Source organism: Triticum aestivum, chromosome 3A (assembly GCF_018294505.1).
Source record: "Triticum aestivum cultivar Chinese Spring chromosome 3A, IWGSC CS RefSeq v2.1, whole genome shotgun sequence".
Lineage (NCBI taxonomy): Eukaryota > Viridiplantae > Streptophyta > Magnoliopsida > Poales > Poaceae > Triticum > Triticum aestivum.
Genome location: NC_057800.1, coordinates 489381251 through 489525429, shown reverse-complemented (window position 1 = coordinate 489525429; position 144179 = coordinate 489381251). Strand labels below are relative to the sequence as shown.

Sequence of the window (144179 nt, the reverse complement as noted above, 5' to 3'; positions counted from 1 at the left end):
GGGCGCGCAGCCTGCCCTAGCCGCCCCTCCTCTTCTCCATTTAGGGCCCATGAGGCCCATTAACCCCCCCCCCCCCCCGTACTCCGGTATATGCCCGAAACCACCCGAAACTATTCCGGTGTCCGAACATAGTCATCCAATATATCAATCTTTACGTCTCGACCATTTCGAGACTCCTCGTCATGTCCATGATCACATTTGGGACTCCGAACTACCTTCGGTACATCAAAACATATAAACTCATAATATAACTGTCATCTAACTTTAAGCGTGCGGACCCTACTGGTTCGAGAACTATGTAGACATGACCGAGACACGTCTCTGGTCAATAACCAATAGCGGAACCTGGATGCTCATATTGGCTCCTACATATTCTATGAAGATCTTTATCGGTCAGACCACATAACAATATATGTTGTTCCCTTTGTCATCGGTATGTTACTTGCCCAAGATTCGATCGTCGGTATCTCAATACCTAGTTCAATCTCGTTACCGGCAAGTCTCTTTACTCGTTATGTAATGCATCATCTCGCAACTAACTCATTAGCTACATTTCTTGCAAGGCTTATAGTGATGTACATTACCGAGAGGGCCCAGAGATACCTCTCCGACAATTGGAGTGACAAATCCTAATCTCGAAATACGCCAACTCAACATGTACCTTCGGAGACACCTGTAGAGCTCCTTTATAATCACCCAGTTACGTTGTGATGTTTGGTAGCACACGAAGTGTTCCTCCGGTAAACGGGAGTTGCATAATCTCATAGTTGTAGGAACATGTATAAGTCATGAAGAAAACAATAGCAACATATTAAACGATCAAGTGCTAAGCTAACGGAATGAGTCAAGTCAATCACACCATTCTCCTAATGATGTGATCCGATTAATCAAATGACAACTCATGTCTATGGTTAGGAAACACAACCATCTTTGATCAACGAGCTAGTCAAGTAGAGGCATACTAGTGACACTATGTTTGTCTATGTATTCACACATGTACTAAGTTTCCGGCTAATACACTTCTAGCATGAATAATAAACATTTATCATGATATAAGGAAATATAAATAACAACTTTATTATTGCCTCTAGGGCATATTTCCTTCAGTCTCCCACTTGCACTAGAGTCAATAATCTAGATTACACAGTAATGATTCTAACACCCATGGAGCCTTGGTGCTGATCATGTTTTGCTCGTGGAAGAGGCTTAGTCAAAGGGTCTGCAACATTCAGATCCATATGTATCTTGCAAATCTCTATGTCTCCCACCTGGACTTGGTCCCGGATGGAATTGAAGCGTCTCTTGATGTGCTTGGTTCTCTTGTGAAATCTGGATTCCTTTGCCAAGGCAATTGCACCAGTATTATCACAAAAGATTTTCATTGGACCCGGTGCACTAGGTATGACACCTAGATCGGATATGAACTCCTTCATCCAGACTCCTTCATTTGCTGCTTCCAAAGCAGCTATGTACTCCGCTTCACATGTAGATCCCGCCACGACGCTTTGTTTAGAACTGCACCAACTGACAGCTCCACCGTTCAATATAAACACGTATCCGGTTTGCGATTTAGAATCGTCCGGATCAGTGTCAAAGCTTGCATCGAGGTAACCATTTACGACTAGCTCATTGTCACCTCCATAAACGAGAAACATATCCTTAGTCCTTTTCAGGTATTTCAGGATATTCTTGACCGATGTCCAGTGATCCACTCCTGGATTACTTTGGTACATCCCTGCTAAACTTATTGCTAAGCATACATCAGGTCTGGTACACAGCATTGCATACATGATAGAGCCTATGGCTGAAGCATAGGGAACATCTTTCATTTTCTCTCTATCTTCTGCTGTGGTAGGGCATTGAGTCTGTCGGTGTACAAAAAGAGGGGTACACTTTTTATACCCCTATAACTGTGCACGGGCAGTCTGAGCCACGGGCACCACCACACCAAGCAAGGCAAGGGAGGTGAGCCAAGGTAAGACCGAAGCTCAAGAGAAGCAGAACGACGCCAAGGCCAAGACCACAAAGAGCAAAGGGGACGAAGCGGACTCCCCCGGCAAGATCCTTGCCGGGAAACAGTTCTAGCAACCCAGGCAAGACCCTTGCCGCGGCGACTCGCCCCACACCTACGGAGCAAATCACCCTTGAGTCCACTGCCCCCATGGGGCAAGGACTCGGGAGACATCCCTGTGGTAGCATGCAGATCTTTGTGAAGACATTCAATATCAGACACGCACTATAGAAGATGATGACCCTTGGCGGGATCCCAGCCAAGGAAGGCCACAAGGCCCCCAGCAAGCGCCTTGCCGGGGATGATAGCAGGCGCCTCGGCAAGACCCTTGCTGGGGCCCCGACAAGGCCCTTGCCGAGGACGTCTACAGGCCACCATCAGGCCCACGCCAACCAAACCTCCACCGCCGTTCGCATGCAGCTTCCGACCCAACCAGCTGGGCAGGCACCTGCGTAGCGGCATGCAGATCTTCGTGGAGACCCACCACTGCGCCACCTCAGCTTCCTACCTACCTACATGGCACCATGGGCATCGCTGGCCAGGGCGCTTGTCGACGCGAGGAGGGGCGGCGACGGATAGGACAGATCTCTCCCCCGTCCCCGATAAAGCAAGGACACCTAAGCAAGATGCATTAAATGCGCCTTGTCATGTAATGCGAGGGATAACCTCGCATCACTGTACCCTTTCCACCTCCTGTGTGCCACTGTGGCAACCCCTTTTTCTATAAAAGGAGGCCCGAGGCGACCAGGAGAAGGATTCAGCTCTTTTGGAGCTCTCCACGCCCCATAGCTAGCTCAAGAACATAGATATCGAATCCACCAAAGCAGGAGTAGGGTTTTATGCATCCTTGCGGCCCGAACCTAGATAAACGAACTGTGTGCTATCTGTTTGATCCGCTCTTCTCACGACCCCGCGCCCTGCAACCGTAGTAGGGATTCTTGTGATCCCATAGGTGTTGTTCCCACCGACATCTTTGGTGCGCCAGGTAGGGGGCACAGTTGTGAGAACGGCTCTGGCAGTTAGTTCGATGCCTCTTCATCATCATGGCGCCCAAGAAGAAGACGACGGTGGCGGTTGGCCAGTTGGAAGCCGGACAGCCCGTCCCGACGCGGGCGAGCAGCGGACCGGTCGCAGAAAGGACCCGGGGCGCTGCTCGCGAACACCAACACCATCTCAGCAGCCGGAGTTTGGGAGGCGGTGATGTTTGTGCGCCTGGTAACGGGCCACACATCGCGAAATCCAAAGGCGGAGCCAGGCCCTCCGCGGGTGGAGCGGGACCTTCCAAGGTCGCCACCGCCCCACCCGAAGGCGACGCAAGGGCCTCCAAGACTCCCACGCCGGCGCCAACAGCGCGCTCCTCCCAGGAAGCGCGCGACGAATGGCGTAATCACGCCGAAGATCCCGGGCGTCACCGCAGGAAGAGCCCCGAGCGCCACTCCCGGGATGTAGAAGCTACATTCCCGCTCGTCGAGGTGCCGGTGGAAACGACACGCGACCGCGGGGTTGTGATAGAGCTCCTTCTGACATGGTCAGAAGTCGAAGCGCGTTGTGATCCATGCAAGTTTCGCTGCCACCGACGCCACCAGAGGCCCTGGCGTGCGCGCAGTTACTCCTCGACTTTCCTCCCACTACGGGGAAACTCGACGAATGGAGAGCCACTATCCGAAGCCTTGTTGCGGTGGCCAACAAAGACGAACCGAGTCCGGTGGAGCCCCTGGGTCGACGCTCCTATGGAGTCCCGCGCACCAGTGGCGGGAGAGCCGGCGGCGCCGCGACCACGGTGGATTCGCCTCCTCCTCGCCCAGTGCCGCGGACGCCAGCTCGTCGCGATGTTACGGGCGACGACATCTCCATAGCATCGTCTGACCCACGGACACACTGTGATCAGCGCCAAGTTCTTCGGGAACGAGCCCATGAAGACGCTCGAACCACTATCGAGCGCCGGCGCGGAGCGCGCCACCGGTCAGATAGGCGAGCAGGGCCTGCTGTGAACCACCCGGCCCCGGAGAGCCCTGGAGGCCTACCTTACGAGGTAGGCTGTCCGGCTTTTACCCATGAGCTGCGGCAGTTCCAGTGGCCCACTCACCTCACCTTCAAACCCGACGTTGGCAAAAAGTACAACGGCAAGACCCACCCGTCTGAGTTCCTCAGCATCTACACCATCGCGATGCAAGCTGCCGGAGCCCGCGACGATAATGTGCTTGCGAATTACTTTCCGTTGGCTCTTAAACCCAACGCCATGTCATGGTTGATGCACTTGCCGGTAGACTCTATTTCTTCCTGGTCGGATTTGTGCCATGAGTTTGTTGGCGCCTTTACTGGAGGTCACCAAGCCCATGGCCAAGCAAGTGACTTGCATGTCATTCCCCAGAAGGGAGGCGAGAGTCTACGCAAGTATAAATAGAGGTTCAGCCGGGTACAGTACAATATCCCTGATGTTCACCCTGCCGCCATCATCAGCGCATTTCATCAGAACGTGCATAACCGCAAGATGCGCGAGGAGCTGGCAATGAACAAGGTGAAAGATGTGGCGGAACTCTATGTTCTTGCTGATAGATGTGCCCGAGCTGAAGAGGGAAGGAAGTACCCCGGCGAAGATGTCGGCGTGGAAACCGACTCCTCCGATCAGGATACTGCCGCCCCAGCGAAGAAAGGCCGGCGCCGCAATAGGAAGCGCAAAGGTAAAGCCGTGCTTGCCGTCGAGGGATCTGATGACACCGGCTCCGCCAAGAAAACCAAGGCAGATGACCCCGGCAAGGAAATTGCCGGATGTGTCACCTGCCGGGCCTTGGCGGCTGCCGCGAGGCCAGGGAACTCCGACAAGCAATACTGCAAGATCCATCGCACCAAAGGCCATGATCTCCAGAACTGCCGACAGGTTGAGCTCCTTGCTGAGAAGCAGAGAGCTGAATATGAGAGGCGGGACAAGGAGAAAGGCCAGGACGGTGCTGAGGGGTCCGGCAAGAAGCGTGACGGCCAGGCAGGCCGTCGCGGCAAAGATAAACAGCAGGAGAGGCCCGCCCGGGGCCGTGACAGAAAGCCAGAAGACGACGATCACGAAGAGGACGACGAGTCCGGCGACCAAGAGTTTCAGAAAGCTACGGAGGCCATGTGCGTCGATGGTGGCGCCTCGCTGCATACTTCTCACCGCCGGCTTAAATAGTGGGCGCGTGAGATTACAGCGGCGGAGCCGTCGTTTGGTGCCCAAAAGCCGCTGAAGTGGTCCAGCACGCCTATCATTTTTGACACTAAGGATCACCCCGATCGCACTACTACGGTCGGGTGCTTGCCGTTGTTGGTTTCACCAACAATACGCAACCTCAAGGTGACGAAGATGCTAGTCGATGGCGGGGCCGGTCTGAACTTAATCTCGCCTGCCGTGATCGAGAAACTGCAGATTCCTGACGAAGACCTCGAAGAGACGGGCACGTTTCAGGGGGTCAACCAGGGAAGAAGTCAACCAAAGGGGAAGGTCACGCTGCCCGTGACTTTTGGAAGTGACCTTAACTACAGGACAGAAAGGATCGTGTTCGATGTTGCCAAGATCCCCTTGCCCTACAATGGAATCCTTGGCCGCCCAGCGCTGGCCAGGTTCATGGCGACGTCACACTACACCTACAACACCCTGAAGATGCCAGGACCTATGACAATCATTACCATCCCCTCCAATAAGAAAGATGCGCTGATTTGCGCTGACCAACTCTACCAACAAGCAGTTGCAGCAGCTGCCGCCACGAGTGCACTTGCTCCTGCCGCTGGAGCCCCGGGAGGGAAGAAGAAGAAGAAGACCGGTGAGACCTCGGACACCCACTCCGGCAAGCGCACCTCTTCGGAGTGTAGTGCTCCCGTCGAGGATGTGCCAGAGAGCTCCACCGGCGCAAACAAGAAGTCCAGGGCCACACCACCGGGAACCAAGAAGGTTTCTGTCAAGGAGGACGGCACGGGAGGAGCTTTTACCATAAGCTCCACTGAGGGAGTCCTGGATTAGGGGGTGTCCGGGTAGCCGGACTATACCTTCAGCCGGACTCCAGGACTATGAAGATACAAGATTGAAGACTTCGTCCCGTGTCCGGATGGGACTTTCCTTGGCGTGGAAGGCAAGCTTGGCGATGCGGATATTCAGATCTCCTACCATTGTAACCGACTTTGTGTAACCCTAACCCTCTCCGGTGTCTATATAAACCGGAGGGTTTTAGTCCGTAGGACAACTCCAACATACAACAATCATACCATAGGCTAGCTTCTAGGGTTTAGCCTCCTTGATCTCGTGGTAGATCTACTCTTGTACTACCCATATCATCAATATTAATCAAGCAGGACGTAGGGTTTTACCTCCATCAAGAGGGCCCGAACCTGGGTAAAACATTGTGTCCCTTGTCTCCTGTTACCATCCGCCTAGACGCATAGTTCGGGACCCCATACCCGAGATCCGCCGGTTTTGACACCGACATTGGTGCTTTCTTTGAGAGTTCCTCTGTGCCGTCGCAATCAGGAAGGATGCCTCTTCCCGTCTTTAAAGACGACACCATTGCTAAGGGAGCTTTGGCTGTCGGCCAAACTCTCCGGCTAGGTGGTTTTCTTATGACCACCTGTTCGGTTGTTGCACCGACGATGACCTCTCGGGTCATCAAAAGCAATCTTCACGTCAGCTCGGAACTCGCTGAGCAGCTAGATCCAATGGAGCTCTCTTCCGTAAACGAGCTCTTGGATCGCATCGCCGTCCTGGGGGTCGCTACGGATTACAACCAGGTTGGGCTTAAACCCGATCTAAGAGAGATTAACTCTCCTCAAGTCACCCATCATGTTGCCGTGGTAGAGGCGCGGTGCGGCGACCCTTCGTCTATCTTAAGGACTAGCTACGTCTGGATTCCCGATCCCTCCAAGCCGGATACCCGCGGAGGGGAGGATGTAACTCAAGACCTGAACTTAGAATCAGGTAACGGGCTAGATTCATTGGACAACATCCAAGAATCCAAACTTCAGAGTTCGGAAACTCCTTGGCCTCTGAGTCTCAGATTGGGTGAGGTTTCGGATTTAATTCCACCCACCCACCCGAACATAAGCGATCTATCCCAAATCAGGCAAAAGCCCGAAGAAACAGTACATCATTACTGGGCCAGATTCCTCCTGGTTATGAACAGGATAAAGGACTGCCGCGAGGAAGACGCAATCTCAATCTTCTGCAATAATTGCACGGACAAGGGAATCCTCAACGCCATAAGTCGTCGTGATATTACACGCTTCGCTGACTTGGCGTCCATAGTACAAAAGTACTGTGCGATGGAAAGCGCCTGGAAAACCGAAATAAAATTTTGGGACAATCCGGCCCTGAATAGAAACCTCGTCCGAAATAAAAGGGTGCATCATCGTCAGACACCCGGGTTAAACACCAAAAAACCAAAACCCTCTACAGGGCATGGAACCGTACTGGAAGGATGGCTTAATGGACCCTGTAAAATTCATAGTACAGAGGACGCCACACCAACTCACAGCCTTAGAGCATGTTGGATACTCCGGCAGGTGGCCAAAATTGGCGAAGACCTCCTAATTCTGGAGGCCGCAGAAAGCCACCCCAGGGACACCAGTACAGTCTTCGAGACTTTCGCATCAAATAATATGCGAAAAAGAACACTCCGCAGTCTAGCCGAAGTTTATCAAGTAGCAACAATAAACCCATGGAGTGACACGGCTATTACTTTTAATGCTAGTGACGAACCTAAATTCCGAATAGCCCGAACACCAGTCGCATTGGTCCTCAGTCCAATAGTGGACGGCTTTCGCCTCACCAAGGTACTCATGGATGGAGGCAGCGGATTGAACCACGTTTATGAGGAAATCCTCCAAAAAATGGAAATAGACTGGAACCGCATCGAGCGAAGCAACACAACCTTTAGAGGAATAATCCCCAGTCGGGAAGCGCACTGTACAGGAAAAATCACACTAGATATGGTGTTCGGCATGCCAGATAATTACAGGTCCGAAGAGGTCACGTTCCAGGTGGCCCCGTTCAGTAGCAGATACCACGCTCTACTAGGGCGGGAAGCGTTTACAATCTTCCAAGCAATACCCCATTATGGGTACATGAAGCTCAAGATGCTCGGGCCGAACGGAATTATCACTCTCGCTAGTGATCCGGACATAGCGCTCCGCGCCGAAAACAAGACAGCCGCATTGGCCCTTAAGGCACTATCCGAAGCCCTAGCGGCTGAGGAACTGACTACGCTACGCTCCATGGTAAACAGGGACGATGTGATACTCGACAAAAGATCCAAGTCCACCTCCTTTAAACCAGCGGACGAAATAGTCAAATTCCAGGTCCATCCAACGGACCCTAATAAAACAGCTTCCATCGGAGCACAATTAAACCCTGATGTAGACGCTGCACTACGAGAATTCCTACGTGAAAATTGGGACATCTTCGCCTGGCACCCTTCAGACATGCCAGGAATCCCACGCAGGCTGGCCGAACACAGCTTAAATATCCTAAAAGGATTCAAACCTGTCAAACAAGATCTGCGGCGTTTTTCCGAACCCAAGAGACAGGCCATGGGAGAGGAGCTAGCCAAGCTATTGGAGGCCCGATTCATCAGAGATATAAAACATCTGGACTGGCTAGCAAACCTGGTGATGGTACCAAAGAAGGACAAATCCTGGCGCCTGTGCGTTGATTTTAAAGACCTTAACAAGGCTTGCCCAAAGGATCCCTTCCCCCTCCCCCGCATCGATCAAATTATCGACGCCACCGCAGGACACGATTCGTTGTGTTTCCTTGACGCATACTCCAGCTACCATCAAATCAAGATGGCAGAGTCAGACCAAGCCGCAACGGCATTCATCACACCATACGGCCCATTCTGCTTCAACACAATGCCCTTCGGGCTCAAAAACGCCGGCGCAACATATCAGCGCATGATTCAGACATGTCTGGCAAACCAGATCGGCAAAACAGTGGAGGCATACGTGGATGATGTGGTCGTCAAAACAAGACATGTCGAATCTCTAGTATACGACTTGAGGCTTACATTTGATAACCTCCGAACATATGACATCAAGCTCAACCCGGAAAAATGCGTTTTCGGCGTTCCAGCCGGAAAGCTCTTAGGCTTCATTGTATCCGGTAGAGGAATCGAAGCAAATCCAGCCAAGATCTGAGCTCTGTCACAATTGGATATCCCAAAGGACCTCAAACAAATACAAAAATTAACCGGATGCGTGGCGGCTCTAAGCCGCTTCATCTCCCGTTTGGGAGAAAAGGCACTACCCCTCTATCGCCTCCTTCGGCGCACCGAACACTTCGAGTGGACGGATGCTGCCACGGCCGAACTCGACGAAATAAAAGCCATATTGGCAACAAACCCAGTCCTGGCCGCGCCAAACATCGGCGAACCAATGCTATTGTACATTGCAGCAACCCATCAGGTTGTAAGCGCAGTGCTCGTGGTCGAGCGGGAAACGGACGGACACAAATTCCCCCTTCAAAAGCCGGTCTACTATGTGTCCACTGTCCTCACTCCATGCAAATCATGGTAACCGCGTTATCAAAAGACTGCATACACGGTATTCATGGCATCCCGGAAGCTACGACACTACTTTCAAGAGTGTTCGATAACAGTAGCCTCGGAAGTACCACTCAACGATATTATAAACAACCGCGACGCAACGGGCCGGATTGCAAAATGGGCCATCGAGCTCCTCCCGTTCGACATAACTTATAAGCCACGGCGAGCTATTAAGTCGCAAGTTTTGGCCGACTTCATCACAGAATGGACGGAGGCCGAACTCCCTAAAGAGTACGGCACATACTCAAACTGGATCATGCATTTCGACGGCTCCAAAATGTTGGCCGGACTAGGGGCTGGCGTCGTCTTGACGTCCCCCACAGGAGACACAGTTCAATATGTACTCCAATTATGTACACAGACTCCAACAATGCAGCCGAATATGAGGCCCTTTTACATGGTCTCTGGATGGCAGTATCCATGGGCATTCAACGCCTAGAGGTGCGCGGGGATTCGAATCTTGCGATATCCCAAATAAATGGAGATTTCATGCCAAGGATCCAAAAATGGCAGCTTACCGCAACGCCGTCTTAAAAATGTCAGCTCGGTTCGAAGGGCTGGAGTTTCACCATATAGCCCGAGAAAACAATCAGGCGGCGGATGTCCTGGCACGCATCGGTGCAAAACACGATGCAGTCCCCCCCAACATCTTCTTGGAAAGGCTGTTCAAGCCATTCGTAGTATGGGAAGGGGAACCCGTAAATAACAGCCCGGACCCAACCGCACTGCTCGACGCCGAACAATCTGACATAATTGGAGGCTCTGCCAATGAAATTACACCTTCAGCCCACGTAATAATGGCCGACATCGCCCCATGGATAGAACCATTCCTAGCCTACCTTACTAGGCAGGAACTCCCAGAGGACCAAAACGAGGCACGCTGCATAGTGCGGCGATCTAAAGCCTATAAAGTCCATGAGGGAGAGCTTTATAAGAAAAGCACTACCGGAGTCCTTCAAAGGTGCATCTCCGAAGAGGAAGGGCGGAACCTTGCTGGCTGAAATTCATGCCGGACTCGGTGGTCATCACGCTGCAGCTCGGTCCCTTGTAAGCAAGGCTTTCCGTACAGGCTTTTATTGGCCGACGGCCCGGGCAGACGCTCAGGACTTAGTCCAACGATGCGTCGGTTGCCAGCTTTTGCAAACCAAAGCCATATGCCACCCACCGCCCTCCAAACTATCCCCATCACTTGGCCTTTCGCGGTCTGGGGGCTTGACATGGTTGGACCCCTTAAAGGCGGAACCCACAAGAAAAAATACTTACTGGTCATGGTGGATAAGTTCACCAAATGGATAGAAGCCAAGCCTGTTAAGACGGCCGAATCCGGACCGGTGATAGACTTCATATCCGGGGTCGTACACCGTTATGGCGTCCCCCACAGCATCATCACTGATAACGGCACGAACTTCACGACCGATGAGGTAAAAATCTGGTGCAAAAACATGGGCATCAAGCTCGATTATGCTTCCGTCTATCACCCACAAACTAACGGTCAGGTTGAACGTGCAAATGGTCTTATCATGAGCGGCATCAAACCCAGATTAGTGCGGTCCCTTAAGGAATCTAATACGCACTGGGTAGAGGAGCTATACTCCGTACTCTAGGGGTTGCAGACCATGCCGAATCGCACCACCGGATACACACCATTTTTCATGGTGTACGGCGCAGAGGCAGTTTTGCCCTGCGACATAATTCATGACTCACCTCGAGTGCGCATGTACGAAGAAAGAGAAGCCGAACTCGATCGGCAGGACAGTCTGGACGCCTTGGAGGAGGAGCGTGACGTGGCAAAAGCCCGTTCCGCATTCTATCAACAGCAGGCTCGAAGATATCAAAGCAGAGAAGTGCGGGCCAAAAATTACAACGTTGGCGAACTAGTTCTACGCCTGCCGAACAAGAAGAAGGACAAACTGAAGCCCAAGTGGGAAGTTCCCTTCATAATCGACCAAGTCCTGACTGGTGGAGCGTACCGCCTGCGAGATGCCTCGGATAACCGACTCGAGCCGAACCCATGGAACGCAGCCCGTCTCCGAAGATTCTATGCCTAGCGCCGGACTCTGTGTTCGTCTCCTTCCTCTGTCCATTTTTTACATTTTCTGTCTTACATTTCTCTCCTTCCCCTCTTTTCTCTTATAGCCCTTAAAGGCTCATCAAGTGACGCGCTACCCGCGCTCACTAAACCTGGGGGCTTCTTTAAACAGAAGCTTATTTATACGGGCTTCATGCCCAACACATGTGTCAAACTTCCGCATGTACCTTTTATTCACCATTATATGCATCGATATGACTTAAGTTTTGGCCAAGCTGGGTTGCCTGGCTCCTGTGCTTACCCCTACGTTCCCGATTGTTCGGCTAGGTGGTAAAGGGAGCACCTCTGCGATTGTTACTGCCGGGTCAGCCGGATGTGTACCTCAGACTGGGTGAAGCCGAAAGCTAGCGTTCTTAAGGGAATATTCGGTCGGTGAACTAAAGATGACCTTTTTTACTTATTTATTTATGTGCCCCCAGATGCTTTTTCTGCATTCGTAGTCCGGACATGCTCTTTAGGGCATGCCTCCCAGAGAAAGGAACCCCTAACGGAACTATTCTCTCTGGAAGATGTTTCTTACTAACCATGTAATATAACATAACTAGTTGGGCACTTGTCTGATAAAGCACTAATGACCCCTACGCCTGGTCTCCATGCATACCCCGGTTCTTATATAACTGCAAGGGTATTCGGACACACTCCGGACCGTCAGGTCCCGAGGTCGAAGCGAAAAGGTCGGCAACGACAAACGATCTACAATCCGGCTAGAAGGCATTACACATATCAATTGAAATTACATAGTCATTATGACTGATTGTATTCCTCTTCAATACCATCCAACAGGCTGTCTAACTTACAGTCCTGCTGGGAATACTTTGCGGCCAATTCTACTTGGTCGTACACTAAGCTTACAGGGATCTCCTTCCCATCAGGCCCCACAGGTCCGACCTCGGCCATGTGGTTTGGGTCAGACTTTGTGTACCGCGTCTTCACCATGGCCTAGGCCTCCCTAGCGCCTTGACGGCAGGCCGATATCTTCCACAACCGGAAGCGCCGCCGAGCTCCCTTCAGCTTATCTTCAAGCACTCCAAGGCCCTCGGGCATGGAGTGGGAAGGCCATAAGGCTTGGGCAACGCCTCGCATCGCCTGCCGAACTCGCTCGTGCAGTTGCGAGAGCTCGGGAAGAAGGTCACCCGTAGAACCGGGCATCTCCTCTGCAGGACGACCTGTTAGCATACCTATAGACATAACTCTGTTAGTCGACTTCCTTGCTGAACTCCTTTTTCAGAGTTCGTTTAAGCACTTACTAAATATGCCGCGTCGAAGCCGCTGATTCTCCTTAGTGGAGTCCGACAGCTGGGCACGAACATCTTTAGTTCAACATCCAGCTTGGTGTTGGCATCTTGGAGGTCATTCTTCTCCTGCCTCACCTTTGTGAGCACGCTCTCACTAGCCTTTAACTGGCGTAGGAGTTGTTACTTTTCCGGATCTACTCCGGCGCCATCTACAATTTCATTTGTCAGATTTGCACATACGCCGCATAATACTAATCTTTTTGAAGCATATATTACCAGAGGGGGTCTCCTTGGGCTCCCCTGTCGCGGTTAGTGCGGCCTCAAGTTGGGCTTTGCACTCTTTTAGCTCCTGGGACAGTTGGGTATTCTTCTTTGAAAGAACCTGCGAATCATATGATCCTTAAATCAGTTATGCTAACTATTTCAAGTCTCGGGGGCTACTGATATATATATAACCATCAAATTTTCTCACATGTATGTCTTTTACATATTGCTCCATGGCTCTGGCTAGACCATCTTGAGCGGCACGGAGATACGCATCTCCCGAATTGAAGGCGTCCAATGCCTCTCGGGAGAAACAAGCGTCGCGAAGAACTGTCCGGCGACGCCTGTGGTTCATGGCACTCTCCACCTCGGAATTTGTGATGGACAGCCTGTCCGCATCCTATGTCGGAGGAGCGTCCGGCGCGCGCCCCGTGTTAGCCTCCGCCTCTGGACCAGGCCCTGGAGCCTGGCTGGTGGAGGCGCGATTGGCAGCCTCTCCGGATATAGTCCGGCGGGGTCTTTTTGTCCTGACAAGAGCACGAATGTTAATATGCCCTGAGGGGATAACACCGGGAATAAGAAGGCGCACTATACCTTTGCGTCGGCGCCTCAGTCCGGACAGCACTTCTTTTCGTCCCGCTGGGCCCTGCAGCCCCTCGTTGGCTAGCCGCTGCAGGCTCGGCCTCCCGTCTCAAGAACCTCCCCTGCAAAATATGGTTGTTGTCAGGAAACTGAAAACACGTGCGGGTGGATCCCTTTTCAAGGTACAGGGACTCCGGTCTCAGTTACCTGGGAGGCTAGGATTAACCCTGGGTAATCGGCCGTAATGGCCACCAAGGCATCATCCTTACTCAGTTGATGGAACACCCCATCAATCAGCTCCACAGATAATTCCGGATCCTCTTCGGAGGCCGGATCGAGGGACCGTTCTGGATCCTCGGGCTGCGGAGGCGGGCTGTTTATGTCCTTTACTTCCTGACGCAGTTCCTGCATCGAAGTCGTTAGACTACATATTTAATTAGGGGAATATAAAACGGATGGGCAAGTGAAATTGTCCGCTTACCCAACTTGGAGGATTGTACATAGTAAATCCACCCTGTGGGTTGACGCGGAGGAATTCCTCCTCTTCTCCCTTGTACAAAGTGGACAAGATCTTTACTAGAGCGGCAGCCAAGCCCGGCCCCTTACGGCCGTAACGGGTGGCGTCGTCCTCCCCGTTAAAGTCCCACATGGGGTGACCTCTATACTATAGCGGTTGCACCCCCCGCATGATGCATGCGGCCATGACTCCAATCATGGTTAGTCCGGAATGAGCTAATAATCTTATCCGGCCCATCAGGTAAAGGACGTCCCTATCACCTTCTCTTTGAGAGCTCCGTGGACGCCAGCTTAGGCACTTCTTCAGGGGAGCACTGCTGAACTCAGGAAGGCCGGTCCGGACAGGATCCGGCAGCGGGATATCCTCTATATAGAACCATTCCGAAGGCCAGTCCTCGGACGCCTTCTTTGGGGTTCCGGATAGATATCCGGTCCCGGCGATGCGCCACACTTCGGCTCCGCCCACTTGATATATTGACCCCTCCTGAGAACGGGGCACCAGGCAGAATAGCCTCTTCCACAGCGCGAAATGAGCTTCAACGCCCAAGAACAGTTCGCAAAGGGCAACGAAGCCCGCGATATGCAATATAGAGGCAGGCGTCAGGTTGTGCAGCTGGAGGCCATAGAACTCCAGAAGCCCTCGGAGAAACGGATGGATTGGAAATCCCAGTCCTCTTATTAGATAAGGGACAAGGCATACCCGCTCTCCTTTGGAGGGATTGGGGGCGCTCTCCGCTTGCTCTCCGCCATTATAGGTGGCGAGTCCGGCTTGAACTGGGACCATATAGGCCGGAGGGAGGAATCCCTTGGTCTGAAGCGATACTAGCTCGCTATGCGGGATGGAGCACCTCTCCCAATATCCAGGCTTAGGACTGGAAGGGCGAGAGGAGGAGTTGTGGCGGCTGGCCATGGTGGAATGGACCTTTGCTGGATGCGCTCTGATGACTACTCGCGGAGGGGAGGAGGTGTTGTTTGGATCTAAATCCCCATCCCTTTAAATAGGCGGCTCATTTACGCGGCTAGGGGTGTGAATGTAAAAACACCCAGACTTTTCGTATTCGTTTGACACGTGGAAGACGGCCATTATTGGGCGTAGAAGCCAAGGAGCGCTACATTACAAAAACCGGACATTATTCAACAGGTACACGGAATTTGGAGAAGAACCCGCCTTGCAATGCTGAAGACAATTTGTGTGCCGGACTCGTCGTCATTGAAGCCTGGTTCGGGGGCTACTGAGGGAGTCCTGGATTAGGGGGTGTCCGGGTAGCCGGACTATACCTTCAGCCGGACTCCAGGACTATGAAGATACAAGATTGAAGACTTCGTCCCGTGTCCAGATGGGACTTTCCTTGGCGTGGAAGACAAGCTTGGCGATGCGGATATTCAGATCTCCTACCATTGTAACCGACTTTATGTAACCCTAACCCTCTCCGGTGTCTATATAAACCGGAGGGTTTTAGTCCGTAGGACAACTCCAACATACAACAATCATACCATAGGCTAGCTTCTAGGGTTTAGCCTCCTTGATCTCGTGGTAGATCTACTCTTGTACTACCCATATCATCAATATTAATCAAGCAGGACGTAGGGTTTTACCTCCATCAAGAGGGCCCGAACCTGGGTAAAACATTGTGTCCCTCGTCTCCTGTTACCATCTGCCTAGACGCACAGTTCGGGACCCCCTACCCGAGATCCGCCGGTTTTGACACCGACATCCACCCTTGACGACAAATAGGAAGACGCGCTCGTCACCTTCCTGCGGGCGAATGTCGATGTGTTTGCATGGCAAGCATCCGACATCCCCGGTGTTCCCAGGGAGGTGATTGAGCACCACCTTGCTGTCTGTCCTCGCGTGCGGCCCGTCAAGAAGAAGGTCAGAAAGCAAGCTTTGGAACCGCAAGAGTTCATCACAGAGGAGATCCAGAAACTGGAAGCAGCGGGTTTGGTAAGAGGAGTGCTCCATCCAACGTGGTTGGCCAATCCGGTGGTGGTGCGCAAGGCAAATGGGAAGTGGAGGCTGTGTATTGATTACACAGATATCAATAAGGCTTGTCCCAAAGACCCCTTCCCATTGCCACTCATCGACCAGATTGTTGACTCCACAGCTGGATGTGATCTGCTGTCATTCCTCGATGCCTACTCCGGCTACCACCAGATCTTCATGACAAGAGAAGACGAAGAGAAAACGGCATTCATCACCCCATGTGGTACGTATTGTTTCATATGAATGCCTTTCGGGTTGAAGAGTGTTGGTTCGATGTTTGCAAGGGCGGTCCAGATTGGTTTTGAACTCCAGCTCCATAGAAATATGGAAGCTTATATGGATGATATAGTGGTCAAAACCAGGAACAGGGCAACCCTTATACCAGATTTACAAGAAACATTTGCAAACCTACACAAGATCAATCTCAAGCTGAACCCTGAGAAGTGTGTCTTCGGCGTCCCGTCCGGCAAGCTTCTCGGGTTCTTTGTGTCACAGCGTGGGATAGAGGCCAATCCGGACAAGATCAAAGCTATAGAGCAGATTGAAGCACCCAAGCGAGTCAAGGATGTGCGTCGGCTTGCTGGTTGCGTTGCCGCCATGAGCAGGTTCATTTCCAAGTCCGCCGAGCGCGCCCTTCCCTTTTTCAAGATTTTGAAAAAGGCAGGCCCGATGGTGTGGACGCCAGAAGCCGAAGCCGCATTGCAAGATTTGAAGAGGTACCTCTCCTCCGCGCCAATACTAGTTGCGCCTAGGCCACAGGAAATGTTGCTGCTATACCTGGCGGCAACAAACCAGGTGGCCAGTGCCGCGCTAGTGGCGCAGAAAGAAGTTGATGACGAGGTAATAGCAGCGACGGAGCCCGATGCCACGGATACAGAGACGACACAGCCGGTTGGAGTGCCGAAGAAGAAGAGAATGATGCAGCACCCGGTCTACTTTGTCAGTTCCCTCCTGCAGGGGGCTAGATCAAGGTACTCCGGTGTGCATAAACTGCTCTTCGGCCTTCTTATGGCCTCGAGGAAGCTGCGTCACTACTTCCAGGCGCACGAAATCACTGTCGTCACTCGCCTCCCTCTGCAACGGATATTGCACAATCCAGACGCAACGGGAAGGATCGTAGAGTGGGCACTGGAGCTGTCCAGCTTTGGCCTCAAGTTTGAAAGTACCTCGACGATTCAAAGCCGAGTCCTGGCGGAGTTCGTTACAGAATGGACCGTGACGCCTGATGAAGAAGCCCAAGAGACTGCTCTCCCCGGCAAGTAGGCAAGTTGCGACTGGATCATGTACTTTGATGGAGCTTTCTCCTTACAGGGTGCCGGGGCTGGAGTACTGCTTGTCGCGCCCACCAGAGAGCACCTCAAGTACGTGATCCAAATGCACTTCCCCAAGGAGGTGTCAACAAACAATACGGCTGAGTACAAAGGACTGCTTTCCGGTCTTAGGATCACGGCAGACCTCGGAATCAAGAAACTCGTCGTCAGGGGCGACTCGCAACTGGTCGTCAAGCAAGTCAACAAGGATTACCAGAGCCCGTTGATGAAGGCCTACGTCGATGAAGTGAGAAAGCTGGAAGAGCGTTTTGACGGTATACAGGCAGAATACGTTCCCCGAGCGGAGAACGACATCGCCGATTACCTGTCAAAGCGCGCTGCCCTCAAGCTACCTGTGGAACCAGGTACCTTTGTGCTTCAGCTAACTCAGCCATCCGTTGATCCATCAACAGAGCAAAACAAGAGGAGGAAATCAGGGCCCGGCAAGTACTTTCCCACCGAGCTCCCCGGAGCCGCTGGCAAGTATGTTGCCGGGGACACTAAGCCCGCCACGGGACGGCTAGCTCCGGCGGGGCGTCAAGCTCTTGCCGTCGAGACAGCCGCTCCTGTCACGGAGGAAATGCCTTTAGTCCTCGCCGTCGAGCCCCAGGCTCCAGCGTGGGCACAGCATACCGTCCGCCTCCAAACTACGGAACTTCCTGAGGAGCAGGAAGAAGCGGAAAAAGTAGCCCGTCGATCTGCTATGTACCAGTTTGTCGATGACGTCCTGTACAGAAAGAGACCGAACGGCGTGAAATTGAAGTGTATCCCTCGAGAGGAAGGACTGGGGCTGTTGGCAGAGATACATGGAGGCATATGTGGATCCCACATAGGGTCAAGAGCCCTTGCCGGCAAGGCATTTCGGCAAGGCTTCTTCTAGCCCACTGCCCTCCAGGATGCGACGAAACTAGTCACCAGGTGTGAAGCGTGCCAGTTCCATTCAAAGAAGCTTCATCAGCCAGCTCAAGCCCTTCAAACCATTCCTCTCTCCTGGCCCTTCTCGGTCTGGGGGCTCGACATGCTGGGCCCCTTCCCCCGCGCTGTCGGGGGCTTTGAGTACTTATACGTCGCGATCGACAAGTTCACAAAGTGGCCAGAGGTGGAGGCACTAAGGAAGGTCACAGCTCAGTCAGCCGTCAAATTCTTCAAGGGACTAGTGTGCCATTTTGGTGTACCCAACAGGATCATCACCGACAACGGCACACAGTTCGCAAGCCGCACCTTCATGCAATATACCCAAGACCTCGGCAGCAAAGTCTGTTTCGCTTCCGTTGCTCACCCACGAAGCAATGGTCAAGCTGAGAGAGCAAACGCTAAAGTACTACGAGGCTTAAGGACAAAGACCTTTGACAGGCTGCGCGAGAGTGGAAGGCGCTGGGTTGATGAGTTGCCGACGGCTCTTTGGTCGATCAGAACAACGCCAAATCGAGCCACCGGCCAGACACCCTTTGCCCTAGTATACGGGGCAGAAGCAGTTCTCCCCACTGAACTCATATACGGGTCACCTCGAGTGCTCGCTTATAATGAGCTTGAGCAAGAGCAACTGCGCCAAGATGACGCAACGCTCCTTGAGGAAGACCATCTTCGGGCAGCTGTGAGAGCAGCGCGCTACCAGCAAGCCTTGCGCCGCTACCATAGCCGCAAGGTTCATGCCCGAAGCCTTGAGGAAGATTCGGACAAACTTAAGCATCACTGCGGGTGACAAAGTCTCATCGTAGTTAACCCCTTGAACTTGTCGAAAACCTTTTGCAACAAGTCGAGCTTTGTAGACAGTAACATTACCATCAGCGTCAGTCTTCTTCTTGAAGATCCATTTATTCTCGATGGCTTGCCGATCATTGGGAAAGTTAACCAAAGTCCATACTTTGTTCTCATACATGGACCCCATCTCAGATTTCATGGCCTCAAGCCATTTTGCGGAATCTGGGCTGATCATCGCTTCCTCATAGTTCGTAGGTTCGCCATGGTCAAGTAACATGACCTCCAGAATAGGATTACCATACCACTGTCGTGTGGATCTTACTCTGGTTGACCTACGAGGTTCGGTAGTAACTTGATCTGAAGTTTCATGATCATTATCATTAGCTTCCTCACTAACTGGTGTAGTCGTCACAGGAACCGGTTTCTGTGATGAACTACTTTCCAATAAGGGAGCAGGTACAGTTACCTCATCAAGTTCTACTTTCCTCCCACTCACTTCTTTCGAGAGAAACTCCTTCTTTAGAAAGGATGCAAATTTAGCAACAAAAATATTGCCTTCAGATCTGTGATAGAAGGTGTACCCAATAGTCTCCTTTGGGTATCCTATGAAGACACATTTCTCCGATTTGGGTTCAAGCTTATCAGGTTGAAGTTTTTTCACATAAGCATCGCAACCCCAAACTTTAAGAAACGACAACTTTGGTTTCTTGCCAAACCACAGTTCACAAGGCGTCGTCTCAACGGATTTTGATGGTGCCCTATTTAACGTGAATGCGGACGTCTCTAAAGCATAACTCCAAAATGATAGCGGTAAATCAGTAAGAGACATCATAGATCGCACCATATCTAGTAAAGTTCAATTAGGACGTTCGGACACACCATTACGTTGTGGTGTTCCGGGTGGCGTGAGTTGCGAAACTATTCCGCATTGTTTCAAATGTAAACCGAACTCATAACTCAATATTCTCCTCCACGATCAGATCGTAGAAACTTTATTTTCTTGTTACGATGATTTTCTACTTCACTCTGAAATTCTTTGAACTTTTCAACTATTCCATACTTATGTTTCATTAAGTAGATATACCCATATCTGCCCAAATCATCTGTGAAGGTGAGAAAACAACGATACCCGCCGCGAGCCTCAATGTTCATTGGACCACATACATCAGTATGTATGATTTCCAACAAATCTTTTGCTCGCTCCATAGTTCCGGAGAATGGCGTTTTAGTCATCTTGCCCATGAGGCATGGTTCGTAAGTACCAAGTGATTCATAATTAAGTGATTCTAGAAGTCCATCAGTATGGAGTTTTTTCATGCGCTTTACACCAATATGACCCAAACGACAGTGCCACAAATAAGTTGCGCTATCATTATCAACTCTGCATGTTTTGGCTTCAACATTATGAATATGTGTATCACTACTATCGAAATTCAATAAAAATAGACCACTCTTCAAGGGTGCATGACCATAAAAGATATTACTCATATAAATAGAACAATCATTATTCTCTGATTTAAATGAATAACCGTCTCGCATCAAAAAAGGTCCGGATATAATGTTCATGCTTAAGCTGGCACCAAATAACAATTATTCAGGTCTAAAACTAATCCCGAAGGTAGATGTAGAGGTAGCATGCCGACCGCGATCACATCGACTTTGGAATCATTTCCCACGCGCATTGTCACCTCATCCTTAGCCAATCTTCGCTTAATCTGTAGTCGCTATTTCGAGTTGCAAATATTAGCAACAGAACCAGTATCAAATACCCAGGTGCTACTGCGAGCATTAGTAAGGTACACATCAATAACATGTATATCACATGTACCTTTGTTCACCTTGCCATCCTTCTTATCCGCCAAATACTTGGGGCAGTTCCGCTTCCAGTGACCAGTCTGCTTCAGTAGAAGCACTCAGTCTCAGGCTTAGGTCCAGACTTGGGTTTCTTCTCTTGAGCAGCAACTTGTTTGCCGTTCTTCTTGAAGTTCCCCTTCTTCTTCCCTTTACCTTTTTTCTGGAAACTGGTGGTCTTGTTGACCATCAACACTTCATGCTCCTTTTTGATTTCTACCTCCGCAGCTTTTAGCATTGCGAAGAGCTCAGGAATAGTCTTGTTCATCCCTTGCATATTATAGTTCATCACGAAGCTCTTGTAGCTTGGTGGCAGTGATTGAAGAATTCTTTCAATGACACTATTGATACGTCTCCAACGTATCTATAATTTTTGATTGTTCAATGCTATTATATTACCTGTTTTGGATGTTTATGGGCTTTACTTTACACTTTTATATCATTTTTGGGACTAACCTACTAACCGGAGGCCCAGCCCGTATTGCTGTTTTTTTCTTCCTATTTTAGTGTTTCGAAGAAAAGGAATATCAAACGGAGTCCAAACAGAATGAAACCTTCGGGAGCGATCTTTTTGGAACAAACGTGATCCAGAGGACTTGGAGTGCAAGTCAAGAAGCAATCGAGGAAGCCACGAGGGTGGAGGGCGCCCCCCCCCCCTACTGGGCGCCCCCTATCTCGTGGGTCCCTCTCGGGCGTCCACCGACGTACTTCTTCTTCCTATATATACCCATGTACCCCGAAACCATCAGGGGAGCCACCGAAAAACAATTTCCACCACCGTAACCTTCTGTATCCGCGAGATCCCATCTTGGAGTCGTTGCCGGCGTTCTGCCGGAGGGGGAATCCACCATGGAGGGCCTCTACACATCAACTCCAAGGCCTCTCTGATGAGTTGTGAGTAGTTTACCACAGACCTTCGGGTCCATAGTTATTAGCTAGATGGCTTCTTCTCTCTCTTTGAATCTCAATACCATGTTCTCCTTCCTCTTCTTGGAGATTTATTCGATGTAACTCTTTTTGCGGTGTGTTTGTCGAGATCCGATGAATTGTGGGTTTATGATCAAGTTTATCTATGAGAAATATTTGAATCTCCTCTGAATTCTTTTATGTATGATTGAGTTATCTTTGCAAGTCTCTTCGAATTGTCGGTTTGGTTTGACCTACTAGATTGATCTTTCTTGCCATGGGAGAAGTGCTTAGCTTTGGATTCAATCTTGTGGTGTCCTTTCCCAGTGACAGCAGGGGCAGCAAGGCACGTATTGTATTGTTGCCATCGAGGATAAAAATATAGGGTTTATATCATATTGCTTGAGTTTATCCCTCTACATCATGTCATCTTTCTTAAAGCGTTACTCTGTTCTTATGAACTTCATACTCTAGATGCATGCTGGATAGCGGTCGATGTGTGGCATAATAGTAGTAGATGCAGGCAGGAGTCGGTCTACTTGTCACAGACGTGATGCCTATATACATGATCATGCCTAGATAATCTCATAATTATTCGCTTTTTTATCAATTGCTCGACAGTAATTTGTTCACCCACCGTAATACTTATGCTATCTTGAGAGAAGCCTCTAAATAAACCTATGGCCCCCAGGTCTATCTTTTATCATATAAGCTTTCAATCTACTTTTATTTGCATCTTTACTTTTCCAATCTATATCATAAAATACCAAAAAAATATTTATCTTATCATAATATCTCTATCAGATCTCACTTTCGCAAGCGGCCGTGAAGGGATTGACAACCCCTTTATCGCGTTTGTTGCGAGTTCTTTGTTTGTTTGTGTAGGTGCGTGGGACTTTTGAGGAGCCTCCTACTGGATTGATACCTTGGTTCTCAAAAACTGAGGGAAATACTTACGCTACTGTGCTGCATCACCCTGTCCTCTTCAAGGAAAACCAACGCAAGCTCAAGACGTAGCAAGAAGGATTTCTGGCGCCGTTGCCTGGGAGGTCTTCGCTCATGTCAAGACATACCAAGTACCCATCACAAACTCATCTCCCTCGCATTTACATTATTTGCCATTTGCCTCTCGTTTTCGTCTCCACCACTTCACCCTTGCCGTTTTATTCGCCCTCTCTTTCCCAATCTCCTCTCTTTTCCGCTTGCCTTCTTCTTCCTCTCTCTTTCGCTTGCCCTTTTTCTGTTTGCTTGTGTGTTGGATTACTTGTCGCCATGGCACAAGATAATACCAAATTGTGTGATTTCTCCAATACCAATAATAATGATTTCCTTAGTACTCCAATTGCTCCTCTTAATGATGTTGAGTCTTGTGAAATCAATGCCGCTTTGCTGAATCTTGTTATGAAATATCAATTCTCCGGCCTTCCTAGTGAAGATGTCGCTACCCATCTAAACAACTTTGTTGATTTGTGTGAGATGCAAAAGAAAAAAGATACGGATAATGATATTGTTAAATTGAAGTTATTCTCGTTTTCACTTAGAGATCATGCTAAAGTTTGGTTTTCATTTTTGCCTAAAAATAGTATTAATTCTTGGAACAAGTGCAAAGATGCTTTTATCTCTAAGTATTTTCCTCCCGCTAAGATCATCTCCCTTAGGAACGATATTATGAATTTTAAACAACTTGATCATGAGCATGTTGCCCAATCTTGGGAAAGAATGAAACCGATGATTCGCAATTGCCCTACTCATGGTTTGAATTTATGGATGATCATACAAAATTTTATGCCGGATTGAATTTTGCTTCTAGAAATCTTTTAGATTCGGCCGCCGGAGGCACGTTTATGGAAATCACCTTAGGAGAAGCTACAAAACTCCTTGATAATATCATGGCTAATTATTCTCAATGGCACACCGAACGATCTACTAGTAAAAAAGTGCATGCTATAGAAGAAATTAATGTTTTGAGTGGAAAGGTGGATGAACTTATGAGATTGTTTGCTACTAAGAGTGCTTCTATTGATCCCAATGATATGCCTTTGTCTACTTTGATTGAGAATAATAATGAATCTATGGATGTAAATTTTGTTGGTAGGAATAATTTTGGCAACAATGCTTATAGAGGAAACTTTAATCCTAGACCGTTCCCTAGTAATTCCTCTAATAATTATGGATATTCTTACAATAATTCTTATGGTAATTTTAATAAGATGTCCTCTGATTTTGAAAATAGTGTGAAATAATTTATGATCTCTCAAAAGAACTTTAATGCTTTGCTTGAAGAAAAATTGCTTAAAGTTGATGATTTGGCTAGGAACGTTGATAGACTTTCATTTGATGTTGATTCTTTGAAACTTAGATCTACTCCTCCTAAGCATGATATCAATGAGTCTTTGAAAGCTATGAGAAGTTCCATTAACGAGTGCAAAGAAAGAACCGCTAGATTGCGTGCTAAGAAAGATTGCTTTGTTAAAGCGTGTTCTTCTAGTTTCCATGAAAATAATGATGAAGATCTTAAAGTTATTGATGAAGGAAATATGCCCTAGAGGCAATAATAAAGTTATTATTTATTTCCTTATATCATGATAAATGTTTATTATTCATGCTAGAATTGTATTAACTGGAAACATAATACATGTGTGAATACATAGACAAACAGAGTGTCACTAGTATGCCTCTACTTGACTAGCTTATTGATCAAAGATGGTTATGTTTCCTAGCCATAGACATGAGTTGTCATTTGATTAACAAGATCACATCATTAGGAGAATGATGTGATTGACATGACCCATTCTGTTAGCTTAGCACCCGATCGTTTAGTATGTTGCTATTGCTTTCTTCATGACTTATACATGTTCCTATGACTATGAGATTATGCAACTCCCGTTTGCTGAAGGAACACTTTGTGTGCTACCAAACGTCACAACATAACTGGGTGATTATAAAGGAGCTCTATAGGTGTCTCCAAAGGTACATGTTGGGTTGGCATATTTCGAGATTAGGATTTGTCACTCCGATTGCCGGAGAGGTATCTCTGGGCCCTCTCGGTAATGCACATCACTTAAGCCTTGCAAGCATTGCAACTAATGAGTTAGTTGCAGGATGATGTATTATGGAACGAGTAAAGAGCTTGTCGATAACGAGATTGAACTAGGTATTGAGATACCGACGATCGAATCTCGGGCAAGTAACATACCGATGACAAAGGGAACAACGTATGTTGTTATGCGGTCTGACCGATAAAGATCTTCGTAGAATATGTAGGAGCCAATATGGGCATCCAGGTCCCGCTATTGGTTATTGACAAGAGAGGTGTCTCGGTCATGTCTACATAGTTCTCGAACCCGTAGGGTCCGCACGCTTAACGTTCGTTGACGATATAGTACTATGAGTTATGTATGTTGGTGACCAAATGTTGTTCAGAGTTTTGGATGAGATCACGGATATGACGAGGAACTCTGGAATGGTCCGGAAGTAAACATTAATATGTGGCTAGTAGTGTTTGATCTCCGAAAAGGTTCCGGAATCCATCGGAAGGGGTTCCGGATGTTTCCCGAAATGTTTGGGCACGAGAACACTTTATCTGGGCCAAAGGGGAAAGCCCACGAGTTTTTGGAAAGTTCAAAAGGAAGTTTTGCAGAGTCCAGGGGCCAGACGCCAGGGTCCATGGCATCTGGGTCCAGACGCCGGGAACCCTGGCGTCTGGCCCTGGAGTCCGAGAAGGACTCTTGCCTTTCGGGTGAAACCGACTTTGTGGAGGCTTTTACTCCAAGTTTCGACCCTAAGGCTCAACATATAAATAGAGGGGTAGGGCTAGCACCCAAGAGAGATCAAGAAACACCAAGCCGTGTGCCGGCAACCCCGTTTCCTCTAGTTTATCCTCCATCATAGTTTTCGTAGTGCTTAGGCGAAGCCCTGCGAAGATTGTTCTTCACCAACACCGTCACCACGCTGTCGTGCTGCCGGAACTCATCTACTACTTCACCCCTCTTGCTGGATCGAGAAGGCGAGGACATCACCGAGCCGTACGTGTGCAGAACTCGTAGGTGCCGTGCTTTCGGTGCTTGGATCGGTCGGATCGTGAAGACGTACGACTACATCAACCGCGTTGATATAACGCTTCCGCTTTCGGTCTACGAGGGTACGTGGACAACACTCTCCCCTCTCGTTGCTATGTATCACCATGATCTTGCGTGTGCATAGGAATTTTTTTGAACGTTCCCCAACAATTGATGTGTCCCCTATTAAATCTTTGTTTTGCAATATGAATCTTGATAATGATGGGACTTGAAGTGAATCAACTTTGACTAAAAAGCGTTTCGATAAATTGGAGTTTTTAGATCTTGATGCTAAATTTGGTAAAAGTGAGATTGGAGAGGTCAAGACTTTAAATAGCATTGAACTCACTATCTTGGATTTCAAGGATTTTAATTATGATAATTGCTCTTTAGTTGATTGTATTTCCTTGTTGCAATCCGTATTGAATTCTCCTCATGCTTATAGTCAAAATAAAGCCTTTACTAAACATATTGTTAATGCCTTGATGCAATCTTTTGATGAAAAACTCAATTTGGAAGTTTCTATACCTAGAAAACTTAATGATGAGTGGGAACCTACTATGAAGATTAAAGATTATGAGTGTTTTGCTTTATGTGATTTGGGTGCTAGTGTTTCCACAATTCCGAAAACTTTATGTGATATTCTAGGTTTCCATGATCTTGATGATTGCTCTTTAAATTTGCACCTTGCGGATTCCACCATTAAAAAGCCAATGGGAAGAATCAATGATGTCCTCATTGTTGCAAATAGAAATTTGGTGCCCATGGATTTTATCGTTCTTGATATAGATTGCAATCTTTCTTGTCCTATTATTCTTGGTAGACCTTTCCTTAGAATTATTGGCGCGATTATTGATATGAAGGAAGGGAATATTAGATTCTAATTTCCATTGAAGAAAGGCATGGAGCACTTTCCAAAAAAAAAATTACCTTATGAATCTATCGTGTGAGCTACTTATGAATCAAGTGTCAAAGATGGCACAACTTAGATCTATCTTCACTTTTATGCCTAGCTAGGGGCGTTAAACGATAGCGCTAGTTGGGAGGCAACCCAATTTTCTTTGTGTTTTTTTGTTTTTGTTCCTGTTTAGTAATAAAAGTTGCATCTAATTTCTTGTAGCGACCCGACCCGAATGGATCAAATCTCTGTGCTTAAGTGTCATCCCTGGATCGGCATGCTGACACACACAGTACTCGAAGGATTTATAACAGAGGTAAATCACATGTATAAAGTAACGTAAATACTATTACCTCAATCCATATAGCGGAAGTAACAAGGTTGTGGATTCCCATCAACACCAACGGCAAAGTTGAGTGTAGAAATCGTAACCCTAACGTATCACTTACTCGTTGTAAGATAATCCTGCAACATGAGACGTTGCAGCCACAAAGGGTCAGTACATTGAATGTACTGGCAAATTCACACTGTGGAGCAATGCTGAAATATGGCTATCAGTACATGCATATTTGGCTGGTGGAAAAGCTCTATGGTTACAGTTTTGCGTAAAGCCAATTTTTCCCTACTGCAAAGAAATAAATTTTATTTAACTATCATGGTGGTTGTTAAACATTGAGAATGGTTGACAGCATTCTCAATCCCAATTAAGCATCATCATTAAAACCCAACAATTATTTAAGTAACGTGATGAGATCAACAGGATAATCCAAGAACTAGATACTCAAGACGTCCATAACCGGGGACACCGCTAATCATGATTATTTTGTACACTCTGCAGAGGTTTGCGCACTTTTCCCCACAAGACTCGATCGCCTCCGTTGGATTTCTCGCACTACCAGGTGTTTGAGAAACGGATGACCGAGACATAGTCTTTCAGAAGCGCTAGCACCTTACGATGTGATAGACCGTACCAACCTACATCCCCTACATCTGCTAGTCTAACACTGTAAGAGTTCGCACGACTTAGTCAACTATGCCAGAGCCCATAATGGCTTGTGGCTGCACACGGAAGTTTCTAGCATGAAAAATCTCATGATTCCTTTGAGCCTGGGTGGCGGTCCATAAAAAAACAGGCAATCCTAGTCTACTCAGGTGCCTAGACAGGCAATCCTGGAATACCCAGGTGCCTCAATCCACCCAGATGTGTGTTTAAGTTGCCACCTTAAGTAAACCGTTAATTAACAATCTCACATCTGTCATGGATACTCTCAAAACCCAATCCACGTCTACGAGCATAGCATGGCAAAGTAAGCATAATGTAATAGTAACTCTCAAGGGTTTGATAATAAACAGGTAATTGGTACTACCTCAACTACTTCCCATCCCACAATTTAATTAGATCCTAATCATAAAATGTTTGAGGATTGATCTAATGCAATAAAAACTGGGTATGAAAGAGGTATGATCAAAGTGTGAACTTGCCTGCAATGTTGATGAAGATGATTCGCACTCATAACTCTTGATAGTTCTACTCGTCACACTCCGTTCAATCTATCGTGAGCAAGCAATATTAACCACACATAAGCAATCACTCAGAAGAACGGGAAGAACGAAGAAGACAGTTCAGAAAACATCAAAACCAAGCAAATAACTCTTGCAACATAAAACAATTTCTAACAGTACCAAAATTATGTGAATTTGGCCTTATCAGAAAGTTTAGGTCAAGAGTTTTAATTTGCAAAAAGAATCAACTCAAACGGAACTACGAAACTCAAGTTACGATCAAATGAAGTTCAAATACAAATCTGTTTGAATTCAAATTTTAAAAACTTTCAAAAACATATTTAAGTTGTTTTACTGGATAGATGGGATCATAACGAAGAAGTGGGCGTTGGTTTCATCTAATTTGAATGAACGAGTAAAAAGTTATAGCTATTTGAAAAATCAGAGTCAAGCTGTTTTACGGAAGAAAAATAGCTACGGCTAAAAAAAATTTAGGTCTAATGTATAAATACAGGGAGTAATTGGTAATCTAATTATTGTAACGTACGAGTCTAGAAAATAATAAACTACGGAGGTATAAAAAAACGAAGAAAGATACCTTTATAAGGCAGAGAAAAGATGACTTTGGAAAGGGAGACAATTTTCAAAAGTCGCGCCGGAGAGAAGAAAAATATTTTTCTTAAATGAATATAGTCAAACCAAAATATTGATTTAATCCGAATCAGATGATTCTGGAGGCTCTATAGGTCTATAGGTGGAAAAAAGGTTTAAGGGTCAAAAGCTAAGCAATATAGAACTAAACATAGACGTAATTTAACGAAACAGAGGAGAAAAAGGCTAACGCCTCGTACGGGCCCTAAAGGCCTCGGCCGGCCGCGCGCGTACACGGAAGTTTTTCTTTTAAACAAAAATCGGCCTAAGTAAAAAAAATGAAAAAGGCTGGCTGGGCCTGGCCCATTTAAGAGAGAAAAAAACAATGGGGCGCCAAAAGCTACTGTACTGCGCATGTAGGCGATAAATAAATATAGGCTGCACATACAGTTTTTTTTAAATAGAAACAGAAGGAAAACCGAAATAACGAAAATAAACGTAAACTTAATAGGCATATTATATATCAAAATTTTCAGAAAAAGATTTTCCACAAGCTGAACATTTTCCTAGCATTAAATAAAATTTACACAAATTCAAATAATTCAAAGAGTGCTACTGGTCTAATAAAATCCAATAAAAATCATTATAAAAATACCAAAATTAATTCAAATTTATTTCTCTCCAATTTAATGATGTAGGGAATCATGTTACCCTATTTTCCATATATTTTATTTTTGGAGAAAAATAATTTGAAAAAACCCAAATAACTCCAAATTGAAAATAATTTCAAAATGATTTTAAATTTTGATCCTTTGAAACTCCCAACTCATATTTCATATAATTTGAAGAAGTCATTTTATCTTCTCTCATAAAAATCATTGAGATGCATGAAGTTTATGAATTGAAATATTTCCAAATGAAATTCAAATATTTTCAAATACCCTTTCATTTAATTAAATGGAAGAAGTCATATCATCTTCGCTCAAGGGTTTTGTATTTGAAAAGAATTTGAATTCATGGTGATCAGAATGCAAAAATGAAAGTTTGGGAAAGTCCTTTTATTGCCTCTCATTTAAGTTTCAAGAAGTTTCGAATTTCACTCAATTTCACTCAATCAATCAAAAGTCAAACAAATCGATCTATTTAATATAACATTCCAAAATTTAGAATTTTGGGATGTTACAAACCTACCACCCTTAAAATGAATCTCGTCCTCGAGATTCGGAGAGGCTAGAAAGAAAATAGGTTAGGTTTGGGGTTCTCAAAATCCATCGATCATCCCAAGGGGTGTGGGGTGCTACCACCCTTAGAAACATGGTTACGGTTCCATCAAAACTCATATACTCCATCCTTCTTGTTGACAGGGTCGGTCTTCTCAGATTCTCGGGAAAATTCCGTCTCTGGGCTCTTCCGGTAGTGGCATAAACTTTTCCTCAATTCCCATGTCCTTTCTTCTTGGTAAGGTTCTTCCATTACTGGGTCTTCTTAGCTGACGGGTCTGGCGCCAATGCTAAACCACTATCGATATCTCATGGCGGTCATCCAATTATGGTTTCTCCTGCAGGAAATGGGTTTGGGTTGAACCTCACTGTATGTCCTACGGTTGGCAACAACTGCCTTGTACAAGGGAAAATACATATACCATTCTACGGTTTAAGCAAGGTTTAATATCGTCGTCTCTCTACTATAGGTAAGTCACTCATATTTACCATCCCAAATAGCAAGGAGAATAATAAGAGTAAGTCGGTATGGTGATCAATCCATCCCGCACCCAAATCATTACCTTGTATACGGTTTAGCGAATCTCGCATTCTAACACTCGGTCATCCTCACAAGCATTGCAGAATTTCTCTTGTCGGCGAACCAAGTTCGGATAAATCCATGGATTCTGCAAGCCAGACAAACATCTATCGTTCCTTCACAACTCTCAGGTTTTGCGTTACACCTATAAAATCGTCTGTCGGTAAAATCGTAACTTCTTCCAGGGTTTTTCCTTCAGCAAGAGTGTGCTTGCTTCTTGGCAGGTCCTGGGGCCTGTGGGTTATGGCCCATCTCATCACTTGTAAACCTTGAACTCATCCTCGGGGCAACTGATCGATATTCTAACATCCAACCTCCAACTTCCTAGCATACTTAAAATCCATCCAATTGTATTGTCCTTCTTTCTTCTATTGGCACCAAACTAGGACATGCTTACTCAGACTCATCATGGAATTTCCATTTATCCATATTTCCAACATCATACCTCCTTTATATCCAATAGTACTTCATCCCTTCATATTCTTGGGGTATCCCACATACCGAGATAAAATTTTATACTTATGAAGTCCATACTCCACTTCATGGAACATCATTATCCTTTCCAGGGTCAAGCATCCTTACAGGGGAATGTTGGCCATCCCTGCATGGCACTTCTTCAACTGGGAAACATGAAACACATCATGAACTCCTGACAGTCCTTCGGGTAACTCGAACTTGTAGGCCACTTCTCCCATACGCTCCAAAACTCGGTATGGTCCTATAAATCTCGGGGATAACTTTCCCTTAACTACAATTGTTTAACTCCTCGTAGAGGGGACACACGAAGACATGCTCTATCTCCAATTTCATAGGCTACCTCCTTGCGTTTTTGAGTATGCATAGCTCTTCTACCTGGACTGAGCTACCTTCAGTCTATCTTGAATCAACTTAACATTCTCTTCTGACTCCTTGATCACATTTGGTCCAAACAACTGACGCTCTCCAACTTCATCCCACATCAACGGTGTCTGGCTCCTTCTCCCATACAAAGCTTCAAAAGGGGCCATCTTCAAACTGGCTTGGTAACTGTTGTTGTATGAGAACTCCGCGCAAGGAAGATTATCATCCCTACTAGATCCATAGTCTAGCGCACACGCTCTCAACATGTCCTCTAGAATCTGATTGACTCTCTCGGTCTATCCATCTGTCTGCGGATAAAAGGTTGTACTGAACTCTAGCCTAGTACCCAAAGTCTGGTGCAGCTGATTCCAAAACTTTGAGGTAAACTGTGTTCCTCTATCTGATATGATTGTCCTCGGAACTCCATGCAGACATACGATCCTGGTCAAATATATCTTGGCCAACTTCGCACTTGTATAGGTGGTTTTCACTTGGATAAAGTGAGCCACTTTGGTCAAGCGAATCAACTACTACCCAGATAGAATCATATCCCGTTCAGTTTTGGGAAATCCGGTAATGAAATCCATGCCAAGCTTATCCCACTTCCATTCGGATATCGGCATAGGCTGTAGTAATCATGTTGGCCTCTGATGCTCTGCTTTTACTCTCTCTGGCATACATCACCTACGACTACATACTCTGCAATATCCTTCTTCATACTAGTCCACCAGAAACGCTCCTTCAAATCCAAATACATCTTGGTGTTTCCAGGGCGAATCGAGTATGGTGAGTCATGAGCCTCCTAAAGTATTTACTTCCTGATCTTTGCATTATTGGGCACATATACACGGTCCTTGAACCACAAGGTGTCGTGCTCATCCTTACGAAAACCTTTGGCCTTTTCTTTGCTCATCCTCTCTTTTAACTCAACAATTTCTTTGTCATCCTTCTGAGCTTCACGGATCTTTCCCAACAATGTAGACTGAACTTCCATTGCTGCAACAAAACCTTTGGGAACAATCTCCAACCGAAGTTCCCTGAGATCCTCGGCTAACTCCTTTGGTAATCCTCCGCACATGAGGGTATTCGTCTTTGTTTTCTTTATGGTTTTGTCCTATTTCTCCACAAAAGCTTGTATGCACAAGGTTTCTTCATATCTTTTCCATAAGGCCTCAACTTCTAGGACACAAGACGAGATCTTTGCAGAGTCAACTCAAATTCTTCCCAAGTGGTTACTCTCTGCCATCCATTGATGGTTTGGTACATCCTCCACCAATTAGCAGCATCTCTTTCAAAACACTTAAGAGCATGCTGGGTCATATCCTTTCCGGCTATAGGGTCATTCTCCATACGATTCCTCCATGTTCTGAATCCATAGGTCTGTCTCCAATTGACTCATCGGTCCGGACAATACAAGCTCATCTCCATTCCTCCTCTATGGGGTCCATGGGTTTGGGGTGAGATAAGAGAGATCGAGAGGGATGCACACAATACAAACAAAAGTTTTGAAAATACATATTTTTATTTTGTGGCTGTCGGAAAAACATCAAACAAATGACAGCTCACAAATGTCGCATCTAACGTGGGTATATAACAGGGGTTTGGTCTTCTAAAGGTCAATAAATCTTCAACGTCGCCAAACTCTTCAAGTCTTTTTCATGTCTCCGATGGCTTCTTCCGATCGTGCTTGACCTTCTGAAGTTCTTTTGCCAGATCATCTCTATTGACGCAAAGTCTCTCGTGGCGTCCTTCAATATTTCTGGAGTTGCATTCCAAACTTCTGGGTTTCATCAACCTCGACATGGACCATGATCCTAATGTCCTTCAGTTCCTGACGAATCTTTGATGTCTCAAGGTTTTGCTCCTCTAGCTTGGCTACTTTCAGCTTGTGAGTCCTGAGTTCTTCACGAAATGCTTCATTATCAAATACTGCTTCTTGTAGGTCCATCTTAACTTCTTGAGGTAACAATCCAGATCCTGGCGATACACCAGCTAAGGTTAAAACTTCATCTTGCTGATAGGTGCTCCATCAACCTCGACGGTGACAATAGCATAAGTGGGCGATAACATCATGGATAGCCGTGTTTCTGCTCTTGTCATTTCCATGAGCTATCTCTCCATAGTGGATATCTCCTGCCTTAGGGTTTTCCTTGACAAAAACTTTGACTTCTAAAGCCCCATGTTCCGGTCCTTCTCCGACACACCTTTGAAAGCACAAGTGCTCTCCAGGTGGTTTTGGTAATTAATGTCAACATATCTCTTGTTGGACTAATACTTTTATCTAGTATATTTCAGATAAGTTCAACAATGGAGTGGCATGGCATGGATGGTGAAAGTGGAACCCTCAAGATGCTAAGGACAAAGGATTGGCTAAAGCTTCAAGCTCAAGACTCTTCATTTTACACTTTTAGTGATCCAAGATCACATTGAGTCCATAGGAAAAGCCAATACTATCAAGGAGGGATGAGGTGTTGCTTAATGAGCCTTTTGCTCCATGTGCTTGATGATATGCTCCAAAACCCTCAGCTACTTTCCCACTTCCACATATGACCTAAACCCAAAGTCAAACTCGGACCTACCGATTCTTTCTATCCGGCGCCACCGAGTTTCACATGTCATAATCCATTGCCAAACCCTAGCAAATCGGTTCTACCGATAGGGATCTCGGTCTCACCGAGATGGGATTGCAATCTCACTGTGTATGTCCATTGTCAAAATCGGTCTCACCGAGTTTAGGCAATCGGTACTACCGAGATTACAATGCAAACTCTCTGGTTAACTCATTACCAAAATCGGTCTCACCGAGTTTAGTAATCGGTCCCACCGAGTTTGCCTGACCAACTCTCTGGTTAGCTTACTACCAAAATCGGTCTCACCGAGTTTGTGTAATCGGTCTCACCGAGATTACGTTATGCCCTAACCCTAACCATATCGGCCCTACCGAGTTGCATGTCAGTCCCACCGAAAATCTCTAACGGTCACTAGGTTTACTATGTCGGTCCGACCGAGTTTGTTGATTCGGTCCCACCAAGATTGGTAAATTGTGTGTAACGGTTGGATTTTGTGTGGAGGCTATATATACCCCTCCACCTCCTCTTCATTTGTGGAGAGAGCCATCAGAACACATCTACACTTCCAACTCATATTTTCTGAGAGAGAACTTCCTACCCTTGTGTTGAGGCCAAGATATTCCATTCCTACCATATGAATCTTGATCTCTAGCCTTCCCCAAGTTGCTTTCCACTCAAATCTTCTTTCCACCAAATCCAAATCCTATGAGAGAGAGTTGAGTGTTGGGAAGACTATCATTTGAAGCACAAGAGCAAGGAGTTCATCATCAACACACCATTTGTTACTTCTTGGAGAGTGGTGTCTCCTAGATTGGCTAGGTGTCACTTGGGAGCCTCCGACAAGATTGTGGAGTTGAACCAAGGAGTTTGTAAGGGCAAGGAGATCGCCTACTTCGTGAAGATCTACCGCTAGTGAGGCAAGTCCTTCGTGGGCGATGGCCATGGTGGGATAGACAAGGTTGCTTCTTTGTGGACCCTTCGTGGGTGGAGCCCTCTGTGGACTCGCGCAACTGTTACCCTTCGTGGGTTGAAGTCTCCATCAACGTGGATGTAGGATAGCACCACCTATCCGAACCACGGGAAAAACATCCGTGTCTCCAATTGCGTTTGAATTCTCCAAACCCTTCCCTTTACATTCTTGCAAGTTGCATGCTTTACATTCCGCTGCTATATACTCTTTGCATGCTTGCTTGATATGTATTATGTATGTTGAAATTGTGCCTAAAACTCCACTCAAGCCGAAAAAGTTTAAAAACTGCAACTTTAGCACTAAGTGTCTAATCACCCCCCTCTAGACACACTTACTTCTAGATCCTACAACCTTGATCTCGAGTATTGACAACTTCCATAGTCTGCCAAGTTCTATCGGGATAGCCTTCCTAGGTCATACCAATGTAGAAATTCTTCAGAGCCTTCAAATCTCCTAGTCTTCGGAGTCTTCGACCACTGTAGTTCCCATTATCATAATGTATGGTAAAATCTCCTTCATTCCATAGTGGTCATGGTTGTCCGATATCTTGTACTTCTTGGAGTGGTCTCATCCGTCGAATCTTCGAGTGGTCAAAAAGGGGAAAGGGATGTGGTCTCACTAAAAGGGAATATTTGAATAAGCTCAGAAGAGAAGAGAGGTAAAAGATCTTTTTGAAAATGAAGTTGTAGAGAAAACCCTTCCTATGGGCTTGTCAGTTTCTAGGGTCACGTCCTACAGTCAACATGTGCTCTAATACCATCTTGTAGCGACCCGACCCGATTGGATCAAGTCTCTGTGCTTAAGTGTCATCCCTGGATCGGTATGCTGACACACACAGTACTCGAAGGATTTATAATGGAGGTAAATCACATGTATAAAGTAACGTAAATACTATTACCTCAATCCATATAGCGGAAGTAACAAGGTTGTGGATTCCCATCAACACCAACGGCAAAGTTGAGTGTAGAAATCATAACCCTAACGTATCACTTACTCGTCGTAAGATAATCCTGCAACATAAGACGTTGCAGCCACAAAGGGTCAGTACATTGAATGTACTGGCAAATTCACACTGTGGAGCAATGCTGAAATATGGCTATCACTACATGCATATTTGGCTGGTGAAAAAGCTCTATGGTTACAGTTTTGCGTAAAGCCAATTTTTCCTTACTGCAAAGGAATAAATTTTATTTAACTATCATGGTGATTGCTAAACATTGAGAATGGTTGACAGCATTCTCAATCCCAATTAAGCATCATCATTAAAACCCAACAATTATTTAAGTAACATGATGAGATCAACAGGATAATCCAAGAACTAAATACTCAAGACGTCCATAACCGGGGACACGGCTAATCATGATTAGTTTGTACACTCTGCAGAGGTTTGCGCACTTTTCCCCACAAGACTCGATCGCCTCCGTTGGATTTCTCGCACTACCAGGTGTTTGAGAAATGGATGACCGAGACAGTCTTTCAGAAGCGCTAGCACCTTACAATGTGATAGACCGTACCAACCTACATCCCCTACATCTGCTAGTCTACCACTGTAAGAGTTCGCACGACTTAGTCAACTATGCCAGAGCCCATAATGGCTTGTGGCTGCACACGGAAGTTTCTAGCATGAAAAATCTCATGATCCCTTTGAGCCTGGGTGGCGGTCCATAAAAAAACAGGCAATCCTGGTCTACCCAGGTGCCTAGACAGGCAATCCTGGAATACCCAGGTGCCTCAATCCACCCAGATGTGTGTTTAAGTTGCCACCTTAAGTAAACCGTTAATTAACAATCTCACATCTGTCATGGATACTTTCAAAACCCAATCCACGTCTACGATCATAGCATGGCAAAGTAAGCATAACGTAACAGTAACTCTCAAGGGTTTGATAATAAACAGGTAATTGGTACTACCTCAACTACTTCCCATCCCACAATTTAATTAGATCCTAATCATAAAATGTTTGAGGATTGATCTAATGCAATAAAAACTGGGTATGAAAGAGGTATGATCAAAGTGTGAACTTGCCTGCAATGTTGATGAAGATGATTCGCACTCATAACTCTTGATAATTCTACTCGTCACACTCTGTTCAATCTATCGTGAGCAAGCAATATTAACCACACATAAGCAATCACTCGGAAGAACGGGAAGAACAAAGAAGACAGTTCAGAAAACATCAAAACCAAGCAAATAACTCTTGCAACATAAAACAATTTCTAACAGTACCACAATTATGTGAATTTGGCCTTATCAGAAAGTTTAGGTCAAGAGTTTTAATTTGCAAAAAGAATCAACTCAAACGGAACTACGAAACTCAAGTTATGATCAAACGAAGTTCAAATACAAATCTGTTTGAATTCAAATTTTAAAAACTTTCAAAAACATATTTAAGTTGTTTTACTGGATAGATGGGATCGTAACGAAGAAGTGGGCGTTGGTTTCATCTAATTTGAATGAACAAGTAAAAAGTTATGGCTATTTGAAAAATCAGGGCCAAGCTGTTTTACGGAAGAAAAATAGCTACGGCTAAAAAAAATTAGGTCTAATGTATAAATACAAGGACTAATTGGTAATCTAATTATTGTAACGTACGAGTCTAGAAAATAATAAACTACAGAGATATAAAAAAATGAAGAAAGATACCTTTATAAGGCAGAGAAAAGATGACTTCGGAAAGAGAGACAATTTTCAAAAGTTGCATCGGAGAGGAGAAAAATATTTTTCTTAAATGAATCTAATCAAACTAAAATATTGATTTAACCCGAATCAGATGATTCTGAAGGCTCTATAGGTCTATATTTATATGTGGAAAAAAGGTTTAGCGGTCAAAGGCTAAGCAATGTGGGACTAAACGTAGACGTAATTTAACGAAACAGAGGAGAAAAAGGCTAACGCCTCATACGGGCCCTCGGCCGGCCGCGCGCGTACACGGGCTGAAGTTTTTTTTAACAAAAATCGGCCTAAGTAAAAAAAATGAAAAAGGCTGGCTGGGCCTGGCCCATTTAAGAAAGAAAAAAAACAATGGGGCGCCAAAAGCTACTATACTGCGCATGTAGGCGATAAATAAATATGGGTTACACGTACAGTTTTTTTTAAATAGAAACAGAAGGAAAACCAAAATAACGAAAATAAACATAAACTTAATAGGCATATTATATATCAAAATTTTCAGAAAATGATTTTCCACAGGCTGAACATTTGCCTAGCATTAAATAAAATTTACACAAATTCAGATAATTCAAAGAGTGCTATTGGTCTAATAAAATCCAATAAAAATCATTATAAAAATACCAAAATTAATTAAAATTTATTTCTCTCCAATTTTATGATGTAGGGAATCAAGTTACCCTATTTTCCATATACTTTAATTTTGGAGAAAAATAATTTGAAAAAAACCCAAATAACTCCAAATTGAAAATAATTTCAAAATGATTTTAAGTTTTGATCCTTTGAAACTCCCAACTCATATTTCATATAATTTGAAGAAGTCATTTTATCTTCTCTCATGAAAATCATTGAGTTGCATGAAGTTTATGAATTGAAATATTTCCAAATAAAATTCAAATATTTTCAAATACCCTTTCATTTAATTAAATGGATGAAGTCATATCATCTTCGCTCAAGGGTTTTGTATTTGAAAAAAATTTGAATTCATGGTGATCAGAATGCAAAAATGAAAGTTTGGGAAAGTCCTTTTATTCCCTCTCATTTAAGTTTCAAGAAGTTTCGAATTTCACTCAATTTCACTCAATCAATCAAACAGTCAAACAAATCGATCTGTTTAATATAACATTCCAAAATTTAGAATTTTGGGATGTTACATTTCTGTTTAGATGTGTTTTCATGTTTTATTTAGTGTTTGTGCCAAGTAGAACCTATAGGATAACCTATGGTATGAGTTAATTTGATTCTGCTGAAAAACAGAAACTTTGCGCTCATGAGAAAAAATTCAATAAATCACAGAAACGTGATTTTGCGTTAATTCTTTTTTCTGTAGATCAATAGACAAATTGCCCAGGACGTCCTATTTTGGTAGGATTTTTGGAGTTCCAGAAGTAACCGAAAGTTACAGATTGCTACCGACTGTTCTGTTTTTGACAGATTCTGCCTTTCGTGTGTTGTTTTCTTATTTTGATGCATATATGGCTAGTATGTAAGGGTATGAACCATAGAGAACTTGGAATACAGTAGTTTTAACACCAATATAAATAAAAAATGAGTTCATTACAGTACCTTATGTGGTGGTTTTTCTTTCTTGCACTAACGGAGCTTATGAGCTTTCCTGTTGAGTTTTGTGTTGTGAAGTTTTCAAGTTTTTGGGTAAAGATTTGATGGACTATGGAATAAGGAGTGGCAAGAGACTAAGCTTGGGGATGCCCATGGCACCCCAAGATATTCAAGAATAGCCAAAAGCCTAAGCTTGGGGATGCCCCGGGAAGGCATCCCCTCTTTCGTCTTCGTTCATTGGTAACTTTACTTGAAGCTATATTTTTATTCGCCACATGATATGTGTTTTGCTTTTTAGTTTACCACAATCATCCTTGCTGTACACACCTTTTGGGAGAAGCCCACTTGATTGGAATTTATTAGAATACTCTATGTGCTTCACTTATATCTTTTGATCTAGATAATTTTTGCTCTAGTGCTTCACTTATATCTTTTAGAGCACTGCGGTGGTTTAATTTTGAAGAAATTATTAATCTCTCATGCTTCACTTATATTATTTTGAGAGTCTCTTAGAACAGCATGGTATTTGCTATGGTTATAAAATTGGTCCTAGAAGGGTATGCATCCAAGTTGGGTATAATAAAAACTATCATAGGAAGTGAATTGGATGCTATGATCAATTTGATACTTGATAATTGTTTTGAGATATAGAGGTGGTGATATTAGAGTCATGCTAGTTGGGTAATTGTGAATTTAAAGAATATTTGTGTTGAAGTTTGTGATTTCCGTAGCATGCACGTATGGTGAATCGCTTTGTGATGAAGTTGGAGCATAATTTTATTTATTTATTGTCTTCCTTATGAGTGGCGGTCGGGGACGAGCGATGGTCTTTTCCTACCAATCTATCCCCCTAGGAGCATGCGCATAGTACTTTGTTTTCTATGGCTTGTAGATTTTTGCAATAATTATATGAGTTCTTTATGACTAATGTTGAGTCCATGGATTATACGCCCTCTTACCCTTCCACCATTGCTAGCCTCTCTTGTGCCGCGCAACTTTCGTCGGTATCATACACTCACCATATACCTTCCTCAAAACAACCACCATACCTACCTATTATGGCATTTCCATAGCCATTCCGAGATATATTGCCATGTAACTTTCCACCATTCCGCTTATTATGACACGCATCATCATTGTCATATTACTCTTTGCATGATCATGTAGTTGACATCGTATTTGTGGCAAAGCCACCTCATAATTTTTCATACATGTCACTCTTGATTCATTACATATCCCGGTACACCGCCAGAGGCATCTATATAGAGTCATATCTTGTTCTAAGTATCGAGTTGTAATCTTGAGTTGTAAATAAATAAAAGTGTGATGATCTTCATTATTAGAGCATTGTCCCAGTGAGGAAAGGATGATGAAGACTATGATTCCCCCACAAGTCGGGATGAGACTTCGGACTTTATAAAAATAAAAGAGGCCAAAGAAGCCCACGAAAAAAGAGGCCAAAGAAGCCCACCAAAAAGAAAAAAGAAAAAAAAGAGAAAAAAAGAAAACATAATAATGAGAGAAAAAGAGAGAAAGGAAAATGCTACTATATCCTTTTCCACACTTGTGCTTCAAAATAGCACCATGTTCTTCATGATAGAGAGTCTCCTATGTTGTCACTTTCATATACCAGTGGAAATTTTTCATTATAGAACTTGGCTTGTATATTCCAATGATGGGCTTCCTCAAAATGCCCTAGGTCTTCGTGAGCAAGCAAGTTGGATGCACACCCACTTAGTTTCTTTTGTTGAGCTTTCATACATTTATAGCTCTAGTGCATCCGTTGCATGGCAATCCCTACTCACTAACATTGATATCTATTAATGGGCATCTCCATAGCCCGTTGATACGCCTAGTTGATGTGAGACTATCTTCTCCTTTTTGTCTTCTCCACAACCACCTTTCTATTCCACATATAGTGCTATGTCCATGGCTCACGCTCATGTATTGCGTGAAAAATGAAAAAGTTTGAGATTACTAAAGTATGAAACAATTGCTTGGCTTGTCATCGGGGTTGTGCATGACTAAATACTTTGTGTGATGAAGATAGAGCAACAACCAGACTATATGATTTTGTAGGGATAACTTTCTTTAGCCATGTTATTTTGAGAAGACATGATTGCTTTGATTAGTTTGCTTGAAGTATTACTATTTCTTATGTCAATATGAACTTTTATTTTGAATCATTTGGATATGAACATTCATGCCACAATAAAAAGAAATACATTGAGAATTATGCTAGGTAGCATTCCACATCAAAAATTTTGTTTTTATCATTTACCTACTCGAGGACGAGCAGGAATTAAGCTTGGGGATGCTTGATACGTCTGCAATGTATCTATAATTTTTTATTGTTCCATGCTATTATATTACCTGTTTTGGATGTTTATGGGCTTTACTTTACACTTTTATATCATTTCTGGGACTAACATACTAACCGGAAGCCCAGCCCGTATTGCTATTTTTTTGCCTATTTCAGTGTTTCGAAGAAAAGGAATATCAAACGGAGTCCAAACGGAATGAAACCTTCGGGAGCGATCTTTTTGGAACAAACGTGATCCAGAGGACTTGGAGTGCAAGTCAAGAAGCAATCGAGGAAGCCACGAGGGTGGAGGGCGCCCCCCCCCTACTGGGCGCCCCCTATCTCGTGGGCCCCTCGGGCGTCCGCCGACGTACTTCTTCCTCCTATATATACCCATGTACCCCGAAACCATCAGGGGAGCCACCGAAAAACAATTTCCACCACCGTAACCTTTTGTATCCGTGAGATCCCATCTTGGAGCCGTCGCCGGCGTTCTGCCGGAGGGGGAATCCACCACGCAGGGTCTCTACATCAACTCCAAGGCCTCTCCGATGAGTTGTGAGTAGTTTACCACAGACCTTCGGGTCCATAGTTATTAGCTAGATGGCTTCTTCTCTCTCTTTGAATCTCAATACCATGTTCTCCTTCCTCTTCTTGGAGATCTATTCGATGTAACTCCTTTTGCGGTGTGTTTGTCGAGATCCGATGAATTGTGGGTTTATGATCAAGTTTATCTATGACAAATATCTGAATATCCTCTGAATTCTTTTATGTATGATTGAGTTATCTTTGCAGGTCTCTTCGAATTATCAGTTTGGTTTGGCCTACTAGATTTATCTTTCTTGCCATGGGAGAAGTGCTTAGCTTTGGGTTCAATCTTGCGGTGTCCTTTCCTAGTGACAGCAGGGGCAGCAAGGCACGTATTGTATTGTTGCCATCGAGGATAAAAAGATGGGGTTTATATCATATTGCTTGAGTTTATCCCTCTACATCATGTCATCTTTCTTAAAGCGTTACTTTGTTCTTATGAACTTAATACTCTAGATGCATGATGGATAGCGGTCGATGTGTGGAGTAATAGTAGTAGATGCAGGCAGGAGCCGGTCTACTTGTCACGAACGTGATGCCTATATACATGATCATGCCTAGATAATCACATAATCATTCGCTTTTTTATCAATTGCTCAACAGTAATTTGTTCACCCACCGTAATACTTATGCTATCTTGAGAGAGGCCTCTAGTGAAACCTATGGCCCCCGGGTCTATCTTTTATCATATAAGCTTTCAATCTATTTTTATTTGCATCTTTACTTTTCCAATCTATATCATAAAATACCAAAAATATATTTATCTTATCATATTATCTCTATCAGATCTCACTTTCGCAAGTGGCCATGAAGGGATTGACAACCCCTTTATCTCGTTGGTTGCGAGTTCTTTGTTTGTTTGTGTAGGTGCGTGGGACTTTTGAGGAGCCTCCTACTTGATTGATACCTTGGTTCTCAGTGCTGCATCACCCTTTCCTCTTTAAGGAAAACCAACACAAGCTCAAGACGTAGCAACTATCATCAGGAAGATTAACTCCCAGTTGAATCAAGTGATTATTATACCCAGACATTTTGAGTATATGTTCACTGACAGAAGTATTCTCTTCCATCTTCAGCTATAGAACTTATTGGAGACTTCATATCTCTCAATCCAGGCATTTGCTTGAAATATTAACTTCAACTCCTGGAACATCTCATATGCTCCATGATGTTCAAAACATCGTTGAACTCCCGGTTCTAAGCCGTAAAGCATGGCACACTGAACTATCGAGTAATCATCAGCTTTGTTGTGCCAGACGTTCTTAACGTCGTCAGTTGCATCTGCAGCAGGCCTGGCACCCAGCGGTGCTTCCAGGACATAATTATTTTGTGCAGCAATGAGGATAATCCTCAAGTTACAGGCCCAGTCCGTGTAATTGCTACCATCTTTCAACTTAGCTTTCTCAAGGAACGCATTAAAATTCAACGGAACAATAGCACGAGCCATCTATCTAGAACAAACATAGACAAGCAAAATACTATCAGGTACTAAGTTCATGATAAACTTAAGTTCAATTAATCATATTACTTAAGAACTCTCACTTAGATAGACATCCCTCTAATCATCTAAGTGATCACGTGATCCAAATCAACTAAACCATGTCCGATCATCACGTGAGATGGAGTAGTTTTCAATGGTGAACATCACTATGTTGATCATATCTACTATATGATTCACGCTCGACCTTTCGGTGTCAGTGTCCTGAGGCCATATCTGTATATGCTAGGCCCGTCAAGTTTAACCTGAGTATTCCGCGTGTGCAACTGTTTTGCACCCGTTGTATTTGAACGTAGAGCCTATCACACCCGATCATCACGTGGTGTCTCAGCACGAAGAACTTTCGCAATGGTGCATACTCAGGGAGAACACTTATACCATGAAATTTAGTGAGAGATCATCTTATAATGCTACCGTCAATCAAAGAAAAATAAGATGCATAAAGGATAAACATCACATGCAATCAATATAAGTGATATGATATGGCCATCATCATCTTGTGCTTGTGATCTCCATCTCCGAAGCACCGTCGTGATCACCATCGTCACCGGTGCGACACCTTGATCTCCATCGTAGCATCGTTGTCGTTTCACCACCTATTGCTTCTACGACTATCGCTGCCGCTTAGTGATAAAGTAAAGCAATTACAGGGCGATTGCATTGCATACAATAAAGCGACAACTATATGGCTCCTGCCAGTTGCCGCTAACTTGGTTACAAAACATGATCATCTCATACAATAAAATATAGCATCACGTCTTGACCATATCACATCACAACATGCCCTGCAAAAACAAGTTAGACGTCATCTACTTTGTTGTTGCAAGTTTTACGTGGCTGCTACGGGCTGAGCAAGAACCGTTCTTACCTACGCACCAAAACCACAACGATAGTTCGTCAAGTTAGTGTTGTTTTAACCTTCTCAAGGACCTGGCGTAGCCACACTCAGTTCAACTAAAGTTGGAGAAACTAACACCCGCCAGCCACCTGTGTGCAAAGCACGTCGGTAGAACCAGTCTCGCGTAAGCGTACGCATAATGTCGGCCTGGGCCGCTTCATCCAACAATACCGTCGAACCAAAGTATGACATGCTGGTAAGCAGTATGACTTGTATCGCCCACAACTCACTTGTGTTATACTCGTGCATATAACATCTACGCATAAAACCGGGCTCAGATGCCACTGTTAGGGAACATAGTAATTTCAAAAAAATTCCTACGTACACGCAAGATCATGGTGATGCATGGCAATGAGAGGGGAGAGTGTTGTCCATGTACCCTCGTAGACCGAAAGCGGAAGCATTAGCACAACGCGGTTGATGTAGCCGTACGTCTTCACGATCCGACCGATCAAGTACCGAACGCACGACACCTCCGAGTTCAGCACACATTCAGCTCGATGACGTCCCTTGAACTCCGATCCAGCCGAGCTTTAAGGGAGAGTTCTGTCAGCATGATGGCGTGGTGATGATGATGATGTTCTACCGACGCAGGGCTTCGCCTAAGCACCGCTACGATATTATTGAGATGGATTATTGTGGAGGGGGCACCGCACACGGCTAAGAGATCCAGGGGATCATTTGTTGTGTCTAGAGGTGCCCCACTACCCTCGTATATAAAGGATCAAGGGGGAGGGGGCGGACGGCCAGGAGGAGGCGCGCCAGGGAGGAGTCCTACTCCCTCCTTTCCTAGTTGGAGTAGGAGGGGGAAGGAAGGGAGAGAGGAGAGGAAGGAAAGGGGGGGCGCCGCCCCCCTCCTTGTCCTATTCGAACTGGGGGGGAGGGGGGGCGCGGCCTGCCCTAGACTCCCCTCCTCTTCTCCATTTAGGGCCCATGAGGCCCATTAACCCCCAGGGGGTTCCGGTAACCCCCCCGGTACTCCGGTATATGCCCGAAACCACCCAAAACTATTCCGGTGTCCGAACATAGTCATCCAATATATCGATCTTTATGTCTCGACCATTTTGAGACTCCTCGTCATGTCCGTGATCACATCCGGGACTTCGAACTACCTTCGGTACATCAAAACATATAAACTCATAATATAACCGTCATCTAACTTTAAGCGTGAGGACCCTACGGGTTCGAGAACTATGTAGACATGACCGAGACACGTCTCTGGTCAATAACCAATAGCGGAACCTGGATGCTCATATTGGCTCCTACATATTCTATGAAGATCTTTATCGGTCAGACCGCATAACAATATACGTTGTTCCCTTTGTCATCGGTATGTTACTTGCCCGAGATTCGACGGTCGGTATCTCAATACCTAGTTCAATCTCATTACCGGCAAGTCTCTTTACTCGTTATGTAATGCATCATCCCGCAACTAACTTATTAGCTACATTTCTTGCAAGGCTTATAGTGATGTACATTACCGAGAGGGCCCAGAGATCCTCTCTGACAATTGGAGTGACAAATCATAGTCTCGAAACGCCAACTCAACATGTACCTTCAGAGACACCTGTAGAGCTCCTTTATAATCACCCAGTTACGTTGTGATGTTTGGTAGCACACAAATTGTTCCTCCGGTAAATGGGAGTTGCATAATCTCATAGTTGTAGGAACATGTATAAGTCATGAAGAAAACAATAACAACATACTAAACGATCAAGTGCTAAGCTAACGGAATGTGTCAAGTCAATCACATCATTCTCCTAATGATGTGATCCCATTAATCAAATGACAACTCATGTCTATGGTTAGGAAACACAACCATCTTTGATCAATGAGCTAGTCAAGTAGAGGCATACTAGTGACACTATGTTTGTCTATGTATTCACACATGTATTATGTTTTCGGTTAATACAATTTTAGCATGAATAACAAACATTTATCATGAGATAAGGAAATGAATAATAACTTTATTATTGCCTCTAGGGCATATTTCCTTCAGCAACCTATGCGTGAATGGAGATGATGGTGAGGCATCGCGTTGCGCTGACAACGAGGAAAGTAACTTGGCTGAAGGCATCGACAACGGGTGGCTATCGAGGAAAACAACGCGGTGATGGGGGAGGTGGGTGGCGAGGGATGATTGAGCGGTGAATGGCAGCCAAGGAGACGGAGCGGCGGCGAGATTGGACGAGCTTGCCTTCGGAGTGCATGTGATGCAAGATTTCCTTTCCGGGTTGACCGGGGGCCTCCTTGTGTGTTTATTATTTCTGGTTGAAGCAGTGAACTTCCAGGGTTAAAGCATTTTCTTTTGCCGAAGGGGAGGGTAGAAAACAAAAATAATCAGAGGGGGGATGGGGAGGTTTGTGGTGGGAGGGGGTGGAAACCCTCGAAGCGATGTTGGTAGGAGCATACTGTTCATTTGTTTACTGACATGTTCATAATGTGCATCCTTTTGTTATTGTATTTGGAAACACGTGTAATGTTTCCATATCTTGAAACTACGAATACTGATAAGTGCAAGCCATTCTCTTCTAGAAAATTTGGGAATTGGCTCACACACTATTAAATAATTTGATGCACTCTTTCTTATTTTAAATGGTCAGAAAGAACAAGTGAAGACTTCTATTTTGGATCGATTCCTTTATTGATAGTTTGATAACAATTTCTTAATGACTATTCAAACATATGAACGTTCTCCATAATTAGATTAAATCACTTCTGTAACCTGCAAATGTAGTAGATAAAATTATTCAGATTAAATCTAGAAGAATATATTGAGATTCTACCATGTATATACTTACAAACTAAAAGAGAATGTAATCAAATAATGATATATTTGTCTCTCCCATGGTAGCTATCCAGTACTAGCGCATGTGTAGAGGACTACAACTTCGCTACTGAACCACCATGAGGAGGCCACCGTGGAGACAAACTAGGTTGTCGTTTAAGTCAACAACCACCTATGACTAATGTACACATATTTTAGTTAAGCGGGCCTTTGTTTCAGTTGGATTTTCTCATATATACACGATGTATTTTTTCCTTCGCGTTTCTTGCAAGCACAGAAATATTATCTTTCTTGCCGGCGAATAATAAGAGAGAACAATACTGTTATTGTGCTATAGGCATCTTGTAAATAAGACATCTCTGATGACAAGTGAGGCACATTTCATTTTAAAATCAGAGATACAACACAGTATCATATTTCACGAACTGATAAGAGTTTTGAAGCTAAAATGATGGTAGAGCAAGCCTGAGAAGTGAGGAAGTCAAGGGTTGGAAGGGTTGCCTTGGTTGGTTTGTAAGGAGACATGATGATTGTCACAGATAAAAACAAAGTAGATAATGGTATGTGTCCCTATGTAAATGAAACCTTATGCCATCGTGAATGACATACATTTGGGTCTATAGTTTTGTTTATTCCATGGCAATGCACATGCATTAAGCATCATATAGCATGGTCAGCGACGAATAATTCAAGACTTGTAACTTCACTACCATTTCCAAATGCAAGTTTGCTGGGAAGTCAAAGTCATGCGCTAGATTGAGAGTGGAGGCATGCGACAGAGAGGAATGTTCTCTCAGGGTGGCATGACTGTCATGAGAGAATGTTTATTTAACTACCTTCGTTTTATATCCTTATTTACTCTATATATCAGCGCACCGTTATGTTACTGGAATTTGTATGCCCACATTATTATTTGGTAGAAATAAGTGGGTATACCACAATTAATTGGGAGAAGTTTAATGAATGAGTGTTTCTCTTTATGTTTCTTATGGGCATAAAAACATTATATTTGTTGAGGTTGAAGAATGAGGAGAGATAAACTTGCCATAAAACAACATGCATCTTTCATTAATCGCAAATAAGAAATTCAATACGCCATCATCTTCCAAGGTAGTGATAACCGTCTCATTTTCCAATCAGATATACAATACACCATCATCTCTCGGAGTATGTGAGGACTTTTTCATAGATCTGATAAAGTTTAGAAAAGATGCCAAGTAATGGTTGGGTGAGATGACACTTTGTCTTTTATATTTTTTAATATATGTTTATATGTTCACTTTTATAGGTTAGAGACAAAAAATATATGGCATAAAAAATGTTGATTGACAAAGTCATGGACGTACCTACGATCGAGTAGACTCAAAACTCATCGAGTTTTACACAATGAGATGCATATAGATAATTGTTATTACTTGTGTATATATATGTTGCACATGACAATACAAAAGGTGTACTTCTCTTTACTTTTGCAGAGTATAAGAACGGTAGAGATGGATTGTGTGGGTGTTCAGAAAGAATCCATCAATAAGGTCCCGAGGCAATGTCGTACAATCAGGAAAAGGCTAAAAGCCCGTGGCAACTCATGGGACTTCTACTAGTTAGTCTATGTTTAATCCTCCGTCCTTGATAGGAAGGCTCAAAATTTTTTTGCCAACGCTGCCGCGAGACTAGGGAGCTCCTATTGGGCATTTGCTATTTGGCGCTGCAGGCGCCCGTTAATGTGTATTTTGCAAACGGGCGCCTGCAGCGCCTCGCACTGGGCCGGCCCAAGTAGTTTTCAGTTCTCTGTGTTAAAGAGACAAAAAATCATGACTTATATGCGGGCTGCAGGATTCGAACTCGCGAAGCTGTGGTTCCATCGAACATGCAACAACCAACCGACAAGCTTCGCCTCTGTGAAATCGTCGATATTCTTTCTTGTTTGTTCTTTCCTCTTCCTTTTCTTTTCCTTTTTCGGTTCTTTTCCTGTCATTTTTCTTTTTCTTTTTGCTTTTTATTTTTTAAATAATGTGAGAAATATTCAGCAGATTTATAGGAACATTTCTTTTCAATTCGACGAACTTTTTTCAAAATCATTGAAATTATTTTCAAACTCGATGAACTCTTTTCTAATTCGATGAACTTTTATCGAAATCAATGAACTCTTTTCAAAATCTGATGAACTTTTTATCTAAAGCAATGAACTTTTTTCAAAATTCGTGAACTTTTATGAAAATTGATGAACTTTTTTTCAATTTTCTTGAACTATATTGAATTTTGTGAACTTTTCGATCTGTGAACTTTTCTCAAACTCATGAACATTTATGAAAATCGATGAACTTTTTTCAATTTTCTTGAACTATATTGAATTTCGTGAACTTTTTCGATCCGTAAACTTTTTTCAAACTCGTGAACTTTTTTAAATTCGCTAACTTTTCTGAAATTAGTGGACCTTTTCAAATTTATAAACTTTTTCTTGAACTAGTGAACTTTTTTCAATTTTCGTGAGCTTTTTTTTAATATCTGAACAAGTACTTTTTGAAACAATTTCGTGAACTTTTTTTAATCTGGGACCAGCGCGGCTGTAATTGTACTTAAATATCACGCAGTACCACTTGTAAGTTTTATGAGGTTGCCGTAGTGGTTAGTGAAGCGCGTGCAGGTTCCAGCGGCGCGAGTTCGAATCCCCAAAACAACAAACATTTTTCCTATGATTTTTTGCTGCTACTGCTTGTTCGTGGGCCGGCCCAGCCCGGGGCGTCGCAGGCGCCAGGAGCGCGAACGGGCGCCTGCAGCGCCGTATAGGAGCTCCCCTCCTATTGGGCACCACAGGCGCCAGAAGTCCATCAAAATTCATTGCTTTAGATAAAAAGTTCATCAATTTTCTAGACAGGTTCACAAAACTTGAAAATAGTTCATCAACATTGAAAAAAGTTCATGAATTTTTTTTAAAGTTCATCAAATTTGAAAACAAGTTCTTGAATTTTTTTTAGGAAAGTTCACAAAAATAAAAAACAGTTCATGGATTTTTAAAAAAATGTCCGTTGATTGTGAAGAAAAATTTCATCGGTTTACAATCACGCATTTAAGATAAAAAAATAAAAACAAAAAGAAACAGAAAAACAGAAAAAGGAAAAGAAAAAAAAGAAAGAAAATGCGAACTGAAATAATAAGAAGGACGCAAGAAGTTATCGTGCATATCGTGCTGGTTAGCACGGTGCGCTGTGAACGTGTAGGTCCTGGGTTCGATTCGGCGCAGCTCTCTATTTTTTGCACTTTATGAAGAGACGTAGCGAAACGCTAAATGGGCCGGCCCATCTCGCGGTGGACTGTAGGCGCCAGTTTGCGAAATGGCCTGTAACGGGCGCCTGCAAACACCGCAAGCCTATGGCTCCCTATTAATATCTGGTTCCCCTTCCTCCGTCCCCTCCCAACCGCTCTCCATCCCGCACCCTTCCAGACCTAGGGTTTCCCGTCCTCTCCCGCCCCTCTTCCCAATGCCGCCATCTTCTCCTACGTCGCCGCCGGGCCGTCCAAGCCACCATGTTTGAGCTGACGATGGCGAAGGGAAGCATCTTACAGGGTGTCCTGGAGGCGATCCTCGACCTGGTCAATGTGGCCAACGTCGACTGCTCCAGCAAGGGCTTCTCGCTCCAGGCCCTGGACATCGAACACGTCGTCTTCCTCTCGCTCTTCTTCCCCTCCGAGGTCTTCCGGTCCTACCGCTGCGACGAAGACTGCTCCATGCGCATCGCAATCGCCGACATGGTCGATTTGCTCCGCGCCTCCAACGATGGTGACATCATCACCATCAAGGTCACCGACCAAAACTTCGAAGACATTACCATAACATTCGAGTCGCCCGGTAAGTGCCCGCACGTCTTTTGCGATAGCTGCTCTTCGCCCTGACCCTGTGCTGATTTTGTGTTTGTGGAAATGAACAGACAAGACTAAAACTACGGATATGGATTTGCAGCTTGTGGACGCCAGAAGCCATCGCCTCAAAATCTCGGAATGGCACGATATGGAGTCGGAGTACCAGGCCATTTTCTGCATGCCCTCTGCGCAGTTTATGTTGAACTGCAAGTCCCTCAGCGTCATCGACGACGATGGTACATAGATTTACCTGGTGATTTATAAGGCTAACTGTTACTGTTGCGCATGGAGGATTCTAGTTATGTACCTTGAACCATTTCCATCTCCTGCTGTAGTTGTCATCAGGGTGAATGAGGAGGTCATCAGCTTCTCTACTAAAGGAAAAAGTGGGTGCGTGAACATTTCCCATGTGCCGAACAAAACTGACAAGGTACTTAATAGTTTGACCCTCTTAGCCCCTCAAATTGGAATGGATATCCTCCTCCTCTGAATATCTGTATGTGACTGTAACATGAAATGCAGTGAACAACCATATCAATGATTTGTTGGTAGATTCTTAGCAAGTGTGCATTCTTGGTTCCTCACCTAGGTTATAGGCACCAGAGTAGCCGAACATGCATACATAGTGCCTTAGAATTTCATTGTCTCACTATGCTGTGTTGAGTTCCTAATTCACTTTGTTTGTTAATGTTGGTTTCTGTGTTTGGAGTATGTTTAGTCTGCATAACTTGCAAGTTAATTTGTCTAGAGCAGAAGCTACATATATTTCATAAAGGGGAACATGGCTCTTCATTTGGTTGATTACATTGGTATTGGTAAAGGGGTTGAATTAGATGTTTGTTTTTTAGTTAGCTTATTATTTCCTCCTTTAACTGTAAAATCTTGGTGACGTGGTTAACTACTCTGCAGTGCAAATTAACATCTGTTTATTCTATAAATTTCAATTGGTTCTATCATATGGAGTAACATCTTTAGTATATTGTGCCATTCAATTAGTATTTTAAGAAAATACTGAAGAATAGATCCGTCTATGCGTATCTGCACTAGTTAATGGGTCATGTTTGTATCAATGCAGCCAGAAAAAGCTAGTGTTACCCTTACACATGTGCGAGGGATAGTTTCATTGACCTTGAACCTGAGGTACATGAAGTCCTGCGCCAAGGTGTCTACCCTGTGTGATCAAGTGAATATCGGTCTCTCCCCCCTGTGTGATCAAGTGAATATCGGTCTCTCCCCCATGGAACCTTGGTCGAGTACAAAATTGCAGAGAAGGGCTACATCAGATATTTCGTGGCACCAAAGATAACAGAGGAAGAGGAAGGGAAAACAGAGACCGAAGAGGCAGAGGGAGAGGAAGGGAGGCAAAGGAAGAAAGCAAAAAAAATGGTCAAGTACAAAATTGCAGAGAAGGGCTACATCAGATATTTCATGGCACCAAAGATAACAGAGGTAGAGGAAGGGAAAACAGAGACCGAAGAGGCAGAGGGAGAGGAAGGGAGGCAAAGGAAGAAAGCAAAAAAAAGATGAAACGGGAAGCATCTTTAGTACCATGTTGGAGCTGCGGATGGCGAAGGCGAAGGGAGGCATCTTCGAGGATGTCCTGGAGGCGATCCTCGACCTGGTCAATGTGGCCAACGTCAACTGCTCCAGCAAGGGCTTCTCGCTCCAGGCCCTGGACACCGAACAGGTCGTCATCCTCTCGCTCTTCTCCCCCCCCCCGAGGTCTTCCAGTTCTACCGCTGCGACAAACACCGCTCCATGTGCATCGCAATCGCCGACATAGTCAATTTCCTCCGCGCCTCCAAAGATGGTGACATCATCACCATCAAGGTCACCGACCAAAACTTTGAAGACATTACCATAACATTCGTGTCGCCCGGTAAGTGCCAACACGTCTTTTGTGATAGCTGCTCTTCGCCCTGACCCTGTGCTGATTTTGTGTTTGTGGAAATGAACAGACAAGACTAAAACTACGGCTATGGATTTGCGGCTTGTGGATGACAGAAGCCATCACCTCAAAATCCCGGATTGGCACAATATGGAGTCAGAGTACCAGGCCATTTTCTGCATGCCCTCTAAGGAGTTTATGTTGAACTGCAAGTCCCTCAGCGTCATCAACGACGATGGTACATAGATTTACCTGGCAATTTATATGGCTAACTGTTACTGTTGCGCATGGAGGATTCTAGTTATGTACCTTGAACCATTTCCATCTCCTGCTGTAGTTGTCATCACGGTGGATGAGAAGGTCATCAGCTTCTTTACTTCACGAAAAAGAAGGTGCATGAACATTTCCCATGTGCCGAACAAAACTGACAAGGTACTTAATAGTTTGACCCTCTTAGCCCCTCAAATTGGAATGGATACCCTCCTCCACGGAATATATGTATGTGACTGTAACATGAAATGCAGTGAACAACCATATCAGTGATGTGTTGTAGATTCTTAGCAAGTGTGCATTCTTGGTTCCTCACCTAGGTTATAGGCACCAGAGTAGCCAAACATGCATACATAGTGCCTTAGAATTTCGTTGTCTCACTATACTGTGTTGAGTTCCTAATTCACTTTGTTTGTTAATGTTGGTTTCTGTGTTTGGAGTATGTTTAGTCTGCATAACTTGCAAGTTAATTTGTCTAGAGCAGAAGCTACATATATTTCATAAAGCGGAACATGGCTCTTCAAGCGGTAAATGGGGTTGAATTAGATGTTTGTTTTTTAGTTAGCTTATTATTTCCTCCTTTAACTGTAAAATCTTGGTGACGTGGTTAACTACTCTGCAGTGCAAACTAACATCTGTTTATTCTATAAATTTCAATTGGTTCTATCATATGGAGTAACATCTTTAGTATCTTGTGCCATTCAACTAGTATTTTAAGAAACTACTGAAGAATAGATCCGTCTATGCGTATCTGCACTAGTTAATGGGTCATGTTTGTATCAATGCAGCCAGAAAAAGCTAGTGTTACCCTTACACATATGCGAGGGCCAGTTTCATTGACCTTGAACCTGAGGTACATGAAGTCCCGCGCCAAGGTGTCTACCCTGTTTGATCAAGTGAAGATCGGTCTCTCCACCAAGCTACCTTTGATGGTCGAGTGCAAAATTGCAGAGAAGGGCTACATCAGGTATTTCGTGGCACCACTAGAGGAAGAGGAAGGGAAAACAGAGACCGAAGAGGCGGAGGGGGAGGAAGGGAGGCAAAGGAAGAAAGCAAAAAAAATGATGAAACAGGAGATGAGATGCTGGGCTGATGAATAAGCAGGGATCCGTTGCCTACTATTGTGTGCAAGCAAAATCGAGTTCTTGTGTTCAATTAGCATTGAAGTATGTGTAGTAAGAATCTGCTCGTGACAACATCTCTACTTTTAAGTGTCTTCCGTATTTTGAACAAACGATGATGTCTGTACTAAGGTGCAATGTATGAACTTATGAATGGAGCAATCTCATTTGCGAACCGTTCCGAGCATGCCTCATTTATGATGAGATCTATTGAAACGAACCAAGGTATTTCTATTATTTTTAATATAAGAAAACGCAACAGGAAAGACGATAGAAACCTTGTCTTCTGGTCCCATGCTTCTGGTGGGGAAAAAAGGAGGCAAAAAAGAAAGAACAACGATCTAAAGTGCTCCTGTACCTTTGGCCTAATCCCCAATCCAAAAATCTGTAACGAACACCTCAATAGCTGTTACAACCTACCCCTATCCATGAACTTGACCCCATCATACAAAACGAGTATGGAAGCCGCACCCGTGCTCCTACACAAGTTAGACAGCGCGTTGCTACCCCTATCCATGAACTTGACCCCATCATACAAAACGAGTATGGCAGCTGCACCCGTGCTCCTACACAAGTTAGACAGCGCGCAACGGTAGAAAGACCTGACCCCCCCTCCGTCCTGTATATCTTCCTTGAGCAATCGAGGGTGCTACAGTAAACAATCGAGGGCGCCACGGTAGAATCTAACGAGCCTAATCATGTCATGATTAGACAATGTTGTGCTACAGTAAACAATCTTTAATGACGGATTAATTAGGCTTAATGGATTCGTCTCGCGATTTCCCTTTCATTTGTGTAATTAGTTTTGTAATCTTTACTCCTAATGTCTCAGTTGGTAGTCTCCACTGGTCAATTTTCGTTCCACCAGAGACGGCTTTTTTCGTCCTCGATCCCACCTCCCACATCTCATCGATTCCCCCGTGGACCCTTGAAAAGCACGTTCGCGGCGCCCTCCTGATGCGTCCAGGTAGTTCCCTCGCACGAACTACGCCAGAAAAATGGATGGAAAAAAATCTACGAAATTAAACCAGCGGAAAAAGTTCCAGGGCGAGCGAGCGAGGCGTCTAGAGAGCCCTCGAGAGAGAACCCCGCCAGAGGACATTCCTTCCCCACCGCCATCGCGCTATCTCCGTACAAAGCAGCCCTCAGATCCCTATCTCCGTTCGCTGCCGCCGCCGATCCCGCCTCCACCGATCCCCTTGCCACCACGCTCGCGATCCAGAGTGTTCCGTTTCCCCTCTGGCCCTTCCGCGTGTCTCCCCTATCTCCGTACCGATGGCTGCGTATTTGCCGCCTCCTCCTTCCCCCGTCCATGGTGACGGCGCCCGCGTCACACATAGACCCTCCCCCATCCTGTATGTTGGTCGTTGATGGGGTGAGAGGCGCGACCACAATCCAGTTGGGATCTCGGTGTGGACTCGTTCGTTGTGATGGAGGACGGCGCTGCCTCCCTGGTGAATGGGATCAAAGGGAGGGACGTGAAAGTCGACGAGGCAGCGGCTGGGAGCCCGACGGTGAACACTGGAGTTCATCCGGGGGCGATCTGAGGCCACCTCAACCGCCGGTGGAGGAGGCTTCCCAGTTGTAATCTCTACTCCTAATGTCTCAGTTGGTAGTCTCCGCTGGTCAATTTTCATCCCACTAGAGACATGTTTTTTTCGTCCTTGATCCCACCTCCCACATCTCACCGATTCCCCCTGGACCCTCGAAAATCACGTTCGCGGCGCCCTCCTGATGCATCCAGGTAGTTCCCTCGCACGAACTACGCCAGAAAAACGAATGGAAAAAAATCTACGAAATTAAACCAGCGAAAAAAGTTCCAGGGCGAGCGAGCGAGGCGTCCAGGGAGCCCTCGAGCGAGAACCCCGCCAGCGGACATTCCTTCCCCACCACCATCGCGCTATCTCCGTATAGAGCAGCCCTCAGATCCCTATCTTCGTTCGCTGCCGCCGCCGCCGATCCCTTCGCCGCCGATCCCGCCTCCATCGATCCCCTTGCCACCACGCTCGCGATCCAGAGTGTTCTGTTTCCCCTCTGGCCCTTCCGTGTGTCTCCCTATCTCCGTACCGATGGTGATAGGGGATCACCTTGACGCAAACCCCGTTGAGGCCTGAATTGTTCTGAATACTCTCCATTTATCTTCACTCTATAGCTGACTGTGGAAGCACATTTCATGATTAAATCAACCCATGCTGCAGCGAATCCCAATTTTCGATAATTTTCTCAAGAAAAGGCCATTCTACTCTGTCATATGCTTTACTCATGTCTAATTTTATAGCAGCCAGCCCTATATTACCTTTCCTTTTGCTCTAAGGTAGTGCGAGCCAGGAGGACATTATCAGTTATCAGCCTACCCGGAACAAAAGCATGGTAAGGGCAATAGATGTGAACTTATAGTCCGCTGAGGTGCCAGCGTCTTTCAATATGCTCCAGTACAGATCCTACAAGAATAATGGCGAGTCTTTCAATATGCTCCAGTACAGATCCTGCAAGAATAATGGCGAGAGATTAGAGAGAACCTTCTTAAAAAAAGATTAGAGAGAACCATTCGCAAGTATACTTCATCCATCCCACAAGTAGATTCGTTTTGAACATCGACATGGTCTTCGAGATGCAACTTTGACTACTTTGTTTTGTTGTAGACTATTTTTAAAACATAGTTAAAATATACTTTTGTGAAACAATGTTTCGAGACAAATCTATTCATACTATTCACATCTCAAAATGCAGCACATTAAAATTTATTTATAGTCAAAGTTTGAAATAGTCGACTTTATAGGATAAGCCCAAAACTAACTTATTTGTAGCATGGAGGTAGTAGTATTTGCCTACTGTGCAAACAGTCACTCCAACCATTTCAATGAGATTTGTTGAAAAAATGGTTGGTCCTTGGACTTCACCTTTGGATAGTTTTCGTCGAGCAGATCAAGGTTCATATATGGAACATCTGATTCGGACTTCAGATGAGAGAGATATGGTTACGAGAAGATCTACACGTCGGGTACACCGGTAAGACCGGTGGGTCCAGGCGGTCAGACCGGTTTAGGTCTATAGAATCCGTGTAGAAGTTGTATTTTAATATGGAATTTGCTAGGGTTTCAACCCAAGTCAGAGCAAGATCTCTCCACTTTATAAATATAAAGGACCACGGCCGATTGAGGGTATCACAATCGAATCTATCAAATCTACCTTTTATTGTTTCACCTTTACCCTTCTCTTACAACCTCACGTGTTGTTCTTCTACTGCCTCCATAGCATGAGAGGACGTCATGTCGGGGTTCTATACCGTCGGCAAGTAAATTTAGTACGATCGTGTGTCGGATCCGGACGGCTGGCACAAGAGACACAAGGATTTATACTAGTTCGGGCGCCACGGGGCTCCCTACGTCCAGTTCTGGTGGTGTTCTTTATGCCCGGATGGGAAAAAACTTGTAGTACAAGCGGCTCGCGAGAGAGGGACCTGATACCAAGTCTCTCTGTGTGTGTGGTGTTGCGGTTCAGTACTTGGTACTGCGTGTTCGTGTGAGCGAGCGAGCCTGACCGGGTGTCCTGGCTTGTCCGGCTCGGTTGTATGTTGGGTTCTTTTGTTTTTTGCCCGTTCTTTTCGTGGATTCCTCCCCTTCCTTTTATAGTTCAAGGAAGGCAAGGTTACAAGGGTAGTTAGGTAAAAATGTCGTGCTACAGTGTTGCGACAGTGCCGGAACAATGCTGCTCTGCAGTCCTTCGTCCTGGATTGGGGGCGTACAGCGTCCCGTCGTGGTAGATGTACCGTAGGACGGTGTAGGCTGTAGGCTCTCGCATCGGGGCGATCGAGCTCGAGCTACCGGCGATGTTCGTTTGATAGGTCGAGGAATCCCTGGGTGAGCTCCTGACTTAGGGCATCTCCAGCCGCGCCCCAACAGGGCCTCCCCAGGCGATTTTGCCGCGTCGGCGCCAAAAAAAGGCCCCAGTCGCAGCCCCAGAAGGCCGTTTTTCGCCGGCTCGGGCCAAAACTGGTGCCGGCGGATCCAGGCCGAACCCGGCGCCCTGGGGGCGCTTGGGGAGCCGGCGCAAGCGAAAAAGGCGCGTGGGCCCGCCCTGGAGGCGACCCGAGGGCCTTTTCCCGCCGTTTGTTGACGCTTTTCCCTCGCATCTCTCCCGCTCGCTCGCCTTCCTCCCGCCATTCTCCCCCTTTCTCCCGCCAAACCCCCTCCCGCTCGCCTTCCAGTCGCCGCCATGCCGCCGAAGAAGTACACCATGCCGCGCGCGGCAGCAAGCGCGACTGATGCCGTGGTCCAGCCAAAGCAGAGGAAGCCGAGGGCGCCGCCATCGAAGCCGCCGGGCCTGTCGAACGCCGAGTGGAGGGTGGAAGTTCAGCGGTGCGAAGCAGTCACCGCCGACAGGCGGAACAGGGCCATCGCCAAGAAGGCCCGCGACAATGCGGCGCGCTTGGCGGCGTCTTCCTCATCGGTCGACCAGGCGGGGATGAATCCACCCGTCGTCAGCCACGCCCAGTACGCGCCCTGGGGACAGCAAGGCACCGGATCTCCATGGGGTTCATCGTCGGCCGGCTACGCCGACGGCGACGCGCACGGTGGGTTCAACCCGAACGTGACCTTCCCTCATGGTCACCCCGCTACGTGCATGCCCTCGCCCGCCTTCGTCGGCGTGCAGTACCCTCCATACAACTACTCGCCGCCCGCCTCCTACGCGTCCACGCCGATGCCCCATCTCTACCGTGGACCTCTGCCCTTCTCGCACCTCGGCGACGCCGACGACACGGGAGCCGACATGGACGACATCATCGCGACAGGATCGACCGCGGCCGCCGCCTCTCCCGGGTTCGCCACCCAGGACGAGGTAGTGGATCTCAGCGGCGACATGGAGGCCGAGCTCGGCTAGGCGAGGACGCGGAGGAACCCGAGGAGGAGGAGGAGGAGGAGGAGGAGGAGGATGAGCCGGCTCCTGTTCCGACGAAGGGGTGCCAGAAGAAGAAGAAGCGGGCGGCCAGGTCAGGCGAACCGCGCATCAAGTGGACGTCCAAGGAGGAGGAATGCCTCGCCGAAGCATGGAAAGTCGTCTGCCTCGACCCAACCACCGGCGCGAACCAGAGCTTGGAGACGTACTGGGACCGCATCAAGGCCGAGTTCGACGAACGGAAGCTCGTCGACCCCTACTTCAAAGGCGTCTACATGCAGCGCGGCTCCAAGGCGATGGCGAACCATTGGGGCCGTGTCCAGTTGGCGTGCAACAAATGGCATGGAATCGTCGAGGAGGTCGCGGCTCGCCCGGAGAGCGGCGCCAGCGTTGAGGATCAGCTGCTGCGTATGTTCACCATGTATCGGGGCGACAACCAAGACGCCGACTTCAAGCACCTCCACATCTACAAGCGCATTGACAAGTGCGAGAAGTGGGCGGAAGTCCGGCGTGCCCTCGACAAGGCCAAGGAGACATACAAGCCAGACGCGCCGACTCCGGGCGCGTCAGAGGGGCGGCCGGACGGCCACAAGTTGGTGAAGAAGGGGAAAAATGCCGACGCGGCAACCGCGCGAGTGCAGGAATCCATCGAGCATTGCCTCGCCGACGCGCAGGCCCGGGCCGTCCTGCGTGAAGAGAAGACCGAGGCGTGGTGGTCGTCGCTGATGAAGAACAACGCCATCAAACTCGACCTGCTCCGGACGAACGTCGCCGCGAAGAAGAGGAACACCGACATGGCTTTTCTGATGGGCGGGGCGGACATGCTCCAGAGCAACGACGAGAAGCTCAAGGCATGGTACCTGGTGCAGCGCGGCCTCATCCTGAACGAGCTGCCGACGGCAACGCCGACGACGCCGACGACGCCCACGACGCCCACGACCACCCGGACGCCAATCCCAAACGACGCCTCTACGTCGCTGCCCAGCAGTGCCGAAGCCGCGCCAACACAGCCCAGCACCGAAGCAGCTCCGACACCGCCGAGCCCGCGCACGCCGACTCCGCCAACTCCTGGAGCCGACCCCACCGAGTGAACCATTGCGCACGCGAACTCTGTTTTTTTGTAACGCCAGACTACGTCCGATCGCCGGATTTGCGGCGTCTTTTGTGAGCGGGAACGACCAAGTTTAAATTTCCTGCATCCTGGGGCCGGCGCGTGGGGGCGTGACTGGGCGCTAGGTCGCCCCCAGGGGCCAAACTAGCGCCGGCACGCCCCCGGGCCGCTCTATTTAGGCGTCCTGGGGGGCCAAACGGCTGGAGATGCCCTTAGCTTTTGAAGCCTGCTTGGGCGAGGCTAGCTTACTCGATGTCTTAGGGGCGAAGGATTAGCCTGTCCTTGCAGCGCCTCCCCCACGCGGGGGGAAGATCACATCATTACCTGACAGCGAAGATTCTTCTGCCCTGCGGCCCTGATAGGCCACGCCTGCTAACTCAATGTCGCCTCATAGGTCGTGCGAGGCAGAGAGTTTGGCTCGTGACGCTAGGTCGCGTGACCCCCCCGGAGGGGGCCTAGGCTGATGCCCAGCTTCCCTGCTCGTGCAAGGACATGGGCCGGCCTTATGTCCTTGATGCTGGGCCTCGCTCGTTGCATGCCTTGATTAGTCTTGGTGATTGAGGCATTAGGGGCTAAGTTAATTACCCCCGGTCAATCCCCTCATCAGTAGCCCCCGAGCCTGAGGGAAAATGATGGATTTTCCCTTAGGCTTAGTGAACCACGCTGCTTCCCGGTCGACCTTGCTTCATTTCGGTGGGGGCGCGCGAGCGCACCCGCCGAGTGTAGCCCCCGAGCCCGCGGTAGAGTCAAGGACTCTGCCACTGGGTTTTTTATTTGCTTTGGTGAAGGCGGGCTCGCCTTTTGATGGTGACATGGACTGGCAGCGGGACTTGACCTGGCATCGATGGTCGTGGCCCATCTTCAGTTGATTTGACGGGACGGGGCCGGGCCATTACTCCGCTACCGCGACCCAGGGGCGGGGTAGGCGGCTTGCACTGTAAGCCTCGTCGTCCCCGCGCCGCTCCTCGCATAGGGCTTGACCGCCGTGGCTCTATAAATAGTCCTCACCTCGCTTCGAAGGAGATCCATGGTAGCCAGATGGAGAGAAAAAACACCTCGCCGCCTCTGCTATGGGGGGTTTGTCCCCCTGAGCGTAGCAGAACAAGTCTTCTTCTTCCTGGTGTTAGAGGGAGTCCAGTGAGTGGAGGGGGATGAGTGTGGCAGATGAAGCTGCCCCCAAAGCCCTTGACCCCGTCGCATGTCGGGGCCTCAGGCTAACGCGACGCGTGAGGAAGTAGGCCCCACGCTCTGTCGGGCGGGCCCGGGCATTGAATCATCGTCGCCCGTGCCTCTCTCCTCCTTTATGTCGAGGGGGAAGCCCGCAGGGGTTTTCTTTACCCATCCGCGCACTAGCCATCTCCATCGCCATCGCAAGGCTTTCAGATCTCGATTCACCTTTGTCCCCACACCGTCATTGCACGCCGGCTTCTTCCCTGCTCGCGGCCATGTCGAACTGGCAGTGCTCGATCGTCTCCGAGGCGAAGTTGCGAGCGCTCGTCGACGCAGGGATGCTCCCGTGCCTGACCGAGGCGCGGGAGTGGATCAAGCCGATGCTCGAGGACTCCCCACGACCTTCCCAGGGGTACGTGGTTTCCTTCATCGCCTTTCATGAGCACGGGTTCTCCGTGCCTGCGGGGAGATTCATCCGCACCGTGCTCCACGAGTACGGCCTTGAGCTGCAGCACCTCAACCCGAATGGCATCCAACACCTGGTGGTGTTTGAGGCGATGTGCGAGGGATACCTGTGCATCGAGGCGCACTGGCATCTCTTTCGTAACTTCTTCATGTTTGTCTGGTTGAAGGACGAGCAGAGCCACAACCCGCGGATAATCGGGTGCATTGGCATCCGGCTCAAGCGGGGGAAAGCTGATGGCTACCTCAACGGGCCCCTAACGAGCTCCAACAGCGGGTGGCGCTCAGAGTGGTTCTACCTCAAGAACGATCCCGAGTGCCCTCTGTCGGTGTTCACCGGGGGTCTTCACGACACCATCCCGGCCGCGTGGTCCGATGGGCCGGAGAAGAAGAAGCAGGCGAAGCTGCTCCATGGCTGCCCCACGGCAGTCACGGCCCTTCAGGCCTGAGGGTGGACCTCGCCACCGTGATTGGCGGTTACCTTGTGAGAGGGGTCGTGCCACTACGGCGGCGCGCCCTTTGCCTGTTCGAGATGACCACGGGCCGGGCTCCCTTCACGGGGACGGTGACGGCTAACCCCCTGCCTTCGGAGGCCGAGGTTCAGTGCCACATGCGTCAGGCCGTCGTCGGCTGCCCAGATTTGCCGCCGGTCAACCTTCTTCCAATGCTCCCAGACGGGGGCATTATCGCTCTGGTAAGCTTTTTCGCTTCCATCTCCCCATCTTCCTCCAGATCTCTGGTTATCCTTCCTGCGCTTCGCTTGGCAGGTCAGGAGCTGGGACATCTCGCATGCCAGGGTGCCGTTCCTAGAGGAGAGGGCATGGAACCGTGCTCGCGCAGCCCGGCTCAAGGAGCTGAAGGACCGCCATGAGGCGTGGAGGGCGGAGGAGAACACCAAGCGCGCCCGTAACTGTGGGGACCCCGACTCATAAGTCGTGATCACTAAATGCACGTGTACAATGATCCCAGAGATCAATGCTCACTGAACACACAGAAGCTGAATAACAAGAGTCTTACATTCATACATATCGCCTTACACAAATTATGACCATTATGGTCAAGTCTTACATAGATAAAGCCACAAGGGCTGAATACCAAATAAACTTAAGCAACGGAAATTCTTCGTCGATAAGTAGAACCCATGCCATCTGCCTTAACCCTACAGGCATTCTAACTGGGAAACATCCTAGTTTGCATGTTCGTCTCCAAAGAAATCTTCTTCGAACTCCTATTCTTCCATGCCTGGCCAATTAAATAACCAGTGGCAAGACAATGAGTACTTTGAATGTACTCGCAAGCAACCCATGTTTTGGTTCAAGGTACAACAATGCATGATATAGGTAAATTTTTGCGGAAAGCTAGTTTTGAGTGTAATGACATGTTCAACAACTTGTAAGACATGCATCAGGAGAATTCAATTAACCATGAGAACAGGTTATAGATATCAACATAAATAGAGTGGGCATCAACCCAACTCAATCATGTCAAGTCCTTTGACTTGACCCAAGTAGTTCTTCCCACTTATCCAAACACACACACTGGTTTGTAAACATGTGGACGTAGCCCAAGAGAGGTTACCCAACTATCCTTGACCGTGGACACGGCTATTCGAATAGTTTTACACTCTGCAGAGGTTGCACACTTTACCCACAAGATCCGGGGAACTTCCGTGTCATCCACGACCCGCGGTACCTCAAGTACCCGAGGTAAGCACCCGATCACTATCTTTCCCTAGACGACACTAACAAAGAGTCCACTCGTTGTTCCGTATCCTCATGATGTACATCATACGAGACTCACTCGAGATCGTAACATCCAAGAGGGGACGCAACGATGTATCCGGTGCCCTGTAAAAACAGTCATGGCCGCCCTACCTGGCACGACCCCGTCCCGAGAGAGAGCACCAACTCTCCCCCGTTACTAGTAATGCGGGATCCAAGCTAGTATCGGCCTAGGTAATCAATAATGCCCTTTCCCATACAAGGGTAGAGTGGTTGCGCATGTAAGGTTGGAATAACAGTCGCAACTTAAACCAATCCGTTTTGAAAGCAACACACACACTTTGTCATCAAGTGGCTACCACCACTTCGTCATCAAGTGGCTACCCAGCTCATCATCTTCCCCGGGCATAAGTGGCACCCGATGGGGTTTTTCGAAAAGTCTTTTGAAAATACTTTGTCTCCATCACCATGCATATTCCCGTCCCTTTTTGTGTGGCACTACTTTAGCATCCTATCTACTCCCACCGGCATAACCCTCATAAGGAGGTAGGGTCATGCACCATGCAAGTATCAACGAGGAAGTAACGGTGGCAAACCATCAAAGTGGTTACCACCTCATCATGATTCTGTTGCAACAACAATATGGTGCTATATGACATGCATAAAAAGGGTTTCATAGACATGGTCAAAGGGTTGCTTGCCTGTTTTAACAAAGTCTTCGAGGTCTTCAAATATCTCTGGTCCAACTCCGAGCATTTCGTCTACTTCGTCAACTATCATCGAAAGCATCCGTAATAAGCAACACAACAAGGCAAAAAATAAAAGTGCTCTAAAAATATTAATTTGACTTTTCTAGGACATCTCTGGTTATATGAAAAATAACCAGAGTGGTTTCATTGGAATTGGGTCAGTGGATATTTCTAAACATTTTGATATGATGGAATCAAGGGGTTTATGGATTTGCAAGAAGTGTACAGAAATATTTTTTGAAAAATGAGCGAAGGCACCCATTTAACAAATCGTGATTTTAGAAACATCTAGGAGTTGGTTTCATTGGATTTGGAGTTCAAATGAATTACCTATGAATTTGCAAAGTTGACAAATATGAAGAAATGGCTCATTATTTTGTGGAGTACATAAAGTATTAAGAAAAATGTTCATAACCTAAGTTATGAAATTAGATGTATCTACAAACTTGAATCATGGCATTTGGATCAAATTTGAGCTCTCTGTGATTTTCTAAAGTTCATCACAAAAATAGGAAAAATAGGATTTGATAAATATTTGTGAAGGAAATGCTTCCGGAAAAACGTGCAAATAGCACCATGTGAAAGATCATGATTTATGGAGTCATAAGAAATTTGAATCATCAAATTTGGACACTATTTGAGTTGTTTAGAGATTTTTGAAGTCCACTGGATAAAGAAAATGAGAAAAAGGGTTTTATACCTAATCTCACGCGCTGAGCGTAATTTAGCCGGGCAGCGCATTGGGCCTGGCCCAGCTCCTCGCGGACACCCGATGGGAGGCCACGCCGAAGGCGTATTCCCGGGTGACGCTTTCGCCGAAGGGAAGCGCAAAACGGCTGGCCCGTCTCCACTTAAATGATGTGGCCGGCCGGCGGGGTCACTGACCTGCGGGGCCCACCCGCAGGGTCTTCTTCCTCCTCCCGCGCTCGCGACAGGAGGGGATCGAGCCCCATCTGCGCGCTGGCCGGCGCCTTCCCCCGGCGACACAGGCCACCTCTGGCCAAGCCGCAGCCACCGGAGGGGTCGCCGGGGAGAGTCGCGTTAGGGGAAGCCCTCGGAGACGGCAGGGGATGGCCGGAGCGCATATGGCAATGATCGTGGCGGACGGCCCCATCAGGCATTGGCGGCACCGGCACAACGAGGCACGGGACGAGGTGGAGAGGAGCGGGGAAGCTCCGTAGCCTAGCGGAGGCTCTCCTGGAGGTCGAAGGAGAGGGGGAAGGGCTCTGGTTCGCCGGAGCAAAGTGGAGGCCGACGGCGAACATGGTGGCCATGGAGAGGGTAGGAGGGCACGAGGGGGGATGAGGGGGTGTCTGAGAGGTGCACGGGAGAGAGGAGGTTCGAACTGAGGCGAGAGAAAGAGTCGGGGTGGCTTAAATGGGCGTGCCCGCGGAGCACCGTGGGCAGCGTCCACGGACGCGCTCGGGTGAGGTCGTGGAGGGGAGAGGAGAGAGGTTTAGGAGGGGGCCGGCAGCTTGTCATGTCCCAGACGCCGAGGCGGCCTCGTGAGACACGCTGGGGAGGCCCGAGGTGGCCGGAGGCGGTTGGCAGGGGGCGGCTACAGTGCGGGAGCGCACTATAGCGCGCTCCAGAGCGTGCAAATGGCCGGCATGCCATTTTTTTGGCAAAGTGGGCACGGCCAAGCATGTCTGGTAGCTCTAGGGAGGAGTAAAGAATGTGGGGAAAGCCTTGGATGCCTTGGGTGGCCACTGGAGTGAGGAGGGAGGTGAGGAAGAGGGGTGCAAGGGCTGTCCAGAGAGGTAAAAGAGGTGGTTTCACCCCTCAATTATTGATCTGAGATGCAGCCATTGCTACTGGAGGTAGAAGGGGTCTAGGAGGGGCTGTGGTAAAAAGTGGAGGCCATGGAGAAGAGTGGAAGAGGTCAAAACAGGGGTTTTAGTAAAATGGCAGAAGGTGTTTGATGCTTGTTTGGTTAAGCAAATGAACTCCATTTGGCAGGAGACTCCACAGGGTGAAATTGCACATATAATTAGGGCCTTACACCCATTTTGAGATCATTTGGGCAAAGTTCACAATGTAACTTTTGGAAACCCTAGAAATTAGCAGAAATGAACTTGTGTAGATCTAGTTGAGAAAATCACTTCTCCTTGATGCACCACTTGGTGTAGTGGCCTCATTTGTCCACGTTAACATCCTCACAAAAGTTGGGGTCAAGGGGAGAAAGTTGGTAGTACAAAGTTGTTCAAATTCGATTCTGGTCAGAGAGGGTTTTGGGGCATTTTGGTGAACCAAAATGACCTTGATTGATATGACGATTTGCAAGGTGATCACAATATGCATTTGTGACTTGCTGGATTTTCCTTGGATTTTTATGAAAATATTTCCTGTAGAAATATTTCAAATCCTTGAAATGGGCAGAAATGGTTTTGAGGGGATTTCATGGGGTTATACTATTCTCCATGACATGAGTCTTGGCAAGATCATCATACATGTCATATGTGACATGATAGAATTTTTTTTGGAATTTTTGGGGAATATTTCCTTTGTAAATATTTCGAAAGCTTGAAATATCCAGAAAGGGTTTTTGAGGGATTTGACCTATATTTTGAACATGACCATGTGTTGAAACTCTTATATATGGGAATTATATGCCCACTGAGTTTCCCTGATTTTTGTCAAATATTTTTGAAACAATAAAATAATTTTTCATTATTAAAGACCATTTTGGCCTTAAGAAAAAGCTTTTAAATAAAATAGGAAAATAACTTTTAAAATTATTTTTTTGTGGTTTATGGGAATCCTATATCTAATAGGTTTCAAATACACTCTTTGAAATAATTTTCATACCCCAAATCAAGTACTTGTAGTGCAAGCCTCAATTCAGGGGTTTTTGGAAAACTAATTTTCGAAAATACTATTTGGCCAAATTATTTTTGTAATAAAATACTATATTGCACTATACACATGGCATGATCATTGGGTAGAAATTTGGGGCAAGGAGATGAAGTATAGGAGTTGGAGGATTTATTTGATTTTTAGAGCACTTGCAAACAGCAGACAAAAACCAATCAAGGCAAGGTCCAAAACACTCAAACGTTTTTGTCCAACCACATTTTATCATGATTGTTAGCTTTAGTGTAGTGGCATGAAAATCAGGGTGTGACAGTAACGCTGCCCGGAAGAAATGGAGAGGGGCGGGGGACAGGCATGTGTCCTCAGACGAGGACCCTGAGCCGCCGCCGGGGAGCTCTGATGAGGATGATGGCGATGATGATGATGATGATGTCGCCGCGGGGGTGTCATGAACAGGAGGAACGGTGGGGAAGACCCCATCTCCGTCCGCAAGAGCTTCCCCGGGCCCGTCGGGAGGGCCCGTCTCTGGCCCTGTGCCGCCTGAGGTCGGACGAGGTGCCGACGCCCCCTGCGATAGGGCATCACGTCACTCCTTGCAGGTTGATCACGGCGGGGATCGAGCCCGCGTGCCCATGGGGGACCGCCGCACACCCAGCGAGTGCAGCGCGTCGCGGCCCCGCAGCGACTGCAGCAGGAGGTCACGGAGCCAGGGTTCCGCTTCTCCCGGGCCGTCGCAAGGGGACCGCCTGACGCTGCGTCCTCCGTGGGCGGTGCCTCCGCCGAACATCGAGGAGTCAGGTTCTGTGTTGCCTCCGACGTCGCCCTTCCCGTCCACGACGGGAGGGAGCGGTTGGCGGGGATTGCATCGGGGCTGCAGCCGCATGATACGTCTCCAACGTATCTATAATTTTTGATTGCTCCATGATATATTATCTACTGTTTTGGACCATATTGGGCTTTATTTTCCACTTTTATATTACTTTTGGGACTAACCTATTAACCGGAGGCCCAGCACAGAATTGCTGTTTTTTTGCCTATTTCAGTGTTTCGAAGAAACGGAATATCAAACGGAGTCCAAACGGAATGAAACCTCCGGGAACGTGATTTTCTCACCGAACGTGATCCAGGAGACTTGGACCCTACGCCAGGGAAGCTTCGAGGAGGCCACGAGGGTGGAGGGCGTACCCCCCTGCCTCGTGGGGTCCCCTAAAGCTCCACCGACGTACTTCTTCCTCCTATATATACCTACGTACCCCCAAACGATCAAAGGAGGAGCAAAAACCCTAATTCCACCGCCGCAACTTTCTGTATCCACGAGATCCCATCTTGGGGCCTTTTCCGGAGCTCCGCCGGAGGGGGCAATTGATCACGGAGGGCTTCTACATCATCCTAGCCCCTCCGATGAAGTGTGAGTAGTTTACCTCTGACCTTCGGGTCCATAGTTATTAGCTAGATGGCTTCTTCTCTCTTTTTGGATCTCAATACAATGTTCTCCCCCTCTCTCGTGGAGATCTATTCGATGTAATCTTCTTTTTGTGGTGTGTTTGTTGAGACCGATGAATTGTGGGTTTATGATCAAGACTATCTATGAACAATATTTGATTCTTCTCTGAAATCTTTTATGTATGATTGGTTATCTTTGCAAGTCTCTTCGATTTATCAGTTTGGTTTGGCCAACTAGATTGGTTCTTCTTTGCAATGGGAGAAGTGCTTAGCTTTGGGTTCAATCTTGCGGTGTCCTTTCCCAGTGACAGTAGGGGCAGCAAGGCACGTATTGAATTGTTGCCATCGAGGATAACAAGATGGGGTTTTTTATCATATTGCATGAATTTATCCCTCTACATCATGTCATCTTGCTTAAGGCGTTATTCTGTTTTATAACTTAATACTCTAGATGCATGCTGGATAGCGGTCGATGAGTGGAGTAATAGTAGTAGATGCAGAATCGTTTCGGTCTACTTGTCTCAGATGTGATGCCTATATACATGATCATACCTAGATACTCTCATAACTATGCTCAATTCTGTCAATTGCTCAACAGTAATTTGTTCACCCACCGTAGAATACTTATGCTCTTGAGAGAAGCCACTAGTGAAACCTATGACCCTCGGGTCTATTCTCATCATATCAATCTATCATCACATTATTATTGCTTTGCTTTTTTACTTTGCCTTTTATTTTACCTTGCATCTTTATACCAAAAATACCAAAAATATTATCTATCATCTCTATCAGTTTTAATCTTTGCAAGTGGCCGTGAAGGGATTGACAACCCCTTTATCGTGTTGGTTGCGAGGAGTTTGTTATTTGTGTAGGTGCGAGGGACTCGTGCGTAGTCTCCTACTGGATTGATACCTTGGTTCTCAAAAACTGAGGGAAATACTTACGCTACTTTGCTGCATCATCCTCTCCTCTTCGGGGAAATCCAACTCAATGCTCAAGAGGTAGCAAGAAGAATTTCTGGCACCGCTGCCGGGGAGATCTACGCAAAAAGTCAACATACCAAGTACCCATCACAATCTCATCTCCCGCATTACATTATTTGCCATTTGCCTCTTGTTTTCCTCTCCCCCACTTCACCCTTGCCGTTTTATTCGCCCTCTTTTTCCTCCTCCTCTCTTTTCCGTTTGCGTTTTCCTCGCTTGCTTCTTGTTTGCTCGTGTGTTGGATTGCTTGCTTGTCACTATGGCTGAAGATACTACCAAATTGTGTGACTTTACCAATACCAACAATAATGATTTCCTTAGCACTCCGATTGCTCCTCTTACCAATGCTGAATCTTGTGAAATCAATGCTGCTTTGTTGAATCTTGTTATGAAAGATCAATTCTCCGGCCTTCCTAGCGAAGATGCCGCTACTCATCTAAATAGCTTCATTGATTTGTGTGATATGCAAAAGAAGAAATATGTTGATAATGATATTGTTTAATTGAAGCTATTTCCTTTTTTGCTTAGAGATCGTGCTAAAGCTTGGTTTTCGTCTTTGCCTAAAAATAGTATTGATTCTTGGAACAAGTGCAAAGATGCTTTTATCTCTAAGTATTTTCCTCCCACTAAGATCATCTCTCTTAGAAACGACATTATGGATTTTAAGCAACTTGATCATGAACATGTTGCACAAGCTTGGGAGAGAATGAAATTAATGATACGTAATTTCCCTACTCATGGTTTGAATTTGTGGATGGTTATACAAAAAATTTATGTCGGATTGAATTTTGCTTCTAGAAATCTTTTAGATTCGGCCGCGGGAGGCACTTTTATGGAAATCACTTTAGGAGATGCTACTAAACTCCTAGATAATATTATGGTTAATTATTCTCAATGGCACACTGAAAGATCTACTAATAAAAAAGTGCATGCGATAGAAGAAGTTAATGTTTTGAGTGGAAAGATGGATGAACTTATGAAATTATTTGCTACTAAGAGTGTTTCTTCTGATCCTAATGATATGCCTTTGTCTACTTTGATTGAGAACAATAGTGAATCTATGGATGTGAATTTTGTTGGTAGGAATAATTTTGGTAACAACGCGTATAGAGGGAACTTTATCCTAGTAATCCTTCTAATAATTATGGTAATTCCTACAACAACTCTTATGGAAATTTTAATAATATGCCCTCTGAATTTGAGACTAGTGTTAAAGAGTTTATGAATTCGCAAAAGAATTTTAATGCTTTGCTTGAAGAGAAATTGCTTAAAGTCGATGAATTGGCTAGGAACGTTGATAGAATTTCTCTTGATGTTGATTCTTTAAAGCTTAGATCTATTCCTCCTAAGCATGATATCAATGAGTCTCTCAAAGCCATGATAATTTCCATTGATGAGTGCAAGGAAAGAACCGCTAGGATGCGTGCTTAAAAAGATGCCTTTATTAAAGCGTGTTCTTCCGATCCCTATGAAAATAAAGATGAAGATCTAAAAGTTATTGATGTGTCCCCTATTAAATATTTGTTTTGCAATATGAATCTTGATAATGATGGGACTGAATATGATCCACCTTTACCTAGAAGGCGTTAAAAAAATTCGGAGTTTTTAGACGATGAAATTAATAAAAGTGGGATTGAAGGAACTAAAACCCTAAATGTTGCTAAACCCACTATTTTGGATTTCAAGGAATTTAATTATGAGAGTTGTTCTTTAATTGATTGTATTTCCTTGTTGCAATCCGTGCTAAATTCTCCTCATGCTTATAGTCAAAATAAAGCCTTCACAAAACATATCGTTGATGCTTTGATGCAATCTTATGAAGAAAAACTTGAATTAGAAGTTTCTATCCCTAGAAAACTTTATGATGAGTGGGAACCTACTATTAAAACTAAAATTAAAGATCATGAGTTCTATGCTTTGTGTGATTTGGGTGCTAGTGTTTCCATGATTCCCAAAACTTTATGTGATATTCTAGGTTTCTATGAATTTGAAGATTGCTCTCTAAATTTGCACCTTGCGGATTCTACTATTAAAAAACCTATTGGAAGGATTAATGATGTTCTTATTGTTGAGAATAGGAATTATGTCCCGTGGATTTTATCGTTCTTGATATTGATTGCAATCCTTCATGTCCTATTATTCTTGGTAGACCGTTTCTTAGAACGGTTGGTGCGATTATTGATATGAAAGAAGGGAATATTAGATTCAAATTTCTGTTAAGGAAAGGCATGGAAGACTTCCCTAGAAAAAAGATAAAATTACCTTATGAATCTATCATGAGAGCCATGTATGGATTGCCTACCAAAGATGACAATACTTAGATCTATCCGTATCTTTATGCCTAGCTAGGGGCGTTAAACGATAGCGCTTGTTGGGAGGCAACCCAATTTTATTTTTATTTTTCCTTTTTGTTTATGTTTAGTAGTAATAATTTTTGTTTAGTCTCTGGTTAGATGTGTTTTTGTGCTTAAATTAGTGTTTGTGCCAAGTTAAACCTATAGGATCTTCTTGGGTGAGAGTTATTTGATCTTGCTGTAATTTCCAGAAACTATGCGCTCAGTGCACGAATTGTTAAAAATCACAAGAACGTGATAAAATACTGATTCCAATTGCTGCTGATGAATAAATAAATTATATAGGTCTTCCTATTTTGTATGAATTTTTTAGGTTCCAGAAGTTTGCGTTAGTTACAGATTACTACAGACTGTTCTGTTTTTGACAGATTCTGTTTTTCGTGTGTTGTTTGCTTATTTTGATGAATCTATGGCTAGTAAAAGAGTTTATAATCCATAGAGAAGTTGTAATACAGTAGGTTTAACACCAATATAAATAAATAATGAGTTCATTATAGTACCTTGAAGTGGTATTTGTTTTCTTTCGCTAACGGAGCTCATGAGATTTCTGTTGAGTTTTGTGTTGTGAAGTTTTCAAGTTTTGAGTGAAATCTTTTGATGGATTATGGAATAAGGAGTGGAAAGAGCCTAAGCTTGGGGATGCCCATGGCACCCCCAAGATAATCCAAGGACACCAAAAAGTCAAAGCTTGGGGATGCCCCGGAAGGCATCCCCTCTTTCGTCTACTTCCATCGGTAACTTTACTTGGAGCTATATTTCTTTTCACCAACATGATATGTGTTTTGCTTGGAGCGTCTTGTGTGATTTGAGCCTTTTCTTTTTAGTTTGCCACAATCATCCTTGCTGTACACACCTTTTGAGAGAGCCATACATGAATTGGAATTTGATAGAATGCTCTATGTGCTTCACTTATATCTTTTGAGCTATATAATTTTGCTCTAGTGCTTCACTTATATCTTTTAGAGCACGGTGGTGGAATTGTTTTAAAGAAACTATTGATCTCTTATGCTTCACTTAGATTATTTTGAGAGTCTTAAATAGCATGGTAATTTGCTTAATAATAATAATAAGCTTGGTATTGAAGATTTGTAAAACTTTCTTTTGAGTGCGTTGAATACTAAGAAAAGTTTGATGCTTGATAATTATTTTGAGATATGGAGGTGATAATATCAAAGTCGTGCTAGTTGAGTAGTTGTGAATTTGAGAAATGCTTGTGTTGAAGTTTGCAAGTCCCGTAGCATGCACGTATGGTAAACGTTATGTAACAAATTTGAAACATGAGGTGTTATTTGATTGTCCTCCTTATGAGTGGCGGTCGGGGACGAGCGATGGTCTTTTCCTACCAATCTATCCCCCTAGGAGCATGTGTGTAATGCTTTGATTTTTGATGGCTTGTAGATTTTTGCAATAAGTATATGAGTTCTTTATGACTAATGTTGAGTCCATGTATTATACGCACTCTCACCCTTCCATCATTGCTAGCCTCTTCGGTACCATGCATTGCCCTTTCTCACCTCGAGAGTTGGTGCAAACTTCGCCGGTGCATCCAAACCCCGTGATATGATACACCCTTTCACACATAAACCTCCTTATATCTTGCTCAAAACAGCCACCATACCTACCTATCATGGCATTTCCATAGCCATTCCGAGATATATTGCCATGAAACTTTCCACCATTCCGTTTATCATGACACGTTCATCATTGTCATATTGCTTTGCATGATCATGTAGTTGACATCGTATTTGTGGCAAAGCCACCATGCATAATTCTTTCATACATGTCACTCTTGATTCATTGCATCCCGGTACACCGCCGGAGGCATTCATATAGAGTCGTACTTTGTTCTAGTATCGAGTTGTAATCATTGAGTTGTAGTAAATAGAAGTGTGATGATCATCATTTTCTAGAGCATTGTCCCAAGTGAGGTATATATAAAAAATGCCATAAAAAAGGGGAAGGCCCCAAAAAAAGGGAAAATAAAAAAAAAAGAAAAAAAAGAAAAAAATGAAATGAGAGAAAAAGAGAGAAGGGACAATGTTACTATCCTTTGCCACACTTGTGCTTCAAAGTAGCACCATAATCTTCATGATAGAGAGTCTCTTGTTTTGTCAATTTCATATACTAGTGGGAATTTTTCATTATAGAACTTGGCTTGTATATTCCAACAATGGGCCTCCTCAAGTGCCCTAGGTCTTCGTGAGAAAGCAAGTTGGATGCACACCCACTTAGTTTTTTTTGTTGAGCTTTCATACATTTTCAGCTCTAGTGCATCCGTTGCATGGCAATCCCTACTCCTTGCATTAACATCAATTGATGGGCATCTCCATAGCCCATTGATTAGCCTCGTTGATGTGAGATCTTCTCCTTTTTGTCTTCTCCACATAACCCCCATCATCATATTCTATTCCACCCATAGTGCTATGTCCATGGCTCGCACTCATGTATTGCGTGAAGGTTTATGAGTTTGAGATTATTGAATTATGAAACAATTGCTTGGCTTGTCATCGGGATTGTGCATGATGAGAGCATTCTTGTGTCACGAAAATGGAGCATGACTAAACTATATGATTTTGTAGGGATGAACTTTCTTTGGCCATGTTATTTTGAGATGACATAATTGCTTAGTTAGTATGCTTGAAGTACTATTATTTTTATGTCAATATGAACTTTTATCTCGAATCTTTCGAATCTGAATATTCATACCACAATTAAGAAGATTTACATTGAAATTATGCCAAGTAGCACTCCGCATAAAAAATTCTTTTTTATCATTTACCTACTCGAGGACGAGCAGGAATTAAGCTTGGGGATGCCTGATACGTCTCCAACGTATCTATAATTTTTGATTGCTCCATGCTATATTATCTACTGTTTTGGACCATATTGGGCTTTATTTTCCACTTTTATATTACTTTTGGGACTAACCTATTAACCGGAGGCCCAACCTAGAATTGCTGTTTTTTGCCTATTTCAGTGTTTCGAAGAAACGAAATATCAAACGGAGTCCAAACGGAATGAAACCTTCAGGAACGTGATTTTCTCACCGAACATGATCCAGGAGACTTGGACCCTACGCTAGGGAAGCTTCGAGGAGGCCACGAGGGTGGAGGGCGCGCCCCCTGCCTCGTGGGTCCCCTGAAGCTCCACCGACGTACTTCTTCCTCCTATATATACCTACGTACCCCCAAACGATCAAAGGAGGAGCAAAAACCCTAATTCCACCACCGCAACTTTCTGTATCCACGAGATCCCATCTTGGGGCCTTTTCCGGAGCTCTACCGGAGGGGGCAATTGATCACGGAGGGCTTCTACATCATCCTAGCCCCTCCGATGAAGTGTGAGTAGTTTACCTCTGACCTTCGGGTTCATAGTTATTAGCTAGATGGCTTCTTCTCTCTTTTTGGATCTCAATACAATGTTCTCCCCCTCTCTCGTGGAGATCTATTCAATGTAATCTTCTTTTTGTGGTGTGTTTGTTGAGACCGATGAATTGTGGGTTTATGATCAAGACTATCTATGAACAATATTTGATTCTTCTCTGAAATCTTTTATGTATGATTGGTTATCTTTGCAAGTCTCTTCGATTTATCAGTTTGGTTTGGCCAACTAGATTGGTTCTTCTTGCAATGGGAGAAGTGCTTAGCTTTGGGTTCAATCTTGCGGTGTCCTTTCCCAGTGACAGTAGGGGCAGCAAGGCACGTATTGAATTGTTACCATCGAGGATAACAAGATGGGGTTTTTATCATATTGCATGAATTTATCCCTCTACATTATGTCATCTTGCTTAAGGCGTTACTCTGTTTTATAACTTAATACTCTAGATGCATGCTGGATAGTGGTCGATGAGTGGAGTAATAGTAGTAGATGCAGAATCGTTTCGGTCTACTTGTCTCGGACGTGATGCCTATATACATGATCATACCTAAATACTCTCATAACTATGCTCAATTCTGTCAATTGCTCAACAGTAATTTGTTCACCCACTGTAGAATACTTATGCTCTTGAGAGAAGCCACTAGTGAACCCTATGGCCCCCGGGTCTATTCTCATCATATCAATCTATCATCACTTTATTATTGCTTTGCTTTTTTACTTTGCCTTTTATTTTACCTTGCATCTTTATACCAAAAATACCAAAAATATTATCTATCATCTCTATCAGTTTTAATCTTTGCAAGTGGCCGTGAAGGGATTGACAACCCCTTTATCGCGTTGGTTGCGAGGAGTTTGTTATTTGTGTAGGTGCGAGAGACTCGCGCGCAGTCTCCTACTGGATTGATACCTTGGTTCTCAAAAACTGAGGGAAATACTTACGCTACTTTGCTGCATCATCCTCTCCTCTTTGGGGAAATCCAACGCAGTGCTCAAGAGGTAGCATCGCGGCGGTGGGACAAGGGCGTCCCGTGGCATCTGGCCCCAAGAGGTCTTCCGCATGGTCGCCGGCGTTGTCGTCGTGCACCAAGAGACCACGTATCTTCGCGGCAAGGTGAGTGCCCCTCTTGGCTTTTACCTTTGGTTTGCTTCATCGTCTGACGTTTGTTGCTTCGCCTTTCAGCATCGCCACTGCCAAGGCGTTCGTTCCCGCATCGAAGAAGTCTTTGCGCCGCGCCGACCGTGGTGTTGCTGTGCCAGTTTCGGGGGCCACGCCACGACGAGCCCCGACGTACCCCCTATCGGGGTTCCCTAGAAATGGGACGCGGCAGGTCCGGGCACGAAGGAGGTGTCGCGAAAGAGCGACAACTCCGGTGACAACTTCGTCCGCATCGGCGTGGTCACATCGGGGCGCTCCGTCACCGGAGGCGGTTGATACGTCTCCGTCATATCTACTTTTCCAAACACTTTTGCCCTTGTTTTGGACTCTAACTTGCATGATTTGAATGGAACTAACCCGGACTGACGCTATTTTCAGCAGACTTTCTATGGTGTTCTTTATGTGCAGAAACAAACATTCTCGGAATGACCTGAAACTCCACAGAACGTATTTTCGGAAAATAAGAAAATACTGGCGAAAGAATCAAGGTCAGGGGGCCCACACCCTGTCCACGAGGATGGAGGGCGCGCCCCCTAGGGTGCGCTCCTGCCTCGTGGGCCCCCTGATGCTCCACCGCCCTCAACTCCAACTCCATATATTCGTGTTCGGGGAGAAAAAAATCAGAGAGAAGAATTCATCGCGTTTTACGATACAGAGCCGCCGCCAAGCCCTAAACTCTCTCGGGAGGGCTGATCTGGAGTCTGTTCGGGGCTCCGGAGAGGGGAATCCGTCGCCGTCATCATCATCAACCATCCTCCATCACCAATTTCATGATGCTCACCGCCGTGCGTGAGTAATTCCATCGTAGGCTTGCTAGACGGTGATGGGTTGGATGAGATCTATCATGCAATCGAGTTAGTTTTGTTAGGGTTTGATCCCCAGTATCCATTATGTTCTGAGATTGATGTTGCTATGACTTTGCTATGCTTAATGCTTGTCACTAGGGCCCGAGTGCCATGATTTCAGATCTGAACATATTATGTTTTCATGAATATATGTGAGTTCTTGATCCTATCTTGCAAGTCTATAGTCACCTACCATGTGTTATGATCCGGCAACCCCGAAGTGACAATAATCGGGACCACTCCCGGTGATGACCGTAGTTTGAGGAGTTCATGTATTCACTATGTGCTAATGCTTTGTTCCGGTACTCTATTAAAAGGAGGCCTTAATATCCCTTAGTTTCCATTAGGACCCCGCTGCCACGGGAGGGTAGGACAAAAGATGTCATGCAAGTTCTTTTCCATAAGCACGTATGACTATATTCGGAATACATGCCTACATTACATTGATGACTTGGAGCTAGTTCTGTGTCACCTTATGTTATGACTGTTACATGATGAACCGCATTCGACATAATCACCGATCCAATGCCTACGAGCTTTTCCTATATTGTTCTTCGCTTAATTACTTTTCCGTTGCTATTGTTACACTCATTACAAAAATCCAAAAATATTACTTTTGCTATCATTACCTTTGCCACCGTTACCACTACCGTCATATTACTTTGCTACTAAACACTTTGCTGCAAATATTAAGTTTTCAGGTGTGGTTGAATTGACAACTCAGCTGCTAATACTTGAGAATATTCTTTGGCTCCCCTTGTGTTGAATCAATAAATTTGGGTTGAATACTCTACCCTCGAAAGCTGTTGCGATCCCCTACACTTGTGGGTTATCAACGGTCGATGAATACGCCACGGAGCTGCGGTGGGAAATTCTTGCCCCGCCGGAGGGGGCGCTTGTCACGCGTGCAGGTCCCGTCGGCGAGGTTGCTGCTGGCTATGGCGCCACCACCGGGGGCCCACCGCACGGCGGGTCTGCGAGTCCTCCCGGGGGCACGGCCGTGTCTGAGCCTGACTCGATCGAGGCCGTGCCGGCTGACAAAATCTTCCCCATCTTCAAGACCTAGGAGTTTCCGGACCCTGAGGCCTTCCTCCAAGGTGGCCGTTCGGGGGCCACTGAGGATTCCGGCGCCCGCACAGCCCCCGAGTCTGTCGCAAGCCTGGTCACTACCTCCGGGTGGCCATGATAGGGTGCTAGTGCTGGCCCCGGGGGCGGGGACCACACCGTCAGCTCGTGTTTGCCTCTCGGGATGACCCGGGACTGGTCGCGGTCGACGTCGACATTGTGAAGGAGCTGGGCTGCATAGGAAACTCAATCACCTGACACAGAGTTCCTTCCGGTTGTCACCGTAAGTGTCTTGGTCTGGCCTCCCCCTTCGCCCGGTCTGTGCGTCTGCTTTGTCTTCACCAATGCTTGGGTTGCTTCTGCGCAGGAGCTGTTGGCCTGCAATGAGGCCAAGACCCGGTTTCTTCAGCAGGAAGCCGGCCACTGGGACGTCGCCACTGTCCTCAGGGCTGACCTGGTGCAGAAGGAGGTGGAGCTCGCCGTGCTTCGCTCTTCCATCCACAAGGCTCAGACCAACGCCGTGGCGGAGCGGGCCGAGCTAGCGGAGCGAGTGGCACGGGCGGATGGGCAACTGAGCACGGCCGTGTTGGAGAACGCGTCCTTGCGTCACAGCTGGTCGAGGCCCGCCGGATGGGTGAAGAGACCCAGTCTACCGCCGCGTCCGCCGCACAGGAGGTTGCCCGCGAGAAGGCCGTCTTGGCGGCGCAGGAGGCGGGCCGGGGTGAGGCCATGGCGAGCTCCCGCCGCAACCTCGAGGTCATCAGGCAAAAAGTTGCCTCTCTTCATGGCCGACTCATCACCGTGGCCACAGAGAGGGACCGGCTTCTGGCTATTGCCCACGATCGCGATAAGGAGCTCACTGGTAAGTTGGCCTCTGGACCGACTCTGTTCCTTGAGCTTTTGTTGGTGTTGTCGATGAGTTGGTTCTGACTGACGGTCATTGCAGCCGCGTGCTCGGAACTTGAAGAGCTGCACTCCCGACGAGCAAAGGATGCCGCCGTGGTGAACGAGGCCCTCACCCAGCATGAGGAGCTGATGGCGCTCACGCAGCGGCTCACCAAGGGTGCAACAGGTACGTACCGTGACTCCCCGCCTTGCTTGGCCGCGAAGGTGATTTGTCCGTGGCGCGCCCTTCTTCTTTCTCTACCCTTTCTCAGGAAAAGTCACGGAGCTCAAGCTGTCTAGCCCGGTGGCTGACAGGATCCGTTGAGCAATCCTGGAGAAGGATGCGGCCTAGCAATTGCTTATCCAGGCTGTCGTGCAGACGTTGGAGGCGCTCGAGGTCAGCGACGAGGGCTCGTTGGTCGAGCGTATCGGACGAACCCCAGGGTTTTCTCGGGAGCAAGGAATGGACATGGTCTACCAGCTGGTCCATCGGGTCATCACCATGTTCGGCTTGCACTACTCGGAGATGCCACACGAGCTGCTAGCCGGTGGGTGGGCTCCCAGACACGGGGACCACCGATATGCTGAATTTCAAGAAGGGTCTATCGAGTTCACCAGGGTAGTGCAAGACGAACATGGTGGTGACCACAAGCACTCCAGGGCAGGGCAACTGGAGTGGATGATGCTCTGCAGTGAGGCCTCCGACAAATAAACCACCACAAGCGTAAGTTTTTTTAGCAGTGGGAGTCGAAGCATTTGTACCAGATCGTCTGGTAGATGGCACCGGGCGAAGGTGGCGGTGTGGAGAGAGGAGGAAAACCGCGAGATGGACAACGGTGGTGTGGGCACGAATTCTTGGTGTGTTCGTGGTATGAAACTTTTGTGGTAATGATACAACTCAAACTGCTGGAGTTTTCCGAATTTAGGGGATGTGGGCCAAGCGTCCACCGTGCCGGGTATGGACAGTAGGTAGCGTGTCGGGATGCAGAGGCATTGAACGGGGACCTGCTGGTGAGAAGAGACGATGGCTCTGAGGGCATAGCCAATGATCCACCCTGGACAGCTGCCTCACGGTTTCCACGTAAGATACAAGCCTCCGTGGACAAGTCTGAACAAAAAGGCAGCAGCTTGCAGAGCAAGGTGCAGCTTGCAGAAGAACCAGATGCTCCATAGAAAAAGTGTGGTCCTTGTAGGAAAAGAACGAGAGAGAAAGAGAGTACATGCGCCCAAATTTCCTTTACATACTCCCATCGAGGCTGCCACATGACACCATCCGCATTGGATGAAAATTTTCTATGCTATAGCCTGAGCTGATGTGCTACTTGAGACCACCACTAGGTGATGCCTCCATTGTACATGCCCTAAGGAGATCAAATTCAGGAAGGACAGATATCTGACGACAGTCGAGATTGAGGGGCGCGGTGCGCCATAGAGGGCGCCACCGAGTTGAGAGGACTTGTGTGCGGCAGCAATCCTTGGTGGGGAGAAGCGAGATGATCTCTTCAAGGATGATGTCAGGGAGATCATTGATGCGGTCCACCGGAGATTCTACTGGTTCCTCAGATCCGGATGGGGGGGGGGGGCTCGCCACTTCTCCCTGCGCTACCGGGTGCGGGATCTACAACCGGCGTCGCCGCTGGCGGGAGGCTCATCTTCTTGGCGCTGGGGCCAGCCGACTCCATTTTCCTTGTGGGCGTCGCGCCGAGCTCACGGGTTTGAGAAGAGTAGCCAGAGATGAGCCTAGTGGCAGTGCGAGCGGGGAAGAAGGAGGGATGGGGATTTCTGTAGGAGTGGAAGAAGAGGAGCAGGCATTTTCTGTACGAATGAGGATTCTTCTTGAAGTTGGTAGAATGTGACGGCTTGTTCTTTGCACCAAACTTGCCTTCCCCCTGAGATTTGTTCTTGTTGTTTTGGGGCTGGTTGGGCTGGAAGTTCTTCTCGTGTACCATGTGGGCACTGGAAACTCCCTCGATGACCCGAGCACGTGTGTCTTTTGCTCTCGCCTTCTCCTCAAAATCAAGAGTGCTAATGAGATCCAAAACAGAAAACTCATCTCTCTTGTTTTTCAGAGAAGTAGCAAAATCATTCCACAAAGGTGGAAGCTTGGCAATGATGGTCCCAACAACAAATTTGTCTGGCAACACACACTTAAAAGTACTCAAGTTCCTTAGAGAGTGACTGTATCTCATGAGTCCGCTGAACAACAGAGCGCTCATCAGTCATCTTGTAGTCACAGAATTGCTCCATGACGTACAACTCGTTGCCAGCGCCCGAGGGCCCAAACATGGCCTCGAGCGCAGCCCACATGTCTTTGCCGCTGTCAAACGACATATATGAATCCACAATGGAATCGTCAAGAACACTCAGGAGGGCGGCTTTAAAGAGGGTATCCATGTTCTCAAAAGCTTCCTGCTGTGTAGGATTAAGATCGCCCTCAGGCTTACCCTTAGTGGCGTCATAGTACTACATGATGTGAAACCTATATACTGCTCTTGTGCGCCACCTTTTATATTGCACCCCCTTAAAATTAGGCGGCTTCAAAAGCACAGCAAAACCACTCGGAGTAAATTGCCTATAATCAGTTTTTTTATTGAATTGTTGAATATATGAGCAATTTACTATGAGGTTTAATCCGTATCAGCAATAAATAGATCATGACGACAATTGCAAACATCAAAGTAATGATGCGGACTAAACCAGGAGGACAGAATCACATACTGTACAGCGGGAGCAGAACCGCTATGGTTGACGTTGTCACTCATGTCGTTGATGAAGAGGTTACCGAGGTCGGGGAAGAAGGCTGTCGTTGAGGAAGTCGTTGCTGGCAGCAGTCACAGGAGTGTGCTCCCCAAAAACCTGATTGCCCCTCTCCCATACAGGATCACGAAAGGCGGGGTTCGGAGGACGGTTGTCCCTTCTCACGGTGCAAGCCGAAAGGAGGGCTGGAGAAGAATTGCGTGGCGGTGCTAAGATCTGTAACGGTGCGACACCATATGATACAACGGCGGCTAGGGTAGAGCATGTCAGGTCGGTCGTGCGAGTAAGACCAAGTATAATAGTAGGCCTTTGGCCCCCAAACCCCATGTCCAAGTCAATAATAGCCCCACCAAGGTTTGTCTCAAAAAGGAGTAATTAAGGCTTCTGTTAGTCCCTTTAGTATAATACTATATCATTAATAATGGCCCCACCTTTTGTCTCACAAAGTATGTTGGGGCTCCTTCTACAACCGGCTACAAGTTTACAATCCGCTTCTCTTCTCTCTCCTCTTCTCTCTCCTTCAACTAAGCACAAATACTATATTTAAATCCTTATAGCCTGCTTATGTCATCTAATTGTAGTACTTGCTCTAAAGTTACTCTCCACTGTGTAGTCTGAAATGCCGGGCGTGCAGCGGGCTGTGCCCTCGGTCAGCACGCCGCTTCAACGGCGGAAGCAGTGAGAGGTCGCGTCGCCCTGACTTGCCATCAATGTGGAGCGGCGGGCTCAGCTGGCACCGGGCGGGAAGCGCACGCGGGAGGGGGGAGGGGTTTTTGTTGGGCCAAGAAGGTGAGAAGCCAACTTGGGATCGGTCCGGACGGGGAAATATCATGTGCTCCCATACTCTGCATATGACACTAATCTATGTTACTACTCCCACCTTTCTGGTTTATAGAGATGTTTAGAGTAACATAGTAATATGTTACAGTATAAGTTACTCCCCACTATGACCAGCCTTGGTCTCTCCCAGTGCTCCACCATGTATAGCTGCTAAGCCTGCCACGTAGGCATAAAATATGATGTGGCTAGTTAATTAAGAAGAGAGAGACTAGTTTGGTGACCGCAGGAAGAAACGGTGGAAAGACAGTTTTGAGTCTATAGCTAATTAAATGAAGTAAGCTTAGCAACAATAAACCAAGCACCTATGCATTGAAGACTTGAGTTACTAAGCCATTTAATGCACTTAGCACCTCATCTAAGCACATCTAAGCACTTAGCACTTAGCACCCCCTTGACCGTGGACCTTGACGGTGTACATCACCTTGTGTCTCATAATTTTTCTGGTCATCATATGAGTCCTAGAAGATCTCACCCACATCATCATTAGACATGCAGCCACTAAAAAAAAAACACTTCCGTGATGATACGTGTTTGTCATAGTAGGTCGCTTTTTTTGTCATGCATGTACATCCATGACAAATTTATGACATAATCAAGATAGTCATACCTGTGCTGTCGTAGAAGTGTTCCATGACATTGCCAAAATTATCATTACGGAAGTGTCCACTTCCATGACGATAAATCGCGCATCACAGAAGTGCTTTCGTCAAGGGTGACCGACACGTGGCATCCACCGTAATGGAACACCGTTAAGCTATCGGGTCGGATTTTGGATCCGATAACCCGTTAACAGCCACGACCAATGCCGATTTTCCACGTGTAAAATTCTCATTGGCTGACGGATCCAACGGGCGAGATGGGCCTATGATATGTTGACACGTGGACCGGCCCAAAAGTGGCCCACAAAGATTAAATGGGCCGGCCCAACCGAAGGCCCATAAGATTTAGTGTACCATAATGGGCCGGCCCAGCTAAAGGCCCACAAAGTTTAGCGGACCATAATGGGTCGGCCCAGCTAAAGGCCCACAAGATTTTGCGGACCATAATGGGTCAGGCCAGCTAAAGGCCCACAAGATTCTGCCGACCATAATGGGCCGGCCCAGCTAAAGGCCCAACATTCTCTATCAAATCGGCCCATCAACGGCCTGTCCTAAACTTGTCATCAACGCGGCCCATGGTCACTTCTGGCCCGTTAACAATCCGCTAAGTAATTGGGCCGAATTACGGCCCGGTGTATTTCCGGCCTGTTAAAGGTCCGGCTTCATTTGGGCCCATTTACAGGCCATCAAAATTTTCGGCCCATAAACGACCATGAAGGATTTGGGTCATATTCGGCCATGTCTGACATTCGGCCTGTTAGAGGCCCACTATAGCTTTGGGCCACTTTCGGCCTGCTGTCATTTTCGGCCTGTTAACGCCGGACGTAAACCATGGGCCATATGTGGCCCAACGTCATATCGGGCCCATTAACGGCCCATATAAAAATGACGATAATCTAGCCCGACCGAAGTTCCGGCCTGTTAAAGGCCCGTGTATTAGGTCGGCGCATTTACGGCCCGTCCGAATTTTGGCCTGTTAAAGTCCAGTGGGTTATTTGGCACACTCAGGGCCCAATCTCACTTTCGGTCTATTAAAGGCCCATGTATTTTATGGGCTCGAGATATTTACACCTGTAAACGGCCTATTTTTACTGAGGGCCCAAATTATGTTTAGGCCTGTTAAAGGCCCACTATGGGCACATGCCTACTAGAAAAATATGAAAGCTTATGCTAATTTAGGCCCAGATATTTTTAGTGGGCTACATGCCAATTTCGGCCCGTGATCGTTTTTAGCCCAATTGGAATGGGCCCGACGAACGTTGGCTTGTTGGGCTCCTACGAAGCTTTCGGCCAATTACATTACTAAGATAAACCTACACTATACAAAAATAGTGTCGTAATTACTGCAGCCTGAGGCAGCATCATAAATGTTGTATCACAACAAAATAAATTCCAACCATACAACAAAAGGCCTGTTGGCATAAAGTTTACAGTCCTTCCAGATAAAAGCACCATCAGATGTACAGAAGCATAGATCATTTGACCTGAGTGCTAATGTTTCAGGTTGTAGAATCTGATGGAGCAGCACGATCTCCACCTTTTTCCGCCATTGCTCTTGAACAACGAAGCGAATGTCTGATAGTCTGGTTTCAAAACCATTCATATCTTGACGACATTTCTCAACCACTATTCTTGTTTCCGAAACAACATCCATTAGGGATTGGACTTGTGTCTGGAGCACAAATATATCACTCTGACTAGCAGGAAGATTTTGTTCAGTAGGCGATTTGGACGAGGTTACCTTGACAACCAACCCAGAATTAAGCAGGAAGGTGCTTTTTGCACTGTTAGTGGAGAGATACTGACGCACTGCAGCAAGAGGTGACATTGTGCATGTAGTAGCCTCGTCACCTTCAGGTGGTTGGGCTGTTCAATCATTTGTTCCATAGCTTCCTGAAAGTTTGAACTTGTAGATTAGTGTACCAGATAAGTTACTAATGAGACAAAAACAAACAAAGTAGGTTAAACGTTTGTACATAACTTATTTTGGTGAACTACTGTAATATATTAGCATGTATTGTAGTGCCAACTACATAATAAAATCACTTTCGGAACATATGTCCGTGTAGCATGCCTACTGTATTGTCTATTTCCTCACATTCGTTGACATCTAAGGATAAAGAGACATGGTTTAAAATAGGATGAACATAGTATGACATCATTCATATCATGGGCAAACAGATATAAAACAAACATGCTATTTTATCATTGTGTGCGCACATGAACATAACAACTAGATTACAGATCAAGACCAAAAGAATATCCTTCATCTCTTTTAAACCATGTAAGGTGAAATGATACGTTAAGACAACTGTGAATAAAAGTGAACAGAGTAACTGACATTGGCTGCAAACCAAGTAGTTAAATGAACACATCAGAGTACCAATCAGTTCAAGGCAGGAGGAGTAAGGACTTACAACAGCGGCTTGAACTGGTGTGCTCATGCCCTTCATCCTGCTGGTGTGGCAATCCTTGAAGATTTGCACTGCATTTGGTTCAGGTTCTTTTTGGTCCGCACAGGATTTCCTCTATATTTGGAATAAGTCAATATAGATACGATAATATGGCACAAAAAAGAAGGAAGTAGCAGCTATTTACAAGAGCCTCGCAGTGTGCAATATAGCTACGAGATCCTGTGGTCTGTTGGAATTTCACTTTAGAATGGTTGGTTTTGTTCTTCAAACAGTTAGCCTAGAAGAAGATACACTTGTAAGGCACATACATAAATACAAGTTCAATATGTGGTCTGATCAAATACATATAGCCTACCTGATACTTTGGATCAGACCAGTGTTTAACGAGGGCTGTCCAGTCTTCATCTGTAATATATTCCACTGGAGATGTTTGGGCGATTTCATTGTTAGCCTTGCCTTCAAAGTGAGATTTTCTAAGGTGGTACCGACACTGTCGCAGAGCAGACTGAAAAACATGAGTGCATGCTTGTCTAGTTGCATCATCTTTCAGATCCAACTTGAACCTCATTTGTTGAAAAAAGAATGTGAGTCTTATTAGGACGAAGCTAGAAAGTATGGGACAGAGCAAGACAATATTACTAATTGCGATGAATAACATTACTTACAGATAAATGGTCAAGGAAGGTGTTAAACTGGGTATTGTCTTTCTCATTCCTGTACTGGATCCACGTTGGGAGGATACGTGCATGACACCTAACGGCAACGACTGCCTCTGATACTAACTTGGCTGACTCTGTAGCATCACGTGGCCTTTTTAAACCTGCCTCAAAATGATCTCCATTCTTCCTCCTTTAGATTTTGTTAATCTGTCATGCATTATCCCTGATGTCTGTTTCCGCTTGCGCCGTGGTGCTAGTTCAACAACGAATATGGAAAGTGTTATTGTACATCAAACTGTGAGAGTACATATAAAGGAGCATGCAACTGCAACTTGACTCGGTCAGGTACCGTCTTGGTGTTGATGCTCATGAGGTTCATCTGATCTTGCCAAGTCCTGTTGTGTCAGCAGTGCTTCGGAAGTAGTGTTAGGTGTGAAGGCAGCTTGGGAACTGGCCAGTTCTGGAGCAAATGAACGAGTAACTGGTACAATTGAAGCGGATGCTGCAGCTGGTGGAGCAGGTGATACTGTGTTTGTAGATTTAGCCGGTGGACTTGGACCTTCTACTGCACTATAAGTACCAGCAGAATCTCGACGGCAGAACCTTTTCCGTTTCACCGGACGAGTAACAACACTCCCTACTATATTATTTTCCTTGCTCTTTTTTGACTTTGCCATGTCAAGCTGTACCCACATCACAAAAGAATAAATCACTCTTCAGAACTCATTGATGCATGATACAGACAAGCAATACTTTGATGTAAGACAACCGTATGAGGATGGAATATGTAAGAAAAACAGGACGGCATGACATATTCACAACTACGATGTGCAAACTAAGCAGAAGGATTTTCAAGAAAATAGAAGTAATGCAAGCTAGACACCATATGAAAGATGCAACCAATATTACTCTGCCAAGTTAAAAGTGTCTTGTCATAAGTGGCAATTCGAAAAATTAGAAGCAGTACAACATAGAAATCAATGCAAGATGCAACCGCTATCAAACTGCCATGTTAAAAGCGTCCAATCATGAGTGACTGATGCGGGATACACAACAACAGTACTTTGATGTAAGAACATGGTATTATAGATAGATGCAGTGTATTCTAGACACAGAAAGCCATGTCATATGCACATGTATAACGTATAAACTCAGCAGGTGCAATTTAATCAAAATAGAAGAAATACATGCTAGACAACATATGCAACATGAAACCAATTATCACACTGTCAACTTAGAGCAAGCACCTGCGATGGTGGAGTACGGGAGATGAACTCATCATGTAAACTTGGGACTTCAACTTCATTAGCAGTAGCAGTGGCAAATCTAGAGAGTCTCCGTTTGCGTCGGTGCAGAGGACCACCAACATCCCCTAACTTACTCTTTTCCTTCCTATTTTATGATATTGCCTTATGAAGTCAAAACAACAAGAAGATGAATAAAATTAGCTCTGCATAACTGGTTGATGCATGATATAGACGAACACTACTTTGATGTAAGGCAAGCGCATGATAGGAGGATGGAATATATACGAAAAAAGACAGCATTTCATATTCACACGTACAATAGCGTGTCTTATGGGTAAGTAATCGTTGCAGGTATAAGTTGTAAGCCATGCAGATGCAATTCAACATAATCAGAAGCAATACAAACTAGACATCATACGGAAAACGCAACCACGTATAACAGTTCCAAGTAAGAGCAAGCACCTGTGATGGTGGAGTAGGGGAGATGTGCTCATCATGTACATGTATGTTCTAGAAACAGGAACACGTGTCATATTCACAGGCATTATGTGTAAAGTAAGCAGATGCAATTCAAGTTAGAAGCAATACAAGCTAGACATCATACGCAACATGCAACCACATATAATAGTGTCAAGTTAGAGCAAGCACCTGTGATGGTGGAGTAGGGGAGTCATCATCTACACAGCTACGTTGACTGTCCGACCTTGTGTTGTCTTGCCAATCTTGTTGGGAGGATGGCGGAGTAGAATCTGTAGAGGCCCCCTATTTGAGTTGCTCCGAAGGACCACCATCATCCACTGCCGGACTAATATCCTTCAGCTGTAATGATTTTGCATTGTGAAGTCAAACCGATAAGAAAAAGGGATTAGAAACACTGCAAGACACCATATGGAAGGTGCAATCAATATCACACTGCCAAGTTAAAACTGTCTCGTCATAGGTGGCGTTCATCAAACTAGAAGCAATACATGCTAGAAATCATATTCAAGACGCAAACTAATATCACACTGCCAACTTAAAGGTGTCCCATCATAAGTGACTGATGCAGGATACACAAGAAGAGTAGTTTCATGTAAGAACATGGTGTGATAGACAGATATAGTATGTACCAAAAACAGGAAAGCGTGTCATATTCACATGTATCTTGTGTAAGCTAAGCAGATGCAGTTTACACTAATTAGGAGCAATACGAGCTAGACACCATATGCAACATGCAACCAGATATCACACTGCCAAGTTAGAGCAAGCACCTTGGATGGTGGAGTAGGGGAGCGGAGACTTGGACCTTGTAATGCACTATCATTACAAGGAGAATCGGTACAGATGCTCCATTTACGTTGCTGCAGAGGACCACCATCATCGCCTTCCTTACTATTTTCCTTCCTCTTTCTTGATTTTGCCTTGTCAAGTCAAACCCATAAGAAAAAGGAATAAAATTTGCTCTTCAGAACTCATTGATGCATGATACTGATGAACACTACTTTCATGTAAGGCAGCCGCATGATAGGAGGATGGAATATGTATGAAAAACAGGACGGCGTGACATATTGACATGTATGATGTATAAAGTGTAAACTAAGCACAAGGTGCTTGAACTTGTTAGAATCGATGCAAGCTAGAAACCATATGAAAGATGAAACCAATATCACTTTGCCAAATTAAAAGGGTGCCCTAACAAATGTATTTGACCAAATTAGAAGCAATACATGGCAACATGCTAGAAATAATATGCAATATGCAACGAATAAAGGTGACTCATCGTAAGTGATTGATGCAGGATATAGAAGAGAGGTAGTTTCATGTAAGAACAAGGTTAACACATAGATGTAGTGTGTAACAAAAATAGGAAGGCATGTCATATTCACATGTATAGTGTGTAAACTAAGCAGATGCAATTTACCCTAATTAGAAGCATTACAAGCTAGACACCATATGCAACATGCAACCACATATCACACTGTGAAGTTAGAGCAAGCACCTGTGATGGTGGTGTAGGGGAAGTGCGGTCTTCAGGTACAGAATTACGTTTAATATCTTCATTTAGGCTTGCTGTTTCTTGAGAATCATGTGGAGAGGATGAAATTGCATTCTTTATAAGAATATTGCATCTCATATTAACCAACGCGCGTGACTGTCTCATCATAAGCGATAGACGCAGGATACACAAGAACAGTAGTTTGATGTAAGAACATGGTGTGATAGGCATATGTAGTATGTACCAAAAATAGGAATGTGTAAGCTAAGGAGATGCAATTTAACAAATTAGGAGCATTGATGAGGGATACACAAGAAAATTAGTTTGATGTAAGAACATGGTTAATAGAAAGACGTAGTATGTACCAAAAACAGGAAGGCATGTCATATTCACAGGTATAATGTGTTAACTAAGCAGATGCAATTTACCCTAATTAGAAGCATTACAAGGTACGACACCATATGCAACATGCAACCACATATCACACTGCCAAGTAAGAGCAAGCACCTGCGATGGTGGTGCGGGGGAATTGCGGTGATCAACTAAAGAGCTACGTTGACTATCTTCATTTAGCCTTGCTGTTTCTTGAGAATCATGTGGGGAGGATGACACTGCACTCTTTAAACGAGTATGGGGTCTCACAGTAACCCACCCGGGTGACTATCTCATCATAAGTGATTGATGAGGGATACAAAAGAGCATTAGTTTGATGTACGAACATGGTTAATAGACATATGTAGTATGTATCAAAAACAGGAAGGCATGTCATTATCAAAGGTATAATGTGTAAAGTAAGCAGATGCTATTTAACCAAATTGGAAGAAATACAAGCTAGACACCATATGCAACATGCAACCACATTTGATAGCGCGAAGTTAAAGCAAGCACCTGGGATGGTTGTGTGTGGCAATTGAGATCACCAACTGCAGAGCTACGTTTACTGTCTCCGACTGCTGACACTGCACCCGTTAGAGCGCTGGAATGCTTAGTGCTTATCTTCGAATTACACTGGAGCGACTTCTGTCTTTTCTTTTCTGCATTCATCAACACTGCATTAGAGTCTGAAATACCCATGCATAAAAAAACAATAGTGTGAGTATGGGTGAAGTGTGTGCACAATTAGTACAGTGTAAAGGTAGCAGATAGCAGGTCGGTGAGAAATAAATGACGGGAGACAAATGATAGCTCTACAACATGCATGGCACACTAAATTACTACAGGATTCTATGAAAATAACAGTCGACTGAAAGCAAATAGGTTAGTCCATTTTTTCTGCACCGTCCAATGTACAAAGAACGGGCAGATCGCCTTCATCTACCTCTAGCCAGTCAGTGTTGACGATCTTCCTCGAAACGCCAGCGACCACCGGCCCAGTATTCCTCCCGTGCCTGTGCCCTCCCCTCGACCTCACCGCACCGCCCCCCCCCCCGACCATCCATTCAAGCCCCGCCGACCTCCAGATCGGGTGCAAGCAGCTCCTGCGCCCACACCCCACTTCCCCGGGGAGCAGGCGGACTAGGTGCTCCGCGCGCCTAAGCGGGTGCTGCTTCTTTTAGTTGCAGTTCAACTGACCCTGAATTGAAATCCAGGCGGGCTACTGACCTCTAGCAAAAGTGAATTAGTAAAAGGGAGGAAACCTTGTGCATTTAGTATCACAAAGAAGATGCAGTAAGAAGCGCTCAACTAGTTTCTTTCGTGGGATGAATACGGTGTGAGCAGACATGTAAGATTTGCACGAATATGCAAAGAGGAGTACCTCTTTCTGCTGGCAGTGTTGTGTCCTCCTTCTATTTTTCCGACGATCTTCTTGTTTTTCGCCGGAAACCAGAAGTTGTGGAGGACGGTGCAGCCTTGGACGAACCCATGGCCAAGTTGTTGAGTGTGGTGCGGTGGCCGTCTGTCGGCGGCGGGAAGCAGATCTGAGGCGGCGAACGAGGGCATAGCGGGAACAGCTCCGGTGCGGTGGACGGTTGCGACAGTGGAGCCGCAGTAGTGAGGCGCAGGACGATGTGGTCGGAGTGGTTCTGGTACGGTGCACGTCGGCGTCGGCGTCGTGGAGGCAGCTCTGCCTTGGCTTCAGCTCTTAAGTCCTTGAGGGCGTTGCGGTTGCGGTTGCGTTGGACGACGACGTCGGGGTACCGGCTCCGGCGTGATGGAGGAGGGCGGCGGTGGATTGGCCGCTATGGGGTGGAGGACGCAGGAGGCTGGGGTTTTCCGGCTGGTGGAGAGGGCGTTTTCGCACCCACGGAGTATGAATGGGGAAACAGAGGGAGGCGGGGAACTAAGGGGGAACAATGTTTCGGTTTGAGGCGTGCTTGTTTGAAATTTGGGGAAAGTTACAAACTTTCCCCCCATCTAAAATTTCGGACATATTTCGGGTTGGGGGTAGGACAGTCATGTCAGGTGTCCCAAATGTGGGCGGGATAGATTTCGGCCGAGCGCATGGGTAGGCGCCCACGGCGTATGAATGCTTCTCTCGCGTCTTGGTGAAGTTACAAACCTACCCCGGTTTAGACCTTTGGACATCGGGCCGATAGGCTACACGGGCCAGAGTCAGGACAGTAATTTCCTACCACCAAAACATTAGTCTCGCGCGGTTTCGGGTGACCAGAGGCCTATTTGGCGCTTCGTTCAATATTTGGGAGCAGAAGCATTAACGTTTTTGGTTCTCTTGAATTGAACTTTCAGGATTTGTCGAACTTCACAAATCTTTACTCTTGAAAATCCTAAAGCTATGATTATTTTGGAATGGAGGGGGTACATTTGAATATACATTGTACATGAGTATATATTAAAAAATATGCAACTTACCTTAGTTCATGCATGGTTCTAGATATAATCTCCTTGGTTGCAAAAAAAAAGTTAGATATGCGTATGAATATATATAGCATGTTCAAACTCACAACAAAGATTGATGCCCCCTTTTACATCTGATTTACAAATGCCATTATCTCGGGTTCAAATAGATGAATGCACTTCCTATGAATTCGAATCTTCGAAACCCCCTTTATGTCGAATTCGACATGTATTCTATTTCGTAGCTAGCAATTTGGAATGTATCCATGCAAGTGACAAATGTATAAAGTTCTTCACACTAACAACATGGAGTGCACTAATTAATGTTTATATATGAATTGAAAAAGCATCCATTGCATGTATTTCAAACCGCTCTCACTCTATGGATCGATAATATGAAATAAACACATGCATATGCTAGAATTAAATTGCAGTTGAAGAAAGAGCCTACTCCTGGTACTCTATATTAGTGATAGGGGTGTGTACAAAGTACACGTGAATACCAGGCATTGTGCGTGTGTCTATACTATCGACGAACTAGCCCCCAAGCTTGTATAACATACTAAGGGCCTAGGGTTACAAATCATATATAGTCGGCTTATCACTAGTGGGGATAGAGTCCTCCGCGACTCTGGTAGCTTCGTGTTGTACGCTGAGTCCTCCACATGGGTCTTCGTATAACACGTCTCGGTCCAACCTATATGTGGCGCAGGATGGAACCGACCCATGAGTCTTCATGTTGACCCACCACAACTAGAAATGATGTGCCCACTACACCACACACGCAATCAGCCAGTAAGAAAATAAGCATATTTTGATGACACTAACGGACTTTGCATTTGATGCGTGCTCCGTATTTTGCTGACGACACTTACGGTCATTGTATTTGAAGCGAAAGCACGATATGGTCACTGGACTTCAGAATAAGCTCATCACGGTCACCGCATACATTTTGTCGTGCTAACCAACATGTGGTTGGATGGTTAGAGGACAGCGGTTTCTCGAGCCCACCAAGGTTAAAGTCCCGGTGCTCGCATTTATCTTGTGTTAATTTTAGTATTTTCCAGCGACATGCGTTCAGTGGGAGGAGACGTTCCACTCGACTACGAGGCACCTATGGTGACTTCGTAAAATCTCAAGATCATATATGCTGGCCCACTCTCTTGAAGGTGCTCATAGGGGTAGGGTTTGCGTGTGTGCGCTTATAGCGGTGAGTGCTTGCGCGTATATATGAGCCCTTGTGTCCGTACCGTGTTAAACAAATACATATCATGATTATACGATCACTGGATCACCCGTACAACTACGTATTTTGTTGATGACACAATCAATTGACCAGTCAAATGTTCCACGCGGCGCAACTAGTGTTGCACCATCGGGGTGCGTAACCGTGGGGCCCACCTGTCAGCCCGTATATGAAAGAAAGAAATGGTAGTCTGAGTCTGTACTGTGTTAATAAAATAGGGGTACATTTTAGGGTGATCGTACGGTCACTGGCTCACCATACAGCTCCGTAATTTGTTGATAGCATGATCAATTGACCAGTCAAACGGTCCACATTCAGCAGCACACATTACCATAGGGCCCACCCGTCAGCGCGTATATGAAGGACAAAAATGGTAATAAATTAGTGGTCGGTGGGTATTCGAAGTCGTGAGACCTCTGGTTGGCAGTCACCGGCGGTTGGGGGGCGTTCATTAGGCGGTGGGGTGGGGATCCCTACAGAAAAAGCTCAGCGGGGGGGGGGGGGCTAGAGGGATGGCCTGTGCGGCGGCGGACCGGCGGTGGGGAGTGGTTTCGGGGAGGGCGGGCCGGCCGCGGGCGGCGGGGGCTGGCGGTTCGGCCGGTGGTGGCTGGCGGCTCGGGGGGGTGGAGTTTGATGATTAACTGGAGGTGCTTGATTTTGTATCCAACGGCTAGAAAATCTAATGACCAGATGTAAGTGCATCTAGTGCCCCTTAGTGATTTTGGTGTATTGAAGACTTATAGGTTAAGTATCTAATGTGTTTATGAGTGTACACAGGTCTATAAGTCTATGAGGAGTTTGATATTTACAGAGAAAGTCGACCCCTAAAAATGAAGTTTTTCGACTGAAGACTTTGATATACTGAAGACTTTCTGAAGACTTTGAAAGTGAAGAAATTGGTGTGACCTTGAAGACTTGGTATTCATTCGAGGAACATGAAGCGTGAAGACTTTTGTTTTCGTAGTTTCATTTTCTCTTTCTTGAGTCATAGGAAACACCGTACTGTTAAAGGGGGTCGAGGAAATACTAAGGAGAAAATTTCCATGTGATGCTCAACTCAAATCCTACACCTACCAATCCCTTCGAGTGAAGCCATTGGAAATCTCATACAGTTCAGTCAATTTCTTCAGTGACAGAGACGCAGTTCTTCTGGTCACTGAGGACTTTGCTCTGACTGAGGAGTTAGGAATTCGCCAGTGCGAATTGCCTACACAGTGAGGAACATGATAGCCCTGAGGAATTTGTACCTCAAATTTCCGACCGTTGCTGTGCTACGCGCCAGCTGTCCCAAAATATCTTATCCACCTAACGGTCATATCATTGAAGGGCATTTATGTCTTATCATGTCGGGCTGCTCCCTAGGCTATAAATAGCCGCCCCCTACAACCACTAGCTGGTTGGCTGCTCCGCGAGAACATGACACTTGTCATTTGAGAGCAACCCATCCTCCGAGGACTTTGAGCGAAAATCATCAAGTGAGGAAAATCCAAACCCAAACCCAAAACACCTACAAACCCAAAGTGATTGAGCATCACTGAAGAGATTGATCCTGCGTGGATCCGACGCTTGTTACCTTTGAAGACTGTGCTTCTTCCAGACGGTTAGGCGTCATGGTCTAGAGCATCCAAGAGGAATTGTGGATCGCCGAGTGACCTAGTCTGTGAAGGTTTGGAAGTCACCTGAAGACTTACCACGAGTGATTGGGCGAGGACTGTGTGTCCTTAGCTCAAGGAGAATACGGTGAGGACTGTGTGTCCGGGACTAGGTGTCCTCGAGTTTAAATACTCAGCCGCTCCAACCAGATGTACAACTGAGACAGCAGTTGGAACTGGTCTACCAAATCATTGTCTTCACCAAGCTTACTGGTTCTATTTCCTCAACACTTTCATTTCCTCATTACTGTGTTGTTGTTTGTTCATATCTGTGTTTGAAGACTTTGACTGAAGACTTTCTCAATTTCCTCAGTTCAATTTCTTCAGTCTGTTTGTCTTCATCTTGTGCTATCCTGTGTTTACGCTTTCTGTACTCTGTGTTTGTCTTCATTTCATCATGATGACCATGCATGTATCTGCTATGTTTACTTCTGAGTACTTATTCCGCTGCTAGTAGTTCTTCGCTAAGGAATTTCCTCACGAGCAAATTCCTCAGTGAAGAATTTCATAAAAATCGCCTATTCACCCCCCTCTAGTCGATATAACGCACTTTCAATTGGTATCAGAGCAAGGTACTCCCTTGTTCTGTGTGATTTTGGTTTAACCGCCTGGAGTTTTAGTTATGTCGACTGCAGGTATGATCAAGGTCTCTGCTGGGTGTCCTACCTTTGATGGGACGGACTACCCCTACTGGAAGAACAAGATGCGCATGCATCTTGAGGCAATTGATAACGATCTCTGGTACGTTGTGGAAAATGGTGTTCCCTCCGTCTCACCCTCACTGAACGCTACCGATGTGAAGAGATTCAAGCAACTTGATTCCCAAGCGAAGAATATCATATGTGGCCATCTGAGTAAAGGACAGTATGGTAGAGTGAGTGCTTTGGAAACTGCTAAGCTTATCTGGGATAGGCTATCCAAGGTCAATGAAGGAGTTTCAACTCAGCGTGACTCTCGAGTTGATGTTCTTCGCAATCTCTTCAACCGCTTCAAAAGACTCGACAATGAAAATTTTCAGCAAACCTTTGATCGCCTCACTGACATTTCAAATGAGCTTCAAGCACTTGGTGCCACTGACATCACCGACCATGAGGTGGTGAAGAAATTGCTGAGATCGCTTGATTCCTCATTTGACACTCTGGCACTGATGATACAAGAACGTGCTGATTACAAGTCACTTGACCCCGCTGATATCCTCTAGAGGCTTAACACTCATGAGTTCCAACTTGCTGAAAAGAGAGATCTCTATGGTTCGAGCTATGGCAGATCACGTGCACTGAAGGCCAAGGTAGTATCAGAATCCGAAGATGAAGACTCTGGTAGCAGCCTTGGTGATCCTGAAGAACTGAGTCATGATCTAGCACTGCTTGTGAAGAAATTCCAGAAGTTCTCAAGACGTGGTCGCTTTGGAAAACCCTCAAGGAGCAATGATTCCTCATCCAGTGACTACAAGAAGAGGCTTTGTCACAAGTGCAAGAAACCAGGACATTACATTCAAGATTGTCCTCAGTGGGAAAAGGAATCAAAGAAGAAGAAATACAAGGATTACAGTTCTGATGATGTGAAGAAAAAGAAGAAGTCCTCTAAATCTTCATCATCAAAATCCTCAAAATCTTCGTCTCAAAAGAAGAGCGGCTCCAAGAAGGCTCGGGCATTCATTGGCAAGGAAATGGACTCTGAGGCTGAATCTGAGGAACAAGAGGAAGAGGAACAATCTGAAGACTCCGAGTTTGGTGTGGCGAGCCTAGCCCTCGCTACTGCGTTCGTCAGGAAGCCCGTCTTCACCTCTGAAGAAAGTGATCTCACCAACAAGGCTGATGAAGGCAGTGATGACTACGCTCCCACCTATTGCTTCATGGCAAAGGGTGCCAAGGTACTCAAATATGCCTCCTCTGAATCTAGTGATGATGAATCTGATGAAAATCTTAAGCCTAGCTACTCTAAACTTGCTAAGATTGTTGTGCAACAACAAAAGGCTTTTGAAAAGGTTCAAAACATGCTAGACAAAAGTGATGATATGTTGGGTGAAGAATTGGATCGCACTAAGGCCTTAATTGAAAATCTTCAAAGACTTCAGACCAGGTTTGACAACCTTCAAAGTCATCATAACACTCTCTTATCTGATCATGAGAAGCTTTCTTATGAATATCTTCAAAAGAAGCAAGATCTTGAGAAGCTAAGAGTGAGTTATGAAGATCTTCAGAAGGAGCGCGATTCATTACTTGCTCAACAAATCAGCGCTGCTCAGGAAGAATTTATTCCTCCATGTTTAAAATGCATTGAACGAGAATCTGCTAATTCCTCACCTGAATGTTCAAATGCTTCAAATGTTACAAATTCTTCACCTGCCTCTGCTTTCACTAATTCCTCATCTGAGGACATTGCTAGTATCACTGACGATGCAGGGCTGAAGGAATTGTACATGACAGGCATGTACAAAAGCCTCAAAGGGCATCAGACTCTTTGTGATGTGCTTAAAAAGCAGATCCTCAACAGGAACCCTAGGAAAGAGGGTATTGCCTTTGAGAGGAAACTCAATGCTGATGGTACATATTGGAAGCCTGAGCAGTACCCCCAAACCTCATGGGTTGCTGCAAAGGGACCTCCAGTTGATCCATCTGATTTATCTGGCTATACATGTGAATCTTCTCATTCTTCTGATGAGTCATTTGACTCCAACTATAAACTGTTCAAAAATCAGAATGGTGAAGTATTTGCTAGATATGTTGGCACTAACTGCAGGAACGGTTCCCCTATGAAGAAAATCTGGGTTCCCAAAAGGTGCCTTGAAAGTCTTCAGGTGAATGTCCTCATGACACCACCTGTGAAGAAGAGGAACCCCAGATCAAATTCTTCATATGAACCAAATTCTTCATATGGATCCAAGTCCTCATACGGACCAAATTCCTCAAGGGAATCAAATTCCTCACATGGATCAAAATCCTCATATGGACATCATCGTGCTAACAACTCTGTTTCGCAGGGAAGAGCCAAGGGCTATGAATATGAGCATTATTCTTCAAATTATTATGTTCGTAAGTCCTCGAAGAATTTCTCTGCTTATTCATATGCTTACCCTAACCACTCTTATGTGAAACGAAATGGTGTGGCTGCTTTGCCACCATTCTCATATGGAGCTCGCAGAGTGATGAACTCTTTGCCACCCCTTCAGATGTGGGTGGTGAAGAAAAAGAACTAATCTCTTATGCAGGGTCAGGTCTCCAGACGTATTGTCACGTCTGAAGAATTTGCTGGGGACCTGACAAATTGCCTGAAAGGACGTAGGCTAACCATGATGAAATGAACCTTCATTTCACATGTCCTCCCTCTGTTTTATCTGTCTTAATGCTTGATGAAATTGATATGATGAATTGTGATATCATATTCTTCACTGCTGAAGTATATGAGGTTCGTAAGTTGCACTAATTCATCTGCAGGATGATCAACCCAAAGCCACTGAATGGGTACTTGATAGTGGATGTACAAATCACATGACTGGTGACAAGAATCTTTTGATGGATGCTCCCTTATCATCGTCACATATGAAGCATATCATCTTCGCTGACAAAAGCAAAAGTCAGGTATTGGGTCTAGGTAAGGTTGCTATCACAAAGGATCGACACATGGACAAAGTCATGCTTGTTGAGTCCTTAGGATACAATCTTATGTCTGTCTCAATGCTTTGTGATCTTGATATGGTTGTTGTCTTTGGCAAGTATCGTTGTGTTGTGATTATGGAAGCTGACAAATCCAAAGTCTTCGAAGGCTTTAGGAGAGGAGACTTGTATATTGTTGATTTCTCTGCAGATTCACAACCAGCCGTGTGCCTACTTGCAAAAGCTTCAGAAGGATGGCTATGGCATCGACGACTAGGTCATGCAGGCATGAGGAATTTGAACACGCTTGCGAAGAAGAAGCATGTCATTGGCATTGAGAATGTCAAATTCCTCAAGGATCACTTATGCGGTGCCTGTGAAGCTGGAAAGATGACCAAGGCCAAGCATCCAGCGAAGACTATCATGACCACTACTCGTCCATTCGAATTGCTTCACATGGATCTCTTCGGTCCTAATCATTATTCCTCTGTTTCAAATGAAGCATCTCAATATGGCTTTGTTATTGTTGATGATTACTCTCGTTACACATGGGTACACCTTGTCTCTTACAAAACTGAAGTGCAGGAAGTCTTCAAACGATTTTCCTCGAGGGCTTCAACCAACTTTGGTGTGAAGATCAAGCACATCAGAAGTGACAATGGCACTGAGTTCAAGAATTCGGGTCTCGATGACTATCTTGATGAACTTGGTATTACTCATGAGTTATCTGCTCCTTATACTCCTCAACAGAATGGCGTCGTGGAGCGCAAGAACAGGACTCTTGCTGAGATGGCTCGCACTATGCTCGATGAGTACAAAACCCCTCGTCGTTTCTGGGTTGATGCAATTGATACTGCGTGCCATATCATCAACAGAGTATATCTTCACAAATTCTTCAAGAAGACTGCCTATGAACTCCTCACTGACAAGAAACCCAATGTGAGTTATTTCAAAGTCTTCGGTGCTAAATGCTGGATTAGAGATCCTCATCACAACTCTAAATTTGCACCGAAAGCACATGAAGGTTTTATGCTTGGTTACGGAAAGGACTCGCACACCTACAGAGTCTTCAACAATGTTCTTCACAAGATTGTTGAAACTGTAGATGTGCGGTTCGATGAAACTAATGGCTCGCAAAGAGAGCACCTACCTTCTGTGTTAGATGAACCAGCACCTGAGGATTCTATCAAGCACAAGGCTACTGAAGATGTCATTCCTACTGAAGAACCTGCTGAAGAATTCATTCCAGAACGTGAAGAACGTCGAGCTGATGCACCTGAAGAAAATGCTGAGGAAATTGATGCTGAAGAAAATACTGATCAAATTCCTCAACGACAACCAGCTCACCCTCGCGTTGCAAAAGAAGTGCAAGTGGAGAAGATCATCGATGACATCAGAGCACCAGGTCCTCTCACACGCTCAAAAGCTTCACATCTATCTAACTTTTGTGGGCACTTTGCTTTTGTCTCTATCACAGAGCCCACTAAGGTAGATGAAGCATTTCTGGAGCCTGAGTGGATTCAGGCCATGCAAGAAGAATTACATCAGTTCAAGCTCAACAATGTCTGGGAACTAGTCAATCGTCCCGATCCTCGCAAGCATAACATCATTGGCACAAAGTGGATCTACCGCAACAAGCAAGATGAAACTGGTGTTGTGGTGAGGAATAAGGCACGACTAGTAGCTCAAGGCTACACACAGGTTGAAGGAATTGATTTCGATGAAACTTTTGCACTTGTTGCTAGACTTGAGGCTATTCGCATATTACTTGCGTATGCTAACCATCATGATATCATCTTATACCAAATGGATGTGAAAAGTGCATTCCTCAATGGTAAGCTTGAGGAAGAAGTATATGTTGCTCAACCCCTAGGTTTTGAAGATCCAAAACATCCTGACAAAGTCTTCAGACTTAACAAGGCCCTCTATGGCCTCAAGCAGGCCCCACGGGCGTGGTATGATACATTGAAGGAATTCTTCATGAAGAAAGGATTCACACCCGGTTCACTCGATCCCACTCTCTTTACTAAATCATATGATGGTGAACTGTTTGTGTGCCAAATATATGTTGATGATATCATCTTTGGCTGTACTGACCAACGTTATAGTGATGAATTTGCCTATATGATGAGTGAAGAATATCAAATGTCTATGATGGGAGAGTTGAAATTCTTCTTAGGTCTTCAAATTCGTCAACAGCGAAATGGCATATTCATATCTCAGGAGAAATACCTCAAGGATGTCCTGAAGAAATTCGGCATGCAAGACTACAAAGGCATCAAAATTCCTATGCCCACAAATGGTCATCTATGCACTGATGAAAATGGTACTGACTTCGATCATAAGGTATACCGCTCCATGATTGGCTCTTTATTGTACTTATGTGCATCTAGGCCAGATATAATGCTTAGTGTTTGCATGTGTGCACGATTTCAAGCTGCACCGAAGGAATCACACCATAAGGCTGTGAAGCATATTCTTCGATATCTAGCTCACACACCAACACTAGGATTATGGTACCCCAAGGGCTCGGATTTTGATCTCATTGAATATTCTGATTCTGACTATGCTGGTGACCGTGTGGATCGCAAGTCAACATCTGGTACTTGTCATTTCCTCGGACGATCCTTGGTCTGTTGGTCCTCGAAGAAACAGAACTGCGTATCACTGTCTACTGCTGAAGCTGAGTACATTGCTGCTGGTTCTTGCTGTGCTCAACTGCTATGGATGAAGCAAACACTCAAGGACTATGGCATCAACGTGAAGAATGTGCCTCTCCTCTGTGACAATGAGAGTGCCATCAAGATTGCTCACAACCCAGTTCATCACTCGAAGACAAAGCACATTCAGATTCGTCATCATTTTCTTCGTGATCATGTGTTGAAGGGCGACATTTCTATTGAGCATGTGAAGACTGAAGAACATCTAGCTGATATCTTCACTAAGCCCTTGGATGAGAAGAGATTTAGCAAGTTGCGGTGTGAGCTAAATATCTTAGAATCTTCGAATGTACTTTGAAAAGGCACTCATCCTAACACTTATGCAAAATTGATGACTTAGATGTGCAACACATGAAGAAACGTTTCTCTTCAATCAATGAAGAATAACACTCTAAGTGTGAAGAAATTAATGAAGAATTTGATTCTCAGAACCCTACGACAATTGTACGCGGTGTCTGAAATCATCATTCTTATACGGTGGGTCACGCCACCACAAAAGTTGAAAATCTTTAGTTTGAGTTTTTCCTCAACTTTTGAAATTCTTCAGTTTTTCAAATTCTTCAAACTTTGCAAAGTCTTCACTTGTGCCGTCGTTTTTCTTCATTGGCTATATATATATGAGTTTATGTCCTCTACAGCATTCACTTATAGCTATTTTTCAAGTTGGACTTTCTGCTAAGTGAATGTGATCAGACCCTTCCCCCTCTATGCTATACTCAATCCAATCTATTCACAAATTCTTCATGTGCGTTCTATTTGAAACTCGTTCATATTCTTCATTGTGTCCTTGTCAGCTGAAGAAATTGCGAACGGAACGTTAAAACTAATCTTATCCAAACTTTCGGTTTTGCCTCTCAAACCGTTCCGCATCCCACGATGCATTATCTTATCCACCCACGATCTTACATGATCTCCACTACACAGTACGTGGGTGACACATGTCGCGATAAGGAGAACGGCCAGGGGCACGTTCGTCCCAAATCTTCGGGCGAACAGTTTTTCACCGTGGCTATAAATACCCCTGTCCCCTTCCTCACTTCTTTTACCCCGCTCGATCTCACTCTCCCGCTCGAGCTTCCGAACCCTAGCGCCGCTGCTACTCCATCGTCGCCGGTGAGGAAGAGCTTCACTGCCTCGACCTCGTCGCCGTCGTACTCGCGCCGACCGCAGAAATCTTCACCTCCGCCGCCGCCTTAGACGTCTTCCTCCGCCAAGTTAGGGCGTGGAAGATCTGCATCGATGAACTTCCCTGTTTCAACTCACAGTTCGTTGTGTTCTTTGTTTCAGGGTAATTAAAAGCTACTTTTACTGCCCTCTTTGATTCGAATTTTTTTTACAAAATCTTCAAAGGCGTTTTTATTCTTCAAATCCTCACACACAAAACACCTCACAAGTTATCTGTTCTTGATTCATTTCCCTAAGCATCAATTTCTTCAAAGATTCCTCAATTGTGTGGATCTTCGATCTATACAACTCTGGAACCTAAGATATAAAGCGCTTAGTGAAATTCCTCAAGACACATCTGGTCAAATTCCTCAAAGTTGTTCGTTATGAAAAACCCTCTGAGAACGCATATGACCTCTTCAAATTCCTCGCAACTATACTCTGTTCACAAGTACACATGTCCGCTGCTGAATCATTAGGTTCTCAACAACTTAACTCATTTGCAGCGTTCCTCGAAGAAAAGTTGCATACTTCTTCAGAGAACTCAATTGTTCAAATTCCTCAACTGAAGAAAATGGCTGAAGGTAAAAGGCCACAGAAGGGAGGAAAGAGGCCTGAGGTTATGACTGCATTTGAAATCCCTGAGGATATTTATAAAGATTACTGCATGCCTGATGAATCCAAATTTGGCAAAGAAGATAAAAATCAGCGCAAGGTGCGAATTCAAAGGATTGAACGGAGATGGGCACGTGAATGGAGGGAGTACAGATATGTTACTCCAAAGTACATGAAGAAATTCGCACTGAACCCTCCATGCCCAAGAGCCCCATTGGCACCTGGCCAAGTGGCTGATCCCACTAGCATCAAGCGTGGTGAGGAATTTACTACAGAATGGGCCAAGCGCTAAGCTAAATTGGCAAGGGAAGCCAGAGAAGCAGTGAGGAAATTCAATGAAGAGTCTGCTGCTACTGCTGCCACTGAGGCCTCTGTCAAGCCGAGGAAATCAATGCTCAAGAAGCCCGCTCGCAAGCCAAGTGCTTCACCAGCAATGCCCTCACGGCCAAGTTCCTCTGCAATGCCCTCACGGCCAAACACCTCAAAATCTTCAAAGCAAATTCCTCATGCTGCTCCTGCTCCACCAAAATCCTCAGCACCTCCTCCACAATCCTCAGCTATCCCGACAAAGTCCTCAGCACCTGTGCATCTGGCCTCGTGCCAAAGGACTACCGGCGTCTCTATCGCCTCTGGTGTCTCAGCTAGTTCCTCAGCTGCACCAAGTTCCTCAGCTGGACCCTTGCTACTAAAGAAAAAGGCTACTGTTGGACGCGGTAATCGCCCAAGTCCCAACAAGAAGCAGGTAGTCTTCACTGTACCATCTGATGATGATGAAGCTAATGAAGAAGAACTTGCTGAAATCATCAGAGACCGCCAAGAAAGGGCTGCTAAAGCCAAAGGCACACCTGTGCCCCTACTGCTGGATCCAAGGGAGATCCTCGATTACATTGATCTCTGGCATAAGGATCCCAACACACCTATGCCTGACTTCAAGCTGACACCTGGCCAAAGTCACATGCTGACACACTTCATCCAAGAGAAGAAGTGGAAATATGATAGGGCCAGAGAGATCAAGAAATCGCAGTATCACAAAGAGAAGTTGCTGAAGAAAAATGTTGTCAAGATGACACCTGAGGAACTCGTCAAGATGCAGGCTGAAATCAAAGCCCTCAGTGACAACTTTGATTCTTACTATGCTGATTGGCAAGGAGCCAAGGTCAGATTTGTGAAGCTGACTGATACTTTCACCAAGGGTGCAGCCTCAACACAACAACAAGTTCCTCACGCTGAAGCATATGTTCAGCCCACTGAAGAACATGCCAGCACCGCTGATGAGGTTCAGGCTGCTGAAGAAAATGCCAGTTCCAGGGCTGATGACTCCACACCAGCTACTGAAGAAATTGCCAGGGCACCCACTAGTGGTGCGCCTGAAGAAACTGAAGAAATCAGGGCAACTGCATCAGTTGCGCCTGAGGAAAATCAACCAGATTCCTCAGCTCCACCTGCGCCTACGCCAACTCCTATTCTTCCCTCTGCACTAGATGTGAAGAAGACCAAGGCTGCAGAGCAAGCTGCAGTGAAGAAAAGGAAGGCATCAAATGCTTCAGAATCTTCAGCTCCCAAGAAGATGAAGCCCAGGAGAAGACTATGAGATCCCAAGTGGATCAGATGAAGAAACTCAATCTGCTGCTTCCTCAGAGCGGATTGATGAAGAAATTGAAGTGGATTCGATCCCTTCAACCCCAATGGTCTCATCACCAATGCCTCAGTTTGATGCTGAAGAGGCTGGTGTTGAAGAAATTGAGGATGAAGATGTGGATATTGGAAGCACAACTCCGGTGATGAATGACGACTTTTGGGAAAGTCAGCATCCAAATTCCCCACTCTTCACACCACTGCAGACAAATTCCTCACTCCCCTGCACCAACTGTTCCGATGGGCTCTGAAGAAACTCATCCCACTGCATCCGTGAATGAAGAAATTCCAGCCACTAGTGCTGAAGAACCTGCTACTGAAACTGAAAAGGTGACTGCACCTGAGGAGGAACCAGAAATTCCTCAGCCGGTAGAACCTGAGATCATGATTCCTGAGGTAGTGATGCAACTCATTGACACTCCTCCGCCAAAGCCCAAGGATCCGTTCTCAAAGAAGCAAAAATTCAAGGCTGAAGACTTCTTTGGTGAGCATGTGTTCTTCACTGAATACAATCCCTATGACTCTGCTCGCATAAGGAAGAGGCGTTTCTGGACAGCAAGCCAAGCAAATTTCTATTCCTCGGTGCTTTTGAACAAAGACAAAGTCTTCGACCATGCACACATTCCTCACGTGGATATGGAGTCAATGCCGTGCTTCACGCCAGTCCTCAGTGTTCTTCACGACGCTGGGCTACTCAACTTCTGCACTGACATCTGCGATTGGAATGAAGAACTCATTCTTCAGTTCTATGCAACACTGCACATCACCGGCAACTCTGAAGATGTGAATTCATGGGTTTTGGACTGGATGACTGAGAACACACATCATAAGGCCCCAACATCTGAATTGCTTCGTGCCCTTCCTCTGAGTCCACCCACTGAAGATGCATGTTGTATTTACAACGAACCTGAACTTTCAAATCACTATATGCAAGTGCTCATGAAGCCTTTGAAGCCAGGGCAGGCCCCTCGAACCACATTCCTCGTCAAGGAATTGTTGTATGTGCCAAGGACTGTCTATCGCATTCTGATGAAGACAATGAGTCCCATCAAAGGCCACGACTCAAGTGATGAAGAAGTCGTTGGCATCATGAAGAACATGCTTTTCAACATCATTCATGGCGTTCCCATCAACTTCCATGATTTCTTCATGAGGATTCTGGCCAACATTGCTATGTCACCATTTGAGTTGAAGCCTTATGCACCTTGGATTATGAGATTCATCAGGACAAGGTCTTCACTCAACTATAAAGCTGAAACTCTCAACCACTGCAGCTACTTGCCTCCCATTGAAGTCCTCAAAAGGACATTTTCCTCAGCTGAAGAAAAGGGCAAGGCTACTGCTGTGATAGATGAAGGCATTCGTCCATTGGATGGTCAATTTCGCAAGGCCGCATCATATTCCACCAATGATGACTCTGCCACACATGACACTATCGCCAATACTGCCAAGCCAAATCCTCAAGCCACAACACCCAGGGTGATGACTGATCGTGAGTTACTCCTCAGTCTTCATCAAAAGGTTGATCGCAATCACAAATGGGTCAAGCGTCAGTTTGGTTCAATTCTTCACAACATGACTTCCACACACAATGCAGTGAAGAAAAACCACTACTACCTTCATGAAACCCTCAACCGCACCTGGATTGTTCTGTCTCAAGTCTACAACGCTGCTGATCTGAAGAAAATGGGTCTCAATGAAGAATTTGCCTTGTCTGCACCTCCTCCGAAGAAATACAAGAAGGTCCCAGTTCCTTCTTTGGTGGCCAGTTCATATTCTTCATCACGCGACACTGATGAAAACGAAGACTTGGACGACACTGCGGCAGGCCCTACATCAACGATCGACCCCAACAACGCTGGCGCTCCTTCATCAACTTGAATATCTTTAGGGGCGTTAGTCCTCAGTTTCGATCCTTTTGGTCATTTGATGACAAAGGGGGAGAAATCTGAGTTAGTCTTCAAGCGGGTCGATAATAAGGGCATTTTTTTATCTGCTAAGTTACAACTCTCGCTCTTCCGAAACTTTTATTGGATCGAGTTGTAATCTTAAACCCGATGGTGCGCTGATACTTTTGTTGCACTATGCGTTGATACTTTTGATGCGCTATTCTGCATGCTTATTCCTCATTAATATTATCGCACGCATGCTGAATTACATCAGGCACCATATTTCATCATGCATTTAAAATTCTTCATATTATATATCAAATGCGTGTATGAATTACAAGATATAGGGGGAGATCTCCATGATTCAACTCTTCAAGTGTGCATTGCTTCAAAAGCAAATTCCTCACTATGCACACATTCAGGGGGAGTTCTTCTATATCTTGCAATCAAATTCCTCATTATCAGTATTTACACTTCATATATTTTCCCCGTTGAAAACTTAACCTATGTTTTCATCAATCACCAAAAAGGGGGAGATTGTAAGTGCATCTAGTGCCCGTTAGTGATTTTGGTGTATTGAAGACTTATAGGTTAAGTATCTAATGTGTTTATGAGTGTACACAGGTCTATAAGTCTATGAGGAGTTTGATATTTACAGAGAAAGTCGACCCCTAAAAATGAAGTTCTTTGACTGAAGACTTTGATATACTGAAGACTTTCTGAAGACTTTGAAAGTGAAGAAATTGGTGTGACCTTGAAGACTTGGTATTCATTCGAGGAACATGAAGCGTGAAGACTTTTGTTTTCGTAGTTTCATTTTCTCTTTCTTGAGTCATAGGAAACACCGTACTGTTAAAGGGGGTCGAGGAAATACTAAGGAGAAAATTTGCATGTGATGCTCAACTCAAATCCTACACCTACCAATCCCTTCGAGTGAAGCCATTGGAAATCTCATACAGTTCAGTCAAATTCTTGAGTGACAGAGACGCAGTTCTTCTGGTCACTGAAGACTTTGCTCTGACTGAGGAGTTAGGAATTCGCCAGTGCGAATTGCCTACACAGTGAGGAACATGATAGCCCTGAGGAATTTGAACCTCAAATTTCCGACCGTTGCTGTGCTGCGTGCCAGTTGTCCCAAAATATCTTGTCCACATAACGGTCATATCATTGAAGGGCATTTATGTCTTATCATGTCGGGCTGCTCCCTAGGCTATAAATAGCCGCCCCCTACAACCACTAGCTGGCTGGCTGCTCCAGGTGAACTTGACACTTGTCATTTGAGAGCAACCCATCCTCCGAGGACTTTGAGCGAAAATCATCAAGTGAGGAAAATCCAAACCCAAACCCAAACACCTACAAACCTAAAGTGATTGAGCATCACTGAAGAGATTGATCCTGCGTGGATCCGACGCTTGTTACCTTTGAAGACTATGCTTCTTCCAGACGGTTAGGCGTCAAGGTCTAAAGCATCCAAGAGGAATTGTGGATCACCGAGTGACCAAGTCTGTGAAGGTTTGGAAGTCACCTGAAGACTTACCACGAGTGATTGGGCAAGGACTGTGTGTCCTTAGCTCAAGGAGAATACGGTGAGGACTGTGTGTCCGGGACTAGGTGTCCTCGAGTTTAAATACTCAGCCGCTCCAACCAGATGTACAACTGAGACAGAAGTTGGAACTGGTCTACCAAATTATTGTCTTCACCAAGCTTACTGGTTCTATTTCCTCAACACTTTCATTTCCTCATTACTGTGTTGTGTGTTTGTTCATATCTTTGTTTGAAGACTTTGACTGAAGACTTTCTCAATTTCATCAGTTCAATTTCTTCAGTCTGTCTGTCTTCATCTTGTGCTATCCTGTGTTTACGCTTTCTGTACTCTGAGTTTGTCTTCATTTCATCATGATGACCATGCATGTATTCTGCTATGTTTACCTCTGAGTACTTATTCCGCTGCTAGTAGTTCTTCGCTAAGGAATTTCCTCACGAGCAAATTCGCCGGTGAAGAATTTCATAAAAATCGCCTATTCACCCCCCTCTAGTCGATATAACGCACTTTCACCAGAGATGAAAAAGTCAGCCGACTGACGTGTAGCCTCACCCCGCACGTACACATGCACGCACGCAAGACACGCACGCATGTAGGCATGCAACATTGACACGTAAACACGCATGCATGCTGGCGTGCAACACTGACAGGTACACATGCACTCACGAACACACGCACGTACGCACCCATGCATGCAACACTGAAACGTACCCTTGCACTCACGCAACACTCGCACGTCTGCATGCACACAAAACACGACGCGAGACACACGTTCAACCTATACGTGCATGCACCCTTTGTTAAGGACATGGATTGTTACGGGTATTAATCAATCTTATCTGTGATAAGCAGAACATTGATGTTTGCAGCGGTCTTCACGAATCACAACGTATCGAACGGGCTATCAACATAGTAGGCTTAGAGCAGGTACAATAGTACACAGTCAGCAGGCTATTAGCAGTTCCACGTCATCAAATTCATAGCTGGAAGAGAGAGAATGAAGAGAAAAGGAGGGAGCGGGCACTTGAGCTATCGTCCACCGTGTATTTAAACGAGGCCAAACGCCGGCCAAGAATCGCACACCTCCGCCGCTCCCCTATCTCGTCCACCATTTTGTCCACTCTTACAATGGCTTACGAAGAGTAGTTATTCCGCATCCAAGCCGGCCGGGTAGCCCGCCGGATACGAGCTATGCAGCTCACTGATCCACCTCCCTCCCTTCGCCCGACGGAGCCAGTTGCCGCCCCAAGCCGGTGCGCGGTTCAGCAACTCGCCGCTCCAGGCCAGCTCGACGAGGAGCGGCGCACGGGCGTGGTTGCTGCCGTCCACGGCGCCGCCTTGTACCACGTCTCCCGTTTCTATGGCCGAGACTCCCATGCCGGCGGCCGCGCCATGCAAGCAGCGACAGAAGCCGGGTGCGCGGAGAGCGGCGAGTCGGTGGCCAGCGCCTCCGCGTCCACCACCATCATCGAGGAGAAGTAGAACACGGGAGGCCGCCGCCGCTTGGGTCCCATGAAGGCCACCGCGGAGGCGACGCCGACGTACACAACAGGTGTCTTGCCGGATCCTTTTGTTGCGAGGACCTTCGTCGACCCCACATGGGCTCCACAGAAGAGGGCAATGTTAGGATGAACTCGAGCCGGTGCCGGCCATGGCGAAGTAGTCACCAATATTTTGGCTACCTCGGGCAAGATCCAAACAACCCCTCCCAACAGATTCAAATCCCTCGTTCGCCGTGGAATTTTTCCATGTGTTGTTTTCATGGACTAGCAAGATGCCCGTGCATTGCATGGAACATCAAGATGCATTTTTTTACAAACTCCCGCATGCATGCAAGGGATAATTAATGTCCTCCTTTGCTAGTACCACGAGGCAAACACCATTAATATTGCATCGATTAGTGTTAGTGGCCTTGTATATCTGCAAATTGTAATTTTGATAGTGGCCCCTTGTATATAAAAATGGAGGGAGAAAGATGGGAGATAAGGTGAGGAGGAGTGGGGCGTGGTGGTGACTGGTGGTCGGACTGGGCGGAGGCATGGGGATGGACGGCGCATTATGTCTAGGTTTGTATCTCTCTCACACACACCACGTAGGTGGGGGACGTGCACGAAGAGAAGTGGTGCACGCACAGCGCACGTACTCCCGTCTCTTTCCCAACCACACCCGTGCGGGTACATGGTGGAGCTCATTTCTGTATGAAAAAGGCAGCCCACGTGGTAATTTGGCACGTGTACTGGTTGTCCACTTGGTGGAGGGAGGATCGTCTACCACGGGCGAACAAACAAATTGCGACTTGACGCGTTATGTTAAATTAAAAAAAGAGGCAAACCATGTGGGGCCTACCTTAGAGGCAAGGCTCTATACATTGGAGTACTTTTGATGTGTCCTGTCAACTCGCAGAACGAGGAGAAGCTTGCTTAGTATGCCATCTCCCCCACCCACGAGCGCGGTGGCTCGCAGGATGAGGTGAAGCTTGCTTACTACGCCTTACGCCCGCTCCCTCGCCCACGCGCGCGGTGGCTCGCAGCACGAGGATAAAATTTTACTACTCCCTCCATTTACTTATACAAGGCCACTATAAAAAATACATTTTGCATCTATACAAGGCCACAAATAGTAATCGAGACAAAAGTTACTACTCCCTCCTTTCCAGTTTATGGCTCAATTTCAAAATCTCTCCAACCAAGGTAGACGGTGAGTGGTCGAATTAATTTCGTAGTTTGCACAAGTAATTAGTACGCTCGTTTTTCTCAAGAAGTTGTGTTTACCGAGGCATTAATTAGAACGAATGCATGAATGACCACTAAATTTCCATGAACTTGTACATGCATTGGTTAGTTTCCTCTTGACACTGCTTGCGTCGGGTGATCTAACGCACCTCGAAATCCAACATGTAATGGTACTACTACTAGTATAGTAGAATTGAGACTTATCAAACGGAAAAACGAATGTTTTTTAGATGAGCCCTATAAACCCTAGTAGGTACGTACTCCGTTAAAACATATTTTTCCAAAACTAAGTCGCTCCTTTCATGAATTCTGTAGTAGTATACTCCTCTGTCGACGCTCCCTTTCATGAATTCTATACTTCCTGTCGCCGACATGTGGGACATATAGCAACCGGGTCGACGTGTCAAGCACCAAATAACAGTGCAGAACAGCAGGGGGACGCACCCCACTCGTACCGGCCCACTAGTAGTAATGAGCAACGAGACGTCAAATCACAATGCCGCACTTTCCCAGACGGACGAAGCAACCCTTATTTCACACTTCGGTTCGCCATCATCTCAAACCACGTACTAGTATTGCTTCTGCCTCAAGAGGGACACGTGCATCGCCTTGGTACATCATGACACGTGGGACCGCATGACACGACATGCTCCCCCGCCGATCGCTCGGTAAAATCACCTCATTTTTACTATACTTCCTCCGTATCGGTTTACTACATGGCATGCATGTCGTTCTAGGTTGAGAATTTAACTGGCTATATATGTGATGAACAGTACTCTAGCCTTTTAAAAAATGTATACTTTTGTACAGTAGTACAATCGATGGATTGCGCCATGGAGCAAAAATTGAAATTAAAAAAAGGTGGTACATATAGAGAGCGCTCGTCGCCAAATTATGCATATAGTACTATTAAAAAAGCTAGTACGTGCTTAATTGGGGTGCTAAATTCAATTAAAGAAATACTAGTAGTATGTACATACTGAAGAGTTAAAGTAACAAGAAGAAACATAACATAGTTCTGCTGGGGGCTCAGCACAACACACCCCTCAAATTAAACTAAGCACACCTGAAATTAAACTTTGCAACTAATCCGGTAGACACTGCATTAGAAGTTTAGAACCACCATGAGCAAGGACACTGCCACCTTACTCGGAGTCCTCGTCCACGTCCTCGACTTCGTCCTTGTCCCTATTCCTCTTGGCCGATACTTCTTTGCTTGAACCGCACACTTGGCTGTTGCTCTTCATCCAACCCTTGTAGATATTGAAGCAAAGGTAGCCATCCATTGTAGCATAGTGGATGTGGTTTATATCTAGTACATTCCCCTACCATGCATGATGATGAAACGTGTATGGAGGTTTCTCCAATTTACCGTACGAAGGATGAACCATGGCTCCTGCCAGGGTCAGCATTGAAGGCTGACGAGAGGGCACCAGCCGATTCTTCTGGAGGTCGAAGGGGTTGCCTACAACAAGGCCTATCCAAACCAGGACTTCTTCATCGTTCGTAAAGTCTACAGTAACGAATTTCACTGTTTTGACCTTGAGGAAGTTCTTAAAATCCTGGCACTCAACATCGGCATGGCATATGTGGTAGACCAAGCAAACGTTATGTATGCAAACCTGGATCACGGCGGTCTTCTTCCTCTCTTCGTCCTTTAGATACTTCTCTCGTCCCAGGACTGTGGTGTACTCAACATCTAGCCCAGCGACCCACTCATCATCTGAGTTTTCGAACATGCGTCTGAAGCGAGAAAGGCATCCTTTCACGGTCGCGGAAGAACGGGTGTAGATGATGTCGAACTCATCGCAGGTGATGGTTCTAACCTTGTACTCACCGCTGATTGTGGAGATTTGGGACGCCATGGATTTGGGAGGAGGGTTAGGATTAGTGGAACTGCCGTAATGTGAATGGACGGGACGACTAGGAGCGTACCGCTGTAGTATTGAAGGACGTGCGGGGACGAGTAGGAGCAAACTGCCAGCGTGCGAACGGCAGGGTAGTGGCTTTCCATTCTCCCATGATACGGGCTTCCGAGAGCCCTTGGATCTGAGATCAAACAGTTGCATGGCGTGATTCTAGACCTATGGGTGAATATCCTATCCTGGAGGGTTATTCTGCAAATTTTCAGCAACTTAGCATGCGACCGTTTGATCTCAGATCCAAGGGCTGCCAGCAGCCCGTATCATGGTCGCGCCTACCACGACCGTCACGTCGCTCGCGCGGTCGCGCCCTTGGAGATTTAACACAGTGCAGTAGGCTATCTGATGTTGGCATGTCATACATAGTCATCACTTAGTCACTCATACTACAACAAGGTTGGCTATAAGTGTATTTTTTGTTACTCCTCTCTATCTCTTTCTTCGTACTCAAGGAAGAAACGGTGCTAGTAAGCGCGTGTATTTATTGCATTTGCCAAGGAGTGACCTCTTCCAATGAAATGTTGTTGCTAAGTTTGCTTCATTTAATTAGCTATAGACTCAAAATTGTCTTTTCACCTAGGTACACGCGCTTAGCACTGTTTCTTCCTTGGGTCACCAAACTAGTCTCTCTCTTCTTGATTAACTTGCCACATCAGACTTTATGCCTATGTGGCAAGCTTAAGCACCTGTAGGAGCAAGTAAAAGTAAGTACACGTACAATAGTGCGCCTTACATGGCATTTTTGCATATGTGGAGGAAATAGAGGCAAGGAAAAAGTGGAGAAGTGGGCTCTCATGCAAGAGCCAGCCTCTACTACATGGTGGAGCATTGGGAGAGGCACCTGTATGTAGGTGGTCAGGAATCTGGGAGACTCACGCCGGTCGTAGCGCCGCAGTTAAAATGATAATGGCAAGTCAAATCACGGGGCCCCACCTGTCCAGCAGTAACTCGCTGTCAAATCACACGGCCCTACGTTTGCAGCAGCCTACTCCCTCGTCTTCTCGCGTCTCTGTCGAACCGACTAGGCGGAACTGCCCCGCCGCCTACCGCGCAGGAAAAGCCCCGCCCTCGACTTTTAAATACAACTACATCCGCTTAAGAATCCAATGATATACTTTTTGTGACATAGTAACTCATATTTAGTTAGTCAAATGGATGACCTAGAACTATGTGCAGGCCCTATAAACCGAGACGCCTAAAAATAAAAAAACCGAGACGGAGAGGGTAGTTCAGCACATATCTTTTTAGATCAATATAGTCGGGATTCACCAAGGAGCAAAACCAAGTGGTAGGCTGCTCTTGTCGTGTTGGCGTAGCAACTCAAGCAGGGTCAGTCCGCACACGAAATGGCGACACACTTAATAGGACCCCTTTGGCTGACATGTGGCTCATCCACCGTCTTGTTCCACGTGCAATGCACCAAATTACAGTTCGGAGCAGCGGTTGGAATTGGAGGCACCCCGGTCGTAGCACCGCAGTAGTAGAAAATGAGCGACGAGGGGTCAAATCACAAAGCCCCACCTTTCCCGCATTAAGCTGGACGGACGAAGCAACCATCATTTCACTCTAGGGCACAAGAGCATAAAGAAAAGAGAAAACAATGATGCATGCGGCAGCTACCTAGGGCACCCTAGGGTAGGGGTCTCCACTACAGATCCTTTTTTTAAAGCGCCTCCACTACAAATCGGCTTCTCCCTCGTCCTCTTGAAGAAAACCAATGATGAGTGCGGCGGTAGGGTTTGTAGGAGTACTACGGCGTGCGGGGCCACGTCATAGTAAACGGGTTCGAGCCGATGCCTTAAATATGTGTGGGCCGCTTGGTTTTACGGGAACGAGGCAGCATTTTGGGTTCGGGGACCAGTGGAGATATAGTACGTACAAAAAATTGTGGACGTAGGTTCGATCGAAAGGAAATGATGCATGGGCCCTACATTTTGATATACCCGGGGCCGCGTGAAATTTGCTACTCTACTCAAAACTAGTAAGGTACACATGTATTGAACGCATGAGATTTCGAAACCAAATTATGAATAAATACACACTATAGCATGGAAAGCTTTGAGTCATATATGCATGATGTAGATGTTCGTTTAGTTCTTATAGTTCATCTCATTCAAAATCAATAAGTTTTATAAAAATGCTAAGATTCATGGGGTTGTGCATTGTACTCCCTCCGTTCCAAAATAGATGACCCAACTTTGCACTAACTTTGTACAAAGTTAGTGCAAAGTTGGGTAATCTATTTTGGAACGGAGGGAGTAAATCATAAAGTAAAAAACAAATAATGGCAATTCATTTAGAAAAAAATAATCAATTATGATACAGAAGATTCTAGAACAAAGGAGAAGTGCTTGTGTTTTGAGGTTTGTGCATTATGCTTAAGTTCAACCATGGAGTCTTCTAAATTGTACATGTGGCAGATTTGGTGGAATGTTGATGATATCCAACGGCCAGTAGTGCTCGGATTTGCCTATCTCTGCACTGTCGGGTTAGCTTCATCCAGCGACCATCTTTCAAAGTTATTGGCACACTATATAGTTCTTGTGCCATAGTTGCATGTTTTGAAAAAAGCTACTAGTGGGTTGTACTATCTATTTAGGAATAGAAGATGTATGCATGGAAATTGTAGGGAAAGAGATGACATGGAGCATCTCAATTCCTATGAGTAGGGATTGGAAAAGAGATGTCATTTGGTTCACATCATAGGAACTTTTCTATTGAATCTAGAGATGACATGTATCTCAATTCTTATGAGGAGGGATTAGAAAAGAGATGTAATTCGGTTCATATCATAGGAACTTTTCTATTGAATATACGCTAATGTTTATTTTCCTTTGAAATTAAGGGAGTATAGGAATCCATTCATATGAACCAAGTGGCTCTAAAGCTATAGAAATGATATCATGTTTATTTCCTTTGAAATGTGGAGTATATGAATCTATTCCTATGAACCAATTGGCTCTAAAGGAAAAAATCCTATAAAAATCATATCATATAGAGTTCCTATGATATTCCTCGACACTAAAGGATGCTTGAAATTGCTGCGGGTGATACGATGGTCTTTCTTTGTAGACTCCTCACCCAACTTTATAGTTACCTCTCGAAGATGAATGAAATGACATATACATGGTATTCTACATGTGCAATTTGGTACACGAAAACTCGGTAAAAGTTTGCGAGGTTCGAATTTTCAATAAAGCTATATGCACTGCATTTCGGAACGGAGGGAGCATACGGCAGTTGCTAACACTCACGTGGAAGATTTGTGTGTAGGAGGAGTGGCTGTTCTGTTAAATGACATGGCAAAACTGACACTGTCGGATGCCGATCTAACGGTTCTTATGGCGTTCGTCAGGAAAAGGCTTGTGGCGAACGTTTGTCGGATAATGATTTACGGACACATGCATTGCATTGATACGTGCCCCCCTCTCTCTCACGCACACGCACCCTCACGAGTCACGACTCTCCTGAGTCCTCTCGAAGACTCGCACGTCGCACCCATCGTCTATCTGCAGGTAGACGTCATGCACATATGTGCTCTTCACACCCTACCCTCAGAACTTGTAAAAAACAAAAGACGGCGCGCACATTTTATTTTAGCTCACACGTCACACACTTGTACTATTACTCTTGCGGCGAACGTTCTTTGGGCATAGTATATTGTACTGTCACGAAGAGAAGCGGTGCACGCACGCACTAGTTCTCTCACACCCACTCGCGGGTACACGTAGGAGCGCATTTTTTTGAAGCTGGTACAACAAAATCACTCCACTATATATAAAAGCAGGAGCCTTAGCGCTTGCTTTACTAGGGTTCCTCTCGTTCACTCTCTCATGCTCTCCAGATCTAAGCAACACATAGGTGGCCACTTTCTCTCTCGGCTCACGGCTGGTCACAAATCCGGTCAGACAACCTCGACCGAGGCAGGGGTGTAGGTGCATCGTTCAAGCTGTCGTCTACGGCGAGGGAGGAGACCAACGGCTGCCGGCGCGTCCCGATCGGCGGCCGTGCCATTCTCTCCAAGAGAACGCCGGCTCGGGAGGGCCTCCGACCCCTTCTTCCTCCCTGCGGTATTGTGGCCAAGATGCAGCCTCCCGACGCCGTCTTTGCGACATGCCGACGACCCTCAGGTATATATTCCTTCGAAACCTGCCTTGCTCTACTGCCCCAGCTCCCTTCGTGTGGATCCTTTTCTACTTCCGTCCGCTGTTCCAAAGCCACCTAGACTTCTACTATTATTAGAAGTAAAGCTATTTCATATAGTCGACTCAAAGCGTTGGTTCAAACAGGGAAGAAAGTGGGAAAGCTATAGCATGAATCTAGGACTTGGTTCTAAGAGGAAATGGGGGAAAGTAGTAATATCTGTCACTTTTTAAATAATCGTATTTCTTATTTGCGCAAACAGGGATGTCTGTCTCCATATCGTTTCGGGATGTCTGTCTCCGTATCGTTTCTATCTGCGCAATCAAAAGCACACACCTCAGTTTTAGTACAACTGCGCAAAATGAGATGGCTATCCCTCGTTGCCGTCGTCTAACCTCCCGTATTCAAGGTATCCCTACATTGGTAGTAACTAAGGTAGAATGACCAACGCAATCTAAAAGAAGCTGATTCGTATGTTTTACTTCCTGATTGCAGTGCAGGGACAAGCGAAAACAATTGCATCCTAGTCCGGAATGCACTTTCTACTAGTTCATCCATGGACCGAGGACTAGCTGGCACGGCTGCATGGTGGTTTTTTGGACAGGTGCGCGGACAAGAGGCATTGTGGTCTACTTATTTCTGCAAATAGTGGTGCTTAAATTTAGTGGAATGCACAAGAATTTCACCTGGTCAGTACACTGCATGGTTCAGTTCAGCATTCCAGCTGAGACCACAATTATAATTGGTTATTCTGGAATGAGAGAACCTAACCCTGAATGGTGGCAACAAGAAAAAAACCAGAGTGAACTCCAGGAAATTTAAGCCTGCCGGGAGGCCCTTTGCTCAGAGACAAGCCTTGCTTGTTTTTTCCTGATTTGTAAACCTTCTCACAACTTTGTCTTTTGTTGTGAACTAGTATATGTTTGATATGTTCTATGAATCATTGAGATGTATAAAATTGCTTAACTTATGCTTTTCAAGTTTTTTATGAAGACGAGTTTAATGTGAGTGTTCCACATGAGCGCTGGACTAGCTTGTGAACGTTTGGAGTTTATTACATTGTGGCCTCAATTAACTGCATGAACCACTGTAACAAGATACATAGTTGCTTATATGTCAGACAACAGATTGTTGATTGTTAACTGGTCGATAGCCTAGTGTTGAAGCGAGCTGAGCCAATGTGCCATGTTTTGCACAACTGCTTACAAGTGGGGTAGCACCAACAGTGTTTACAAGTACTTATGTATACGTCGGTGCACGGTTCTCGAACGAGTGCTCTATTTCATCAAAACACACACTGCTCGTATGATAAATCGTGACAACTTATTACCTTGCCATATTCATGAAAAAACTAGTGAGGACGCATCTGTTTCGGCAACAATTGCGATGGTTCTCACATGATTCACGGGCACACAAAAGTAGCAGCAGTTCCCATAGATGGATTCAAACAGAGTACTAGCCCCAGAGGGGTCGATAACAAGCAAGGTTCAGATAATTAGACACAATCCAAACTACTATTAAACACTAGCTAGGGCAACTATTTCATGCCTCGATCTAATTTGGGCTGGACACAAGACGGACCTTGCCATGAACATCATCGAGGACGTCCCGCAGCAGCTCAATCCTGTGAACCTTCATGAAGACAACCTTGTGGCCTTGCCACTGATAAACTTGTTTGTGGAGGCATGCCACGTCATCTTCCTGCGTAAGCTTGACAAGAACAGTATTCCTCACAAACGAAGGAGTAGCTTTGAACTTCTTGTGCTTCAGTACACCCTGGACAACACGCCTGACAACAGTGAGGCTGGAATACAACTCTTCATTGGTATAACCGCAAATGGCTTCCAGGATCCAACAGCCTAAGAACTCTGTTTTCCCAGTGCGTATATTCAGGTCGTCCGCCTCATAGCGAGTGACATGTACAACCACACAATCCTTGTCTGCATCAGGGCTCTAATTGAAACAGAAACAAATTCTGAATTACTTTTCAGTATAAGAAACACAAGTTATTTAAACCACTACGTATACCATGGCATCGAAGCTAATAAAATTTTGCATTATTAATCACCACATACTTCCTTTTCTAAAAAAATCACCACATACTTAGATGAAAAACCACAATCGAGATCGGCAAAGAAGGAAATCACCTTGGGCAGCTCAGCGGGGGGGGGGGGGACACATCCTCGAAGGGGGAAAACTGCTCCTGCAGTGCCACGGGGGCTGTAACCTCAAACGGGGCGTTGACCATCTCAGTATCTGGGTCGCCTCGGTGGTTGCCTCCATCTTCTTGGAGCTCTCTGTCTCGTGGGGATCAGCCTCCCGCGTCTGCTCCAATATCGGCAGATCTTTGCCTGGTTCTCCTTGGTCCATCATGAAACTGACGAATACTAGGAGACCACTGAAAGGAAAACACAATCGCAATGACAATGAAACAAAAAAGAGAGTGAGGATCGGTTACTGCTTTGCAAAAGTTCTTTTTTTCCTCTGAACGAAAATATACCAACATCACGGATCCGCTTACCTTCCCTTCGCTTGGAGAGAAGAACAGTGGCAGATGCAAGTGTTGCCTTTCTTGAAGACGGTGAGGGAGAAGGGGATTCAGCGAAGAGTGAAATGATGGTTGCTTCATCCGTCAAACTTAGACTGCGGGGAGGTGGGGTTTTGTGATACGACGGCTCGTTACTGCCGCGCTGCGACCGGGGTGACTCTCCGCCTGCATACTGCCTTCTAATTTGGTGGATGGCATTTGGGCCCGCGCGCTGCATGGCCCGCATGTCGGTGAACAAAAGTATAACAACATTCAGTAGAGGGAGACGTTTCAATGACCTAGGAGGAGCCAAAAGCGGTAGAGTGTCTCCACTGTACTAGTAGTAATTGTTTTTCTGGGTAGCTGTAGAGTGTCTCCACTGTACTAGTAGTAACTGTTTCTCGGGTCCCAAGACAAAACAGCCCATCCACACTATGTAGTAAATAGTAAAATCAATTCAAAAGCCCATATATTTACTGAATGAGGGGCGCTACCCACACCCAGCACACCGCCCCCCCCCCCAAAAAAAATACCTGGGTGCTCTTCTTCCTCCTCGCTCCCACCCACCTCACGTCAGCTCGCTCCACTCGTACCCCCAAATTCCTCACCTCACTCCTACAGAAAACGCCAGCTCCCCTTCTTCCTCACTCCTAAAGAAATCCCCCAGCTCCCCTTCTTCTTCGCTTGCACTACAACTAGGCTCGTCATTTGTTACTCTGCTCAAATCCGTGAGCGCGACGTGAGGAAAATGGAGTCGGCTGACCCCAGCGCCAAGAAGATGAGGCTCTCGCCAGCGGCGACGCCCGCACCCGGCAGCGCGGGGAGAAGCGGCGACCCCGCCCCCACCGGATCCCAGGAACCCGTAGAATCTCGGGTGGACCGCATCAGCGATCTCCCGGACGCCATCCTTGGGGAGATCATCTCGCTTCTCCCCACCAAGGATTGCTGCTGCACCCAAATCCTCTCAATTCGGTGGCACCCTCTATGGCGCGCCGTTCCCCTTAATCTCGACTGTCGTCAGCTATCTCTCTTTAATGATTTTGAAATCCCCAGAGCCATCATCTCCTCCCACCAGGGCTCCATTCAAAGCCTCTGCATCCCGTCATGCTACCTGAGCAAGCATACCATGCCCTGCACGGTGGACGCCTGGCTGGAATCCCCTGAATTCATAGAACTACAGCTGCTTGAGTTCTACTATTCCCCTGGAAATCACATACCACATACCGAACGCCATGAACTTGTGCCCTCAGCACCGATGTCCATCTCGGGGTTTTCGTTCTCTCTCCACACCGCCACCTTTGCGCAGTGCTACCTACCAGAAAATCTGGTACTAAACCTTCGACTCCCATTTCTCAAGAAACTTTCACTTGTGCGGGTTCGTATATTGGAGGCCTCATTGCACAACATCATCCACTCCAGTTGCCCTGCGCTGGAGTGCTTGGTGCTTGTTGAATTGGTTGTCTCCAAATAAAGTCGCCTAACCTTGTAAGAATTGGAATTTCTTTTGATGGAAGGCAGCTCATCATCCAAGATGCCCCTTCACTTCAAAGGTTGATCCTTGATTCTAGTTATTCACCGTTGCAAATAACCGTCATCTCTGCGCCTAAACTGGAGACCTTGGGTGTAATACATGATCTCTGTGCTCATTTCAATATGGTGTTTGGCTCCACAGTTCTTCAGGTACCTTATATTATCATCTACACTTGTAACCATAAGCTGCATTTTAAATTTCTACGCATAATTTATATATCATCTTGGAGTACACATTTTGTACTAATATTATGTTCTATGCTCAATGAAGAGTTTCTCCATGGATGGCCTATCAATGGTGCTGGATTCTGTCAAGATCTTATATATCCAAATGAATAGTTTTGATCTGAACAAGATTATTGGCTTGCTGCAATGCTTTCCATGTCTGGAGAAGTTGTATATAAAGGTGATAATTTCACGCACATTGGAAGCCCGCATATAGTGTACTAGAATTAACCGTTCAGCTGTTGCTCTTTCGACACTCTTCTTTTAGACCTTAACTGTTTTCAATCTTCATGTCTATTTAGGCAACAGGACGGGGTAAGAAAGTTATAACCAATCGGTGGATTCGTAAGCATCGGGATTTTCTCACTTCTCATGAGATTCGATTGAAGACAATAACGCTAGAACGATATGTAGCCAACCGTGCAAACACAAGATTTGTCACATTCTTCCTGCTGAATGCGAGGTTACTATTGTCCATCAGGCTTAAGTTTATCAGCAGCATGGTTTTGACGGATGGGTATGTCGAAGAGCAAAAAAAGGAGTTTCAGGTGGGCAAAAGAGCTTCTGAACGTGCCGGGCTTCTATTTACAACATATTGTGGTCATAATCCAGTAAATTTTACGACCCAGGATGTTCATTCTATGGACCTGACCGATCCATTTGACTGTGACTGCCGAAAACAGTGCTGGAGTTAGATGTTGTTGCCCTTTTCAATCTGGTTTTTTTGTAAACCTGATGAACAATTAACCCTCGTGCTTTTGTACAGTTTGTAAGCTGGAGTTAGATGTTCCTGCCCTTTTCAACTCGGCTGTGACTGTCATATTTTCTTTGAAACAAGGCAAATGGCTTGCCATTCGTTTAATTTAGAGTGAAATATTGTAACAAATCCAAACCAAGGGAAATAACATCACTCTCGCCGGCTACTTGAGCTCACTATGCATTACAGAAGCCAAGTGATTAGCCCCCACCAGCACCCACAAACTTATTTCGAACTAGCACATCAAATGGGCTGTAAATTTTCATAGGAAAGGCTGGACATCTGGGGCTCACGCCATTGTCAACGTAGTCAATAAACGAGAGAATTACATTACGAGCGGCTGACACCAGGGACCCAGCAAGTCACGCAATTTTTTTTGAGGAACAAGCAGTTGTTATTTATACTAGTTTTAGCGACGGATCGGGGTAACAACGGGGCTGTGCGGGGGTTGTGGCCCATCTAGCCAGGGTTTTATTTATGTTTAACACATCATGAGCCCAGTTGTGTTTTTTTCTTGCTGAAAATGGGTAACCCAGTTCTATTTTTTTAAAGAAATACCCAAACAAGGCCTACTTGCTTTATCGGCCCTGCTGGGCTGCAAATCTTTCAAGACGAGGAGAGTTTCATTCGGTTTGCCCAGAAATGGGTTGTACATTTTTAAAACACATCAAACCAGGAATTAGTTTCAATTTTTTTCGTTACAAGATCTTAAATTCCATTGATTTTTATGCGTGGACAATTATTTGGATTTTATATTTATATAAATTATTTTTCAAAATAGTTTGAATGTGAATCGATATTTCTGGATTAAAAACAGTTGACCGCATCGAAATATGCAAAATTTCGTATACTTTTTAACCGTGGTCACTATATGGGGTGTGATGCTAACAAAAAGAAGATGGGCTCCAAAAAAATTCTTAAGAATTAGCAAATGGGCTGTACATTATTAGAAATAATGGCGGATGGGATGTATGCTGTTTTCCACAGATTTGAGGCTGACTTGTGCGCCTACCACAGGTTGACGCGTATGCTTTCATAAAAAAAAGGTTGACACACACGCAACGCCCTGTCAACTTAGTCAACACACGAGAGCAGTGACTGTTGGATGTCCACCCAACGACTGTCGTGCTTCTTCAATATCTGCTCTTCATGCTCAAGCCACTCAAAGAAGCGCCGGCGGGACTGTCTGCTCCCTCCTCCCGCGGCCGGCTATGCTGCCGCGCAGGCCTCACGGCCCCACCATGCTCCCATCGCTGGCCTAGCCATCCCTCTACTCACCCATACATGCTGTTATTCTCCGGCAACGACAGACGAACCAGTAAACCTTGGTACTCCTCCGCGTGGGAAACAACTGCCGAGTATTCCCTGGCTCCATGTTGTTCCCTTCCTAGGCCTCGCCGTCGTCCACCACCATGGTGCTCTCGGCACGGCCTGGTCAACGTGGTCAAGGAACGACATCCATCAGAAGTGGACTGTACGTGGAGAGGCTGACAGCTGGGTCCATGGCCGCACGCAAGGAAATGCCTCCTTATTACGCGCAAAATAATGATTCCTCCACCTGACAGCTAGGACCCACAGGAAGGGCCTCTGTATTTCTCGAAAAAAACGTTCCCCCCGCTGACAGGTCGGACCCACCAGCTATATCTTCGCACGCAAGGAAGTGCCTCCTTATTACACCCAAAAAAAATGAATACCCCCTGCTAGCTGGGACCCACCATATTGTTGGGCTGACTTGTGGGCCTACTAAGTTGACAGGGACGGAGAGCTTTGTCAACTTAGTCAATACTCCAGTGACCGTATGATGTCCATCCGACGGTCATAGTGCTTCTTCAACCTCTGGTCTTCTTGCTCCAGCCGCCCAAAGCAGCGCCGGTCGTGCCGCCTGCTCCTGCCTCTTGTGGCCGGCTGTGCTACCGCGAAGGCCTCACCGCCCCCATACTACTCCCACCACTGGCCAGGCCATCCCTCCACTCACCCACACCCCCTGTTATTCTGCGGTGACGGCAGCCTCACACTGCAGCCGAACCAGTGAACGCTCGTACTCCTCTCCGCGTGGGCATCCACTGCCGCGTCTTGCACGGCTCTGCGTCATCCCCTTCCTAGGCCTCGCCGTCGTCCACCGCCGTGGTGCTCTCGGCGCGGCGTGGTCAATGTGGTCAACGACCGACTTCCATCGGAAGAGTACTGTACATGGAGAGGCTGACAACCGGGTCCACGGCAGCCGCAAGGAAGTGCCTCTTTATTACGTGGAAAATAATTATTCCTCCACCTAACAGCAGGGACCCACCAGACGGGCCACCAGTATTTTGCGATAAAATTGTTTCCCCCTGACTGCTGGGACCCACCGGACGGGCCACCGTATTTCACGAAAAAAACATTCCCCCCACTGTCAGCTCGGACCCACCGGAAGTGCCTCCTTATTACGCACAAAAAAATGAATACTCCCCCGGCTAGCTGGGACCCACCTTGCTGGGAGGCTGACTTGTGGGCCTACTAAGTTGACGGGGATGAAGGGCTTTGTCAACTTAGTCAATATGAACGATTCTAGCTCCAGTGACCGTATGATATCCATCCAACGGCCGTAGTGCTTCTTCAACCTCTGGTCTTCTTGCTCCAGCCGCCCAAAGTAGCGCTGGTCGTGCCGCATGCTCCTGCCTCCCGTGGCCGGCTGTGCTGCCACAAAGGCCTCACCGCCCCTACTATTCCCACCGCTGGCCAGGCCCTGCGGCGACGGCAGCCTCACACCGCAGCCGAACCAGTGAACCCTCGTAATCCTCTCCGCACGGGCTTCCACTACCGCGTCGTCCCCTTCCTAGGCCTCGTCGTCGTCCACTGCTGTGGTGCTCTCCGCGCGGCGTGGTCAACGTGGTCAAGGAACGACTTCCATCGAAAGAGTACTATACGTGTAGAGGCTGAAAGCTGGGTCCGCGGCCACAACCCAGTTTTTTTGTGATATGCCAAGTAAGTCGCTTTGTCAGGCATGTTGGGCTGCAAATCTTTCAAGACGAGGAGAGCTTTCATTCGGCTGGCCGAGAAAATGGCCCATCAGTAATGAGAAATGGGTTGTACATTTTTAAAACACATCAAACCGGCAATTAGTTTCAAATATCTTTTTTTTATTTCAAGATTTTAAATGACATTAATTTTTATGCATGGATAATTTGTTGGATTTTATATTGATATACATATATTTTTAAAATCAGTTTGAATGTGAGTCGAAATTTCAGGATTAAAAACAGTTCGGACCGCACCGAAATATGCAAAATTTCGTATAATTTTTTAACCGTTGCCACAATATAGGCTGTAATGCTAACAAAAAGAATATGGGCTCCAAAAAACCCTTAAGAATTAGCAAATGGGTTGTAAATTATTAGAAATAATGGCAGATGGGCTGTATGCTGTTTTCCACATATTTGAGGCTTTCATAAAAAAAGGTTGACGCACAAGCACTGACTGTTGGATGTCCATCCAACGGCCGTCGTGCTTCTTCAATCTCTGCTCTTTCTGCTCCAGCCGCTCAAACAAGCGCCGGCGGGACTGCCTGCTCCCTCCTTCGCGCGGCCGGCTGTGCTGCTGCGTAGGCCTCACCGCCCGACCGTACTCCCATCACTGGCCTAGCCATCCCTCTACTCACCCACACCTGCTGTTATTCTCCGGCGATGGCAGATGAACCAGTAAACCCTCATACAGTCGTACTCCCCTCCGCGTGGGAAACAACTGCCGAGTCTTCCCTGCCTCCGTGTCGTCCCCTTCCAAGGCCTCGCCGTCGTCCACCGCCCTGGTGCTCTCGGCGCGGCGTGGTCAACGTGGTCAAGGAACGACTTCCATCGGACATGGACTATACGTGGAGAGGCTGACAGCTGGGTCCACGGCGGCAGCAAGGAATTGCCTCCTTATTACGCGGAAAATAATGATTCCTCCAGCTGATAGCAGGGACCCACCGGACGGGCCACCGTATTTCGCGAAAAAAATGCTTCCCCCCTGACTGCTGGGACCCACCAGCTACACCTTCGCACGCAAGGAAGTGCGTCCGGGCAAAAAAAATGATTCACCCCCTGACTGCTGGGACCCACCAGCCCCCCGACTGCTGGGACCCACCAGCTACACCTTCGCACGCAAGGAAGTGCGTCCGGACAAAAAAAACGATTCGACCCCTGACTGCTGGGACCCATCAGCTACATCTTCGCACGCAAGGAAGTGCGTGACAGTCGGGACCCACCTGGTCGAAGCGTACGTAGCGTTGTCATTCTGGTCGCGAACGTGTATGTACATACTGGTCGATGTAGAGGCGCGCACGTGTCGTAGTAGAGGCGCACACATGTCGTAATAGAGGCGCGCATGTAGCATGTACACATACGTACAACGGCCAGGGTGCAAGAAAGAAAATACGGCCACATATGTGTACATATGGGCGGGGTCTCGAACGCCTACTCGTGCATACGTACGGCGAGGGCTCGTGTACATGGCTAGGTCGGAACGGAGAAACAGCGTCGTCGTCGTGTTCATGGGGAGGCAACGGAATGCGTCATGTTCATCGGGAGGCAACGCGGCTGGGTCAGAACGGAATGCGTGGTCATGTTCATCGGGAGGGCTTGGACGGAAGAGGTGATGGAAACGAGGCCTGGCGTACCGCACAACAAAGGAAACGGACCTCCTACGGTCGAAATAAGGGTCCTGTTCATCGGGAGGGGTGTGGCGTACCGCAAAACGGAGGAAACGGACCTCCTACGGTCGAAATGGGGGTCCTGTTGATCAGGAGGGGTGTGGCGTACCGCAAAACGGAGGAAACGGACTTGTGTTGGAGCTCTACGGTCGAAGCGGGGGTCCTGTTCATCGGGAGGGGTGTGGCGTACCGCAAAACGGAGGAAACGGACCTCATACGGTCGAAACGGGGGTCCTGTTGATAGGGAGGGGTGTGGCGTACCACAAAACGGACGAAACAGACTTGTGTTGGAGCGCTACGGTCGAAACGGGGGTCCTGTTCATCAGGAGGGGTGTGGCTACCGCAAAACAGGACTCCACGGGATACTGTTCATCTCCACCGTCAACTTCCTCCAGCCTCCACGGGCTCCTGTTCATCCAGCCTCCACCGCGCGCTACTCCACTGGCTACTGTTCAGCCACCCCTCCACCGTCTACTGTTCATCCAGCCCTCCACACCACGGGGGCCTGTTCAACCACCCCTCCACGGGCACCCCTCCACCGTCTACTGTTCATCCAACCCTCCACACCACGGGGTCCTGTTCAACCACCCCTCCATGGGCACCCCTCCACCGTCTACTGTTCATCCAGCCCTCCACACCACGGGGTCCTGTTCATCCACCCCTCCACGGGCACCCCTCCACCATCAACTATTCATCCAGCCCTCCACCACACCACGGGGTCCTGTTCATCCAGAGGCAACGCCACCGCTCACTGTTCATCCAACCCCCCCCCCCCCGCAACGCTCACTGTTCATCCCATCGATCGGCTTCAGTTAGCAGCAGTAGCGAAGGAATCGCTCGATCGGGTTCAGTTAACAGCCATCGATCGATCGCTCGGGTTCAGTAACGCGTAGCCTACAGTGCAATCGCTCGGGTTCAGTTAGAGCCCAACGCCTCACTCGGGTTCAGTTAGAGCCAACGCCTCGCACACACGCGCGTACATGTATGAGAGAAACGCGCATCGCTCGGCCCCCGACCTCCCACCGTAACCGGGAACTCGCCGAAATTTTCCTCCTCCTCGCTTCTACCATGATTTTTTCCATCATGGACGGCCCAAAAATGTCATGCAGCTGCGTCTCCGGCCCGCCCAGGACGAAAAGCCCATTTTCTGTCATGATTTTTTGTCATAGAAGTAGGCGCCCACCACATCTATGATGATACCGGTTTTGTCACAATTATTGTCATAGAAGTGTCATATGTATGACAGAAAAAAATTTCATTCGGCCCAAAATGTCACAGATGTGTCTTTTTTTTGTAGTGAGCTGCCTTGATAGACAACGTGCACAGAAGGAGTAGAGGTGACTGGGGACGCACCACGTCGTGGGCACTCCGTACGTGCTCGTGTGCGTGCAGCGTGTGTGTTTTTTCCATCGATGCTAGCTCTAAGGCTGAGGTTGTGGTCGTCTTTGTCTCCGACCAGTCGTTGATCAACGACGGCAAAGAGGTGTTGCAAGAGATGTGTAGGCGCCGTTGTGTGCGAGCTTCGCCATAGCACGACGAACCGGACGTCGCCGTGATGGCGCACGCCTCCATGCAATCGAGTGTGCGCGCATGCATGTGTTATTCATGTGCATTCTGCGGTCGACTGTGTGTGCATGCATGTGTTGTGTACTCATACGTGCGTTGTGTGCTCCATGCTGTGCGCGTATGTGCATGATTTGGATTGGGTGGAGTTAATGCGTTGGCGTGTGTACATGTGTGGCTGCATGCGTCCTGTACATTCGTGGCTTGTTGCGTGGTTATCAATATAAACTATTGGGTGGAGTTAATGCGTTGGCGTGTGTACATGCGTGGCTGCATGCGTCTTGTACATGCATGGCTTGTTGCGTGGTTATCAATATAAACTATAAAACATCTTGAACTTAGCATCCTGATGTACCGTTTCTAGTGGTTAGCGAAGAGTTCATGTTATTTTATTTGTTTATAGGTGGGCAGGCGACAAAAAACAGGGGAAAACGCGCAAGGTTCCTTGCAGACGCTCCACCGCGAGGTTCCTTGCTCCTTCTCGGTCATCGGGAATCTATGTTCTTCAACTCTTTTCTTTTACGTGAGCTTTGTTCATCCTTTTTCCAACACGCGAGACTTCTAGCATCAAGGTGCACGTGTCATGCAAGAAAATGGAGATAATCAGATACGCAGTGCGTAAGTGATTCGTGCACTTCGATGGCACCTACTACGCATTATTTTTTCTCCTCGATGGCACATGAATAGTGCATGTACTCAACGACGGAGCACGGGATGGTAGCCATGACATGGTCAGCCCTTTTTTGGAGAGAGTACGTACTAAATAACTTTGATGTGTCCCGTCAACTCGCAGAACGACGAGAAGCTTGATTACACCTTCTCCCTCGCCAATGCGTGCGCGGTGGCTCGCAACACAAGGAGAAACTTTTGCTTCAAGCGGTGGACGTGCAGCAGTTCATTTGGTGTCAGATTGCCAGAAGTGCGTGTTGTGCAAGGTCAAGAGCAAATTTCCTATAGTCCGTGCTCAGCCCTCCTCTATCTCTCTTCTCAGCCAGCCAGCAGACGCGCAGAGCCCATCGTTTGTTTGCTCATATGCGGTCCCACATGTCAGTGAAAATGCAAGAGGACCCATTGAACCTGCACATCTTTCACCTCGACGTGCTGGTGATGAAAAACAAATCCAATAAAGATCTTTGGTGGCCGCTTTTGGAGTTACTCAAGAGTAGTAAGATTCTATTTACAGTTTAACCCAAGATGCACATCACGTGGCTTCAACTACCACTCTATTTTCTTGCATGACACGACCTGGATGCTGGATGTCCCACGTGTCGGCAAAAGGAGGAAGAACTCGACCAAATCTTCGGTTGTGCTCTCGGATTAGACTAGTTGTGCTAACTTAAAATTTTATTGTGTAGAATGGATGCAAGTTTTAGTATTGGGAAGAATAGCACATCGATATATTGATAGAGAGCAATTTAGTAGGTGCTCTAGCACTTTTAGCTAGCATAGAGGCTAGAGATGAGACTAGTGCACTTGTCGATAGAATAGAGGCTAGACATGAGACTAAATGCGAGGAAGAAACGTCTACTTCTTTACACTCGAAGAAGAAAGAAGCACGCAAGATCAAGCCTCCGCAGATCAACAATGAATCCATCCCTCTCTCTGCTCTGGGTTCCATACTCATGTGTTGTATCCTCTATTGTATTCATTTTCTCTTCTTCTATCAATGAAAAGATACACAAACTTTGCGTATTCACGAAAAAAAGATCAACAATGAATGCATCGAGAAGGCACTAATTCAACTTAAAGGAGCAGTTATGGAAGTTGGATATCTTCTAAAATGTATTCTTGTGGTTCTTGTTTTCTTTGGTCTTGCTTTTCTAGTCTAAATTTTGGTGATGTATGTCCATGTACCAAAAAATCAATGATGAAAAAAAGATATGTGTTTGCAAAGAAAAATGTACGCTGCCGGGATGCGTTCGCACGTTCGGCGCACGGCCACCGCATCCGAGAAATGGCCCGGACACGACCCCATTGCCCTACCCAAACGGACAGAATCCGGGCAAAACGGAGGTCCGTTTGGGTTCATGCGTTGGAATTGGCCTTACAAGTGCGACCGCAGTTGAGGAAAACGACTATCGGCAAACGCCCACCTCGCCCACCGTGCGATGGCTGAGTTAGGGAAACGACGAGGTTGAAGAGATTGTTGTAGCACGGACTCCAAGAAATATGGTGTCAGATGGAAGTCGTGCTGGTGGCGTGTGCCGTACTCCTGGACATGAATGCTTGTTCTAGCTCGTGCCACCCTACTACTCCTACTACTTATAGTAGTATAGTATCAAGGATTCGAGGTACTGGTTACGTACAGCGAACACATTAACATATGGCCCACCTCACACTGTGGCCAAATTTCCTGGAGTCCGTGCTAGGTTAAGAAGTGTTCTTTGTGAGGGTGGGTGTCTGGTCTCAAGTTTAAAACTTGTTGTATTACATATACATAGACGTAGAGATAGTGCAGTAGTTCTGAAAGTTTGAACCCAAACATCAGAATGCAATTTCTACTGGACTCATCCGAGGACCTAGGATGATGGGATTCACAGCTACAGTAAAAACACCCGCCCGACGCGTGAAGCATGTGAAGCTAGTACAAATAGTGTACTACTATTGTTGATTGGCCTCATCCAATAACCTATTGCAATGCACGTACAATTATGTATTCAGAAAATATTTTTTTGCCTCGTTGCAGCACTCACTCAGAGAATCGACTCGAAAGCCATTCATAAATTTAGTAAGTTTATCACAGGCATATCATTTTATTACATACAATAGGTCATCAACCCACAACGACAACGAGGATACATTATAAATACTAAAGTTTTCATCACACAACAAATAACAAGCAATGAAATGAACTTCAACTCAACCAATCCTCGGTGTTGGAAACGCTTGCTTTGAACCACAAGTGATTCTCTGGGAAGGGCCATCTATTGTCAATCTCGAGACCAACGAAGGACTGATCATCTAGGTTGAAGCGGCCTACTATATCAGTACCAGGGTAGGGAAGGTATAGATACAGTTGCTTCTCATAAATGGTACTAGTAACATTGTGTCAACAGCAGTTGGATCGCCTTTCACCACGATTGGATAGTTTTTTCCAAGGAAGAGCGAGTTTTCTCCAAGACTACCAATACTGTACCAGGGAGAAGGTGTTGGCGCTAGCACACTAGTATCCATCCCGAATATCGTGCAACGGGTGTTGGAATAGGTCCGGAGAGTGCGACCATGGGAGACAACACCTGCTTCCTTAGTAGTAACATTAGCAGTGGGCGGTATACAGACAAGAAGGGGTGATCCATCGGAATAAGTTACCAGGCACCACTGGGTATATGGGCCCTGCTCATCCTCATGCTTGTGATCATCACCATCGTCATCTCCCCCTTGGTTATGAAATTTTTCAAGTATAGTTGGTGGAATGTTCACGGGACCTTCGAAACACAAGAAGAAGGTTAATTAGTACAAGGAAACTTGATAACCCGCATGCATGTGTATGAAACAGTTATAATTACGGTGGAAGACAAATGTACCGAAACTACGAGGATCCCATGCAAAAACAGTGCCATGAGTGGTGGAAGCGAACACAAGACCCTCGTATTGAATTGCATCACAGTGCACATCCGTGTATAGAAACTGATTTTTGAGCAATATCCATAGAGTCGAACCACGAAGGACGGCGACAAGCTTGTTGAAGATAGAAACAACCTCATAGTTCTTGTAATTCCAAGAGCGGTTAGGAACTCGACAAATTGCTATCTTCCGTAGAAGACAGTCACCATGATCATATTTGAACGTGCGTAGAATACCGGTGTGCTCAACCTCTAGGCAGTCTGCTGAGATTTTTGGAAGTGGAACCCGGTGACGAGTGTACACATTCACAAGTTCCCACTCACAGTTGTACCCAATATAAACAACCCAATCTCCATTTGCACCTGCCCAAGCCTTGCCTTGAAGCGATGGCATCTTAACATCATACGTATCATTATCAAGCGGCATCAACTTGCACAAGGCGAGGCCTCCGTCGTCCCCGCGGCAGTCAGTAGGGTCACTACGAAGAAGATAGGGAGATCAAACCGCTCCTTGACCCTTGGGTTCCTTGTAATGATGTTATTAGTTGAGTCGAGAATGGTCTTGAATGAACCTGCCATGCTAGCCGACGTGATGAAGTCGCACCAATCAATGAGTTCCTTCACCACGTCATCTTTCAGATCGAGGCAAGAATAACGGGGTCATTTTCGGCCTATTCCCTCCATGGATAAGACGATCGAACAATGGCAGAAGGAAGGGTGAAGGCAAATGGAGGAGGGAGGAAGAGCGTGCGGCAGCAGTTCCAAATCGAGAGGGAAAGGCAAAGAGTCGGTGGACGGTTGCCAGTTTGCCACGGTACACGAAGAGGCGCCCCGGCCTACACGTCCGTTCGGAAATACTAGTATAAAAGGACTCGTCTTCATCTCACTGACAAGTTGGAATAGGACCACATGTCAACGAAATATGGTGTGTAACTTCTCGTGCAAAATGCGATCTGGCCGCGTTGGCCCGAGGTGCCGCATTAGTTATCGACGTTTATTTTTTTAACATACAATCTGAATGGATAGCTCCTATGGTCATCACACGTGAGCGGATATATAGGTGGGCTAGGTGGGCAGGCGGTTGAGCAGGCGGCAACAATCTGAGTGCTAAAAGAGTTGATCCAATGCTTGGTTTTGTTTGGATCTTCCAACTATGACCATTGGATAGAGTGAATCAATGGCTTACATTCAAAGTTATTCTCATACTATAGAATTTTTGATTCAGTTGCTGTGCTGCTACCATCCAATATTCGCGTGTGGTTGTTTCTAGAGTAAAAAAAGGAGGTACTAGTACTTAGTGTGGGAAAGGTGAAGTGATGGTTGATTCGCCCGAGCAAATTATTACTGTGGGAATATGGGAGTACCAACGGATTCAAGGAACAAAGAAATGATGGTTGCTTCGTCTGAGCAACTTACTATGGCGAAGGTGGGGCTCTATGATTTGACTGCTCACTAGTCATTACTACTGCCGCGCAATGACTGGGGTGAATATTTCCCGGCAGTTGTGTTGTGCACTCAATATTGCTGCATGTCAGGTGGAGCCGGATGAAGGATGTCCAACATGTCAGTGAAACAAAGTTGAATTGCTTCTGGCATTGCTATCAATCCTTCAGGATTTGTTTATATGTACGCATAATTTTAACGAAATTGTACTGTGATGCTAAGAAGGTTTCAACTTTGGTTCCCGCAGGAAAAAAAAGGTTTCAACTTAGGATTCATGTGTCTTGCCTCAAGATTATCTCGTTACAACATTCCATCAAATACAAATGAAACTACCATGGCTGCTCATGCATCTCAATGGTTCGCAGATCAGCGCCTATATTCACATCACAACTGAAGAGAAAGTTGTGAGAAGGTGTACAAATTAAAAAATATATAATTGATCGATGCTATTCGTAGGCATGGCTCCATTTCCTTGGCACATTGTTCATTTCTTGGCACCTAGTTTCACCCAGCTCTGTAGCCAAAAAAGAGGCATATGGAGGACACCACAATCCGATCATTTTGTGTAGCTCCACTAAAATCGAGCGGACCATCCCTGTTTGCAAAGATATCCAGTCAGTGTGATTACAATAACAGTGGAACTAGATGATGAAACATAACACACACAAATAGAAGCCGATCACCTCTACGATCTCTCTTTAGGACTAACTTCTTGTTGGAGAAGATTAGGCACGGAGTTGGATGAGGAGGATAGAAAAACCAATCTCCCTTTCTGCAGTCCCACAGAAATGTAAAAACAATGCCTGTGTGACATTTTGGTGGAAATGCACAAAACACTTAAGAAAATATTTGTGCAGTTCACCAAAAGGTCGCAATAGCAACGAGGTGAAAATGGATAGCCCTGTTTGCAAAAGGAGGTAGAAAGGAAACAATTACTGCCCAATAACACGAGTTGAAGACACATACACCGACAAAAAAGAAGCATATTCCATGTAATAAGGGAAAGATAGCACATGGTGGTTTATCAAAAATGGTTTGAGGACGAGATTGCAAGATGGAAAGTACGCTGGTCGAGATACGATTTAAGCAAACAACTAAAGAAGATCCACATGCAATAATGTGGGAAGATGGGTGGTGGAGCAAGGCTGGAGGAAGCTGTACCTGAGGGTCGTAGGGATGTTACTAGGAGGGTGCCGGCGGCCGGGATCTGCCCATACTGCGGCAGCGAGCAAGTGGCGAAGGCCCTACCGCTCCGGAGCTTGGTCAGAGAGAACGGCGGGTACCGCAGATCGGGACATGCTGCCTCAACACCGTCGAACGGAGATACGATGCACATCCTCCCTTTCTGCCGGCGGACGGGATGCGACTGGATCACTGACCAACGCTGAGAGAGAGAGGCCACCGCCGCCTTGTGTGAGATGGTGTGACGAGAGACAAACCCATTTTTTCATTTTCCCCATGGCAATCGTTTTATATTCTGTACGTGCCATTGAGGAATATATAACTTTATTTAATACTAACGCGTCACGTCGAACTTTGTTCCGTCTAGGCGTGGTACCCGGCCCTCCTTCGAGTAAACAACCGCTACACACATCAAATTATCGCATGGGCTGCCTTTTCATATAGAAACGAACTCCACCGTGTACCCGCGCGGGTGTGGCCGGGAACGAGACGTGAGTACGTGCGTCCTGCGTGCACCTCTTCTTTAGGTGCAGGTACGTACGTGGGTGGGTGTGAGAGAGATGGTTTGTGCGAAATAGAGGCAATGTGTTGATAATATCTCAAACAAAAAAATGTAACATATGCAATGTGTGTGAAACAGAGTCATGGACGTGAGATATCGATAGAATTGAAAATAGGGATGAAGTGTGTGGCTTGCGATCGGTAAAGAGTGCCATCGAATTTGTGTTTGCCCACGTCGAAGATACAGGGCGGCTGGCCTACTGGAATTTGAGAGGGCAGAGGTGCAGTTTTTCTCTATGGCATGGATACCTACCTACAACGTTCGACTATTGGTGTGTGTGGGGGGGGGGTGGAGGGGGCAGAGACCGATCGACTAGTATATGTGTGGGGAAGGAGAGAGACCTAGCTATGTATTGAGGGAGATCGATCGGCATCCATGGATATGTGTAGCAGAGGAATAAGGTTGGGAGAAAGACAAAGGTAGAGCGTCGGAGGGTTCTGGTGGAGTGGCGTCTCACAAATGGTGGGAGAGGTCTGCTAGACAAACGGAGGGTACGAGTGCAATATCCACCGCAACAGCTCGACGTCCCTCGTCCACCTCCCCGGATGAGGATTCGTCGTCCATCTCGTCGTCCCACCGGTTCAGCCGCCCCGTCCTTCACCTCCAAGGAGCTGCTCCGACGATCGCCTTCTCTATCGCGGCTCCTCCATCCCCACAGCTCCGCCTTAACCTACTCCACCGGAACCGCATCATCCTCACCGACTCCTCGGATGAAGCCAAGGCCTACTCGGCGCCACCAAATAGGTTGTACACTCATCACATCGCACCTTCTCCTTAACTCGACCTCCCGGCGCCGACGGTGCTCCGTCCTGCACCTCCACGGAGCGGCTACCTTGAAGCTGGCGCCGTGGGCGACATCTCCATGGTGGCTCTCCCCCAATGCGAGGCCCCTTCGGCGGCGGCATCTCACCCATATGAAATCTTGTTGTGCCATGTAGTTTCCCACACTTTGTCTTCTTTCACTGCTGCTTTGTCTTGAACTGATATGATTTGAACCATGTCTCTAATTCGATTTGGCAAGACAATGCAGTGACCATAGGACATAGATATATGTTCGTTTGATGCTTTTATTATGTACTAGTACTTGGCAATAGAAGACTTGGTAGTTTAATCCTGTCCACATTACTAATGAACTGGTTCACCAGAATGAGTTTCATATACTAGTACATGCTAAACCTGTTATGTTCTGCTTGTTTCTTCTTTTAGAATGCTGACAAAATATTGGGGAAGAGCGCCTTATTAAGCACCTGTTATGTTCTGCTTGTTTCTTCTTTTAGAATGCTGACAAAATATTGGGGAAGAGCGCCTTATTAAGCAATGGTAAAGGAAGTAATGCAGATAAGGTTCAGGATAGTGAGACATCCTTGTTAGTCTCCAACAAAGCTGATAAAACAGCTAAGGAAGACTATCTTGAAGACAGTGAGACAACCTGTAGGATCGAAAGTATGTCTAGAGGGGGGGTGATTAGACTACTTGACCAAATAAAAACATAACCTTTTCCCAATTTTAGTTCTTGGCAGATTTTAGCTACTCTTAGGACAAGTCAAGCAATCATCACACAATTCAAGCAAGCATGCAAAGAGTATATAGGCAGCGGAAAGTAAAGCATGCAACTTGCAAGAATGTAAAGGGAAGGGTTTGGAGAATTCAAACGCAATTGGAGACACGGATGTTTTTGGCGTGGTTTAGATAGGTGGTGCTATCCTACATCCACGTTGATGGAGACTTCAACCCACGAAGGGTAATGGTTGCGCGAGTCCACGGAGGGCTCCACCCATGAAGGGTCCATGAAGAAGCAACCTTGTCTATCCCACCATGGCCATCGCCCACGAAGGACTTGCCTCACTAGCGGTAGATCTTCACGAAGTAGGCGATCTCCTTGCCCTTACAAACTCCTTGGTTCAACTCCACAATCTTGTCGGAGGCTCCCAAGTGACACCTAGCCAATCTAGGAGAGACCACTCTCCAAGAAGTAACAAATGGTGTGTTGATGATGAACTCCTTGCTCTTGTGCTTCAAATGATAGTATCCCCAACACTCAACTCTCTCTCACAGGATTTGGATTCGGTGGAAAGAAGATTTGAGTGGAAAGCAACTTGGGGAAGGCTAGAGATCAAGATTCATATGGTAGGAATGGAATATCTTGGCCTCAACACAAGGGTAGGTGGTTCTCTCTCAGAACATGTGAGTTGGAAGTGTAGATGTGTTCTGATGGCTCTCTCCACGAATGAAGAGGAGGTGGAGGGGTATATATAGCCTCCACACAAAATCCAACCGTTACACACAATTTACCAATCTCGGTGGGACCGAATCAACAAACTCGGTCGGACCGATTTAGTAAACCTAGTGACCGTTAGTGATTTTCGGTGGGACTGACATGCAACTCGGTAGGACTGATATGGTTAGGGTTAGGGCATAATGTAATCTCGGTGAGACCGATTACACAAACTCGGTGAGACCGATTTGGTAATAAGCTAACCAGAGAGTTGGTTAGGTAAACTCGGTGGGACCGATTTGCTCTTTCGGTGAGACCGAAAAGTTACAAAAAGGAAACAGAGAGTTTACATTGCAATCTCATCTCGGTGAGACCGAGATCCCTGTCGATAGAACTGATTTTCTAGGGTTTGGCAGTGGCTTATGACATGTGAAACTCGGTGGCGCCGGATGAAAGAATCGGTAGGTCCGAGTTTGGCTTTGGGTTTAGGTCAAGAGTGGATATGAGAAGGTAGTTGAGGGTTTTGGAGCATATCACTAAGCACATGAAGCAAGAGGCTCATTAAGCAACACCTCATCCCTCCTTGATAGTATTGGATTTTTCTATAGACTCAATGTGATCTTGGATCACTAAAATGTAAAATGAAGAGTCTTGAGCTTTTGAGCTTGAGCCAATCCTTTGTCCTTAGCATTTTGAGGGATCTACTTTCATCATCCATGCCATGCCAATCATTGAGCTTTCCTGAAATAATCATCTTGGAATAGCATTAGCTCAATGAGCTATATGTTGTTATGAATTACCAAAACCACCTAGGGATAGTTGCACTTTCAATCTCCCTGTCGGCGTTCTGGGAACGGGGGTCCCCAGACTTTCCCTCCTGCGGCCTGCGGCGTGGCTCAAAGGAGGCCCAACATGGCCTGTCTTCATCAACACAAGACCCAAGACCCTCGCGAGGGGCCAAGCCTCGCGGGGCGGACGACACGGTGCTTCCTTAGGCGCGGCCTCATCAGGCTGGCTCATGAGGAGGCGGAGAGATCAAGGCAGGATACCTCACGAGGTGCCCATGATGCAAGCCATGACGACCAAGGGTGCCAGGCGGGCGCCAGCCCGCGCAGTGTCCTCCCTTTCCTCTTTGGTGCAAAGGGGGCAAGCGCAGGCGAGAGGATCAAGCAAAGGCATCCATTTTGGTGCAACAAGACCAAGACCAGTCCAACAGTGGGAAGGAGGTCATCGTGGAGCCCAGGACGGTGTCACCACAGGGCCTTTGGCAGGCGAGGACCAACTTTGGTCAGGAAAAGTGTACTGTATGTTCCCCTTCAAATTGGCCAATTGTTGGCGCCCTTCCCGCTCAATATTTGGGAAGAGGCCCAGGGCCTTTGCCTATAAATAGGACTAGCCACCCCCAGGGTAGAGGGCACGGGCGATCTGGCATCGAGCGATCAGGCCAGCAGAACTTAGAACCAGAGCAAGCAAAGAGAGAGAGAGAGAGAGAGAGAGAGAGAGAGAGAAGGGCGGCTGAACTCCCCTAGCAGTTCATCGTCCCAGCTAGAACACGCCCTCGCGAGGCTGTTCTCCCTTGTACTGTTCATCATCATCAGCCCAAGAGGCAATCCACCGACCACACTGGAGTAGGGTATTACACCACATCGGTGGCCCGAACCAGTATAAACTCTGTGTCTTTTGTGTTGTTCTTTTGGTAGTTTAGATCCTTGCGAGACGGAGAGGTAGAGGGCATAATCTCTGCGCGCACCCCAGAGTTCGAACCTTAAGGGTCTGCCGGAACCCGAAATCCGACATTTGGCGCACCAGGTAGGGGTGCGCCGGAATTTGTCTTCCACCGCTTCGTTCTCCTCCGACCGTCGCATCCATGTCTGGCACTCGTCGGGCCCGCGCCGAGCGCCGGGCCGCCATCGCCTCCCGCGTCGCCCAGACGGCTCCCGTCGGTGGGCGTCCTCGTCGTTCCCCGTTGCCCGCTGTCAACGCCGCCACCGGCCCGGCGGGGAACGAGCAGCAAGCGTCGTCTCAGCACCCGTCTGTGCGGCGAGACGGCCGCACCGCTACTCCGTCGCTCACGCCAGCTGGCTCTTCGTCCCACGCGCTCCGCGCGCCCTTGGAGGCTCGAGCTGCACTCATCGCGGGAAACGAGCTCCTGCGCTACCGTCCCGTCGATGACGTCTACGAAGAGTGGCTCGACCGCGTCGCCGAGCTCGTCCGCGCCGCAGGGGGCTCTCCTGCACCGTCCGCCCCGCTGCGCCGCACCCCGCCCCGCGCAGGCCATGAAGCTCCGGGGGCGTACCAGCCACCTCCACTCCAAGAAGATGCCATGGCTCCAAGGCGCATGGCCCCTAGGCGGAACCCGCTCCGTCAGGCGCCAGCCCAGCAAGAACAGAGCTGCCAAGAAGTCCCTCGACCGCAAGAGGCTGCCCGAGCACTTCCTGCCCCGGCTCGCCGCGACCCTGCTCTAGCTCCGGCACGTCAAGACCCCGCGCTGCTTCCGGCTGCAGCGCATGAGGACCCTCAAGGCCGAGCTCCCCCTCGACCGAAGCCTCCCGTGGCCACGGCCAGCTGCCGCGCCTACACCACCGAGCTGCGCAGCGTTGTGTGGCCCGGCAAGTTCAAGCCAGACCTGCCTCCTCGCTACGACGGCACGACTGACCCCGCCGAGTTCCTCCAGCTTTACGAGCTGGGCATCGAAGATGCCAGCGGGGACGAAAAGGTCATGGCGAACTGGTTCCCCATGGCGCTCAAGGAAGGGGCTCGTACCTGGCTCCTGAACCTGGCCCCAAGAACAATCTCTTCCTGGAACCAGATGCGCACCCGCTTCATCGCCAACTTCCAAGGTACTCGCGACCGGCCGCCCGCCGTGAGCGACATGCGCCGCATCAAGCAACAACCTGGAGAGACCCTGCAAAAGTACATCTAGCGCTTCAACAGCGCGCGTCTCAAGATCCCCAAAGTGTCCGAGGAAGCCATCATCTCAGCCTTCTCCGATGGTGTGCGCGACGTCAAGATGAAGGAGGAGCTGGCGATGCATGAAGACCTGTGCACCTCCCTGGAGCTGTTCAACTTGGCGACCAAGTGCGCCAGGGCTGAGGAGGGGCGTCTCTCCCTCCTCGAGCTGCCCGCCGCGGACCCAGAAGAGAAGAAACCCAAGGCCAAGGATGTGAAGCACAAGGGGGCTGTTGTGCTCGCAGCAGAGCCTGATACCAAGCGAGGCAAGTATCTGCCCGAATCCTCCAGGGGCAGCCGATACTGCGTGTACCACGACCTCCACACCCATAACACCAATGAATGCCAAGAGCTCTGCACCGTGCGAGAAGGAAGGATCGGCCGACGCCCTGACCGTGCTGACCTAGGCTACGACCGAGGAGGAGGAAGAAACCCAGGACGCTGGGAAGATCGCGGCCCGCGCCAAGGGTGGTGTGATCAACCTCGCGAGGACCGCTGGCGGGACCTGCCTCGCGAGGGGGACTGGCGGGATCAGCCTCGTGAGCAACGCCTACAGGGCAACGCAGGCCTTCCCCCGCTGCCACCTCAGCCAAGGAGGAACAAGGACCGTCACCAAGGCGAGGGGGCTGGGGGCTTCCAGGAGCCGCGCGCAATTGCCTGCATCCTGGGCGGAGCTCAAGCCCCAGCCTCCCAACGTATCTTCAAGCAGTTTGCCCGTGAAGTGAATGCAGTCCTCCCAGGCTCGAAGCAACGCGCCCTCTTAGGTGGTCGGCGTGCACCATCACGTTCAGCTCAGCGGATCAGCTCAAGTGCGCGGCCACGGCCAGGGTCCTCCCGATGCTCTGCTCCCCAGTCATCAGCAACGTACTGGTCACCAGGACCCTCATCGACGGTGGGGCAAGGCTCAACGTCCTGTCCGTGGAAACATTCAACAATTTCCAAGTGCCCTATGACCAGCTTCAGCCAACCAAGCCTTTCTCCAGAGTCACCGACGGTTCCATGATCCCGATCGGGCAGGTCCGCCTCCCCGTCACCTTGGGGGCCGCAGCAACTACCGCACCGAGCTCATCGACTTCGACGTCGCTCACATCCGCCTGCCGTACAACGGCATCCTCGGGTACCCGGCGCTGGCCAAGTTCATGGCCGTAACTCATCATGGCTACAAAGTCCTCAAGATGCCAGGAAGTGGCGGAGTCATCACGGTGTCGTGTGAAGAAAAGGATGCAGTGTGTTCCCTGGAGCGAGCCTTTCAGGCCGCATCACTAGAAGACCCAGATCGCGGAAGAAGGAGGCTTCCCGAGATCACCCCCAAGAAGAAGAAGACATCGTTAGGCTCAGCCCTTCAGGAGGCAGGCCCCTCAGGGCCCGTGTCTACCCAAGGGGACCCTCCATCCATCACATAGGAAAGCGCGCCTGGCGCCCTCCTCAGGCAGGGCTCGGGGGCTCTCACCTAGAGGGCCACCAACCTGGCCAGGGTCACGAGGGAGGCGCTTGGGCACCACGTGGAGGCGTGCTTCGAAGCACGTTTTCCTCAAGAAGGAGCAAGGCAAGGAGAGTCAGACCAGCAGGAGTTCGTTAACCAGGCCGTTCAAGAACTACAAGAGTCAAGAATCATGAGAGGTTGCCGCCGTCTACCAGCTATGGCCCCCCATCCAGGCGAGGATGGTGGGCTGCGCATCTGCATCGACGTACCAGGGCTCAATCAAGTCGCCACGATGGAGCGCCTCTGGCCCTCACAAGTGGGGCGTTGTGGAGGTCCACCCCACAGCTATATTCGCATGCCTTACGGCTTGCCGAGCGTGGCTGCCGCGTTCCAGCGCCTCATGAGGGGCATCATGGAGACTCAGGAAGACAGGCGTTCCGCAGTCCTGGCGGAGATGGAGATGATTCGCGAGGAGCCACCAGCGCCTCCGGAGCCTCCTTAGGCCCCTGGGCCTGGGGGCTCGTGAGGATCGGCTCCTGCAGCCCACCGAGTCTGCTACACCAACGCCACTTCGTCCGCGACAACCCCAGGTGACATCTTTCAAGCTTCATTTCCGGCTGGGAACGCCCCCCTAGGGCTGCTTCATTCCCAGGCCGCATTGGTTCGTCCCTGCGGCATGTATCCCTTTTTAGTTTTCAATCGTTAGCTTGCTTTGTTGGGGGCGCCCCTCGGGCTGCATCATCCCTAGGCCACTCGGGCCAGGCCCACTGGCGTGTATCTTCCCTGCGTTTATTTCCAACTATGCATTCGCCTATCATGCTTGATTACTTGACGCCTGTTCACGGTACCTCTTCTTCCCAATGTTGACCACTTGCACGTTAAAGGGGGGGTACCTGAGCATCGCGACTCAGGGCTCTTACTGGCTCTCCAGCCCTCACCCTCTGGCCTTGTGCACGGCATCACGACCTGGCATACCAGCGACGGCTGAGACAAGCTCGAGGGCCAGGACCCGAGGACGTAGAGTGCCGGCATCTAACCCAATCTGCAGGAACACATCTCAAGATACAGCCCAGTGCCAGGCAAAACCCGCCTAGAGGTAGGGCCTCGTGAGTCCCGTGCTAGCTCACGGGTGCCCAGATACACCTCACCTAGCCCTACTATGCCGGCCACGTGTCAGGGCGGGGCTGTACACGCCCCGGGGGCTCCTCCCGGAGGGGAGCCCCCTCCCATGCACCAGTGGAAGCACCATGCTCCGCGCTGGCTGATGACACTGCCGAGGAGCGGCTATGCCCGTACACATACGGAAGTGCTATGCTCCGCGCTGGTGATAAACAACTGAGGGTGGCCTCCGGGCCGCATCAACCTCAGGGAGCCCAGAGCTCAGTGTCTAGCCGCATCGCAACACCTCCCCTCGGGAGCGCCGCGCGAGGGGGCTAGGCACGGGGGCTACGACTGGGTCACGCCCAGGCGTACGCCACCCAGCCAGGCCCCTCGGGCCTGGTTCGTCGCGCGTCTGTCCCCGAGCGGAGCCAAGGTATGAAGGCCGTTTGAGCGTCAAGGGGGACCCCTGAGCATCGTGACTCAGGGGCCTAACTGGTCCCGTAGCCCCTCACTCCTTAGTTTCCGAAAGGCTATGCTGGGTGAGGTACGCGCGGGGCCGGGCTCTGCAGATGTAGAACGGTGGTCTCACTCGCATCTCACCTCATCGCCCGCTGTTTGCGCGTC

General features: G+C 46.7%; 1 protein-coding gene and 1 pseudogene across 1 annotated transcript; both read left to right on the top strand.

Moving 5' to 3' along the window:
- Positions 1–51079: 51079 nt before the first annotated feature.
- LOC123056953 (proliferating cell nuclear antigen-like) lies at positions 51080–52924 on the top strand. Its single transcript, XM_044480159.1, has 5 exons — positions 51080–51386; positions 51466–51633; positions 51733–51827; positions 52473–52613; positions 52652–52924. Exons 1-5 carry the CDS (start codon positions 51080–51082, stop codon positions 52922–52924), a joined length of 984 nt encoding a protein of 327 aa, XP_044336094.1.
- A 22-nt stretch (positions 52925–52946) lies between these two features.
- LOC123056952 (proliferating cell nuclear antigen-like) lies at positions 52947–54655 on the top strand (annotated as a pseudogene).
- Positions 54656–144179: the final 89524 nt, after the last annotated feature.

Coding starts and splice junctions, on each gene's coding strand:
- LOC123056953 (XM_044480159.1), top strand. CDS start 51,080: ATGGCGAAGGGAAGCATCTTACAGGGTGTCCTGGAGGCGATCCTCGAC. Junction 51,634..51,732: donor CAGCGTCATCGACGACGATG/GTACATAGATTT, acceptor CTCCTGCTGTAG/TTGTCATCAGGGTGAATGAG. Junction 51,828..52,472: donor TGCCGAACAAAACTGACAAG/GTACTTAATAGT, acceptor GTATCAATGCAG/CCAGAAAAAGCTAGTGTTAC.